The sequence below is a fragment of the Rhyacophila brunnea genome, unplaced genomic scaffold (genome assembly GCF_057557595.1).
Source record: "Rhyacophila brunnea isolate RB1 unplaced genomic scaffold, BYU_Rbru_1.0 scaffold_13, whole genome shotgun sequence".
Taxonomy (NCBI): domain Eukaryota; kingdom Metazoa; phylum Arthropoda; class Insecta; order Trichoptera; family Rhyacophilidae; genus Rhyacophila; species Rhyacophila brunnea.
Window position 1 is genome coordinate 32,194,511 of NW_028232785.1, and position 144,179 is coordinate 32,338,689.

A 144,179-nucleotide genomic window follows, 5' to 3' on the forward strand; every position below is an offset into this window, starting at 1 on the left:
TTTATATAAACAATTAAATAAATAAATAATAAGTTTTCTAATTTTAATCAATGACTTGAATGTGTAGCCAAGACTATATATACAAAATTATTTATTAAAAAAAAAATTATTTCTACAAATACTTTAAATAAATACTTTATTAACTTTATATTCTGAACATTATTCTGTGACCTTAACCTCTGTAAAGAATTGTGCCATAGACAATAAAATATAAATATTTTAAAAGCGAGTTATAAATTGCAATTAGTGGAGCACCATTCTCGAGTGCATCCACCTCCTACTCCGAATCCTCACAGGATGAAACCCCTCTTACAAGACTGAGCTAGTCAAATATCAGGGACCTCCGATCGGTGGATACTTCTGAGGGACTGGTAACATCCTTCTTCTCATCACAAGGCTTGTTATCAACCCTCGGTGGTAACACCCCTGAAGGGGGGGTGACATCACTTTAGTATTATCCTCCATTTAGTAATAACCCGATATTTTTATTTCATTTGAAATTCTCAAAACGCTATGGTAATAATAAGAATTATGATGATATATGAACACACACAGCGGTTAGTTTGGTGAAAACATCACCAACGACATTATCATAGTTTAATCATCGATAAGTGACAATATTTTCTTTATTCGTTGAATAATTGACAATCTAATAATAATTATTATCATATTATACAATATTTAATAGAAATTCATTGTCGAGTCGGCTTTACTCATCCGAGTTCACTAACCGCAGAGCGTGCCATTGACAAATCATTTGTAACTGAATGATATTACAAGACATGCCTAATAACTAGCTTTCTTACAAAGTAACATAGGTTCTAAGGTACTTAAACAAACTATGATGCTAACTTGAATATACACTATGATTGAAGGTTCGTGAAGTACCCACAGATTTAACAATATTTGTAATCATCATGTTATCAATAATTATTATCGTTTGAAATAGGCAGGGCTTAATGAATTTTAAACAAATATCGCCATGTGTAATAATATGTATTCTTATTTCAACAAAAATAAACAAGTATGTGTGAAAAAGTGTGAACTATTTAAGTTGGATCGCCCATACGGTACACCTAAATTGGTGTGGTTTGGTTGAGGTAGAGTTTAACTGAATTTAAAAAATTAACCTGCACAATCTGCAAATTGTATGCTTACTTCAATGAAAATAAATAAATTTTAGTGTGCAATATTTATGTGAAATCTTAACCTTTCTCCAGCTGCCGCCACTGTTGAATAGTAGTTGGACCCAAAGATACCTTGCCATATAAAAGTATTTATAAATAAGTGGGTTAAAAAGGAACGGCTTTTTTCTCTTTTTGATAATTTTATTATTTTTGATTAAAACAATCGTAAAACTAGTTTAGTACAGTTTATTAATGTCAATGTCATCATCAATAGCCTAGGTCGATCCATTGGTAGATAAAGGCATCCTCTAGCGCCACGTACATCCGCCGGACATTCTCTACTCCATTAATGTAATTATACATAATAATATAGATACCAAAAACCCTCAAACCAAGTTGTGTTATACCTAAATCTATATTTTTGTATACTGGAAAGAAGCCCGCTTGCTTATGATATACCGCATTTTGTCAAAATACTAGTCTCAAATTTTATTTTTACTACCTACTAAATAGCAAATCATCCATAACTCTTTCACACTACCATACATTTTGATAATTAGTTGCAGATTATTGATTTGGTTGTAGCATTTTTACATGTAAGTTGTTCAGTTTAGTTTGGGACAAACGCTTTATTTTTTCAGTAAAAACGAAAACAAATAAAATGGTCAAGAACAATAATTATTACAATATTAAGTGACCAATAATATATCAGGAACACTAATTAAAATATTGCCACATACAGGTTTCACAATTCAGTATTGCAATTAGTTGCAGTACGAATACAATAAAAATCGAATAATGTTCCAGAACCAGTAAGTATTTAAGATTATTAGGATATTTAAGATGAAAATCAATTTGCAATATTTTTCAAAACACGTTTTCGAGATAAGCAATTTGAGAGAATTTTTTAGAGCACACATCGCATTGATGTGGTTTTTTACCAATATGTGTCATTATATGACCTTTAAGATGAGCAATTCGAGAGAAATGTTTAGAACATACATGACATTTATGTGCTTTTAATTAGTATGTGTCATTTTATGTATTTTGAGATTACACATTTTCTGGAAATTCTTTAAACAAACATCGCATTGATGTGGTTTTTCACCAGTATGTGTCATTATATGACCTTTAAGATGAGTAATTCGAGAGAATTTTTTAGAACATACATGACATTGATGTGGTTTTTCACCAGTATGAGTCATCATATGACCTTTGAGATGAGAAATTTGAGAAAATTGTTTAGAACATACATGACATTGATGTGGTTTTTCACCAGTATGTGTCCTTTTATGTATTTTGATATATTGAATTGAGACAAAATTTTTGAAACACACATCGCATTGATATGGTTTTTCACCAGTATGAGTCATTATATGATCTTTAAGACAAGACATTTGAGAGAATTGTTTAGAACATACATGACATTGATGTGGCATTTTACCAGTGTGTGTCATTTTATGTCTTTTGAGATCACTTTTTAAGACATATTTTTTAAAACACATATCGCATTGATGTGGTTTTTCACCAGTGTGTGTCATTTTATGTGTTTTGATTTCATTTGCGTTGAACTTTTTAAAACACACATAGCATTGATGAGGTTTATTACCAGTATGTGTAAATTTATGATTTTTAAGGTGAGCAATTTGAGAGAATTTTTTAAAACATTCATCACATTGATGTGGTTTTTCACCAGTATGTGTCATTTTATGTTTGTTAAGATCACCAATTTTCCGGAAATTCTTTAAACAAACATCGCATTGATGTGGTTTTTCACCAGTGTGTGTCATTTTATGTATTTTGAGAGTACCAATTTGTTGGAAATTTTTTAAACATACATCGCATTGATGTGGTTTTTCACCAGTGTGCATAATTTTATGTCTTTTCAGATTACTATTTGCGTTAAACTTTTTAAAACACACATCGCATTGATATTTTTTTTCACCAATGTGTGCCATTTTATGTTTTTTAAGGTTATCAATTTGCAGAAAAATTTTAAAACACACATCACACTGATGTGGTCTTTTATCAATATGTGTTTTATATAACTTAGGTTGCTGAGACGTGCATGAAATGTAGTGACTATTTAGATGATTTACAGATTCAAACACTCCATAACAATTATTGCAAATAAAGTTACGTGAAAAATATATAAGTCTTCTCAACACAATTCGAACCACCTTTGGCAAGTATAATTTCAAAACTTCCTGTTTTACGTTTAGTTCATCTGTAGTTATCTCTGAATATTGTATCATATTTTCTATTTTATTGGTTGAATCTGTTGTGTTGTTATTGGTCAGGTTATTGTCAAGCGTATCCTTTCTAGCTACGTCCAATGGAATATATGTTAAACAACGCTGGGAAGAAATCTACAAAAAGAATAGAGTAGGTATATTTAATTCAACAATATTAAAGCAAATAAAAATAAATTTTGTTTTAAAAGTTGTAAATGCTAGGTGTTTTTTTTTTGCTAAGATAGAACTTACAGTCGTGTGATGTGTGACACCCGTTGACTTTATGGGTCGTATGCATGAGATTCCCAAAAACCTTATAGGCTATATACTGCACGTTTGTATGCATGAGTACAAACGTAATTAGCTGTTAAGTGACGTCACGTATGTGACATCTCATGTTTCATGGTGTTCGTGTTATAAAATTTCATTCCCCGATAAATAATTCAAAATTTTGAAATTGTTAATGTGTCTGAAAGTGTGTGAACGGTACCATATAAATTTAATAATTACATATGAATAATTATTATGAACTTTGAATAATTTATCAGCTATTTTATCACATTTATTTTAAAACTATTTTACTGTACGAAAGGATAAAGTATTGCTAGTAAACTTTTCCATTTGGTGGCAACACTGAATACATTTGGTGGCAATACTGAATATTAATATGACTAACTTCACTTCACTTCACTAATTATGAGATGTCAAAACAGAATAAGAATAAATGACAGAAAATGCAAATGATTTAGATAATAATATGTAATGATCTCTGCATAATATTATCATTTATACCAATCACCGTATGACACTTTTGATGTTTCCAGTGTATTTGAGAGTTGTGCCTTGTTTATTACAGTTATCTTACAATAATTAACTAGGTAGGTAGATACCATAATAATTTGAAAAATGCATCCAATTGCATATTTTAATGCCAGATACAGCAGTAGTTACATATTTGTTCGGTCGTTTAGCGGTGATATTTTATCGTAATCTTACGTAAGTCCATCTTATCTCTCCATGAGAAACATTGCAAGCGAAATAGGTACGAGGAATTTTATCAGTTACCTACCTACTATCTAGGGATCAAAATTATACGTATTTTGTAAACAGCACGACTAGGAACTGTTTTTAAATTTCGCAAATGTTTTACAGAGTCTACAAAATGAACAAGGGCCTCAAGCAAACGTTGCAATGAATGCAATATTAAAATGACATTTGAAAGTGACAGCTAAGGCAGCCATTTTGAATGGCGCGTGACGTCAGATTGCTTACGTCACAAACAGTGCTATAGGCTATATGATGGAAAATCGGTTAAATAGCTTATAAAGAATTTGGGAATCTCATACATACGGCCCTATGACATTAATGATTGGTTTAGTCTGGCAAAGCAACACGAATAGAGTCACGTTGACAAATTTGCCAAATCTACCTATAAAATATGTTGTCGATTCGCGCAACCTATAATTATTGCATTTTCTCGCAAAATTGCTCTTTAGTGATTTAGCTCATTGTAGCTTAACGGGTTTGTTAGTATGGAAATATGCTGCATATGGCTTGAGACTGATCCTTAAAAGTCCCTTGATTGCATTACCGGACAATATTTTTTCAAAATTAGGCTGAAGATTGCGTTATGGAACATTGATCAATAATATTTTTGAAAATATAATGACAAGCATCCGGGCGAAATATGCCATACCACAGCAGCACTCATCGATATAAAATTTAGGGGATAAGTTAGTTCCATAGATGGACCTGTCAATTGATCTCTAAAGTCATGCGATATTTTTTGCGGGTGTTTGTGAATTCACTGGCTGATGCCGGTAGTTAAGGGTGGACATGCTCAGCGTAGGTCAAAATGGCGGTTTTTTTGGTATTTTCAAACCATGATCCTGGACATTACTTAAACGTTGTAGATAATCTATTTATATAATTTTGAAGCCTTATTATCCTTTATATTGATTCTAAACTTTTGATGACTGCATAAAGTATTTTTATTACATAAAATAGTGTTCTTTTAAACTTCTAGCTCTAATGTTTTAGAATATAGTCATATTTCAGTACATCCATGTGCAGTGGTGTTAAGATTTTTTACAATTAATAATTTTTAAACGCATTTACCAAACTGTTAGTATAATTTATGTCGACATTATTATAGTGAAATATTAACGATAAAAAATTATATTGATAATCTCTGTGATCCCAAATTTGATAAGAATCAGGCATTTTATTATTCAAAAAATGGGCAAAATTGACACATTTGAAGATAATTCTAAAAATGCTAATTATAAACTATGTCTTTGACCATTCAAGTGTGATAAACATCCTACGAATAATAATTGCTTTATAATAAATATTGACTTAATTTTAAAGGTCTAGGTTTAAAAGAACACTATTTTATGTAATAAAAATACTTCATGCAGTCATCAAATGTTTAAAATGAATATAATGGATAATATCGCTTTAAAATTATGTAAATAGATTATCTACAACGTTTAAGGAATGTCCATGATCATGGTTTGAAAATACAAAAAAGCTCTATTATCACTTACGCTGAGCAGGTACCCCCTTAAGCAACAATTGGCGCATTGAAAGCAAACATTATTCGTGTTATACAACTGGCAGTGTACGAAAAAAGTGTTCTAAATTGGGTGACCAGTATATGCTTCGTTGAGAACAGGTGCAGTGGCAACATACCCTAAATCATTTAAAAATGTTAATGCCATGCACGTCTGTCTTTCGAAATAAAAAACTATCAAAATTAGCTAGTGTTATATTTTTACAATTTAAAGTTCTATCGGGCTATAAAAACAACCTTTATAAAACAAAAATGAACGTACATATTCTAATAGCATGTATTTCTACTACACAGACAATAAATGAAACGAGTTCTCGCACGTATTTTAAAATGACTTCATTAAAAAGTAAGAGCCGTTTCACACGAGACACTAGTATCTGGACACTGCACAATTAATAAAAATTCAAATTTATTTATTTTACATATAAAGAAAATAACAAATTTAAAATTTAAAACGTTCATGATTGACATAAAATAAGAGTTACAAATGAAAATACAGAACAATGTGAGTTAAAAATATAATGAGTAATAAAATAAGAAATAACATAACAAAAATATAAAAGTAGATGGAAGCACACAGAGTGAACTATCGATAGACACTATCTTAAAAAAATATATAATAACGTCCACCTAAATTCACGCCCACGTAAGTGAAATATATCAATATTCGAAGCGATTTCATTAAACATGGTTATTGCCCTCTCAATTGGCTTTACTAATGGCAGGTTAGTTTTGAACCTTGGGAGAACAAACAACGGATGCCCTCGACTCCGATCAGAGGCACACAAGCCAACACCACCAAGAATGGCAGAGTTTTCATTTACGCTGCGTATAAGTCAGGAAAACTATGTAGCTAAATATAGATCCCTTGTTAATTTTAAGTTACAGTATGTAAACATTCCAAAGAGACAGTCAGTCGGATAGACCAGTGCTCCGCAACCGGTGTGCCGCGGTGCAATAGCCAAATTTGCGTACATGGCTGGTAATATAGTTGAGCACCTTCATGAACTTAATAAAACAATGCAAGGTCAGAATGAAAATAGATTGACGTGTTCTGATAAATTAGAAGGGTTCAAAAATAAAGTCGAATTTTGAAGAAAGAGTTAACACAAAGATCTACAAATATACCAAAGGACCTACCAGACCACTATTAAAAACAGGCAATTAATTTTGGATCCGTCTCAAAAACATTTAACTTTGCTGCAAACGAAATTTCATCATTACTTCCATACGATCAATGCGACTTGATACGAAATCCTTTTGCAACCAGTGCCGAAAATTCTATAGAAGCGCTTTTCCTATAAATTCGAGAGGAGTTTGTTGAATTGATATACGACGGGACGCTAAAACTGAACTACGCCGATGTTTCATTGTCTATTTTCTGGATTTTGGTTAATAAAAAATATCCTCGGATCTATGACAAGGCTATCGCTACTTAGCTTCCATTTTCGAATAAAAAAAAATCGCCTGCGGCGCTATCTTGCTACGCTAATATTAATATTTTAAAACATGTGATTGTAGGAGATATTTAATTATTATTGTGTCAATGCTCGACAAATAATTATTCCTAACCCGACAACTAACCATAATTATATTAATATAATATAACCACACAAAAAAATCGCTGAACATACAATCAATACCATTAATTTAACCTCACACACTATTTGAAAAACGCTATTTTAGAGTATTTCACTGTTTTTAACCTTAGCGATAGGTAGGGTGGCCGCCAAAGATCCTGGCCTGGGGTCCCCCTTCAGGATGTGGGGTTCATGTTTTGGTGTATTAATTGTTTTACGTGTGGTGTACGCGGAATTTTGGGAAGACCTTTGGTATGCCGTGGGTGAGAAAAGGTTGCGGAGCACTGGGATAGACCCACGGATAATATACAAACATGCATCGAAAACTGGAACAATATTCGCGAGGCATTAGTAAACCATCTCCAATATAATATATTATCTATATCAAGTTAGAGTTGACGACAATCGTCCAAGGCGACAACTTTCATGAAGAGTTTCAAGTCATCAGCAAACAACATAAACATAAACATAGCATTTTTAATTACCAATGCTATGTCATTTATAAAAAACGTGAACAACAGCAATGACCCCAAGTTTGAGCTCTGAGGCACACCAGAAAATGTTTTAAATGTCTGTGACTGATAGAGGCCGTATGTTTTCCAATGATAACTCCGTACCACTCTTATGAATAGGAGTATCCTTCGACATCTTCCATGCTTCCGGAAAGATACCTGTCTCCATTGTCTGGTAAAATATATATGAAATTGGGCCCAAGACAAAGTCAATACAGCTCTTTTGCATGCGGTCTCTAAGAGCGAGTATTCTTCATTTTTTTAATAAAATCTAAACACGTCACCCTCATCAATTGAGAATATATCAACGGATTGGGCACCGCATGATCGTTTCCTCTACATATATATGAACGTGACATCCCTGTTTTTCCGTCTAAACGCGACCATTCATGCAGCGTCTCGATACAATGGTGTCGCGTGTGAAACGGCTCTAAGATTAAAACATGTATTGCTAATTCCAACCTTCGATATAAGACTGCACTGAGGGAAAAAAATTACACATTATACAATTGAACGAACCTGATGTATTGGCCTGTATTCTGAATAAGAACAACCCGGTTTAGGTTCGTCAACATCACATAATGGGTCTATAACATCTTCAATAGTCTCGCGCTTGATGACAGATAGTTGATCACCCGTCTCAGGTTTTATATTAGAGAGGTCCGCTAAAAGATACTGAAAGAAACATTATGGTTAACACAGTAAAACCACTTTCACTTGAATGACTTATTATAGTCTAAATGAATTAGAAGATAACGTGCCCTTACCTAAATCACAAATGTATCGTAGCTGTCAAAATGTATAATTGAGTTATTTTTTAAATCAACGTTTAATATCATTGTATGTCTCTACGGAGTTTATAAAAAAGCAACATATTGTAATAATATACTAATCGTTGTTAGTCACAATACAGAGTGATTGTAAAAGAAATCAGTTTCCCAAAACTAACCTCGAAATTGCAACTTGAAACGTCGGCATTCTCCTGCTTTATATGAGTGCAAACTTCCGGGCTGATTGGGAGGCTAGTCTGCGTATCAAACAAAGGCTTGCCTTCTGTATCAGACTGTTCTCCATCACATTCTCGCTTTACGTCCATTTTAATGGTAAATATGATGTCAGGAAGAACGTGACAAGTAAGATCTGTTCAAAGTATTAAGAGAAGTGTTGCCACAATACGTAATTATTTATTATGTATGGCCGAAATATTGAAAGTCTTTACTGTGTAAGCGATTAAACAATAAACTGTGTTTTATTGGATTTAAGTTTTGTACTATTCCATTTGTGTAGGTAGTTCTTTTCCACTCGGGTTTTGCCTTTCGACATTTTCAAGCACTACGCGTATTCACCAATGGCAAGTACACACTAACAGCGTATACTGTTACACCCATGACTATTGGACCTCTCCCGATAGTCTGAATTACGTCGTAATTATTAGGTGTAACCATGTCACCTGACCTCCTGTCAACAATGGGCGTACGTACGTCCAAAATTCCTTGATTAATTGTCAAAATGTTCAACATGTACTTAGCACGTAAGAATTGTAACTAATTATAATAATAGTAGGTCAGGAAAGAATGTGATTGTGCCGAATAAAAGAGACGAAAGCCAAAGAAATTAATTATTATTAGGGAGTATATAACCTCCAGCATTAGAGCAGCATGCACAAACTAAGGTTTCGTTCCTTAGGATAAGTCGCCGAAAGCATTACTTAACTATAGACAATCGTGAGTATAGAGTTAAGGAATCCTTAACCATATACTACTTTTGTTATGAACACGCCCCCTTCTGTATTACCATTTACCACTGACAGCTGCTGTCAAAATAAATTCGCATGTCTTTAAAATAGTCCAAACACTTAAATTCATTTAACAATTCATGTCAATATGGATATTGATAGTGTTAATTCGTTTGGCATGTACCTACATGCAGAATATGCATGTACACAGTTTGCAGTTATTGCGAACAATGATGTACACATGGTAGAATTCGCGCAAAATGCAGATAACATGGACAATCTCGAAAATAGACAACCCATCTCTTTTGTTTTCGATTGAAACACAATACTTAGGTACGATAATATTATATTGTGAATAATTATTGTCAACAGTCCTTAACTCATTCATTACTCATTATTAGGTAGGTAGTATATATTATAATTATAATGTTATGAGTAGGTAAAATTTCATAACAATATGTCGACAAAAAAGCCATTGAAAAAGATTAAGTGCCTCGGTACGATGGTTGACATACAATATTTTAACTACCTATTGCAAATTAAAACTGTTGAACAACTGTATAGCCTACTCATTTTATTTTTTCACATACTTAAATTTAAAAAAAATGAGAAAGATTGGAAAAAACAATGCTTTGCACTTTGAACAAAGTGATTCCACCATGATCTGATACGTTTTACGACAATTTCATATATAGCTGACTAATTAGATTTATGAAGCAAAAAAGCCATAAACCATGATTTTACTTTACTATTTTAAACCTCGCTAACCTAATGATTAAATAAAAAAACAGCAATTTCATATAACAACACATATTTCACCACAGATTTGTAAATATGTAGTACTTAGTTTAACATAAAATTAAAAATTCCACATAACATGTACGATGCAGGTAACATCCGTAATTTAATTTAAAAAATAGAATAAATAAATCAAGAAACATTTAGTTAGACGTTTCAGTCATTTACACATAAGCTGTCGTCTTTTTATAGAAAGTAAACTATTGCGCACTTCCAAAAACTGCTATTCTGGAGACCCACTGGTCAAAGGGGAATCTCCTTATAAATAACCATATTGTTGCGTAAATGAATTCAGAGGACAAAAAAATATTAAATAGAAAAGGTAGAGCTCGTTAAAAGTGATACATAATGTTTTAATTACGTACTTAAATCTTTAATTGTTTTATATAATATGTATTGTCAACACAATATGTTATTTTTATTTTAATTGAACTTGTATTTGTTATCTCTTCATAAATAAATAAAACTGTTTTACTTTCAAATTATTATTTATATTAAAATATTATAAGATAGAGCGTACACATTAACAATAAATATTTTTGCCCTATTTTATCAATGTTATTTGTGTACAAAATTTTTTTTTAATAACTATCGAAAAAATACCAATCCCGTGATCACAATTTTGGCTCGGGATTGGATTCCCTACCCCTGAATACCCGGCAGAATTTTGCAACCGAGAGGATTTCTTAAACATTAAAGATTCCCTTGAATAAGTAAGTAAGCATCCTGCTAGCTACCATTCGAATACAATGAAAGCATTCATTAATTATAATAATATTAATTGCATTAATAATGAAAATCATTCAACCTTAAGAGGTTAAAAAATGGCGCTATCTGTTAACACTATTCCTTATGCTTAATTTAAACATTACATTTCTCGCGTTTATTTTTTTACGTCCTCTCGGCTGGACAGCTTTTTTCTACTGACCTTCGACCTTTTATCCTCCTCTCCAGACAGTGTTGCCATATTTTAAAAGTGGAATTATAGTACAGAGCCTCCAAAATTATAGTATTTGGAGATAAAATATAGTACGCGTTGTCATCTGTTGAAAATGAAAATTTTCCCAATTTTTCATAGTCGGCTCGTTTTTATTAGGAAAAATATTTCGCCGCGGGCCGCAGGTTCCCAAATTTTCATGATCGGCTTGGTTTTTTTAGGAAAAATATTCGTCGCGGGCCGCAGGTTCCCAAATTTTTACGGTCGGCTTGTTTTTTTTAGGAAAAATATTTCGTCGCGGGCCGCAGGTTCCCAAATTTTCATGGTCGGCTTGTTTTTTTTGGGAAAAATGAAAAATATTTCGCCGCGGGCCGCAGATTTCCAAATTTTCGAAGACTACTCGATTGCGAAATGGCAAATGCAGAATTATAGTACTTTTATTTAAAATTATAGTACGATTTTCAAAATTATAGTATTTTGGGCGTACTATACCTATTTTAAATCGTACATAGTACGCGGACCAAAATTATAGTACAAATACTATAATTATAGTACGGTTGGCAACACTGTCTCCAGACCACTCTCGTGGACGATGCGATGCCATCGGCAACGCAATTCAAAAACATCCGACATTCCTCGCCTAATATGAATAATAAGTCATTGGTCGAAAAATCGCGCCATGTTTTAACCTTTTAATGTTGAATGATTTTTATTATTAATGCAATCGATACATATTATTATAATTAATGAATATTTTCATTGTAATCGAATGGTAGCCAGCAGGATGGTCGCTTGCTTATTCAAGATTTTTTGTTCATTTAATGGAAGCATTTTTATAATACCTAACAACAAATTAATGGCTTGGTAATGGGTACCAGTCCTATATTACCTATTTTGCTAGATTTTTTCATGGATGTAGTGGAGCTTAAGATAATCAAGTTAAATTTTATTTATTTAGAAATACCATTTTATAGGTATAGATATTATGTAGATGTTATCGTCGTCTCATTATGCAAACCCTCCTCGCCCGCCTCATGTAAATGCTCAGGAAAGACCTAAAACGTATTATTACATTTCTTTTATAAATAAAAAAGTATTAAAACTAGTAGGTATCTACCTAGATTATATCATATTTATCGTGCTATGAATACAATACTGTGCAATACCTTCTTTTAAGTCGTTTTTTTTTGTAAACATATTTTTTGCTGATAATAGTGTGGATTTGTAGTTTATTTCAATCATCAACGGTTGAATGTTGAGACCATTAATTAATAGTGTATTTATGATTAAATTTAGGTTTATATTAAAAAAATAATGAGGAAAATTATTTTGTTTACATGTTGTAGGGTACAATAATAGCATAGAAAAAATGGTGTGAAAATAATACATCTGCATAGGTATTACTAAATGATACAAACCAAATGTGTCATACATATTAACCAAATGGCATCTCAGACTCTGGTGATTTGGGTAAGTGTCTAACTAATATTATATTTATTCGCTTATTTATTTATTGATATCTAAATTTAATTTTGTATGTTTCAGCTTAGTGGTAGGTGTATATTTTATTTGTAATGTATTTAAGGGGGGGCTGACAGGGCTCTAACCTGGGGCTCGGGCTCGATAAGTGAGATAAACACTTATCACAAATTTGCTCTAATAGGAAAAAATTCGGCTGCGGCGCTATTTTCCTTCAATAATGATATTATTTAAAATTATATGGTCACACAATACAGTTTATAATTGTGTAGCGATACTCAAAAACTCCACAATTCAAGTGTATGTATTAAAATATACAAAAAAACACTAAATATACACATCAATTTTAACGCGTACACCATTTGGAAAACATTACTGTAGAGCGTCACACTGCTTTTATCCTAGCGATAGGTAGGGGGGGGAAAGATCCTAACATGGGGCCCGCTTCAGGATGAAGAGGCCATGCTACATACAACACATTTCTTAGATCGCCACCCTAGAACAACAAGGTATCATCTGGCATTTATACCAAACTGAGATATCGAGCTCCAAAGTTTTGAATATGAATAAAATCTTAACTATATGCAATGAAAATTGGTAGATATTAACAATAATATTATTATTGCATTATGTTTGTATTTTCAAAGCATTGGATACTAAATATATCTGATATTATCTAATCCAGACATTAAAATTTTGTGATGGAACTTAATTGCTCCGAAAATCGAAAAAATCAGAGCAACAAAGTTCTATCTGACCTTAATGTTGTGAAAATATTTTGCTACGGGGCTTAATTATTGTCTTTAAAATTGAATAAAAATACCTTTTTCAATTAATTCTTTATTAGAACAACATTAAATTAAACATAGTTTATGAAAAATGACAGGACGTGATATAAAAAAATGTTTCATAATACTGAGATTTAGAACAATATTAATAGTTTTTAAAATGACATGAAAGTATCTTCACCTTCAAAGTTTTTGTTGTTAGAATCTATATGATCCATGATGAACGCTCCAGTGTACTCACATAACTTCACAGCTCGATATAATAATGTCACACTCCTCTGAAGACCTGGAGAGACCGGAACCATTTCCGAGCTGACTCATAGTAATGGTCTTTAACGAGAAAAAAATATCTGGCAACTGATATTATCTAATCCAGACATTAAAATTTTGTGATGGAACTTAATTGCTCCGAAAATCGAAAAAATCAGAGCAACAAAGTTCTATCTGACCTTGATGTTGTGAAAATATTTTGCTACAGGGATTAATTATTGTCTTTAAAATTGAATAAAAATACCTTTTTCAATTAATTCTTTATTAGAACAACATTAAATTAAACATAGTTTATGAAAGATGACAGGACGTGGTATAAAAAAATGTTTCATAATACTGAGATTTAGAACAATATTAATAGTTTTTAAAATGACATGAAAGTATCTTCACCTTCAAAGTTTTTGTTGTTAGAATCTATATGATCCATGATGAACGCTCCAGTGTACTCACATAACTTCACAGCTCGATATAATAATGTCACACTCCTCTGAAGACCTGGAGAGACCGGAACCATTTCCGAGCTGACTCATAGTAATGGTCTTTAACGAGAAAAAAATATCTGGCAACTGATATTATCTAATCCAGACATTAAAATTTTGTGATGGAACTTAATTGCTCCGAAAATCGAAAAAATCAGAGCAACAAAGTTCTATCTGACCTTGATGTTGTGAAAATATTTTGCTACAGGGATTAATTATTGTCTTTAAAATTGAATAAAAATACCTTTTTCAATTAATTCTTTATTAGAACAACATTAAATTAAACATAGTTTATGAAAGATGACAGGACGTGGTATAAAAAAATGTTTCATAATACTGAGATTTAGAACAATATTAATAGTTTTTAAAATGACATGAAAGTATCTTCACCTTCAAAGTTTTTGTTGTTAGAATCTATATGATCCATGATGAACGCTCCAGTGTACTCACATAACTTCACAGCTCGATATAATAATGTCACACTCCTCTGAAGACCTGGAGAGACCGGAACCATTTCCGAGCTGACTCATAGTAATGGTCTTTAACGAGAAAAAAATATCTGGCAACGTAGTTTGTCAGAACGCAAAAAATGCAACGCTGTATTTGTGATGGGAGATTGCTTGTAGCGCTTCTCGCTAATATCGAGATCTAAAGCGAAAAAGTTTAGGCTTCCAGAGATCGCAATTGTAAACATATGCATCTCGCGTTCCGAAAAAATTATTAAAATGTAATGAATAGTTAGTCAAAGTATAGGTCAAATAAAAATCGCCATTTTACACCATTCCGAGGTATTTGTTTGTTCACTCCCAAGTCCAAATAACAGACGATGACCAGCAACCAGCATACCGAGCGAATGAATCTCATATTAATGTAGTTTCCTTGGGCGAACAGGTGCTACTTATTATCAATGGGATGTGTGAATAAAAACGATTAAAACCAAATAAGTTTCCGATTTATAATCATAATAATACATATTGTCACTAAATACAATTTTTAACCAAGCTATCGACATACTCAGCAGGTATCTTCCACTTGTCAAACGGCTAAAAATGTTGGGTTCATTCATTAAAAATAAAAACTTCCGTCGAATGACATTTTATTTAGACAAAACCGATTCCAATATCTTTGGACATAACTATTAAAACCATAACAAGGTAAACTCTTAACAACTAAGAGGAGCATGCATAGAACATTAAATAACACCAATTTACAGGCATAAACGAAAATACGATGACAGTTGTATATATTTTTTTGTATTTAGTGACGTCACACGTATTACGATTCAATTGAGGATAGGTCTTTACCTAGAAGTGCATCTATTCTATTCACAAGACTGATATCGGCCGCTTTCGCAAATATCGAGGGTAGTATTTCATTTTTTTGTATCGAAGTATTAGCACTTATTGTAACAATTACAAGAAGTTGGGATAATTGTCACAATACGTGCTATGTTTTAAGAGCACCTCTCTATGTTAAATTTTGTCGCGGAATAGCCAGTTTTGACTGTTTAGACGGCTAACTTATTGTAATTGTTACAAATGAAAAACTACCCTCGATAGCAATCTTGTGTACAGAATAGATGTGCAAAGGCACCTAGCGCAAAAATACGAAGCTTGCACACATTTAAATCGATGTTTTTTTTTTTTATATATAAAAACAATTAAAAATATGCTTTTGCCAAAAATCTCTTAAGGGCAACATAGAAAACTTAATAAACTAAATGTTAATAATACCTAAATATTACCAACCTAATAATTAGATAGGGTCCTTTGACAAATTCACATTTTTGTACAATTGTAAGTTTACTTTAGACTTAAAATATAAAAAAAATATTTTTCAATGTTTACAGATACATATTTATTAATTAATACAGTTAAAATTGTAAATTATCAAAAAAAATGTCTATAGCCTTAAACCTTGTGAAACCAAACCATAACAGAATAAACTTTGCCAAAAAATACTCATCTATCTATAAAATATCTAAAATTATGCCATTTATACATACATAGAATAAGATATTTTATAGGTAGAATAATATTTTTATCGATTATAGTTTGGTTTGGGCGGGGCATAAAATTAAAAAAAAAATTACAAACATGTGTGATATCTAATTCAATGAAAACAAATAAATAGAATGAAAAAGTTTGCACAATATTGTCGGATCCCCAAACAAAACTATTTACGTCGGCTTATAGCGTCGTACGTCCAGGTTCAAATCTTGGGTCTGGCATGTACACATATTGTTTTTCGATTTGTGTAGGGTCAGAGTATGGACTTAATAGGTTGAGCAAGTGGCTGACATCCGTTTCAGATTAAAACAAAATCTGTTGGAGGCCCATATGTTCCTATTAGGATCGGATATGGGTTAAAAAAAACAACTAGCTTACGGTAGTGGAGTTCGATACACTTCAATTAATGTCACTACATTTATCACATTATGACTACACCAGTATGAGTAATTTTGTGTCTTTTCATGCTACCTGATTGTTTGCATGAGTATTCGCATTTATCACATTTAAATGGCTTTTCACCAGAATGAGATATTTTGTGTGTTTTCATGTTACCTGAATGTCTGCATGAGTAATTACATATGTCACATTTAAATGGCTTTTCACCAGAATGAGACATTTTGTGTCTTTTCATGTTACTTAAATATCTGCATGAGTAATTGCATATATCACATTTAAATGGTTTTTCACCACAATTAGTCATTTTGTGTGTTAACAAGTTATTTGATTGTCTGCATGAGTAATTGCACTTATCACAGTTAAATAGTTTCTCACCAGAATGACTCATTTTGTGTGTTTTCATGTTACCTGAATGTCTACATGAGTAATTGCATATGTCACATTTAAATGGCTTTTCACCGGAATGCCTCATTTCGTGTCTTTTCATGCTACCAGAATGTTTGCATGAGTAACTGCACTTATCACATTTAAATGGTTTCTCAGATGAATGACTTATTTTGTGTGTTTTCATGTTACCTGAATGTGTGCATGAGTAATTGCATTTATCACATTTAAATGGTTTTTCACCAAAATGAGTCATTTTGTGCATTTTCATAACACGAGACGTAGTGCATGAGTAATTGCAATTGTCACACTTAAATGGTTTTTCACCAGAATGGGTCATTTTGTGTGTTTTTATGTGACTCTGATGTCTGCTTGAATAATTGCATTTATCACATTTAAATGGCTTTTCACCAGAGTGACTCATTTTGTGTGTTTTCATGTCACTTGATAGGCTGCATGAATAATTGCATTTATCACATTTAAATGGCTTTTCACCAGAATGACTCATTTTGTGTCTTTTCATTTGACCTGACTGTCTGCATGAGTAATTGCATATGTCACATTTAAATGGTTTTTCACCAGAATGTGTCATTTTGTGTCTTTTCAGGTTAACTGAATGAATAAATGAGAAATTGCATATATCACATTTAAATGGTTTTTCACCAGAATGAGTCATTTTGTGTGTTTTCAGATTACCTGAATGTCTACATGAGAAATTACACATATCACATTTAAATGGCTTTTCACAAGAATGACTCATTTTGTGTGTTTTCATGTTACCTGAATGTCTGCATGAGTAATTACATATATCACATTTAAATGGTTTTTCACCACAATTAGTCATTTTGTGTGATGTCATGTGATTTGATTGTCTGCATGAGTAATTGCACTTCTCACATTTAAGTGACTTTTCCCCAGAATGAGTTATTTTATGTGTTTTGATGTTACCTGAATGTCTGCATGAGTAATTACAGATAATTTAAATGGCTTTTCACTAGAATGAGTCATTTTATGTGTTTTCATGTTACCTAATTGTATGCATGAGTAATTGCATTTATTACAGTTAAATGGCTTTTCACCAGAATGAGTCATTTTATGTATTTTCATGGTACCAGACGTCGTGCATGAGTAATTGCATTTATCACAGGTAAATGGCTTTTCACCAGAATGTCTCATTTTGTGTGTTTTCATGACATCTGATCGTTTGCATGAATGTTTGCATATATCACATTTAAATGGCTTTTCACCCGAATGACTCATTTCGTGTCTTTTCATTTTACCTGACTGTCTGCATGAATAATTGTATTTGTCACATTTAAATTCCTTTACGTCAGAATGAGTCATTTTGAGTGACTTCATGACGTGACCAGGACGAAATCTTAAAAAAGGACCATCGTCACATTTAACCAGCCATGCAACGGAATCGGTCGTTTTCGCAATTGTGGTTTTGTGTATCGCTTTGTGAAGCAACATTAGGTCGAACGATGAAAAAAAATCAAAACAGATACTGCACACAAAATTTTCTTTATGAAACGATTTTTTTTCCAGTTGTATAACAGCCACTAATAATTCTGTGTTTACCATATTCGATTGAAAAATATCATGTTTACTATTGCGACAGGCGACATCTTTATACCATTCAATATATTCTTTGAGTTCTTTCTTAATGTCGTGTTCCTCAATATGTAGGCCTTCGCTAGACGCTTGTGCTTCAGTCACGTTCCAGGTCGATTTTTGGCTCGCAACATTGGCCGGTACAGTGCTTCTAGCGATAATCTATAAAAAAACGAAATAAGAATTATGAGATTTTTTAATAACAGTTCCTTATAAGAAAGAGATCCAGTTAGAAATATTATACCTAGACACGGTGTTAGCGAACCTTTTTACGTAGGCACGCGTGCCAAAAATTTCCAAATATAATCTTTCGACTGTCTGACGTGCCGAGCAGTTTTTTATACGGAAAAAATAAAAAAGTAGTTTTTAAGAAATCTATTAAAAAATGTTTAAATATTACAAGAGATAATCTATCTTTCACCGTGTTTCTAGACGACTGCATATATAGGCCCAGGAGAGGTAAGACCGCTCGTTGTCGGTAGTTTCCGAATGCTTAGGCTTGTACTTGAGTCGGCGTTGCGCGGAGTGATCGATCGATTAAAACCGTGGTACTTGTTGTTGTAAATTGGTACATAATCTTTGTTTTTACTTCGATTTTCGGAGTCCCGAACATACTTCAATTTAAATCAAGCACAATCTTAAAAAGCTTGACATAATCATAATTATTAATAGATACTTTTATCATTTTAGAAAACGCGTTTTCTATCCGAAACCGTGTTTTTTCAGATCTTTAATTCCATCGTGTACAAATTAATTATTGTGATATCATTTAACACTTTCTATAAACCTACTCGATATATGTGAGAACGTGACTATGGTGTGGTACTTTATTTAATTATGAAAATTCAGAATATGGTTCTCGTTGACCTCATGTATGCCCATCCCTAATCTATTGTCTGCTAGTTTGCAGCTGTCTTGAAAATGGGATTGGTTTGATTTTGATAGATGGGGTACATCATAATTACTACACTAACATTAACACATCTTCCACAAACGTTATGTATAGCTCAATGCTACATAAGACATTTTTTGGAAATCGATGAAACCACCGTTTTTTGCATGAAGATATAGTTTGACATAACTGACGAATAACAGGAATGTATATTTATAACAAAAACACTAATAGGTTATAAATTTGATTTGCGATTTTTATATTGATAATTCAATACGAAACGAGAAAGACCTTATAATTATGTTGTTTTGAAGACAATCGGGGATCTAATTTTGACAGCTGAACAGTGGGATCACTCGTTTGAGAGATGCTTGTACATACAGATATTATGCTCAGGCTTTGTGTCGTAAAATGGCGCTGATACTGTTCACAATAATATGATGTATGGATGAAATATCGAAAGTAATTTTTAAGTACGCACAAGTAGTGCACTGTTAAAATTCATTGAAATAGGAGCATTCAAAATATTCTGCGGAATGACGAAACCACAAACTTACTTTCTCGCAATGCCAGCATGTGGCGTGAGCATTATGTCATCGCAGCATTATTCTGGTACAAACTGTAATGTTAGGTTATGACAAAAGTACTTTCTGAAAGAATAGGTCGATCGGTCATCATCAGGTCAATGCACCCACTCACACTAAACCAGATAAATAGGTTAGTAAGATAGTTGTACGAAGCGCGTATAACCGAGACGAGGATAATAATATGTACTTACCTTTTGAAATTTAGTCACAAAGCTGTGATAGGATACAATATAGCCAATGGAAGAAAATATGGCATAATATACAATTACCTGCTGTACTGGTCCGTTATCTGAATGCGAACATCCAGGTGTTGGATCTTCATCATGGAATGGGTGTTTTGCGACTGCAACGAACTCGCATTTAACGTCAACCAGCTGGAGGTCAATCTCGGGTTTAATTTTATTGAGACGCGTTGCTGGATTCTGAAAGAAACGTTATGCATTTTTGTAATCATATAAAAAAAACAATTTTGATCTCGCGTACCTATTTTATGACAATGCTTAATTATATAATTGAGGTAGGTAGCTGTTTTTAATAGAAAGTTTGACAATAGTACGTTCTTAAACGATTTGTACAAAATACAAACCTAACGTACCTAGGTATTCTGCTAAAATAAGTATAAACATCGCAGGAAAGGACTTAATAAATAAAAACTAACCTCAAAATAGCAACTGAAATCGTCTGTGTTCTCCTGCTTTATATAAGTGCGCGTGTCAGGGCTGTTTTGATGGCTAGTCGTTACATCAAACTTGTCTTCGGTGTCAGATTGGTGTCCATCACATTCTCGCTTGACTTCCATGTTTGCGTATCAACAATCGTATGCAATGTGCTAGAGACAACTTGACAACTTTATGTTCTGTTGTATATAAGAGTTGCCGAAGCTAATAATATCCAGTGTAGCTATTATCTGATCAATAAGAATGTACCTATTGAATTTTGTAGGTATTATAGTACAGATGCTAATGTCAAGAACACCGACTAAACGTAGAACGTTTACCGTAGGTAACTAAAATGTATGTGCTGTCGCTGGAGACTAATAGAGAGTGGAACCGTCACGAAAAGGATTTCGTCAGTGTTGACATTGTATGAGAAAAAAACCCAATTTGATTTATTTTTTTATTATATACCGAGATGCGCTGTTCTCGTTATGATTGAGGAAATGCTGATTTTCATATCATTATTTTGTTTAGACAACAAAACATACATATTATTAAATTGTGTGACCGTGTCAAGTGTGTATTTTTATTATAGGTAGTTTTCACGGAAATACTTTTCAGTATTGCGGCAACATTTTTCTAACATTACATTGAATGGATCTTGTCTGTTACGTAACACGTGTCTTTTGGAATATATACCCTTAACATGGATGTAAAGCAAGAATATGATGGAGTACATTCCGATATAGAAGGCAAGCCTTTGTTTGACACGCTGACAAGCCATCCAAACAACCCGGACCCTCGCATTCATGTATCGCAAGAGAATGCGGACGTTTCAAGTTGCAATTTCGAGGTTAGTTTTTGGAAACTATATTCTTTTACAATTACTTTAGATTGAGAATAATAACGAAAAGTACACTATTATAATAATATGTTTTTACAAACTATGTATGAACATAAGGTGATATTAAACTTTGTTTCAAAAGAATACTTGATTAAGCAATTTGACAGCTACGATACATCTTTGATATTATAGGTTAGGTTAGGTTATCTACTAATTCATGTTAAATATAATCATTATACATTGTTATATGGATGTTACGAGAAATGAAACTGGTTTTAGCGTGCTTACAAAATATAATAATTGCTTCTTTCAGTGCCTAATGGATGACCTCTCTAATATGAAATCTGAGACAGATGATCAACAAGGCGTCGTCAAGCGTGAGATTATTGAAGATGTTTCACACCCAATATATGATGATGAATACCCTCAACCGGGTTGTTCACATTCAGATTACAGGCCAATTGTAAGTAGACATAATGTGTGCTGTCTTATATAGATGGTTGGAATTTGCAATGCATCTCTGAAACTCATTTCACCATTATTAATTCGCTCCAACTTGTTTCATTTGTTGGTTTTAGGTTACACTAATAATATATTTACAATATATGTGTAGGTTTGTACATCTTTCGTTAAATCATGAGTATTTAATTATGATAATTTCTACATCACAATCATTCGAATGTAAATTGCGATCCACTGTACGTTAAATTAATCTCCCGCGAGTGCCTTTTAAGTCATGCAAGGTAAGATATGTAAAAAAAAGCGTTAATTTGTTATATTGTATATGTTACTCCGAATGTGCGAAATTGACTATTACATGAAATGGGCAAAATTTTGGCTAATTCGTGTAAAAATCAAGCCTGTTGCCTTATTCATGAATTAGGTAAATAATCTGCCGAGTACGTGAATTCGCCAGGGTATGGAATTCTTAAACTGTCAACATGACAGTAGAAAAAGTAAATTTAATACCGATGGTTTTATTAGTTATAATTGGACATAATATAATATTATTATTATTGTGTATTTTATAAAAATAAGTGTGTTATGCCGTGTCCACATTGGCAACAAGTTGCTGGCAACCTCATTAAATTTTGATTAAAATTATTTTTTGTCAAACAAATTTTGATAATTATCGTGAAATTTAATGAGGTTACCAGTGTGCACAAACTTTTAGATTTTAACGTTTAATGGCAAATCTAACTCACTGTCAAATTAATATGTCCACGAGACGGAGCGATAATTTTGTTGATTTTACGAACCGGAACGGCGCTCCGGTTTGTTCCGGTCCATTTCGAGCCCTGATATTTTTTATAATTTATTCAATGACATTTGACATATTTGGTTAGTTTGATTAGTTGCAAAAAACACCACCGGAGCGCGAACATCTATTTTGGCCATAGATAATATACGTAAATTTCGACCAATGCGTGAGCATTTGACACATTTAGTTTAAATGCAAAAAACACCACCGTAGCGCTACTATCTAATGTGTCCAATGCATGAACTAGGCAGAAAAATTACTGCCGAATTCACAGATATTTTGTCTTATTCATGGATAAAGCAACGGGCTTACATTTTTCATGATTTAGGCAAATTTTTGCCCATTTCATGTAATAGTCAATTTCGCACATTCGGCGTTACGTTTATAAAAAAATTGCTTCCAGCAAAGAGGAGGTTTATCGCACGCATCCCGACGCGTAAGCTGCTCGGCCATCGTTACGTTATTTAGGTGATCGTTAGTTATTTTATCCAGAAATATCAGGAAAAAACATAGCACAGTTGCAGAGTGAACATTTTTTATTGACATCCGACAATTATGTTATGCAATCTTTGAATTTCCATTCGAAACTATACTAATTTTGTACAAAATAAATTACACATATTGTACCAAGACTTGTACCACAATAAGTGTATCATAATATTCTGTTTTATGTATATCCTTTTGGATGTTACATGTTGAGTTCCATATTTTGTTTTAGCTTTTTACGGATTATTCTGTAACAATATTGAATTCGTATGTAATACCTTGGCAGGGGTAGGGTAGGTACTATTATCATTTTTACTCTAATTTCTTTACTTAGGACCATACATCAGTGAAACGGCAAGTAATTTACATCTATAGGCGCGACGAAATTTTGGACTCGCCGGCATTCGGAGAGTGAACGTCGAGGTGTGAATACGTCAATTTGTTTCGTGATGGCGACAGGGGTATTAGTTCTTAAACGTGTAATGACTAAAAACGTTACTTATTTTCGTGAAAAAGAAAACATGTCAATGAATATAATATTATTGTTACTAATGGAACAATAAACATAACATTAAATGGACGCATCTTGGATTTATATGACAAAATATATTTTGTTCGGCATGCGTCATTTGCACCCGCGACCCGCAATCCACGCATCGCCAAGCCACGATCTTTGTTGACCATGCCTCAACTGAGGTATAGCCTTAAAATCGATTCATTGCTGGCCTACTAATTTCTAATTAATTAACACATTTAAATATCATGTTAATTATATCTAATGGCCAACTAATGCAAACGCGCCAGTCGCAGTGTCAGCTCTAAATAAGTTGATGTCAGATGATTCTGAAAATCATAAACGTTGAAAAAAAATAACTCAAACAGTAGAAAACATAATTTAGAATTTATTATTACTATAATTTTGGCTTTCTAGGTTTCTACTAAGGAATTTTTCACAAGGCATCACGATACAGATAGGAGGCAACAATCCTCGCCTGTTGGAATCGAAGATCAAGTGATCCAGTGTTCAGAAATGACGATAGACCAACAAAATATTAAAGAAGAAATCTTTATAGCAAATACTCCGAAGGAACTTCGACTTATTCTGACAAGGGTAATATATTTCTCACGCATTTAATTTTCAGCATTTGCACAATTTTGGATGCGGAAGTGCCCTAAAATGTCACAAATTGATTCACGCGAACATGATTGCTGATCAGTAACTTAGTAATCCTTAATTACATGAAATATAATATCCTTGCTATAATTTATATCTACAGGTAGCGTATTTAAGTTTTAAAATTAATGGACATAAGTATCTAGCGTGTACCTTCAGACAGTCGACAGTGCCCAACATTTCAAAATAATTTGTGCTATCTGGCCACCGCGAAGTTCTTGAAGTGTATTCTGCACTTCCAATTTTCCGGGTACTTTTTCGAGCTCTGCTGGCCGTATATTATAAATAGCACGAACAATATTGGTTTCCAAGACGTCAATTATGTATGGCTTATCAGCGTCACCTAGCCACTCAAGAAATATTCCATATTTGTCAAATCGCACGACTTTGGAAGCAAATTGACTGGTTCATTTCATAAATAAATCTAATTCAATAATTCCGTATACGTAGTTTCATCCTGTTGACACCACATCCTATCCGGATCAATGCCATCCATATATGTATCAGCAACAAATATAATTCATTATGGGCCAGTGCCTTATGATCTCCATTAACCGTAACGCGAGCTCCCGCCTCTTTTTTTTAATAAATAAGGTTCGATGATTCCACCAGCATGTAAACCGCACAAGCTAGTGCATTATTTTTATGTAAAGAAATCTCTAGGGCCTCTTCCAGATTGGACCCCATATGCGCAAATTTTGTTAATAACAAACCCGTTTAGCCCAAAATAAGCATCATCGCTTAAGTAAAACATTATTTATATCTTTGAATCGCTATTCGATCGTCACTCTATTTATGATTTGCCCGTCTAAATACTGATCATAAGTGTCAAAAAGGATGCGCACTACTACAGGTCGGTTGGACGATTAACCCTTTTCGTAAGTTCTATCTAAACAAAAAATAAAACTCTTTTTCCATTGTGGAATCTTGAAAACAGAGATGTAATGGTATTTCATGCGAATCGAGTTGAAATATCACGAAATCGGTGATTTAATGTAGTACCTAATTATAATATATCACCTGCCATAAAATACAACATCTCGATTGTCTTTCTCATCTTTACTAGTGCAGTGGATAAAAATTTATCTCTTAAGTAAAATATCCTTTGTCTACTGCTCCTTGCATGTAGCGTGTATTTTTAGTATGGATAAGTGATTGCACCCCTCTCCCTACTATACTTTAGATTATACAATCAAAAGTTTATGGAAAACCTCAAACAGCTATTTATTCATTAACGACCAATAATTAATAGGGGAAAGCGGGATGTGCCGCAAGAATGGGCAAGCCAAACGTTATTAATTTAATTTACAAATTAATTATAGTGACATTTAATAATTATATTCCAAATTCACGAAATATGGAAATCAACCGTAAAAAAAAACTGTAGAACTGGATATAGTAATTTTGAGTTTCGTCGTCTGGGGGTCATCTATGTGAGGATCTTGGAGTACATAGTGGAAACACTTGATGCTTGTGCTTCACTACAGTTATTTAAATGAATAAAACTCACCTTCAGCATAATGATATTTATTGTTAATGGCTCTACTATTATTCCATGGCCAAGGTCACATATAATTTATATATTGTTTAATATAGTTCTTAGAAAAACTGTAAAGAAAATATATATAGTTATAATTATAGGAACTAATTCGTAGAATTGTATTGACTATTTAAGTCCAAATTTATTTATATATATTTATTTATTTAATTTTTAATAACTTATAAAAGTCTTAATAATGTCTTAATATTATAGAGTCGCTAATTAGAAAGTTGGAGAACCGCACACGTAATTAGGATGTACTCGCGGCTTCTTATAGGGTTTGACCAGAAAAAGAAGAGATACGCTGGGTGGATTAATGTTTTACCTCTCAAAAAGTTACATCATGAATAAGAGAAGTTAATAGTTTACATACATAATGAACCCTTAGCTCATCGACTGGACTTGTAAGGATGCACGTTTAAACTTTATGGTTATATCGTCTAGTTTTGAGCTTTACAAACTATGATTATTCATCTTTACTTATGTTCGGACATACTCGTCTAAAGGATAGATACAAAGTTATAAAAGCTTAAGATTATCTTAGTCTATTAGTAATATATTATGTTCGCCTTATAGCTAAGTTTATATAAATCAATTATGGCATCACAAATAATTAATCTGTAAGGAAATTTTGATTAATGCTGTTTTAGCATTACGGTATTATCTCGCATCTATGGAGTTTATCTTTGGAAAATTGCCCACCTAGTGTGTGCTCTTTCCACTCACTACACCTAATACTTGAAACAAAACGTGTGTGGAAAATTGGCCCGAGCGCTGGCTCTGTCTGAGACATGCAGTTATATAGCAATTATAAGAAGGAGAGCTTGCACTCTTTTCTAGGTTTCTACCAAGGGATTTTTCACAGAACATCACGATATAGGCGATAGTCAACAATCCTCAGATGATGGAGCCCAGGATAGAATGATGCAGTATTCAGAAGTCACGATAACTGAGAAAGACATTAAAAAAGAAATCTTAGAACGAGATACTCCGAAAGAACTTCGCCTTATTCTAAGAAGAGTAATCCATTTCTCACGTAATTTAATTTGCTGCATTTGTAGCGCAGTTTTTGGTAGCAGAAGTGCTCTAAAAACTCACAAAATTGCTCACATGGACGTGATTGATAATCAAAATCAAATCATAATATTTTCTCAACACAGTAATATTAAAGCAAATAAAAATACAAGTACAGGTCAAAAACCTTATAAATGCAATGTATGTTCATACAGATGCTCGCATCTTAGTAATCTTAAAATACATAAAATGAAACATACTGGTGAAAAACCTTATAAATGTAATGTATGTTCATATAGATGCTCGCAACCTAGTAATCTTAAGAAACATAAAAAGACACATACTGGTGAAAAACCCTTTAAATGCAATGTATGTTCATACAGTACCTCGCGACTTGATCATCTCAAAACACATAAAATGACACATACTGGTGAAAAACCTTATAAATGTAATGTATGTTCATATAGATTCTCGCGATTTGGTGTTCTTAAGAGACATAAAATGACACATACTGGTGAAAAACCTTATAAATGTAATGTATGTTCATATAGATGCTCGCAATTTGGTGTTCTTAAGAGACATGAAATGACACATACTGGTGAAAAACCTTATAAATGTAATGTATGTTCATATAGATGCTCGCAGCTTAATGATCTTAAGAGGCATAAAATGACACATACTGGTGAAAAACCTTATAACTGCAATGTATGTTCATACAGATGCTCGCAACCTAGTCATCTTAAAACACATAGAATGACACATACTGGTGAAAAACCTTATAAATGTAATGTATGTTCATACAGATTCTCGCGATTTGGTGTTCTTAAGAGACATAAAATGACACATACTGGTGAAAAACCTTATAAATGTAATGTATGTTCATATAGATGCTCGCAAATTAATGATCTTAAGAGGCATAAAATGACACATACTGGTGAAAAACCTTATCAATGCAATGCATGTTCATATAGCTGCTCGATACTTAATGATCTTAAGAGGCATAAAATGACACATACTGGTGAAAAACCTTACAAATGTAATGTATGTTCATATGGATTCTCACAACTTGTTAATCTAAAGAAACATAAAATGACACATACTGGTGAAAAACCTTATTAATGTAATGTATGCTTATATAGATGCTCTCATCTTAGTAGTCTAAAGAAACATAAAATGTTACATACTGGTGAAAAACCTTATAAATGCATTATATGTTCATATAGATGCTCGACATCTAGTTATCTCAAAAGACATAAAATGACATTCAGGTAAGAAACCTTATATATGCAATGTATGTATATATAGATGCTTTGTACTTGCTTATATCAATTGACACATACAGGTGAAAAACCTCATTAATGTAAAAGTATGTTCATATAGATGCTCGCAGTTTGGTGATCTTAAGAGACATAAAATTACAAATACTGGTTAAAACCTTATAAATGCAATGTATTTTCATATAGATGCTCCTCATCTAATAATCTTAAGACCTAAATTTATACATACTGGTGAAAAACTTTATCAATGCTTTCTGTGTTCATATAAATGCTCGGCATCTAGTTGTCTTAACGGCCCATATGCTCAGCGTAGGTCAAATGGAGCTTTTATGGTTTTTTCAGAGCACAACCCTGGACATTCCTTAAACTTTATACATAATCTATTTATATGATTTTGAAGCCTTTTTATCCTTTATATTTATTTTAAACATTTGATACTGCATAAAGTATTTTTATTACATAAAATAGGATTCTTTTTTACCTCTCGCTCTAATGTTTTAAAATATAGTCATATTTCATTACATAAATGTGCAGTTCTGTTAAGATTTTTTACATTTATTAATATTTAAACGCTTTTATAAAACCATCAGTATAATTTATGTCGATATTATTATAGTGAAATATTTACGATAAAAAAATATATTGATAATCTCAGTGATCCCAAATTTGACAAGAATTAGGCATTTTATTATTCAAAAAATGGGCATGATTAACACATTTGAAGATAATTCTAAAGATACTGATTATAAGCTATGTCTTTAACCATTCAAGTATGATACACATCGTATGAATAATGATTACTTTATAATAATTATTGACCTAAGAAAAAGGTAATATTTTTTTGAAATACACCATTTCTATTGGCATTACCTAGTGGTAAAGCTACAACATACGGCCGTTGCCATCAATTGACAAACGATAAATGAAGTTGGGATTAAGATCATAGTAACGCGCGTGTTTGAACATGTACCGTTTTAAAAAAAAATAAAAAATTCGGTTAGGTACATGTTCAAACACTCGCGTAATTAACATTAGAAGAACATTAGAAAAATAATCAATCCTTTTATTTAAAACCAGTTAGACGCCACTTAAGTCCTGGCACGCGAGCAGCGTCCACCAATGCCAAGGATGTACAGGTACGCATTTGTTTCAGTGCCGAATTTTTTGAATGTAAGTAGGTACTATGTTTTAATTTTATCGTGGAATTTTAAAACAAACACATTCGCAAATGATTAGCAATTGACAGAAACTCGGAATGTTTGTGAATTTTATTATAAGTATGTGTTGTAGTCATTGTCAACACAATGTTATGTTATTTTAATCACACTTGTATTTTTTTACTTAAATAAATTAATAAAAGTATTTTTGCACTAATATTTTCTACATAAAACCTATGTTTTTCCAAGATTGAACGAACACGATATTAATAATAAATCTCTTATAACACTATAACTACGCCAGGAGGCCAATCCCAGGATGAAGCATGGCCGAAGTGAGTAGTGGTGAGCAGCGGCGGCTCCTCTAATACCATGCATGTGCGCTGCACTGCTTTTTCCTAAACATCACTCAATGTGCAACAATGCTATTCATAAGTCATCACTCGTTTATCGCAATTTAATCCATGTAAATTTATACCAAAATCATGTACTCAGTGAACAGTCACCATAAGAGAGCGCTCGTGGTAACGCACTAATATCGATCTTAGTTTGCCATTCATATTACATTGGGTAATAACAGATCAACCCGACACGTGAAACTCATAAACATGTCATAAAAACCCAAGATTTTATTGCTTTCTGGGATGCCGACCAGTTCATGAAATTCGACACAGAAAAAAAAACAGTAGGAATACGCGGAAAAGTGTAGTAACTGAGATTTAGCAGGATTGATAAAAAAAAGATTTTTTTTATTTAAATCTCATATAAATTCATTGGAAATAGGCTGATATTGAATACAAATTGACTATCAACATAAAAATTATGGTTACGATCCTTAAATCGTTCTATATTTACAAATATTTGAATATAATTTATAAAAAATTATATCTGAGTTATCATGTTCTGTTAACATGATGTCATATGTTTAACAATACCCGACTCGCGTTAAGTTTTACTGCCGACCCAATTTTTTAGACTTTATTTTATTTTGTAGACGCCTGACGCCTTCAATATCCTGTGTCGAAAAATACGTATTCAAAACAAATGATTTTTTTTATATTGTCTTGAAAAATTATTACAGTTTAGTTTCGGCTGCCGCAATGTATAGTCACGTTCTGTCTATCACTTTATTTCGATAATTTTCTTCGTAAAAAGAAATTATGAATAATATTATATGATTGTTTAATCAGTGAAGTGTGTGTGTTTTATAATGATGTCGATAAATGTAGACTATATTAAACATAACAAGAGTTCCTTCGAAGAAAGAATCAAAATAAAAAAGGCTGGTTCACCGAAGCCTGAATTAAATATTAAAAAAATATGTGGATTAAAACAAAAAGTCTTTACACGTTCTTTTCGAAAGGAAATGTATGACAAGGCTTTATGGTTATGTGGTTGTGAGAGATTGAATACATTTTTTTGTTTTCCTTGTCTAATTTTTAAGGATACAGGGTTAAATTTCCTGAGAATGATTTTAAAATGATCCTGGAATCATATGACTTTTTGGATAGATTTAAACTTAAACACGAATTATCAACACGATTTTTAAAATTATTAAACACGATTTTAAAAACGCGGATGGTGCTATAGCTATTTTACAATTGTTTTATAATAATAATTTAATGACATCATTTTCCCAATGTACAAAACTTTTAAAAATCATTTGTACAATTCCGATGACATCTGTGGAAAGTGAAAGGTGTTTTTCAACCCTTAAAAGAATTAAATCGTTTTTAAGAAATACCATGAACCAGGACAGACTTAATTGTCTATCTGTGTTAAGCATCGAGAAAAAACTTTTACAATCAGTTCCAGACTTTAATGAGAAAGTGATTGAGGTGTTCGCTAAGCAGAAACAACGCCGAATTGATCTTCTTTTTAAATAAGGTAAGAAAGTTTTTAGTGCACCCCCTATGAAAGCAATTTTGGTAACCACCGGCCGCCACTGGTGGCCACATGCCCGAAATCATTTACAAATGTTAATGCCACGAAGATATCGATTTTTCTCAAAAAAATATTTAAATTTAACTTTTACAATTTTATTTAAAGTTCTATTGAACTTTAAAAAAACAAAATTTGTAATTAAACATACCTGGTCTGATGGCTTGTCTCGTAGATAAGAGCAGCCAGGTTGAGTTAATTCATCATTACCTTGTTAGATTGCATTCTCAATAAATTCTTCTTTGATGATGACTCCCTCATTATTCTCATACTTAATATTCTTCGGACCATTGTCACACTTCTGAAAATAATATTATAAATATTATGTAATAGTATCATCGGTACGATCAGCCTGAAGGGTCCCCCATAGCTCTTTCTTCAATAATTGGTCGCCAATGTATGACTTAATTTGGCAGGTGAATGTATAATCACCGAACGACATTCCGATGTTATGGGCAATCCGACAAAATAGTGCACTCTTGCGGTCATACTTGTTTGTTTTAGTTCAATTAAGAGTACATATTACAGATGGCTGAGTTAGTTTTTTTTAAAATGCATTAAGCCTTACCCAACCAAACCAAACAACTAATAAAAAATATTCTTCCATCTATAAAATATCCAAAATTCTGAATGATTTAATAACATATTGAGGCTTGGTTTCGCAGGTTTTTTGTTAAATTGTAAAAATAACATTAGTCAAATATTTTAGTCATAGTGCAATGAAAACAAATACGTAGATACGAGCGAAGAAGTTTTGCGTGTACTATATTTATGTTGGATATTAGCAAACTATATTGTACATCCTTTGCCGCTGGATGATACCCATTTTGTATTACAAATTAAAAAAATATATACTTAAGTATAGGATATAGATACGTGTCAGATGACAATATACAATACATTATATACCTAACATCAATGATCAAATGAGCATGTATATTATTTGAGTTACCTGTGAATCACCGTCAAACGTCGACACATCAAACTTTTCATACAAGTGACTGCTTTGGTCGCATGGAAAAGCCACTTCATCAAAAGTCAGCGACGCATCGTGCATATGTTTATGGTAGGTACTTCAAAATGTGCGCAGATGAAAGAAATTACAACCCTCGTTGCAAACAAAATTTCTAACGAAAAATGAAGTTCTGTTCAACCTCAGATGGACTTCTTTCGCAGTAGCAAGCGCTATTACCATTTTGATGTCAATTTCTTGCACTTCAATTTCATCAAACGACTGTGCAGACTGTCTCTCAAAGGCATCAGGTGCAATCATACAATCCATGTCGCAGTTAACTCGACCATAAATGTCCATTCAGTATTTTTGTTGCATTATTGGACACCGTTCGAAGCACTATACCTCCTTTGAAGATACTGTTGCGTTTTGCTTCTTGTTTACGTACCTACTACTTCGTTTAAAAATTGCCCTTCATTGAATAGGCACGTCAATGAGGTTTGATTGTTTCACTACGCTCTTCTCCATGACCCTTAATTGATTCACTGATGACATAGTATTTACTAAATAATGACCTCATTTAAATATCATGATCATTATATCTAATGGTCAACGAATGCAAACGTGCCAGTCGCGGTGTTAGCACTAAATGAGTTAAGGCCAGTTCGGATCAGGCGAGAAGTATAGTCGAGTGGCAAGAAATTTAGTAACTAAACGTGTACGAACAGACAAATTGAGTCGAGTACTTAGTCGAGTCTATCCATTGTTGTAATACCAAAGTGATGATATCGAATCGAACTCTATGCATAACAAATTTGGCTGGAATTATGGGACAATAGGACCAAAAGCGGGTTATTGTTCGCATATGGTTACTAATGTATAATAGGTATCGATTACTAGTCTATAATATGCCTAATTCTACTGAACTCCTACTGTGTAAATGTCTAAAATATTAATATGAACATCTCACGATACATGGATGCAGAAGAATATCAATTTTTCTTAATCCTAAAAATATTATAATGTTCACAGGTAACGCAATTTTATGTTGAGAAAATGACATAGGTACGGAATATAATAAATTAGTGACTATCATTTTGAGGTAAGGTTCTGTCTGGACAGTTATTACCTACTTTGACAGATCGTGAGAAGTGGTTTGACGTTTCAGACCAAACCACTTCTGACGGTCAGAAAATGGTTTGAAGTTTGCTGGTACAGTGAACTAAACGATAAATCTAAAACTATTCCGGTTTACTTATAACGCATGCGCAGTGCGCCAGTTTTGACCTATCGAACCGTTTAGCTGGAACGCCTAAATTAATGTTGTCATGCAGCATGGTAGATAATTAAGTATAATTTGAGGATTACAAAATTAGTTTGTTACAAAAAAAATGAAAATATTGTTATTGGTCCATTCTCACACCATTTCACATAGATATTTCTTCCGTATATAGTATTTTATGGCTGCAAGTAGTTTTTTTATAGACAATAGGCTTACCTTGTATTACCTACCTAAAAAGGTCTCACGGGCGATTAATTTTATTCACCATATAATCACAATTTTAGATAATCGCATTAATTACTGCTTTACATTCGAATGATTGTAATGTATAAATCACCATAAATAAATGCTCATATTTGACGAAAGATTTATAAACCTACCCTTAATTGTTTAAAATATCAATGTGAGCTAAAACCATTAAATGAAACAAGTTGGAGCGAAATAATAATGGTGCAATGAGTTTCAAAGTTGCATTTCTAATTCCAACCTTCTATATAAGACAGGACACATTAATTATCTACTTACAATTGGCATGTAATTTGAATATGAACAACCCGGTTGAGGATCTTCATCATATAATGGATGTGAAACATCTTCAATAATCTCACGCTTGACGACGGCTTGTTGATCATCTGTCTCAGATTTTATATTAGAGAGGTCCGCCATATTAAGGTACTGAAAGAAGCATTATTACATTTTTAAACACGGTGAAAACAGTTTCGGGTCACGTAATCACCTTATAACATTGTGTAATATTTATATTTAACACCTTACCTACCTATAATATCACAGATGTATCGTACATAGCTGTCAAATTGTTTAAACATGTATTTTTTTAAAATTAATTAATATCACCTTCCTACATCGTTTGTAAAAAAGACACAGTTTATAATATTAAACTAACCATTGTTATTCTAACTCTAATGTTATTTTAAAATAATTTAGTTTCCAAAAACTAACCTCGTAATTGCAACTTGAAACGTCCGCATTGTTTGGATTGCTAGTCAGCGTGTCAAACAAAGGCTTGCCTTCTATATCGGAGTGTCCTCCATCACATTCTCGCTTTACATCCATGTTACGGGTATATTCCAGAAGCCACGTGTAACGTGACAGATAGGATCCATTCAAGGTATTGTTAGAAAAGTGTTGCCGCAATACCTATATAACCGGTTTTTAAAGAAATAACCTTCTAAAAACTAACCTCGGCAGCGTCACAGGGGTCATTAGCATACTCTTGTTTGATGCAAGTCTTTAATTCTGGGTTATTTCCCTTTAAGGACACATCGAACCGATGTTGCTCATCTGCATCGGGTTGAAAGTCACCTGCTTCATGTTTTACGTCCATTTAACGCTTTGAAAATGTTCGTTCTCAAAGATTACCGAGTCACAATAATTAACTGTAATCTTCAAACCAATATGGCAGCCGTGATTATAGAAATAAAGACAAAGGGATGCGCTGGGCGGGTATGACCAGTAATTAGAAAGGTAGACATGACCAACGAAAAGAAAAAGAAATAATTCAGTAAAATAACACCTCACAAGAAGAAAGAGCAAACCCGATCTCAAGGACTTCAAAGTACCTACCTAAAGATGAATAACAGGAGTTTTATTGGTAGGTAAAACTCCTTTCGTTAGTTTATATGGCCTAGTTGAATAATAATTTATTGGTATTTTTTTTATAATTACTGGCAATACAATTCAATTTTTACATAAGACCAACGTCTATTGTCACGGCTGCCATTAATTTACATTGTCCATTATTTGTTTTAATCCCGTAGCAATGGATGTAAAACGCGAAGCGGGTGAAACTGAATCTTATTCAGAAGGGAAGCAATGGTTTGATGTGCCAATACTACGTCCAAACAGCTCGAATGACGGCATTTATAATATAAAACGGAAGAATGTCGACGGTGACATGTGCTCATTTGAGGTTAGTTTTTCAAATGTAATTTTCCGATAGTTTGAGATTTGTTTTCCGATTCAGACGACTTGAGCCGCATTGTCTTATTAAATAGCATCTCCGAAGCGTTCGCGTGTGCCGAAAATATAATTAATGATACCTATTGTTACACCCAAGCACTCGGGCTTCTCCCCGTGCACATAAATAACCACTTTAATAGTCTAAAACATAACCCCGATCTCACAAACGAGCGCTTTAGCAAAACACGTGCAGCCTGAGATATCTCTGCGTAAATTAAACTTCGCAAAATGGATGTAAAACGTGAACTAGATGGTTTTGAATCTGACACAGAAGTCCAGCAATGGTTTGATGTGCTAATAATCCATCCTAACAATCCGCTTACAAATATTTGTATTAAGCAAGAGAATGCTTATGATGCCAACTGCACCATTGAGGTTAGGTTTTCCAAACTTATTAATAATAATTGTAATATTGTGTTTATTCTTCATTGAAGTGGTTTTTTACTGATGCGTGATACACTTGACTTTACTAACTGAAACATGACGTAATAAATTATACATCGTTGTATTGACACTTCACAACGATTATTTGACTAGGTACCTACCTACCTATAGGTTCTGCGTCTCTGTGGCTGCAGGTTTACTACTTTTATTATTTTGAAGACAACTTTACTATTGAACATTTATTAATAATAGTAGGTACACAGTATTGAATCGTGATAAAAGGTCACTTACAGAAACGTCCTTGTGTCACATACAAAAATAATAATATAAGTGTAAACACGTATTATAAAATACCTTCTGTCTTGTTTTTCAGAGCCCTGTAACCAGCCTTGCCGATATTAAAACTGAGATTGATTCTCTCCGAGTTGATTTCAAAGATGCATTTTCCGAAGACAGTGATCCGCAACCTAGTTGCTCATATTCAAAAAGCGAGCCAATAAATCAGGTACATACTTACCTATTTATACAATATTTTAAATAGATAAATATTGTGTTATTCACATCGTGCTTGTATGCGATCATTTATATTAGTCTCCGTTATTATTATCATTGGATACAAATTGTATTTTATAAGAATATGTTTTATTCAAATTTAACGTAACGATCAAATGTTTGGACTGTACACTCCTTCGGTGCCTTGTTTTACGATACTAGATTTGTGAAAAAGACTGCCTGTTATTTTTATTAGTATATTGGTATTTTATTATTGACATTCAATAATATGTCTTATTAAATGGGTCGAATAAATTTGTTGCATAATCAATACCGGTGCTGTGAGTATCTACAGCAGTGTTTGCCAATCGTTTTTACTCCACGGTACACTCGTGAATGGGATTTATTCCGCGGCACACAAAATGCGTTAAAAAGGAAATTTTCCTTATTAATATGAATAAAGAAAATCATAGTGTGGGTTGATCCATTTTTTAATATTTTAAGAACAAATATGTACCCAGGTGGTAATAATTTTATTAGTGAGAAGAATGCAATTGATTTTTAGAAAGAATTCTGTAAAACGCGGCTCTAAATTAGATAAACAAATACGTAACTCCACATCTACCATTTTTTCTCGCTCTCATTTAACGATTTCATTTCCACGAGTGCTGAAAAACCAAATTCGTAAAGATACGACGATCCAAACGGAGACAGAGATTAAATTCCTGTTGTAACCAATTGAGGATATTGACGCCAAAACGATATTCAAAATGCTGACAACACTAGCTCAGAAAATGAGGCTTTGTGCTCAGGATCGTTTTTTAGATCTATTCAGATATCCTCCTCTGTTAATGTCAGGTGTGTACCGTCGAATCTTGAGAATGGATTGATCACCCACTGGTACATTATTTGATAATCATCATCATAAGTCGAAGTCATTCCACTGCTGGATGAAGGCCTCCTCAAGCTTCCTCCAACTCTCTCGGTCCTGTGTCATTTGCTGCCACGTATTTTCGCCGAACTTTACCAGTTCGTCATTCCAGGGCAACCCTGTGGCCGTGTCGTGCCCCTTGGGTACCACTGGATGACGGCATTTGTCCAGCGACTATCCTTTCGGCGAGCAATTTGCCTCGTCCAACTCCATTTCATCTGTTTGGCAACGTCTATTACAACGCGTACTCCTGTCTGCTTTCTAACCCATTCGTTTATCTTTCGGTCCTTTCGCATGTAGCCGAACATACACCTCTCCATGCCTCGCTGTGCCAATTACTCAAGATCATGTAATTTGCAGTTACGATCCTATAGATCTCAATGTGCTATATGTTAACAAAAACGCAGATTAAACTACGCAATGTACTGCAGTTAGCTGGAATGTCTTTCAGTGAGTATACATTCACTTGCCAAATGCAGTCGTACATTGGTGGTCACCGAAAGCAGAGGATACAGCTGTGGCAGGTCTTATCCAGAAATGGATTGACTCTGGCTGATCATAATGGTGATACTGTTACATAATATTATTAATCATGTTGTTATTTTCAGGAGTGTGAAGACAGCCTGATCAATATTATAAAGTCGGAGAATGATAATGAAAATGTCATCATCAAACGAGAATTTTTTGACGAAGCAATTCGCCAAATCAATAATGAGAATCCTCAACCCGGCTCCTTCGATCGACAAAACAGCCCAGTAGACCAGGTACGTTCATTTACAGGTTCTCCAATAACACAACTTTTAAACATTTTTTTTTTATATTCTAAACATCCACATCTACATGGTATTAAAATTTATATGGTCACCGCAGTTGTTCTCAAGGAATACAACTCTGGTCACCCAATTTGAATGTCACTTATTCGAGCATTGCTGGTCGTATATCGCGAACAATATTGGCTTCCATCGGGTTTATCAGCATAAACCAGTGACTCCACGAAGTTTTACAGGAAATAGTCCAGATATATCAAATTGCACTACCTTGGAGGACGCCGATAATTTTATTGTCAGGTCCATTTTTCGAAATCAACTAAAGCAGTCGTTTATAATCTGTCCACGAAAGAAAATAAATGACAATCGTGTCGTACTCACTTCATCAGGCGGCGGAGGACGCCGCTGCGCGAACTTCTGATTTTGATCGATTTACAATGCTTGAGACCACTAGCGAGAGAATGCCTCATCTGAGTACTACAGTAACAAACCATTTAATTGGCACCAACAAAAATGCCTGCACGAAATAAAAAACAAAAACTTGGAGGAGCTAGTAGTAGTAATTCTGACAGACAGTAAAAATGGAAAACCGTTCAGTTATGTGAAATCTATAATAGAAGCGTGGTTTAAATGCTCCCACGACCTTTTTGAAAAATTTGAAAACATGCTAAAATAATATATTCAAAGAATAAAAGATATGCAATTCTCTAAAAACACGGTGAAAGATAGAATCTCTCATTGCAAAATTAAAGCCTTTTTTAATTGAATTCTGAAAAACTACTTTTTCATTTTTTCATTCACAATAAAAAACTGCTCGGCACGTCAAACAGTCGAAAGATTATATTTGGAAAACTTTGGCTCGCATGCCTACGTAAAAAGGTTTGCTAAAACCGTGTCTAGGTATAATATTTCTACCTGGATCTCTTACTTATAATAAACTGTTATTTAAAAATCTCATATTAAAAAATGTCTTTTTTAGATTATCGCTAGAAGCACTGTCTCGGCCAATGTTGTGAGTCTCATATCGTCCATGGACGAGACTGAAGCACAGGCGTCTAGCGAATACCTACACATTGAGGAATAAAATATAAAGAAAGAACTAGGGGAATATATTGAAAGGTACAAAGATGTCGCCTGTCGCAATAGTAAACGTGATATTTGTCAATCGAATATGGTAACCACAGAATTATTAGTGGCTGTTATACAACTGGAAAAAAAATCATTTCATAAAGAAAATTTTGTGTGCAGTATCTGTTTTGATTTTTTTTCATCGTTCGACCTAATGTTGCTTCACAAAGCGATACATAAAACCACAATTGCAAAAACGACCGATTCCGTTGCAAGGCTGGTTATATGTGACGATGGTCATTTTTCAAGATTTCGTTCTGGTCACGTCGTGAAGTCACCCAAAATGACTCATTCTGATGAAAAGAAATTTAACTGTGATAAATGCAATTACTCGTGCAGACAATCAAGTCAGATGAAAACACACAAAATGACTCATTCTGGTGAAAAGCCATTTAACTGTGATAAATGCAATTACTCATGCAGACAGTTTGGTAGCCTGAAAATACATAAAATGACTCATTCTGGTGAAAAGCCATTAAACTGTGATAAATGCAATTACTCATGCAGACATCTTGGTAGCCTGAAAATACATAATATGACTCATTCTGGTGAAAAGCCATTTAACTGTGATACATGCAAATACTCATGCAAAAAGTTTGATAGCCTGAAAAAACATAAAATGACTCATTCTGGTGAAAAGCCATTTAACTGTGATAAATGCAATTACTCATGCAGACAGTTTGGTAGCCTGAAAATACATAAAATGACTCATTCTGGTGAAAAGCCATTTAACTGTGATAAATGCAATTACTCATGCAGACATCTTGGTAGCCTGAAAATTCATAAAATGACTCATTCTGGTGAAAAGCCATTTAACTGTGATACATGCAAATACTCATGCAAAAAGTTTGATAGCCTGAAAATACATAAAATGACTCATTCTGGTGAAAAGCCATTTATATGTGACACATGCAATTATTCAGGCACACGATCAGATGTCATGAAAAAACACAAAATGACTCATTCTGGTGAAAAGCCATTTAAATGTGATATATGCAATTACTCATGCATACAATCAAATGACATAAAATTACACAAAATGACTCATTCTGGCGAAAAACCATTTCAATGTGATAAGTGTACTTACGCATCCACAACGTTTGGTAGCATGAAATTGCATAAACAAACCCATTCCAATGAAAAACCATTTAAATGTGATATATGCAATTACTCATGCAAACAATCAAGTAACTTGAAAACACACAAAAAGACTCATTCTGGTGAAAAGCCATTTAAATGAGATATATGCAATTACTCATGCAATCGATCAAGTAGATTGATAAAACACAAAATTACTCATTCAGGTGAAAAACCATTGAAATATGATATATGCAATTACTCATGCGAACAACCAGGTAACATGAAAACACACAAAATGGCTGATTCTGGTGAAAATCCATTGAAATAAGATATATACAATTACTCATGCATCTATCAAGTAGCTTGACAATACACAAAATGAGTCATTCTGGTGAAAAGCCATTTAAATGTGATATATGCAATTACTCATGCAAACAATCAAGTAACTTGAAAACACACAAAAAGACTCATTCTGGTGAAAAGCCATTTAAATGAGATATATGCAATTACTCATGCAATCGATCAAGTAGATTGATAAAACACAAAATTACTCATTCAGGTGAAAAACCATTGAAATATGATATATGCAATTACTCATGCGAACAACCAGGTAACATGAAAACACACAAAATGGCTGATTCTGGTGAAAATCCATTGAAATAAGATATATACAATTACTCATGCATCTATCAAGTAGCTTGACAATACACAAAATGAGTCATTCTGGTGAAAAGCCATTTAAATGTGATATATGCAATTACTCATGCAAACAATCAAGTAACTTGAAAACACACAAAAAGACTCATTCTGGTGAAAAGCCATTTAAATGAGATATATGCAATTACTCATGCAATCGATCAAGTAGATTGATAAAACACAAAATTACTCATTCAGGTGAAAAACCATTGAAATATGATATATGCAATTACTCATGCGAACAACCAGGTAACATGAAAACACACAAAATGGCTGATTCTGGTGAAAATCCATTGAAATAAGATATATACAATTACTCATGCATCTATCAAGTAGCTTGACAATACACAAAATGACTCATTCTGGTGAAAAGCCATTTAAATTCGATTTAGATAATAATTGCATTAGATGCATTAGATGCTGGTTGCATGAAATTGTATAAAAGGACTCATTCTAGTGAAAAGTCATTTACATAATTATTATATAAATTTTAATAAGATGAAATTACATGAAAGGACCCATGCCAGTGAAAAGCCATTTCGTGTAAAAGATACTGGCTGTACTTTTCAGTGAATCGTAAACTGTGAAGGAATAATTTGGATGCTGCGAGGACAGGGTATGTCTTGGATGCCAGGCCCTGACCTTTTATGCTATCGAGGCTAAATCTATGGTCTGGTTGTCAATCTTGGTCGTCTTATCAATCTCGTTCGGTATTGTTCATTGGGTCATCCGGTGCGTGAACTTGACGTTTTAGTTTAGGTAAGTGTTTATATGCGCACAGTTGATGAATGACTGGCCGATATTTGTCGCGCCAGGCAGGGGTCAAATTGTTAGGTGAGTATGAATTTATCTGTTATATTAGGGCCATCCTAATTGGCGTACTCAGCAAAGCCATTTGAATATGATATAATTACTCATGCATAACTTCTGGTAGCTTATTTCACGACTTATTATTTTTAAAAAAATCCCGCATTTTTGTGACATAATTTCACAATAATATATTATACCAATAAAGTCTTTGGCTACCCGTTCATTTATTGGCTAGGATAAAGTAGCTGTTGGTAAGAATTTGAAATAATGGTCAGTCGAGAAGGGACCGAACGTGCGTACGTCATTTTTATCATCAACCGATAACGTAAACAATTAAATTTTTTGTACCCCATTCTATATCGACATAATATTATGTAATCATATGTAATATTATTTTAAAACATACAATAATAATTATTGTCTCTGTGCTTAATACAGTTTTTGAATACTTCATACCCACTTGCTCTAAGAAATCTCGTTTGATGGTTGGTGTATTTTAAAAAGTTGAAGTTAGGTCTTAGTGACATAAATTGAAGTGTATCGAACTCCACTACCGTAAGCTAGTTGTTTTTTTTTTAACCATATCCGATCCTAACAGGAACATATGGGCCTCCAACAGATTTTATTTTTACGAGAAACGGATGTCAGCCACTTGCTCAACCTAATAAGTCAACACTCTGACCCTACACAGATTGAAAAACAATATGTGTACATGCCAGACCCAGGGTTTGAACCTGTACCCACGACGCTATAAGCCCACGTTTAAGCCGCGCGGCCATCGTGTGATTGTTAGCTAGTTTATAGCTTTGATTGGTCGATCCGATAATATTGTTCACACTTTTTTGTTATATTTATTTGTTTTCGATGAATTGAAAATACATATCACACACATTGTTTGTTAATTTTTATGCCCTGCCCAAACCAAACCATAATTGATAAAAATATTTTTCTATTTCAAAAATATCTTATTTTATATATGATAAATGGCATAATTTTAGATTTTTTATAGATATATGAGTATTTTTTGATAAAAAATATTGTTATGGTTTGGTTTCGTAGGGTTTAAGACGAGACATCTTTTTGATAATTTACAATATCAACTGTAATAATTGATAAATATGTAAGTACCTACATATCTGTAAACATTAAAAAAAAATATTTCAAGTCAAAGAAAAACTTACAATAGTAAAAAAATGTTATAATGGCTCAAATAGAATCGATGACGATCGGTCATATTAATGCCGAAAACCCCGTTTCTTATATTGGCGTCCTGTTGCACAGGGTATCGCAGAGTGTAAATACGATGTCATAGCTGTCATACAATATCTATATATAATATGTTGGAATGGCATAGATATGATCATAGACACTTAATCGCTCTTGGCATATCGCCCGTTAGCCCATTAGCCCGATCGTCATATAGTCTATTTGAACCTTTATAACATGTGAATTTGTCAGAGAACCCTATCTTATTATTAGGTACATATATTTTATGTTCATATTTAGGTATTATTAAAATTTAGTTTATTAAGTTTTCTATGTTGTGCTTAAGAGATTTTTGACTAATTTATATTTTTAATTATTTTTTATATTTACTTAAAAAAACACCGATTTTTGTAAACATATAAATGTGTGCAAACTTCGTATTTTTGCGCTAGATGCCTTTGCGCATCTATTCTTTACACAAGATTGCTATCGGCCGCTATCGAGGGAAGTTTTTCATATTTTTATATTGAAGTATTACTTAACACCCACTGTAACAATTAAGTTAGCCGTCTAAACAGTCAATATCTTTATCTCGCTATAAAATCTTACACAGGTAGGTGCTGTTAAAACATAGCACGTATTGTAACAATTACAACCAACTTCTTCAAATTGTTACAATAAGAGCTAATACTTCGATACGAAAAAATGAAAAACTACCCTCGATAGTTACCGATAGCAGTCTTGTGTATAGAATAGATGCGTTGGTAGGAAAAGACATCTCCTTAATTGAATCGTAATACATGTGACGTCACTAAATACGAACACTTGTACAACTGTCATCGTATTTTCGTTTATGTCTGTAAATTGGTGTTATTTAATGTTCTATGCATGCTCCTCTATAATTATTAGGAGTTTACTTGTTATGGTAATAATATTGATGTCCAAAGAGATTGGAATTGGTTCTGTCTAAATAAAATGCCAGCCGACGGAAGTTTTTGTTTTGAATGAATCAACCCAACATTTTGAGCCGTTTGGCAAGTGGAAGGTACCTGCTGAGTATGTCGATAGCTTGGTTAAAAACTGTATTTAGTGACAATATGAATAAAGAAAATTGAAAACTTATTAGGTTTTAATCGTTTTTATTCACACTATCCCATTCATAATAAGTAGCACCTGTTCGCACAAAGAAACTACATTAATATGAGATTCATCATTGTAATCCATATCGTTATTGCCATCTCCCGTCAGAGCGAAGAAGATGCATTCTCTTTCTTCGCTCGGTATGGTGATTGCTGGTCATCGTCTGTTATTTGGACTTGGGAGTAAACAAATAAATACCTCGGAATGGTCTGAAACGGCGATTTTTATTAAATCTTCTTTACTCCTCTTCTCTCGATGGCATGCTGTCAATTGACAACGCGGATTACGGAGGAAACAGTGAGTTTATTTTTCGGAATACATTTACAGGAAAACAGCGTAGGTATACATTGAATATTTCAAATTTTATCACCCGTATGACTGTAAAATAATGTTTGCACCATTTTCAATATCTGAATGTATTACGATGGTTTGCAAATAATGTAGACGTATCCTTTCCAAGTCTTTGGGTTGCCTAGTGCTCCGAAATTCTAATATTAAATTTCCTCGTAGTTTTATCAGTATTATCGTACTAGATCCGGCCCCTCTTTTCACCAGCTATTGCGTGGAGTGATCGATCATCGATCTGTTATATTATGACCTCCCAAGCTTCAGAATAAATGTTATACCTATCAAAGCCGATGAAGTACCTAGCCAACTTTATAAGTCGATACAGGCTAATCAGTGAACACAAACTTAATGGGAACAGAAATGTGTCGAAAAATTGGAACAATAAATTATTTATTTTATTCAACAAATAAGACACGAGATTTGAGAATGTTACATTCTACATTATATTGAAAATACGTTTGAACATATTATCCCATGCGTATATTATACACTACTAAATATTTTTTTCTGCGAATTTATGAGAAATAATCAAAGATTCACTTTGTATTTTAATTAATCAATACGTATCTAAAAATATTGGAAAGAATAATATTAACTATCTACTTATATATATATATATATATATATTACTTAAGTGAGAGATAAAACCACATTTTTTTTATTTTTACGAAATGCGAATTTGTTAAAAGATATCATCTTTTATTAAAATTTATTTCATGGTTATGTTTTTCACAGAGAACTCAAATAGTGGAAACTGATAAACCTAATTGATGCGGAGTAAGTGGATGCAATTGTTTACATCAAACGCGGAATAATCGAAATAATTACAATTTCGTTACACTTTAAATGCCTCTCGAACTCAATTCGTAGCAAGGGCTTTCTCACGGAAAACTAATAAATGCATTGAATGCACACTATTTACGCAGTTAAATCTCGGCTTTCTTCCTGAGTGAATAATTTCAACTTTTTTCGGCAGAGGAACCAACACGACCGTCCTCTGCGGATTACACTTACCCACTACAATATTAAAAATTTTAAATCAACATCCCAGACGCTATCGGGAAAATGACAACATTTCTGGCGAATCATAGTCCAGTTAAATGATGACATTTATGTTTAATTTTATACTGATAACCATTGGTCGAGAATGTCTTCGCATTCGACCAATTGAATGCTATAAAAATCATACTACTGAATATTTTTTACATTGCCCGAAATAGATCAATTACGTTATTGATTTTATTTTCTCGCGCGGATTCAAAATATTACGTATTTACCCAAAATGATTTTATATAATGCAAAAAAGATTATAGATATAAATTAGCTTTAGCTATTGATATCGCATAAGTTATTTACATGAAATGGTTTATGTTTAACCTTAAACTCTTGACTTCTTAATTACTTACATTTTACATACAATACCGTTTGGTCTTTCTGAGAGAAATCATCCATAGTTTACTCTGAGTGGCTGTGAGCTGTTCAGACTATTTTTTGGGACTCACTACATAATTGTTATAGCTTTGTTTAGAGGTAGAACGCGTAATTTCAAAAAGAAATCGACATTTAAGGTCGGATTGAAAAGTTGTGACGTCACAAATGTATCGCAAGAAATGTCCGCTGAAGGTGTACATTTCGTGGCCGTGTCACATGCTTACTAGTAAAAATAAAATGGTATTTGACTGTTATATTAATTTCAATTTTTGATAGTATGGCGTTGGGTTAATGAGTGAATATAAAAACAACAATCTTACAATCGAAAATAATACATAATTATTATTTCTGACTTCGTTACACAATCCTAAGTTTATAAAAAAAGTTATTATAAACCAGTAGGTAGTTGTAATCTTTGAGCGCCACATAGAACCGTTGACGTTTAGCAGCTGTGCTAACAAAAAAACTCGTCCCACGTCCCTTCTCTCTTCCACTTGGGCATACTAATAAAAATTATATATTATGTTTTTGTCGTCGACATCAGGCCGTTAAAGTAAGGCGCATATATAAATGATTTACGCGCGGACTTAGTATGGTTCTGCATCGCCCTCTTAGTTTGTTTGGAAAGGCATTGCATCGTCAGTCTTTTTCTGCGGGATTTCTTTACGATAAAAACTTTGTACAGATATGAAGAAATTTTTCAAGACATACATCGCATTAATGTAGTTTTTCACCACAATGCGTCATTTAATGATCTTTTAAATCTTTGCCTCGTATGAATTCTTTAAAACACACGTCACATTGGTGTGGTTTTTCAAAAGTAGGTGTCATTTTATGATTTTTAGATTGATTATTTGCAGATTTTTTTTTAAACATACATCGCATTGATTTGGTTTTTCATCAGTGTGTTAATTTATGTCTTTAGAGATCACTATTTGCTGACATTTTTAAAACACACATCGCATTGATGTTGTTTTTCTCTAGAATGTGACATTTTATGGTTTATGAGAGTACCAATTGCAGTAAATTTTTCAGAACACACATCGCATTGATGGTGTTTTTTACCAATATGTATCATTTTATGTGTTTTGAGATCACTAAGTTTCCGGATTTTTTTAAACACACATCGCATTGATATGGTTTTTTGCCAGGTATGTGTCATTTGATGTGTTTCGAGATTAGCAAGACGCAATTTTTTTTAAAAACGTACATCGCATTCTTGTAGTTATTCATCCGTATGCGTCATTTTATGTCTTTTGAGATCACTATTTGATATGAACTTTTTAAAACATACATCGCATCGATGTGTTTTTTTACCAGTATGTGTCAATTGATGTCTTTTATGATTAATAATTGTACGAAATTTTTTAAAACACAGTTTGCATTGAAGTGGTTTTTCATCAGTATGCGTCAATTTATGTCTTTTGAGAGCACTGTTTTGAATGAATTTTATAAAACAAACATCGCATTGATGTTGTTTTTCACCAGTATGTGTCATTTTATGTGTTCTAAGATTACCAATTTGAGTGAATTTTTCAAAACACACATCGCATTGATGTGGTTTTTCACCAGTATGCGTCAATATATGTGTTTTGAGAGTACTGTTTTGATTGAACGTTTTAAAACACACATCGCATTGATGTGGCTTTTCACCAGTATGTGTCATTTTATGTCTTTTGAGATCACTAATACGCAGGAAATTATTTAAACACACATCGCAGTGATGTGGTTTTTCACCAGTATGTGTCATTTTATGTATGTTGAGATGACCAATTCGAGAGAACATTTTTAAACAAACATCACATTGTGGTTTTTCACCAATATGTGACTTGTATGTCTTCAGATACTGAGACTTCACGCATGAAATGAAGTGACTGTTTAGATGATTTACAGATTCAAACACTTCACAACAATCATTGCAAATAAAGTTACGTGGAAAATGTGTAACTCTTCTCAACACAATTCGAAGCTCTTTCGGCAAGTATAATTTCAGAACTTTCAGTTTAATGTTTTGCTGTTCTATATTCATCTCTGAATGCTTTATCACATTAGCATGTGCTATGTTGTTATTGTCCAGGTTATTCTCAACCGTATCTTTTTTTACGATGTCCAGTGGTTTCTGTGTGAAATATTGCTGGGAAGAAATCTACGAAAAAATAGGGTTGGCATATTCAATTCAATAATATTAAAATCAATAAAATTAAATATATTGTGTTCCCGCAACTTATTGTAACCGAAAACAGAAGTCGATTTTGATAAATGGACCTGCTAATAAAACAACGATTTATTGGAGCATTGAAACCCAACATTGTTTGTTTTATAGAACCAGAAGTGTTCGAAAAATGTAGTCCAAATTGGAAGCCAAGTATCTGCTTCATCGAGCACAGCTGCGGTCGCTATAAGCTCTAAATTATTAAAAATGGTGACGTTATGTAAGTATCCACCTTTGTAGTTTTTATAATATAATAATATAATAGTTCTATCGGACTTAAAGTCGCTTCCTTCATAAATTGAACGTACCTGATCTAATAGCATGTATTGTTGATCAGAGAAACAACGTTGAGGATTCTGATTATTGATTTGGCGGATTGCGTTGTCAGTAAATTCTTCTTTGACGAATCCCTCTTCATAATTTTCAGACTTTATGTTAGTCAGGCTGGTTTCACTATTCTGAAAATAACAACATTATTAATTTCATGTAACGATTAAATAGCTTTTGCGTCTGCTCTGAGTAGCTGTCAGTGTATGATTGCATTTTGCAAAACAACATATTCTCAACGAGCGATATTCCGGACCAATTACATCTCATGAGTTTGCTGCACCACATCGCGTACTTTTTTCTACATCTGGAAAATACTATTTTAAAATCTTGTCGCATGATGTCCAAAATGCACCTTAGAGTGTTACGTTGAAGTTACTCGTAATTTTTCAGTATTGGATTAAACACTATTTACACACATTTCACATCACACCTTCAGCAAAATGGGAGGTCATTTTTATGGTACATTCGGCGCTTAGATGTGTTTGATGTCACATTGGTTTTTAAATACTAGATATTGTTAAACTGCGGATATCAAAGTTATGTTCCAGCAAAACAAACCGAACTGAACGAAACAAATCAAATCCAGATGGTTGGATCCTTGCACATTTAATAGACATTTTGCGGGAACGACTACTAATTATTACCGTTGCCAATTCTTAAAATTCATTGAATAACTAGTTGTTGTCTCTAAAACAGCAACACATTTATTGAAATGTAAACTTGTTATGAACTTCCAACCTATAATTAGTAAGATGGATTATATTATAACCTGATCATTCCGGGTCGATTTTACACTTAGTTTGTAATTTAGAATCCGTTACAAGATATAAATTAAATTAAAATAAATAAGGTCTTACACGATAAAGGTAGGTATGATGATATTATCAAATCGAACTTTTTGCATAGAAAATTTGGCTGTAATTATGTGACAATACGACCACAAGCGGTTTCTTGTTAGCATATGTTTACTAATGAAGAAAATGTATTGATTACAAAGCTATAATATAACTAATTCAACTGAACTCCTACTGTGTAAATGTGTAGGTAACATATTTTTATGAACACCTCACGAAATATAAATTCAGAATCTCAAATCTTAATAATAAAAAATGTTATAATATTCATAGGTAACGCAATGTCGATAAAATGACATACGGAAATAAATGATTATCATTTTTGGGTTAAGTTCTCTCTGAATATTTATCACTGTGTCAGATCGTCAGAATGATGGTCAGAAAATTGTTTCAAGTTAGCTGGAACAGTGAACCAAATGTTCAAAATGTTTCCGATTTACCTTCTTAGTTTTAGTTTTGACCTGTCAAACTGTTCGAAACGTTAGCTGGAACGCCTAAATTTATGTTGTCATGCAGCATGGTTATTGTAACCATTTATTTTTGTCCTTAAAACGGGACATCTACCAATTTTTACGTTATAGTATGTGTATTCAAGAAAACGCGTATTTATTCATAGTTTATTTATTAATAAAAACAGGAATGTTGATGAAGGGATGAAAATGAGATGAAAATAACAGGAATGAATAATATAAATATAAAAAAAATATGTTGTTTTATATTTTTCTGATTTTCTGAACAAATTTTCTTAAGTATTAAGTAAGTTTGCTTTTAAATAAGAATGAAAATCTTGAAAGAATTTCTTAAAATTAATTTTAATTAACAACATCGCTTTAAGAACTGCGAATGGCAATTGCGTTTTTTCGGTCGTCCACAACTTGTTCATCTGTGAAAAGACTCTTTCTACGGGTGCTTTAGTTCCGGGCAGGCATAAAATGTATTATACGAAAGTTTTTCTGATTAAATTATTGGTGCGAAAGTCTTGGAACAATTCCACGACTCAACGACTTTCGATTGAAACGTTCCCATTGTTCCATTCTGTCACTTTTTGCGGTGTAATAGTTAGTAAAAGTGAATATACATTAAATACTTCTGTATCTTGGTTACAATTAATAAATCCCTTTCGAATCAATATATCCATTACACCTTGCATTTCTTATGTAGGTGTTTTGGTTAAATCTGCCCATTCAAATATTTCTAATTCTTCAAAGAACAAAGTCCACTGCTCCAAATAGTCTTTGCTTATTTTATAGAACTCAGCAGCTGTAGTTTTTATTTGTTCTTCGTCAACACTGCTGCAATCACTTTCTTGCAATTTTGCCATTAATATACGAACAGAGTGGGGAAGAAACAGAGTACTTTGTGTCATGGCCAATTTATTTTTAAGTTGATTTATTTCCTTCGTGGCTTTAATTGCAGAAATACTCTGACCCTCGATCTTTAATATAGCTTGATGGAACGTTGCTGAGTGTGCATGCATAAAAAAACCATAATTTAGAATTAGGGTTTTCAAAAAAGGTTCTCAATATATTTGGACATTTATCTATACTCAAAAAGTAGTTTTTTATTGGCCTGTACAGTTTTAAAACTCTTTCAATAGCGGGCATAAGCGCAAGCCACCTAGTTTTACTATAGCCTTGTAATTTCTGATACTCTGTATCAACTCCATTACAAAATTATTTTAGAGTTTCCACACAAACACAATAGATATAAAAATGTGATTATATTTTCACAATAACGCATTCAAAGTCTAAAGGTAGATAATCTGCAGCAGTTTTAATCGCATTGTGAATTATGTGAGCTCCACACCCCATTCATATCAATATTCTTCCGAGAGTTATTTAGTTTTGCATAAACATTATTAACACCTCGTCTTTTCAATCCGCCAAATTGCAGTTAGTATTATCTACACAAAATGCTACGACTTTTAAAGTCTAATTATTTTCAGTTAATACTTTCATTAGATAACTGAAAATAATGTCTAAAGTTTCGCCGGCTTGGTCTTAAAATTCCAAAAGTTTGACTTGTTCGCCTTCGTATGGTAAAAACGGTAAAAAGAAGCGAATTAAGACTGGAAATATTTTCTTGCTTCCGTGGTTTGAAGCATCAGTTAATATAGTAACACAAGTGCATTCGTTGAGACGATCTTTTAATTCACCTATTACTATTGGCGCTAAAATATTTACAACAATAGATTCTGTTTTCGTACGAGCACATCTAAATTTGTGTTCAAAACATGTTTGAATTAACTTAGAAGCACAATCGTTTGAGGGAAAGCTGTGGTTCTCTTGCACCGTATGATAAACCCAGGCGCCTTCCATCGCAGCAACTTCCAGATCTTTCGAAGTTAGTGAATCTGTGTTTTTTAAAAAATTAAGCCCTGCAGAACTTGAAGCGGCGGCAAGATCAGAATTTCTATGTTTTTCTGATCTTAGGTGTTGCTCAATATCGCTGGCACATTCGTGGCCTACGCTAAATTCTCACTTTTCACATCTGACATCCGATGGAGTAATACTTTGCTTTAGAAACGGGTACTTAATTTGTAAGTTAAATTAAAAGTGCACTTCTGTTTAGGCATTGTTAAAATGAAGGGTTCACGTAAAAAAAATTGACTACAATAACACACGTCAATAAAAAAAATCAATCGTCAAGATGCGCGAGCTGTTAACGTGTACCTACTCGCAAACGAGCGAACTGCCGAATTCTAAACAAACATACATATGTGTGTGTATGATGTTTTGCGCATGCACATGCGCATGACTCGCCGCGCCCCCGCTATAGCCATATGCACCGATACACAGTGTATGCAGATGAGAAATCAAGCCAGTCGATTTTTTGCACTTTTTTTTAAATTGTTACCGGGTGTCGATTTGATTATAAAAAAATAAATGAATAAATAAAAGGACGTTGATAATTAAAAGCAATATTTATAATTGCTAATCAGGTTCTGTCAAACATATTGTTTTATGTCATAATGTCATCGCAGCATTATATACTGCTACAAACAATAATGTTATGACAAAAGTACTTTCTGACAGAATAGGTCGATTGGTCATCATTAGTGACAGACATCACATTCAAATACTGTAGGTCAATGCACCCACTCACAGTGAACCAGATAAATAGGTTACCTAGTGAAATAGTTCTACGAAGCGTGTATAACCGAGAAGGGGATAATAATATGTACCTTTAGAAATTTAGTCAGAAAGCTGTGATAGGATACATAGCCAATGGAAGAAAATATCGCATACTATACAATTACCTACCTGCTGTACTGGTCCGTTATCTGAATGCGAACATCCAGGTGTTGGATCTTCATCATGGAACGGGTGTTTTGAGTCTGCAACGAACTCGCGTTTAACGTCAACCAGCTGAAGGTCAATATCGGGTTTAATTTCAGCGAGACGCGTTGCTGGATACTGAAAGAAACGTTATGCATTTTTGTAATCATATAAAAAAAACAATTTTGAGCTCGCGTACCTATTTTATAACAATGCTTACTTATATAATTGAGGTAGGTACATAGCTGTCTAAATGTATGTCAAAAGGTTTTTGAAAGAATGTTTGACAACCTCGTATGTTCTTAAACAATTTGTAAAAAATATAAACTTATCGTAGGTATTCTGCTAAAATAATTATAAAAAATCGCAGGAAAGGACTTAATAAATAAAAACTAACCTCAAAATCACAACTGAAATCGTCTGTGTTCTCCTGCTTTATATAGGTGCGCGTGTCAGTACTGTTTTGATGGCTAGTTGTTACATCAAACTTGTCTTCAGTACCAGATTGGTCTCCATCGCATTCTCGCTTGACTTCCATGTTTGCGTATCAACAATCGTATGCAATGTGCTAGAGACAACACTCTGTTCTGTTGTAGTATTATATAAGTGTTGCCGAAATGCAGTTAATAATATTCCGTGTAGCTATTATCTGATAAACAAGAATGTATCTATAAAATTTTGTAGGTATTATGGTACATATGCTAATGTCAAGAACACCGACTAAACGTATAACTTTTATCGTAACTAAAACGTATGTCCTGTCGCTGGAGACTAGGAGAGAGTGGAGCCTTCACGAAACAGATATCGTCAGTTTAATAACGATAAACCCAATTTGATTTATTTGTTATTTTATACCGAGATGCACTGTTCTCGTTATGATTGAGGAAATGCTGATGATCATATTCGTACCATTGTTTTGTTTAGACAACAAAACATACATATTATTAAAGTGTGTCTCCGTGTCAAGTATGTATTTTTATTTTAGGTAGTTCTCACGAAAATACTTTTCAGAATTGCGGCAACACCATTCTACATTACCTTGAAAGGATCCTGTCTGTCACGTAACACGTTGCTTTTGGAATATATACCCTTAAGATGGATGTAAAGCAAGAATGTGATGGAGAACACTTCGATATAGAAGGCAAGCCTTTGTTTGACGCGCTGACTTGCCATCCAAACAACCCGGACCCCCGCTTTCATGCAACGCAAAAGAATGCGGACGTTTCAAGTTGCAATTTCGAGGTTAGTTTGTGGATAATGATATCTTTTACAAACACTTTAGATTGGCGATAACAGCGATACGTGTAATATATTAAAATATTGCTTTTTTACAAACGGTGAAGGAACTTGCGATGATATTAAACTTTGTTTCAAAAAATTACATGTTTATACAATTTGACAACCACGATACATGTGTGATATTATAGGTTGGGTTAGGTTATCGACTAATTCATGTTCAATATAATTATTATACATTGTCATATGGGTGTTACCTGAACTGAAACTGGTTTTACCGTGTTTACAAAATACAATAATTGCTTCTTTCAGTGCCTAATGGCTGACCTCTCCAATATAAAATCTGAGGCAGATTATCAACAAGCCGTCGTCAAGCGCGAGATTATTGAAGATGTTTCACACCCAATATATGATGATGAATACCCTCAACCGGGTTGTTCCTATTCAGATTACAGACCAATTGTAAGTAGATATTATAATGTGTGCTGTCTTATATAGAAGGTTGGAATTTGCAAATGCATCTTTGACCATTATTAATTCTCTCCACTTGTTTCATTTGTTGGTTTTAGCTCACACAAATAATATATTAATACAATATATGTGTAGGTTTGTACATCTTTCGTTAAATCATGAGTATTTAATTATGATAATTTATACATCACAATCATTCGAATGTAAAGCAATTTTTAATGAGAATAGGTATCTAAAATTGCGATTCACTGTAGGTTAAATTAATCTCCCGCGAGTGCCTTTTAAGACATGCAAGGTAAGATATGTAAAAAAAATAACGTTAATTTGTTTTATTGTTTATGTTTCGCCGAATGTGCGAAATTGACTATTACATGAAATGGGCTAAATTTTGGCTATTTCATGTAATACTCAAGCCTGTTGCCTGATTTATGAATTAAGTAAATTATCTGCCGACTACGTGAATTCGCCAGGGTATGGAATTCTTAAACTGTTAACATGACATTAGAAAAAGTAAATTTAATACGGATGGTTTTATTAGTTCTAATTGGTCATAATATAATATTACCTATTATTATTAGGTTTGGTTAGGTTAGTTTAGTTTAGGTTAGGTCTTGTATTTCTGAATTAAACTGAATGTCCATTTTGAGGTTAGCCAACAAGTGTCGACAAACTATCACAAACATACATTCGACCATTGCACAATTGATACCCAAGAGCGAATTAAATCGCGAAAATACCTTTTAATAAAAAATTTCCGTTATCATATTATAGTTCTAGATTTTTTTGCGCATAGTAAATGGATATGAACGTCATTGTAGTTATTGATTGGTATATTTTTATATTATAATCACTGACATTTGACATATATTATTTTGTCTGTTTGATTAGTTGCAAAAAACACCACCGGAGCGAGACCATCTATTTTGACCATAGTTAATATACGTAAATTTTTGACCAATGCATGAGCATTTGACACATTTTGTTTAGTTGCAAAAAACACCACCGTAGCGCTACTATCTAATTTGTCAAATGCATGAAATTACTGCCGAATTCACGCACTCGGCAGATATTTTGTCTAATTCATGAATTAGGCAACGGGCTTGCATTTTTCATGACTTAGGCAATTTGTGGTATCTGGCCACCGCAGAGTTCTTGACGAAGTGCATTCTGTACGTCCGTGTTTGCTCCACTTTTTGAACACTGCTGGCCGTAGGGGAGAGCAGGTAGGATTCGTACACAGGGAGCATTCGTACAGTGGCGATATCTTCACTATCCAATTCATTGGCGTGCTCACGTTTGTGTGTAAGACTCCCGCTCATACGCTTAGTGTAACCGCGGGGCAGGGCATCAGTGCGGCCAACAGCTTCGACGGAGCACGCCGATACGTGTTTTCGCTCTACGTAAGTATTTTTTGTATTCACTTTTGAACACGCTTAACTGTTATAAGTTTTGCACGAATGTCATAAGTGACTTAGTATAGTTTATGAAGTGATAACTTTGTTTAATATGTAAATAGTCATTGTAGGCTAACTATAGCGGTTATTTTTATTTTCAATTAATTTGTTGATTTCTCAGTTTGGGGTACCTTCGTGCAGTTATGAGTGGGGTAGATTCGTACTGTACGAATGCTCCCCATTCCTAACTGCGTGGCAGTAGAAAGGTTGTCCACCAAAAATATTATTGTTACAGAACCATGCCGCGAATATATGTGAAAAAGGGGACAGGAACAGGAGACGTTGATGAAGATTCAATGATGCAAGATGCAGCCGTTAGAATCCACGTAACTTCTACAGCGGGCCAAGATGCCAATGTGCCAGAAACTCTACCTGCAGAGACAGAGATTACTCAACAAGATCTTTCATGGAGCTCAGCGCCAGTATCACCCTCCTTGCTATCACCTACAACTGCACCTGCATCTTCATCAACTGTAGGATTAATAACTCCAGAAATTATCCGGCCCTATTCCAGAGTGGACAGAAATGCGTTAAAAAAGTCGAAGAAAGGAAAACTACCAGGAAAATCGAGAATATATACAGATACCCCTGAAAAAAATAGATTAAAAGAAATTATAAAAGCAAAACAGTTGAAGAAGCAAGAGCAAGAGAGGAAACAAAGGGCTAAGGAGATGAAGCGAGCATTACATTTACTGTCAGATACAAGAACCAAAACAAAGAGACAGAAGAAAACTTTAGGGACAACTAAACCAAAGAGGCAAAATAAAACTGTAAAGACTGATAGTCAGGATGAAACTGATTGTGAGGATGAGACTAATATGAGTTTAAGAGAAAGTTCTTGTTTTCTCATTGAAGAGACGTCTGAAGGATCGGATACTGACAATGAAACTCCAGTTACGTCATCAGAGAACATCAACGAAGAACGCTTTGTGATAGTAGAGTTTAAGAAAACAAAGACCGTTTAAATTATCTTGGGCAAGTGCTTAAAAAATATAGTCCCGTTGAATACAAAGTTTCATTTTTGAGGAAGAAGCCTCATACCTGGAAATTTGTCTTTCCCACTACCAAAGATGAAGGAACAGTTTACATATCAGATGTAGTATGTGTTTTCCCGCTATCAAAATCTGCTTTTACAGCAAGAACAGCCCGGATAATATTTAGCTTCGAAAAAGACCTATCTATATATAATGTTGGATAGTACAACTATTAAATACGATTAAGACCTATTACTCTAATGGTTAATTTTATAATGTTGGTTTATTCGTTCCTTTATTAACAAAAAAATAAATAAAAAAAAAAAAAAAATTATGACTAAGTAGTTTAAGCACTTTAAAAACAATAACTGTTAATTATTATTACATGAAGACTGATTCTGTGTTAGCTTTGATCTCAATACATGATTATATTACATTGAATAAATAGCATTTTCTTTGACTGTACGAAGGTTCCCCATTATGTACGAATGTACCCCACACTATGTACGAAGCTACCCCACGTGTGGGGTAGTTTCGTACGTTTTCCATTTTTCAGAAAAGTTACCGTAGCTTCGCCATGCTGATTTGTATCTAAACTATACTTCACTATTATTAAAGCCAAATATATTTGATATATAACAGCATTGAAGCTATTTAAAAATATCTTACAGTTTTGTTTTTATACGGCTTAGAGTAAAAAGTGTACGAATCCTACCTGCTCTCCCCTATATTACGAATAGCACTAACAATGTTGGTTTCCACGGCGTCAATTATGAATGGCTAATCAGCGTCACCTAGCCGCTCAGAAAATATTCCATATTATTTGTCAAATCGTACGACTTTGGAAGCAAATTAACAGGTTCATATCATAAATAAACCTAATTCAATAAGTCCGTGCTTCTGGTCGTAGGTATCCTGATACATAGTTTCATCCTGTTGACACCACATCCTGTTCGGATCAATGCCATCCAATTTTGCAACAGCAGCGATCATGGGCCAGTGCCTTATGACAGCGGCGGCTCCTCTAATACCATGTAAGTGCAACGCACTGCCTGCTTTGTTGAAGACATCGATCAACTTTTCATTGTTATTCATACCGTGTATCACTCACTTCGCGAAGTAGAACATGTAGCAGTATTATGAACAATACTACGTTCATGGGCACAAAGTGATTGCGATCCAAATAGATTTTCAGTGTGCACAGGATTAGAATGAGGTCATTGTATATTTCTTAAACCGTCGTCCAATGTTCCCATATTCGCGTTTTGTGTAGCATTTTTTACACACTTTATGATCGGCGCACGAAATTAGGACTCTAGTAACAAAAAACGCCAGTTTCTGTTTATAACAATGTTGACGAGTTAATTTTTAACATTTTTACATTTAAGATTTAATGAATCGCCAACATTTTACGAAAATAAAAACCTGTCGCGTTTATTTCTGAACCATTCAAATTTATTTAAAATAATAAAAAAAAACATCATCGGTTATTTATTTGGCTAACGCGCTAAAGCATTGTTCGCTCAGAGCGTAAGCCATAAATTGTGACATTTATATTTATTTATTGATATTATTAAATCATTCTTGCTGTTAAAATCTTTTTTGAGAAATAGTATAAATAAACAAAGACATATTTAATTTACCTTCTGAGAAGTCGGTAAGAGAACACGGTAGCCTTCGGTGATTGACGTAATTATGAAAAGACGCTTTACGACCTTATGTGGCTTGGACGCGTGCTCCGGATGCCGCCAAAAAGTGTAACACGTCGTACCCTTATGGCACAGCCTCAAGAGTTCCGTCGCCATGGCCGGCCCTCACTCACCCTGCAGCGGTGCCACAAAAGCGACCTACGTGATGCAGGTCTGACATGGCGGGAGGCGCAAGAGTTGGCGATGGACCAAGGGAAGTGGCGCGAACTTGTGCATGCCATATGCTCCAATGCTGGGTTAAAGAATAAGATCTTCTCTTTATAGAAGGTAAACCATTGCGCACTACCAGAAAATGCTATTCTGAAGACCACCGGCCGCCACTGCCTTATGATCTCCATTGACCGTAACGCGAGCTCCCGCTTTTTTTTTAACAAATAAGGTTCGATGATTCCACTAGCATGTAAACCGCATAAGCTAGTGTATTATTTGTATGTAAAGAGATCTGTAGGGTCTCTTCTAGATTGAACCCCATATGCGCCAATTTTGTTTATTAACAAACCCGTTTAGCCCAAAATAAGCGTCATCGCTTAAGTAAAACATTATTTATATATTAATTAAGTTAGCATTTACTTAGTAAAATTCCATTTTAAAAGAAATGAAAATATAATTAATATTAAAAAACCTGTAGAATTTTATATTAATTATATTTTCATTTCTTTCATTATTTAAATCTTTGAATCGCTGTTCGATCATTACTCTTTTCATGATTTTCCGGTCTAAATACTGATCATAAGTGTCAAAAAGAATGCGCAGTATTACAGGTCGGTTTGAGGATTAACCCTTTCGTATGTTCTATCTAAGCAAAAAATAAAACTCTTTTTCCATTGTGGAATCTTGAAAACAGAGAGGTAATGGTATTTCATGCGAATCGAGTTTAAATATCACGAAATCGGTGATTTAATGTAGTACAAAATTATAATATTTTACCTGCCATAAAATACAAAATCTCGATCGTCTTTTTCATCTTCAGCGAGTGTAGTTATGTGCAGTGGATAAAAATTCATCTCTCAAGTAAGATATTCTTTGTCCACTTCTCCTTGCATGTAGCGTGTATAGTTTGGATAAGTGATTGCACCCCTCACCTTACCCTACTACACTTTAGTTTATACAATCAAAAATTTATGGAAAACCTCAAACAGCTATTCATTCATTAAAGACCAATAATTAATGGGCGAAAGCGGGATGTGCCGCAAGAGCGGGCAAGCCAAACGTTATTAATTTAATTTACAAATTAATTATAGTGATATTTTTAATAACATTCCAAAATCACGAAATATTGAAATCAACCGTAGAAGTTTTCACTGGTAATAGTTATTTTGAGTTTCGTTGTCTAATAGTCATTCCCACACCCCACAATTCCTTCGCCAATATGAATTAGTATCGTGAAGTGAGTGTTCTATTAAATAATGTTGAATTTTGAAGTATGATATTAAAATATTGTTTATACTATTGATCGAAGTTGTTTGATGAGATTTGAATATTTTTTGTGACCTTTGTTTCGCCTTCAAGCTAGGCAGGTGACAGTCACTCAGATTCAACTGGCTCAGATATGTGATCTGGGGGTCATCTATGTGAGGATCTTGGAGTACATGGTGAAAACACTCGAAGATGGTGCTTCACTACAGTTATTTTAATGAATAAAACTCACGTTCAGTATAACGATATTTATTGTTAATGTTACTACTATTATCCCATGGTCAAGGTCACATATATTTTATATATTGAATAATATAGTTCTTAAAAAAACTGTAAAGAAAATATATATACTAATAATTATAGGAAATAATTCGTAGAATTTTATTGACTATTTAAGTCCAAATTTATTTACATATTATATTTATTTATTTAATTTTTAATAACTTATAAATGTCTTAATATTATAGAGTCGCTTATTAGAAAGTTGAAGATTCGCACACGTAATTAGGATGTTTTCGCGGCTTTTTATCAGGTTTGACCAGAAAAAGAAGAGATACGCTGCGAGGATTAAAGTTTTACCTCTCAAATAGTTACATCTTGAATAAGAGAAGTTAATAGTTTACATACATAATGATCCCTTAGCTCATCGACTGGACTTGTAAGGATTTACGTTTACACTTTATGGTTATATCATCCAGTTTTGAGCTATACAAACTATGATTTTTCATCTCTACTTATGTTCGGACATACTAGTCTAAATGATAGATACAAAGTTATAAAGGCTTAAGATTATCGTAGTCTATTAGTTAATATTATTATGTTCGCCTTATATCTATGTTTATATAAATCTGTTTATTATGTCATCACAAATAATTAATCTGCAAGGAAATTTTGATTATTTCTGTTTTAGTATTACGGTATTATCTCGCTCACTCGTATAGAGTTTATCTATGGAAAATTGCCCACCTAGTGTGTGCTCTTTCCACTCACTGAACCTTATACTTCAAACAAAACGTGTGTGGAAAATTGTCCCGAGCGCTGGCTCTGTCTGACATACGGAGTTATATAGCAATTATAAGAAGGAGAGCTTGCACTATATTATTAAATGTACGTAAATTTGCATAATAATAATGCATATTTAAAAGATGCTGCTTTTTACATGATTCTATAGAACAACTTGGGATTCTGATACGTCATTTGATTATAATATAATGGCAATCATATAATGATTATTAATTCAATCGATTCTATACATCGTGTAATGGCATATTAAATTTGCTCGTTGATCTTATGTTAACAATACAATTAAACATTTAAATACATATTAATTCGTTATGCATACTAGTAATACCTTTACATTTATTTAATTAATCCTATATACTAAATCTATAATACTTACCGCTTAGGTCGACTCTTCGCATCCACAGCCCATCCTGTTTAATTGTTAAACCGGTCAGTATAAATTGCGGGACTTACTCCTTGGTTCTTACTTTGGTTTTGTTATGTGTGGTTTACGGCTTTTTATTTAGCGACAGGATTAATTATAAGGCTGAAATATGCAGTTATATCGTCAAAATTTCACCTCCACGAACACCAACTGAAGGTCAGTGCTCTTGTGCTGGTGTCACAGGCCTATGCACTACCTCCAACGACACTATTGTCAGTTAACTCTCACTTCGTTATTTAATAATGTCTGTAGATGCTGAAAAGCAAAGTGAAAAAAAAAAACAAATGGAATATTATAACATATAACAATTGATAATATTGAATTTTTTTTCTAGGTTTCTACCAAGGCATTTTTCACAGAGCATCACGATACAGGCGACAGTCAAAAATCCTCAGATGATGGAATCCAGGATAGAATGATGCAGTATTCAGAAGTCACGATAGATGAGAAAGACATTAAAAAAGAAATCTTAGAACGAGATACTCCGAAAGAACTACGCCTTATTCTAAGAAGAGTAATCCATTTCTCACGTAATTTAATTTGCTGCATTTGTAGCGCAGTTTTTGGTAGCAGAAGTGCTCTAAAAACTCACAAAATTGCTCACATGGACGTGATTGATGATCAAAATCAAATCATATTTTCTCAACACAGTAATATTAAAGCAAATAAAAATACAAGTACAGGTGAAAAACCCTTTAAATGCAATGTATGTTCATATAGTAGCTCGCGACTTAATAATCTTAAAACACATAAAATGACACATACTGGTGAAAAACCCTATAAATGTAATGTATGTTCATATAGATGCTCGCGACTTTGTGTTCTTAGGAAACATAAAATGACACATACTGGAGAAAAACCTTATAAATGCAATGTATGTTCATACAGATGCTCGCAGTTTGGTCATCTTAAATTACATAAAATGACACATACTGGTGAAAAACCTTATAAATGCAATGTATGTTCATACAGATGCTCGCAGCTTGGTCATCTAAAAACACATAAAATGACACATACTGGTGAAAAACCTTATAAATGCAATGTATGTTCATATAGATGCTCGCAACTAAGTAGTCTCAAAACACATAAAATAACACATACTGGTGAAAAACCTTATAAATGCAATGTATGTTCATATAGATTCTCACGAATTGGTAATCTAAAGACACATAAAATGACACATACTGGTGAAAAACCTTATAAATGCAGTGTATGTTCATATATATGCGCGCGTCTTAGTGATCTTAAGAGACATAAAGAGACACATACTGGTGAAAAACCTTATAAATGCAATGTATGTTCATATGGATTCTCACAACTTGGTAATCTAAAGAAACATAAAATGACACATACTGGTGAAAAACCTTATCAATGCAATGCATGTTCATATAGATGCTCGCATTTTAATGATCTTAAGAGACATAAAATGACACATACTGGTGAAAAAACCTAATAAATGAAAAGTATTTTCATTTAGATGCTCGTGACTTGGTCATCTCAAAACACATTAAGTGACACTTGCGTACTGATAAAAAACCTTATGAATGCAATGTATGTATATATAGATGCTTTGTACTTGCTTATATCAAATGACACATACAGGTGAAAAACCTTATAAATGTAAAAGTATGTTCATATAGATGCTCGCAGCTTGGTGATCTTAAGAGACATAAAATTACACATACTGGTGAAAAACCTTATAAATGCAATGTATTTTCATATAGATGCTCCTCATCTAATAATCTTAAGACAGAAATTTATACAAACTGGTGAAAACTTTATCAATGCTCTCTGTGTTCATATAAATGCTCGACATCTAGTTGTCTTAACGACCCATATGCTCAGCGTAGGTCAAAATGGACAAAACCATGATCCTGGTAACTCCTTAAACGTTGCAGATAATCTATTTATATAATTTTGAAGCCTTATTATCCTTTATATTTATTTTAAACATTTGATACTGCATAAAGTATTTTTATTATATAAAATAGGATTCTTTTTAACCTCTCGCTCGAATGTTTTAGAATATAGTCATATTTCAGTACATAATTGTGTAGTTGTGTTAAGATATTTTACATTTATTAATATTTAAACGCATTTATAAAACCATCAGTATAATTTATGTCGATATTATTATAGTGAAATATTTACGATAAAAAAATATATTGATAATCTCAGTGATCCCAAATTTGACAAGAATTAGGCATTTTATTATTCAAAAAATAGGCAAGATTAACACATTTGAAAAAAATTCTAAAGATACTGATTATAAGCTATGTCTTTGACCATTTAAGTGTGATAAACATCGTATGAATAATGATTGCTTTATATTAATTATTGACCTAAGAAAGAGGTAGTATTTTTTTGAAATACACCATTTCTATTGGCATTTCATAGTGGTTAAGCTACAACATACGGCCGTTGCTATCAATTGACAAACGATAAATGAAGTAGGGATTAAGATCATAATAACGCGCGTGTTTGAACATGTACCGTTTTAAAAAAATATTTTTTTTTCGGTTAGGTACATGTTCAAACACTCGCGTAATTGTAAGAACATTAGAAAATAATCAAACCTTTTATTTAAAACCAGTTAGACGCCACTGAAGTCCTGGCACGCGAGCAGCGTCCACCAATGCCAAGGATGTACAGGCACGCACTTGTTTCAGTGCCGAATTTTTTGAATGTAAGTAGGTACTATGTTTTAATTTTATCGTGTAATTTTAAAACAAACACATTCGCAAATGAATAGCAATTGACAGAAACTCGGAATGTTTGTGAATTTTATTATAAGTATGTATTGTAGTCATTGTCAACACAATGTTATGTTATTTTAATCAAACTTGTATTTTTTTACTTAAATAAATTAATAAAAGTATTTTCGCACTAATATTTTCTACATAAAACCTATGTTTTTCCAAGATTGAACGAACACGATATTAATAATAAATCTCTTAAAACACTATAAACTACGCCAGGAGGCCAATCCCCGAATGAAGCATGGCCGAAGTGAGTAGTGGTGAGTAGTCATAACGGGATAGTGTGTTCTCTGACGCGTCCGCGGAAGTGTACTACCCCTTCCTGTGTCCAATAGTGCAACCTAATAATTGCCAAAAATCGGGTGTACATATTATATGATCGCCTTACAGTTTGCATTATATTTTTGTCTATGCCGTCATCTGACGGCATAGACAAAAATAATATGTAGAAAATAATATGTAGCAATCATACTAAAAGTGTATTTTTTACTTATTCCTTTGCAGAATTAACAAAATGTCAATGGCCAATAGGTATCAGATGGAGCTGTTGGTAGAATTCATGGAAAGTAAGTACATAAACGTTTTTCTTCAATTTGGATATATTGTAAACATATCTCGTATACTCGTAAGAAATGTAGCCTACTAAAATTATGCCAATATGTGGAGTTAACACAGTTCGAGACATAACCTGTATCATTATTATGACATAATTTTATTATATGGTTGAAAGTGTTTAATTTGCGACGGCGAATTGTGTAATGACCTCGTTTTTTGAGACTAAAAACCAAACCATATCCTACTGTAACTCAAACCAGTGACACGAACATAATTCGTAGACCCTAAGTGAATGCCCCTCTGGGGGAGTAGTTGGAGACCCAACCATTTTGGTCTGACCTCAATAGCCAAATCTACCACTGGACATATGACAGTTGCCCCTTGACAAAGCTAAACATGATTAAATATGTAAATGAGTCCCACAGTTTGCCTTGCCAGGTCCCATCACCTCTCAAGGTGAACTGTGGAGGAGAAAAATCGGTCACAAACCATGTATATATAGGTAATAAGGTAATGTAATTACAATTTCAAGTAAATTCATGTTAGGTAAAGGGTTAACTAAGATAGATTGAACATAGAGTACGATATAATTGGTAATGTAATTTGTAATATAATAGGTAAATGTAATATAATATTCAATGGGTTGGATAAATAATAAAGCGGGATATATGGACGGGGGTTAATTGTAAGTATATGGTAATTAATGTAATTGAGGTAATATTAATCATTTATAGGATATAACAAAGGGCTACTAGGAAAGTTAAGTTGATCATTCAATATAGGAAAGCGCTGCAACTGTGCCCAATTTATTTCTAATATATATTTTTTTAAATAATGTTATAAAACTAGGTACCATGTAAGAGTATTATTAATGACTAATAACTAATTAGTTAACTCCATTAATTATTTTTCTTAGAATTGACGATTTACACCTCTTGAGTGGAATATTTTTATTGTTTATAAAGAATAATGACCTATTATTAGGTTTGACGATTTATTATAATAATATGCTATCCAGTGTGTTGATATTAATAAGATAGGGTTTTTACTAATTAGGTTTTTTACAGACACTTCAACTATTCATAATTCGTTAGTTGTATTTTTTCTTTTTTGTAAACTCTGACTAGATACGTAGGTAATGGAGTTTTTACCTACTCTATTGTATTGATTTACTATATTTTTTTTTCTTTCACCATATCACGTCCAAACATTGGGGCATAAGGCAAGCACAAATTGGCGCCACTTCCCTCGGTCCATCGCCAACTCCTGCGCCTCCCGCCATGTCAGACCTGCAGCACGTAGGTCGCTTTTGTAGCATCGCTGCAGGGTCAGGGAGGGGCGGCCACGGCGACGGAAGCCTTGAGGCTGTGCTACAAGGGTACGAAGTGCCGCACTCTTTAGCGGCATCCGGAATACATGTCCCAGCCACGTAAATCGTCTCTTCGTGATAACTTCAATCACCGAAGGCTGTTGTGTCTGCTCACGAACTCGGGTGTTTGTAACGCGGTCGTACCAATGTACCCCTAAGATTCGGCGGAGACATCGAATCTCAAAGCTCAAAAGCCGAGACTCTTGAAGCTTAGTTAGATGCCATGTCTCACAGCCATACAGGAGCACAGGTAGCACGCACGCGTTAAACAAACGACATTTGGTCCTCACAGAATACAGCCTTGACCTCCATGTGACTCCAAGTTGGTTGAACGCAGAGCCCGCCACACCCATGCGGATTCCGAGCTCACTAGAAATACCACCATCATCGGCAACCGTGGCACCCAAGTATTTGAATCTGGACACCAGCTCGACGGGCAGACCAGAAACCCGCAGAGGAGTGTCGGCGTCGATGCAAGCAGCACTGCACATGGATTTGGTCTTAGCGGCATTCAGATGAAGACCCACACGCATCGAGTTTGCGGCTAGCCTGTTCACGGTCACCTCCAACATTTCGATCGTCGAGTAAAACACGACTGCGTCGTCTGCATACTCCAAGTCGCACAGTCGTTCTTCGCATAGATCGCTTGTGTCATCATGATATAGGCGTGTCCCACTGTCGGGGCAAACCGTCTTATGCATTATGAAATCCATCATGATGATAAAAAGAAAGGGCGCAAGTACACATCCTTGCTTGACTCCTGACGTGATTTCAAAGAGGTCAGAGGATGTTCCGGCTGCTCTCACGCGACACTCTGTATTGGTGTAGAGAGCACTTATCACGGCGACCAGTTTCCGTGGGACACCATAGCCTAGCATAATTTGCCACAGAGATTCACGATGAGAACTGTCAAATGCCTTTTCATAGTCCACGAAGCAGCAGTCGACAGGTATATTCATCTCTTGGTACTGTTGCAGGAGGCATCGGAGAGTTGAAATATGCTCTGAGCAGGACTTCCCCGGGACAAATCCACTCTGCTGCGCACGCAAAACGTCCAGCATGGGACGAAGATCTTGGCATAAAAACATCAAATGTCCACTTTTTTCCATTTTCATTTTATTGCATTTCTATATTCCCTGTGTATGATTACATACAACTGTGCAAAGATATATTTAAAAAAAAAATCATAAGTCCCTCAAATCTGCTCTCAAAAATATGCCACTTTTCTAAAAACCGCAATAGTCCAGGCATTTTTGTGTGAAAACAGCGAAGGTCCAGTAGTTCTACACTTTTATCACCAGGCGGCGTTAGTAATGTTAGTATACATTCCATACAATTTAGTGTCTAAGCTGTCAAATTATCCTTGATTCGTTTAATTATTGCTTTTTATAACGTTTTCTTATGATTGTTTTTTATATTTTATCATGGATATTACTAGCATAGACATCTGAAACGTCTCGAAAGAGAAAAATTAACAAAACCATGCAACGTTTTTACCAAATAACGGTGACATTCATTATTGTTCAGTTGGATGCAATAAGGAAATTTCTGGGCCCTTCATTATAAAATCTAAAGAGTCCGGTCTCCTTAAAAAGATTTTTTTTAAATGAAATATAGGTTAAAACTTAGGCATTTTTCGGTAAAAATTTGTAGTCTAGTTATAATGTACAAAATAGACCAGGCTAGTAAGGGGGAAGTGCTTTGCGAACATTTCAGTTTCTCTCTAGGCTGTGGTATAGATTCAATGTAGTGAATAAAAATCAAATGCAAGTCACGATTGCATTTAAAACAACATAATATGGTGGATTAGTTCCATTGAAAGGAGCTAAGTAAAAAAATATTTTAAAAATAGCTAAATATTTACAAAACCCAATAATGTATCGTTTAATTTGCTGATAGTGAAGGTGTCAGACGAGGCTTATCGGTTTTCTTTTTTCGTGTTAACTATCAATTCATGGTGGAAATCCATTGTGTTAATGATTTTATTTAATAAAACACATTTTTTTAGTACTTATTCCACTTTTAATAAATAAATATGGATAGGTTTCGTCCACCTTAGAGGAACATTTTCAACTGTTGAAAACAGTTGGCAGAAAAACAGAGGCGGACGAAACCGGTCCAGATTTATTTATTAAAAGTGGAATAAGTAGATACTAAAAAATGTGTTTTATTAAATTAAATCAATAATAATAATATGAAGCTAATTAGTATTAACCCGCAAATGATTAAAACATTTTTTCAAATATTTAATTCTTGATTTTTTAGAAACATTTAAGTCGTTTGTTAATAGGTAAATAATATGCCTAAACCTTATTAAAAGTTGTATTATGATTAAAAATTAACAGAAATATATATTCTTTATTTTATTTAATAAAATTATAGTTTTAATCATACTATTTACATTTCGATCTTTTCAATTTTGCAATAAAAACAACAAATGTCCAAAAATTGTGTAAAAACAGCAAATGTCACACTCATTCTTTTTTAAATATCTATTTAACCGAAATAAATTTAATATTTTTTTTACATTCATATAGTGCATATACAATTTCTCTATAATTTCTCATTGTCAAATTAATAAAAAAAAAATTGACAACCAAGATATTATGTTTTTACCTTCTCCTGAAAAAAAAGTGTTTTGTGACATTTGCTGTTTTTATGCCAAGATCTTCACTTCTAATCCTGTACAGGAGAATCTGCGCCAACACCTTCCCGGGATTCCTCTGTAATTATTACAGTCTTGTGGGTTACCCTTTTTGTGCAGAGTAACAACGGTACCATCTCTCCAGGCTTTGGGGCACTGCTCCCTTTCCCACATCTCGTGCAGAAGGTCACACAAGGATGGCAATACAGCGCTCTATGTATACTAGCGCGCCTATGTACCTATAATATAATCGTCAAAAATGCGTAATATTTGCTACTAATGTGTGATACCAGTGTTCACGTATGTGGGTTAAACATGGAAGGTAAATAAAAAAAATGAGATTAGCGCAACGTGGCATGGAATGTGCATGTTGGGCATAAAATAATAAAATCACAAATTAAATAATGGATACGGAAGCCGACAAGAGTAGTGACACGAACGAAAACGCCGACCTTCAGTTAGTGTTTGTGGCAGAGTATGGTTTAACGACAAAACTATACAAATCTAGCCTTATAGTCAATTCTACTTCTCAATAGCCGTGCGACAACCTCACGACAAAGTACAAACAGGATATATAAGTCCCATGGTTCTAAACTATGGAAGGAGCAGAAATGAAATTGGTCGAAAAAGACCATGAACAGGTAACAAGTAGCGTAATCGTTTAGTAGTAGAAAGTAAATGTATATTGTTAACCTTTTCTTTTGTAAATGTAATAAAAATTTTACGTAAAAGTTTCGCTTCAGAAAATCGAGACTGATCGAGTGTAATTGTAACACTGTGATCACAGGCCTCGAAATGTCACGTCGTATATTTCGACCGCGATCTATTTTAAATATAGATTTCCGGATAATGTCCATTAAACTTAGAAAATAAATTATGAGAAAAAATTTTTACGTAAAATTTGACAAGTACATGCTTGAATAATTTTTATATGAGTAATAAAAATGTATGGAAATTGAAAAAGAAAATTTAACATTTATAAATTTATGTACTGTATAATTATGAGCAACGAATTTTAACACTAATTTTATTGAAACAAGATAGAGGCAAGCTATCATAATAAAAATATTGTAAACGCGTACCTATGTTATGGACGCGTAATTATTAATTATAGACTTTAGTAATACTATAACTCGCTAACTATAATAAATATTATAAAAGTAACTATTAGAAAAACTTGAGACCATGGTATAAATGGGTTTCTGCTCATAAACAATAATAAATCTCAATCGCGTCCTAGGTAAATAATATAATAAAGTATCGCTTCGTAAAACACAAAATAACTCGCGACCTTGAACTTTGAAGAAAATCTGTCTCGGTCAAATACGCGACTCAGCTGTTTTGCGTCGCGAGATAAAAATAGATTAAAGATTGCATTTAAATTACTATGAAAAAGCTATTATGAAAGATTGAATAAATTGGTAGTTGCTCATAATTAACATCTTGTTTAAATCAAACATTTATATACATACGTGTAAATGTTAAGTGTGATATTATAGTATTTTTACGTAATAATATTTACCCGAAAGGTAATTATCGAATGAGAAAGTCTCAGAGGGATCAAACAGTTTTATTAAAACTTAGTAAAATTCTATTGGCCTAAAATAACCTAGAGTGGTGGAAAAGACCAGTGTAACCCTTTCGTTCTGTCGTTTTAAATTTAAAGACTGCCATCCCCTTATCTAGTACACGAATACCTATTCCGATACCTCGTTGGAAAGCTAAAAACTTTCTTCTTCGTTTGAACACGTAAAATTATACAAAATCAACTATTTTGGTTACGTCTTCGTAACTGCGCAATTAAGAAACATGTTCTAGAGGGTGTTAAAAACACCCCAATTGAAACCTAATTTTACAAAAATAAAGTAGAGTAAATTCAACCCGACTAAAGTGGAAGTTATCTCTATTAGAAAGTTGTCAGGAACAGGAGATATACGTAAATTTATGTCATGAGAGAAAGGGATAGATCTTCCTTCCTTTATGGACTGTTTCCTATTAAACCTCTATCCTGAGGGTATAAAAGGTGACGCTTTTTTTCCGTATAATCATTAGTTTTCTACACTATTCACCAGCGATCTTCAACAGAGCAGCAGTCCTCCCTGCAAGTTGCGAGACATGGTTCTCATTAGCATTCGTGAAATCTACGTACAGTAAGACCCCATCGGCGGGCGAAACGTAACGCGAATACCACGTATCTGTCGGTAGTGACGTGTGCCGCGGAGTAATTTTCTTTTTCATTACGCATCGTACGAGGTGACGCAATCGGGATAAATTACGTGATCGAATTTGTTTAATAAAAACAAATTAATAAATTCAGTTTGTAATAATAAATTTTAGAAATTATTTCGGGATTATAAAATAAATTTTTGAAACTTTAGTAAACAATAATTATAAAACAAATTTTAGTAAATAAATTTGTCAATATAAATAAACAATTGTGAACAAGTTTGTAAACATAAACAAACCTTCTGTAAACAAGTTCGTAAATACAAATAAATATTTGTAAACATAAATAAATTTTGTAAACAACAATAAAATAAATTCTATTTTTTTTATAAACCCAATACTATGTGACTAAAGAACAAATTATAATTTTTCTTACGAGAAAACATTTTATGAAATAAAAATATTCAAAGAACATCTGCGTATACATTCCCTGAGTTAGGTGTGACTTTTTGGAAACTTGTGAAAGATTTCACAGAGATTCTATGGCGAACAAATAAATAGTTTACTGACACTTTAATGGGATTTAATTGCGAGAACAATGACAGATAACTTTATTGTGAAGCCGTGAACTAAAACCTGAATAAATTCGGTACCACACCTAACTGAGGTCCATTTACCTGGATCACCCAATGTTAAAACTCCAAATTTTTTTGGGTGCGTTTGTTTGTGCATCGTTAGTGCACGTTTGTGCACGATTTTTTTTCGTTTGTGCACCTATAATAACCGAAAAATTCCAATTTCAAATTGGGTGTTCCAGCTAAACGTTGGGTCACCCAATGTTGAAATTTCAACTTTTTTTGTGTGCATTCGTTTGTGCATCGTTAGTGCACGTTTGTGCACGCGTTTCTTTCGTTTGTGCACGCACATTAAGGGGGTTATTCGCATTTCAATTTGGGTGACCCAGCTAAATGCTGGATACTTGTGTCACTAAACTTAGATTTTTTTCAAAATTTAAATTGTAAACACTAGTGCGTTGGTAGTGAACGTTAGTGCACGATTTTTTTTTGCCTTTTCATCTGTATTCAGCGCGCTTTTTAATTTTAAAGTTTGTATGCAAAACCTGACTGCGTGGGTTTAAAAATATTTTTTTTAGTGAAATCTCTTGTCGCAGAGCTAATGCGCAATTCTGAATACTTTTTTAATTTTTTTCTCATATAGTGCGTGAGATATTTGATATGAAATATTTGATGAACGTAAAGTCGAACCACCCAACAAACTTTTTTAACTTTTTATTAAGTCATCAATTTGTCTATTATTGGCTTACGTTTGTGCACGTTTTTGATTTCGAGATTATATCTTGAGAGATATTATTTTTTTAAATTTAGTGACTTGATACTTGAACCATTAAATATACTTTAAATTTGTTTTGTTAAATGCATACGATTACATATATTTTTTTAACCTTTTAACATGATTTTTCAATTTTTTATCTTTTACATTAAGCTATAAATTTGCTTTTGAATGGCCGTCAAGTTTTAACATCAAACATTTTTTTTCCACACTTTTTAAATGCACGCCTTTGAGTAATTTAATTACATGATTTTTCATGTAATTTGTATTGTTTTCCCATGTAAATTACGTGAAAAATTCGCATTTTTCCATTTTCACTAAGTACCCCGTCAAAATATCCCGAACAAAAACAACCGCATCCGTTTGGAAGATCCAGTCAACAGAGTCTCGCAAAATAGCCAAAACGGTGTATGCCAAGTGTATGCTCTCTAAATATTTCGGTTAATAATAGATTACTTAAAAATAATATTTTTTATACACAAAAGTTTCAAAATTTAAAAAAAATCATTATTAAACTTAAAATTTGTCTTTTTATTTATGATTTTGTTATTTTATTAGCAAAAACGCAGTAAATAATAATTATACGTACCTTTTTTGTTTTTAACTTATGATCCGTAATAAAAAATAAATAAGTTATAATACAATAATTAGGTTGGTATGCATATTTTTGAAAAATGCAATGTATTTTTATGCAACAATATTTTCTTCAAAATATAATATTGGAATGACATTCCGTCAACTAAATGCGCGGAACTTGTAACTCCGTATTGACCAACTTCACAGAAGGAAGAAAAAACTGTTTTAAAATAAAACGGACTGGTTTAGGAAATTTGAAAACCACTTTAAAGTTATAAATGAGTAAATCTGGTCATTTTTACAAAATATTTATTAACAGAATATAGAGGAGTTACATGGTATGCTTTTGTTTTTTTTTTGAGATTTGAGATGGGAGTTACAATGTTTGAATTAAAATTAACAGCACCAAGTCTTACAGTATCTATTAATTGCTTGTCTACATTATGTTGGAAAATTCAATAAAATTGCATAAATAGGGGTAATAAGCATCACATAAATGAACGAAATAATATTTAATTCATTTTAATTTTCGAGTTAGCTTTCAACTGACAGATTATTATAAAATTAGTGATAATCAGCCACCATACTTGTTTTCAAGAACTGAAGGTATTCTTACTTATTTTATTTTATTTCATGCCTTTCTTGATATAGTTGAGGGGAGGCTGCAAAGAATTTTGGTTGCATAATAGTACTTTAATTTATTCGTACAGGGAGCTCTTGCTATTCTTCACTAAAACGCAGTTTGGAATTAATATTTCCATTTATTAGATCCATTATATTGCAGTGCTCGAATATAAATCATTAGTTTTCTTCCTGGTCGTACCTATGGATTTGTAAAATCTAACACTAATATTTTTTTTATTAAAATGATGGCATTTAATATGTCGTCGCCTTAGGATTTGTTTCCCGAATAGACCAAATGTCAATTTTACAGGAGACGAAAAACAAATTTCATTGTCGTATATTTAAATATCAGTAGATGTATCAATCATTCTTTCTACACTGTATGATTGCAACATTATCTAAGAATAGATTCCAAGAATAATATACTGGTATAAATCATTAAATGCACAGAAAATACGTTTTATTTACAAGTACTCACTGTGGATATTCGGGAAATTTTTAGCGCTCTCTCAGAATAATGGATATTCGGGACAAAACAAGGACGTTCGGGATTTAAGACCGTAGCTTATTGCTGCATGGCCCACGGATTACTGAGTGGTCAAAAAGTACGCGCCTCAAATGTTATATTTATTTACACGATAATTGTTAATAATTACTTCTACTATTTAAATACTTAATGATCGTCATCACCGAAGTTCGTATATAATAATAACATGCGGCAATCGCTTTTTCGGTTTTTTTCGGATTAAGTACCTAATAAAATAGTTTTTAAGTAATTAACTATTTTTTTATTGAACGAATAATCCACAAGATTTAAGAATGTACCATTCTAATAATTGAACATACATAATTTTTAAAATCACTTCTGAGAAAATATATTATAACCAATAGAAAAAATATTTTTGAAAAAAGTAAGACACCCGGCAGGAATCGTCCCTGCATCTCCTGGGTTTACGACCCAGTCCACGAAGTATCCACTATGCTACGAGGTGACATACTTATGACGACAAACTTTAACTATTGGCCTTTTAATACCTGCTCATCAGTATTCTTCAAAATTAAGCGACTATCGGAGATCGGTTTTTGTTTATTAAATAAAAGTAGGTATCTACTACTTCAATTACTAACCGACGTCACGGATTTCTCCAATATTTTATGATGGTACTTACTCGTACTTGCTAACAATTTTATATTAATAGTTTTTCCAAAAAAAAAATCTATGTATATATATCTGTATATTATTATATCTATATATTTCTATAATTAACAATTAAACTTATTACAAACCACCAAATAAATATTATATATTTACTTTTGGAATGACAACACAAAATAATAGCATCTATTAATTAATTACCATTGGCTGCTAATATTAGGTAGGTACCAATATCCTAAGAATATAATATTCACCAAATAAATAGTTACTAACATACATATTAAATTAAATTAACTATCAGCGCATTAAAAAATAAATACTAGCATCGCCTTTATTTTCATAGAAATACCTAGATTAAAAGTAAAATAAAGACAAACAATGTTTGATTAATAATTTGAAATAATAATTATTTTTTACGTTATAGTAGTTGCCGGGTCATACTGTAGAATTCATATAACCGTTGGGATTTTGTGTCATTTATCAAAACAAAATGCAGTTATTTAGGTTAAAATACTCACTTCCATAACTTTACTATAAGTTCAGGGCGAACTGGTCATGTATCAGCTATAAATGATCTCTTCAAATTTTATGAATTCACTATTAAAACAATAGTAACTTTAAAAACAATATCAATAAGACGAAATTTGAAAGAGCACTCCGGACGGCCGAAAAATATGACAGTGGGCGTGATTGTTTTAGAGCTAGACAGCGTGAATGTGGGAGCGAGATGCATGGTGTCAGCGCGGTTTGATTGGCTAAAAGTCATATTCGGGAAATAAAAACAGCCAGAGATTTATTTCGACCGAAATTAACTTGGATATTCGGGTACGAATAGTTGCACATTCGGGAGTACACCACGGAGTAATTGTAATTTAACATGGCGTATTCGGGTTTTTTTTTTAAAATATCTCTGTTCCTAGATAAAAATATATTGTTTTTATAAATGATTTCGGTAGAGTTCGATAAAAGAAATTGAACTGCATTAAAATGTCGATTTCGACAAAAATGGATATTCGGGAAACAAATCCTATAGCGACGAGTGACATGGTATGGCTTAGGTTTTTCCTGGCTTCTTTAAACGCAGTTACATAATCAGCATGAACACGTTTTTTTTATTTCTCAACCTCATTTCAATTACAGAGCGAATCGTTCAACCTCAATTTGAGTGTGGTCCTTCTCCTTTTTTTACTGTACATTGGTGCACTGCACGTGGCATTGCAATTTTAGTTTAATAAAGCATTGGTGAGTACTAAATTTTTTAATGGTTTTTTTCCCTGCTCCATCACTATACAGAATGGTGGTTTTATAGTCGTCGTCGTCGTCGTAGAAAGAGGCAGAAGAGGAAGAGTAAATTATTGACATATTACACTGGAAAGCTAATTTGCAGCAAGCCCACTTTCGACTTTAATCAAAACATTGCAAAAACCATCAATCGTTTTTGGTTGCAGAGAGTAAAATTATGAATGGCGAGTTTTGTTTTAAAATATGCGCTGGACACATTAGATTTTGGATATATCAAAACGCATTGTAGGTCTATTGTAAACACATATTTTTCAGTAATTTTGTCAGATTCCTTTTCACATCTGGCGTAGGTATTTTTTCTTTTCTTGCTGAACAAGGTATTTTAGTCCATCTAAATTATTTGATTGACTGAAATAGTTTTCAATTCAGGTATTCAAATTTCTGACTTAAACTTCCATACTATGTTTAAAATGTTTATTTGTCCCTTAAAATGGTCGAAATCAGTGTTTCTAAACCTTTTTACAGCTGCGGATTACTGAAATTATTAGAAACGTATTACGCACCGCTAACGTATAAGGAAAACATATTATATATAATATATTATAATAACGTATGATAGCAGTTAATTTCGTCACGTAAAACAATTAATATATTTTAAGGACAAAAACACAATGCACAAATACTTACAGTTGCACAGGTTTTTATTAAAATTGTATTAATTATTAAAATTAAAAAAAAGACGCCAAAAATCGCGGACCACCAGAAAACTTTCTGAGGACTACTGGTCTAAATTATACATTGGCATCATTAAATGTACAACCAAACCAGGGCTCGAAATAGACGGGAACGCGCCGGAGCGCCGTTCCTGTTCGTGAAATTCTAAAAGATACCGTTCCGGCTCGTGGATTCTTTGAAAATTGCGTTCCGTTTCATGTTATTGAGATAATATTGCATGTAGGTATATAGTTTTTAAAGTTGTAAGAACCGATTCGTGAGAATATGTTATTTATTAACGATTAGTCCTATAAGGTCTATAATATAATATAAGTGTTCGGATTTCAGATGTGCTCCAAATTTGTAATTATTTACTCTTACAAGCAGGGCTGAATTTACAAAAAGGGCTACAGGTCCGGGACCCAAAATTAGTAGGTCTACAGAACCCGAAAAATAATGTGAAATCACAAAAGAACCTTGCAGCGAAGGAATACAAAAATACGAGCTTCTAGAATTTTTAAGATAAGAGCCCAATTCTAAGAAAATTGATGAAAAATAAGTGATTTTGTACAAAATGAGTAGGTACCTTTAACCTTTCCCTTACCATGATAAAAAAATTACGCCCGTTCCCATGCCGTCCACTCAGTGTCCCGATAGAAATTTGGCATTTTAAGGCATTTTAAAAGCTAATTGATTGCTTCAAAAGGTAAAGTATGTTTTTAAATACTGTTTAGTCATCGTTTAACATTTTATTCTGTGTATATTACATGCAATTATCTTATAATCGTGTATAATATCGGACATCGATAAAAGTACGTCATATCTAAGCCACGGCGTGTCTCGGTCTGTTTTAAATGGAACAACCAACATACGCTGCCATTTCACGGAGAGTGGGGGTGGCTAATTCATCCGAAGCGAACGAGGGATGTTATTAGGTAGGATAACATCTGTGTGGACTTGCGTTATCACGTTCACCACATAAAATAATAGTTATAATTTTGCAATATCGATTCCCTATATAATTTTAAAACACTGTGATCTTATTGTATCATGTTATTAAGTATTTTTAAAAATCGTATTTTAAAACACATTAAAATAATATACTTACATAAGAACAATTAATCAAGAAAAATACTCCGATTGATCGTATAGTTTCCACTAAATATATTTTAATATCATGTTTCTTATGCTGAAATAATACACATTAATAAATATAAATAACTACGCTACTTGAACTTATACGCACGTATTAAGTCTATACCTCTAAGACTTTAGATATATCTTACCTACTTTTAGATAATTTCCCTAGTATATAAAAAAAATACTTATAATTTTGCAATATCGATTCCCTGATTATAATCTATAATATAAAAATGAATATTTGTTAGTTTGTTTGTTCGTTTTTTTATGCGCTGCCATACCGTTCATCCGATTGCGATAAAACTTTGTCAACTTATTGCTTGCACTTGCGCGCAGATTATAGACTATATCTTATACATACAAATGAAAGTCTGTCTGACATATGCGTTCCTATACCATTCATCCGATTGCGACGAAATTTTGGTGAATTGATGTGTGCACTACGGGTGCGAGTCATAGACGCTAAATGTAAAAGCAGCTGAAATGGTGGATTGCTTTGAGAGAAAGATCCTTAGGCGGATATACGGACCCATGAATGATGATGGGGAGTGGAGAATTAGGTACAACACGGAACTATACCGCTTATACCAAGATTCAAAACTCTCCAACATCATAAAACTCCAGAGGCTAAACTGGGCAGGCCATGTCCAGCGCATGCCTGAGTCACGGATACCGAAGAAGATCCTCGAAGGAAACCCAGGAGGAAAAAGGCCAGTGGGAAAGCCACGCACACGATGGCGTGATAATGTTACAAAAGATGCCAACCAGATACTAAAAATCAGGAACTGGAAAAGACGTGCGGAGGACCGTTCCGGCTGGAGGATAGCGGTGGAGGAGGCCAGGGCTCGACTTGAGCTGTAGCGTCATCGAAGAAGAAGAAGATGTGTGCACACCCACAAAGGTTTCTGAATTAGAAAAACTATCTTCTTCTTCTTCATTATATCTTCTTTTATTCATATGGTTCCTATACCATTCATCGGATTGCGATGAAACCTTCGCCAGTTGTTGTGGCAACACCCGCAAAGGTTTCTGAATCAGTACAACCATCTTCTTCTTCTTCGTCGTCTTCATTCTATATTCTTTTATTCTTATGATTCCTATACCATTCGTCCGATTGCAATGAAACTTGCGTCAGTTGTTGTGCCGACACCTGCGAATGTTTCTGAATTAGTACAACAATTTTCTTCAACCTTTTTTTCTATTCTATCTTCTTCTATTCGTATGCGTTCTTATACCATTCATCCGATTGCGATGAAATTTTGATCAGTTGTTGTGCGCATGCCCGCGAAGATTACTGAATTAGAAAAACCATCTTCTTCGTTATATCTTCTTTTATTCGCATGGTTCCCATACCATTCATCGGATTGCGATGAAACCTTCGTCAGTTGTTGTGGTAACACCTGCAAAGGTTTATGATTTAGTACAACTATTTTCTTCCTCTTCTATTCATATGCGTTCTTATACCATTCATCCGAATGCGATGAAATTTTGATCAGTTGTTGTGCGCATGCCCGCGAAGATCTCTGAACTAGAAAAATCATCTTCTTCTTCTTCATCATATCTTCTTTTATTCATATGGTTCCTATACCATTCATCCGATTGCGATAAAACCTTCGTTAGTTGTTGTGTTAACACCTGAAAAGGTTTCTTAATTAGAACAACCATTTTCTTTTTCTTCTTCATTCTATCTTCATTTATTTTATATAGTTCATATACCATTCATCCGATTGCGATTAAATTTTGGTGAGTTGTTGTGTGCACACCCGCAAAGGTTTCTGAATTAGAAAAACTATCTCTTCTTCTTCATTATATCTTCTTTTATTCATATGGTTCCTATACCATTCATCGGATTGCGATGAAACCTTCGTCAGTTGTTGTGCTAACACACGCAAAGGTTTCTGAATTAGTACAACCATCTTCTTCTTCTTCATCGTCTTTATTCTATATCCTTTTATTCGTATGATTCCTATACCATTCGTCCGATTGGAATGAAACTTTCGTCAATTGTTGTGCCCACACCTACAAAGGTTTCTGAATTAGTACAACAATATTTTTCCTCTTCTTCTATTCGTATGCGTACCTATTCCATTCATCCGATTTTAATAAAACTTTCGTCAGTAATTGTGCCAACACCCGCGAAGGTTTCTAAATTAGTACAATTATCTTCTTCTTCTTCTTCTTCTATTCGTATGCGTTCTTATAACATTCATCAGATTGCGATGAAATTTTTCTCAGTTGTTGTTCGCACACCTGGGATGGTTAGTATTATATAAAATACAAAGTTTGTTGTTTGTTTGTTCCATCCAATTTTGAATTTTTTACTACATATTAATACTATTAATAACGTTTGCATATTTTGGATTCGATTTTAATTTACAGTTCTTTTGTTTGACCTTTACTCCTATTAGAATTACTTTCATATTGTATTACACAGATATTTTAATATTAAAAAGATAATTTCATTATTATTTTTTAAATATCTAAGGTAAATGTATCCACTAAGCGACCCTGTGCGAAGCCGGGTATCTCACCTATAATATAATTTCAAAACACGTTAAATATTTATATAAGAATAATTAAAAACAAAAATAATTCAATCTTATAGTTTCCACTAAAATTATTTAATGTTATGTTTATTATGCTGAAATAATTACACATAATAAAAATTAAATCACTACGCTATGTGTACCTATACGCATGTAGTAAGTCTATAATATACCCACCTTTCGAGAATTTCATAACAAGAGGTTTTCTAGTCTATGTTAAAATAAATATATTGTATCTCCATAAAAATGTACTTTCATACATATTATATATTGCCAAACTGGTAGGTGCGCAGTGTTGCGAAGGTAGGCACGAAAAGTTTTACACAAATAAAGCCACGTCATGATTGCAGTTTGCAAATAAAGTTTATAAAACAGCCGCTAGTTATAAACTACATAAAAACAGTCCTAAAAAACGTTGTTTGTTAAACTGTCTGAAGATAATATGTAGACTAATTTTTTAATACCTCACTTCTATACTATTGTTGAGTGTGCTGGCTATCTCGTGAAAAAATGATATACAAGGATCAAATCATAATATTGAAATTTGAGGCAAATTTGTTAACGAATGATAACTGTTGTTAAATTTGTCTATTTAGTTAAAATTAAAAAAAAGTGAATAAATCAATGCAAGGACCACTAATGCATTGACTGATTTAAAAAGACAAAGTGAAGGCATACATAAAAAATTGGAGCTTTGGAAATCAAAATTTAAAAAAAAAATCGTCATGTTTCCACTTTTAAATGATTTTGCGCCAGATATATTGAAGCAAACAAAAATCTATTTACTGAGCGTTATGATAGTTTGCTAATGCACTTTCCCCATTATTTATTTCACAAATTTACTCTAATAGTAAAAAAATCATTTGATTTCAAAACTATGATATATTAAATATGTAGGTAGTTGTACGTTTGATGTGATACCTATATCATGAGTGATATATGTAATGATAACTCCCGTGTATGTGTATAATTTAGGAAACACTACATTATAGTACCACACTGCCCTTAACCTCAGAGATAGGTAGGTGGGCCCGACAAATATCCTGGCCTAGGGGCTCGCTTTTCGCAAAATCTTTTTTAAACATCCATCGCATGAAAAATAAATTAATTTAAATAAGTATAAGTAGTAATATAAGTAGTAAAACCTTGTTTATTATTTATATATTTAGGTTTTCTTTATTTTTGTATTAGTGCCTAAATTTTTGACTATTTAAAAAGGTGTCTGAATTATTTAATGAAATAAAGGGGGGAGGCGCCAAGTTTCATTTTTTTTTAAAAAGGAGGCGTAATAACATTAAGTTTGGAAATCACTGATGTATTTGATAGGAACCGTAATTTAATACTTGTGTATTTTTGTAGATACTAAACATTATACTTACCTACATATAATAAAACAATCATTAGATTTACTTAGGTGGAAGATAACGGTGTGAAAGACCCCTTACTTCAAAAATTGTACTGAATTCCACACCACCGTGGAGGTACAGTTAAATTGCGGGTTTTTTTAAATCTGTGGTTTTCCCATTACGACTATTTCATTGTACTACGTTTTAACTTAATTTTCTAAGCATAACATATTATACAAACTACAAATGAATATATCTACATAATATTATCTAATTAAAATTTAAATGGTGACTCATAACTTTATATTATAATATAAAACAATCGAAATAATAAAACTACCTACTATTATATTTCTAAGAAAAATACTCACTTTCTGAAATGCAAAATATTAAGAATAACATTACCTACATAATATATACAAAATACATAAAAACATTTTATACATGTGATAGAGGTATTTTTTGCAATTTACATTAAATTTAGTCAATACCATTATGTACGGACTATGTCCAAAATGGTATACCAACATAAAATGAATTGATTTTACAGACATGGGGTGCAGAGAAATAATATTATATTATGTTTATACCTACATCAGATTGAGTATGATAACATTTTTATAATAAAATAATATTATTTGGTACTTATGACATTAAAAGCAAAATTAATAATTAGTAGGTAATCTTAAATGTATTAGTCCTACCTAAATAAATTCACTGATTTCAGGGACATAATAACATGGAGTTAATGTTATAGTATAATAACTACATGTAAATGCAACAGTTTCAATATAATTAATTATTTAGACATGTACCTACTCACTAATATTATTTTTTTAAAATAAAAAAGATAAAAATAAATATCAGTAAGCACTTATTCATTAGACGTAACCAACTGAAAGAAAGCATAGTGGTTCGTACCACGAGAATGTCGTGTATACTATACTATTGAAAATACTAAAAATACTTTCTGCGACTATTGTATACCTACATACTTCATAAACAAAAGAATATCTAGTTGTATTTGAAATGCATGTCCTGACTAAATAATATTCTTTTCGGGCATAAGTTATTATTAGTAATTTATAACTACAATATAATTTATTATAGAGGTAGAATATGCAAGTACTCATATGCACAAAGGAAAACCGACCGCTTGCTGTGCGTTTTTGTGCAGGTCACTCGAGGTAGGTATATTTTCAAATGCACATGTTCCACAAACTGATGTAAACTTTACAGACCTTGTAATAAGGGTTGGTATTCTTCTAAATCTGGGTAAAAAGGTTTTTATGACATGCCCGAGATACCGGGAATTTAAGGTAAGTGTTTAGGAATAAACGTCATATGAAGCAAAGTTAACATGATAAAATAAACACTAATAACATTACATTAAGGGTTAGTTTGGCATTTATCGTCAGATGCACGGAACATTTTAAATTTCAAGGTTCGTTATATTATGGGAGGATTTATACGAGCCATCAGTCATATAATTAAATTGAACAAACACATAAATTGGTCTCGCTGTTCTAACAAATAACATTTTATAATAGTGTCTCACTTTACAAAATTATTATGTGGGTTTCTCTAACGTATATCTTTTTACATAGCCCTATCACTGTCTTATCAAAATATCGATCAGACTTTGGAAAATGATTAATTTTATATAGAAAACATTCAATTAAACTACTTGTGCATTTTTATTTTTACGCATAAGCATTTTATCTACAAATAGCTAAAAGTAGATTTTTTTGTATATAATAATAAATGGGGTATCCATGATTTAAGGGCCTAAATAAAGTGCGAGTTCTTCATGGCAACGGGAGTGTTAAAAAAACTATATTTTAATGTTGTATTGCTGAGGGGGGGGGGGGTAATGTGTATTAGCTGAGGGCTCCTTCAAGCATAAATGAAACTCTGATTACTATGCATATCGCCCTTATAATATCCGAAAAATATTTAACCCACTTTCATATTTTAGAATGATTATTCAGCGCTCCGGTTCGTAAGATTTTCTATTTCGAGCACTAAACCAAACTAACTGCTTTCTGCTTTCTTGGGCCATGATTAATTGAAATTGATGTAAAGTAGAAACAATGATCGAGTTTGACACAATATTAAGACAACACGGATGGTATACGAACAGACCGATAGACAATAATTAAATTTACTATATAACACTGCATACTTAACTCATTTTAGACCAAAAGTGGAGTTACAAGTTCCGCGCAATTAGGTGACGGAAAATAAATGCTTATTATATGGCTCCAAATGGTATAATCATGAAGATTTCAGTAAAATTAAATAACGTAGGTAGGTACATATGTATTTATTAAAAAGGTTCATTGAAATTTTTAAAAAATATATAAAATAATATGAAAAAACCATTAAAAAAATAATTGAAAAAACGAGGTTTCAGTATTTCACTGTATCCATCATTTCAGAATCGTCCTTGTTTCTCTTATGAATGCCGGATTTATCTGAAATACCATCTGAGATAGTATCTGGCACCACATAATGCAAGACACAAAAACAAATCATTATCTTCCAATACTGGAGCAATATTTTTTGTGTTAAATATAATAATTGCTATAAGTACTATATAATTATTAAAATATCATTAATATCGATAATTCCTATTATGTATCATCTGCAAAGAATAATATTTTCCGAATTAGGTATTCGTACCTATTTTAACAACAACTGTAGCGTTTCACTATTGCAAAAAGAAGTTTTTAATTTTTTTCTTCAATTTTCGTTTAGGTTTTTTAACCGGAATACATAGTTTTTCAACTGCGCCACAGTGGATCAAATAAACAGATGTGGATGGTTCAATGTCATCTTGCCGAGATAATAATATTATGTATGATTGTGACTATGGTTGTATATCTTTTAGTGTTCTTTACTGTTTCTGTAACTGTTTATTATTGTGTATTTGCATGGTAGAAGCTGTTACCTTGTGGCAGTGAAATTTAATGCTGCTCTGGTCTTTTCATTTTCTGATGTTTTAAAATAACTCCACAATATTGAAACAAGTTATAAATTTTTGTAGAGTCTTCACAGCCTTTCTAGTGTTTATCATTTTGAAGTTTTCATATTTTTCTTCACCAATAACTTTTCTAAAAAAATCACAGGGAATAATTTTGGTTCAAGTTGTTCTGTGTGAAAATGGAGACCAAGCTATTGACACGAGCAGAAACGCCGACCTTCAGTTAGTGTTTGTGGCAGAGTATGGTTTAACGACATAACTATACAAATCTAGCCTTGTAGTCAATTCTACTTCTCAATAGCCTTGCGACAACCTCACGACACGGTTCAGACAGGATATATAAGTCCCATGGTTCTAAACTATGGAAGAAGCAGGGAAGAAATGGTCGAAAGAGACCATGAACAGGTAACCAGTAGCGTAATCGTTTAGTAATAGGAAGTAAAATGTATGTTGTTAACCTTTTCTTTGTAAATGTTATAAAATTTTACGTAAAAAATTTCGCCTCCGAAAATCGAGACTGCTAAAGTGTAATTGGAACGCTGTGACCACAGGCCTCGAAATGTCACATCGCGTAAGCTCAGCGCGATCTATTTTGAAAATAATTTCCGGGAAATCTCCATTAAACTTAGAAAATAAGTTATGGGAGAGATTGTTTACGTAAAATTTAGCAAGTACATGCTTCAATAACTTTTATAGCAATAATGGAAGTGTATGAAAATTGGAAAAGAAAATTGAATATTTATAAATTTATATACTGTATAATTATGAATAAAGAATTTTAATACTAATTTTATCAATACAAGATAGAAGCCAACTACCGTTATAAAAATACTGTAAACGCGTACCTATACTTATAGACGCGTAATTATAATTATAGATTTTATTAATGCTATAACTCGCTGACTATAATGAATATTGTAAAAGTAACAATTGGAAAAACTTAAGATTCTGGTATAGATGGGTGTCTACCCATAAACAATAATAAATCTTAATCGCATCTTGGGTAAATAAAAGAATCAAATACTGCAACTAAAAATACAAATTGACGTGTGACTTTGAACTTTAACTGAATTCTGTTCGACTCGAATTTACGGCCCAGCTGTGTTGAGTTGCAAGATAAAAATAGATTCAAGGTTACGTTTAGATTACTATGGAAAAACCACTATTAAAGATTAAATAAATTTGTAGTCGCTCGTAATTATTAACATCTTGTTAGGATTAAGCATTTATATATTTAAGTTGAAATGTTAAGTATAATATTATAGAGTTTCTACGTAATAATATTCGTCCGGAAGGTAAATATCGAATGAAACGTTTTCTGCGGGAATAAATAGTTTTATTAAAACTTAGTAAAATTCTATTGGCCTAAAAAGGCCGAGAGTGGTGGAAAAGACCAGAACGTGGGTGTCAACCTTTCGTTTTGACGTTTTAAATTTAAAGACTGCCATCCCCTTATCTAGTACACGAATGCCTATTCCGATACCTCGTTGGAAAGCTAGAAACTTTCCCCTTCGTTTGAACACGAAAAATCATATAAAATCAACTATTTTGCTTACGTCATCGTAACTGCGTATTTAAGGGACATGTTCTAGAGGGTGCTTAAAACACCCCTATTAAGTCTTAATTTTGCGGAAATAAAGTAGAGTAAATTAAACCCGACTAAAGTAGAAGATATCTCTATTAGAAAATTGTCAGGAACGGGAGATATACGTAAATTTATCCCGTGAGAGAAAGATATACATCTGCTATCCCTTACGGACTGTTTCCTGTTAAACCTCTATCCGAAGGGTATAAAAGGCGACCACTTTTCCCGTAAAATCATTAGTTTCAACACTCTTCACCAGCGATCTTCAGCAAGCAGCAGTCCTCACTGCAAAGTTGCGAGACATGGTTCTCAGTACATTCGCGATTCATACGTACCAGTAAGTCCCCTTCGGCGGGCAAAACGTAGCGCGAATATCACGTATCTGTCGGTAGTGACGTATGCCGCTAAAACGTAGCGCGAATAACACGTATCTGCCGCTAGTGACGCACGACGCGGAGTAATTTTATTTTTCATTACTCATCATACGAGGTAACGTAATCGGGATAAATTACGCGATCGGATTTGTTTTATAAAAACAAATTAATAAACTCAGTTCGTAATAATAAATTTTACAAATCTTTTCGGAATTATAAAATAAATTTTTGAAACTTTATTAAGTAAACATAATTATAAGAAACAAATTTTAGTAAATAAATTTGTAAACATAAAAACAAATTTTAGTAAATAAATTTGTAAACATTAAGCAAACCTTTTGTAAACAAGTTTGTAAACACAAATAAATATTTGTAAACATACTGTGAACATAAATAAACTTTATAAACAACAATAAAATAAATTCTATTCTTTTAATAAACCCAATACTATGTGACTAAAGAATAATTTATATTTTCTTACGGGAAAATATTTCATGAAAAAAAATATTCAAAGAATATTTGCGTATACATTCTCCGAGTTAGGTGTGACTTTTTGGAAACCTGTGAAAGATTTCACAGAGATCCTATAGTGAACAAATAAATAGTTTACTGATACTTTAATGAGATTTAATTACGGGAACAATGACAGTTAACTTTATTGTGAAACCGTGAACTCTAGAACCCGAATAAATTCGGCACCACACCAGCTGAGAGTTTTATTTGGGAATTCAAAAGTTGTGACACTACAAAGGAGATCCACCTCTCCTAGTTCATCACTAGTCTCCTCAGTGACGGCCCGGTAGCATTATTGAGCTAGCCGTGAGCCGGGTCATGTCAGTAGCCAACATTTTAAGACCGCCAGCACGAGGTCGGCCAAGAAACATGTTAACCTCGACATCCCAGGTAGACACAGAGCCAGCTGCTCGCAGGAGAAATGTTGTCCCTCAACCGATCGCTGAGGTGCGGTTGGAACACGTTGGCCATCTTCCTTGCTTTCAGGATGACCATTCAACATCCGTGTGCAGATATCCTGGATGCAAGTCCCGCACCAGGTATATTTGCAAATATTAAAATGCAATATATACCTGTGTACAAAATTTTTCTTTGAGCTGTATGATGCAGCTCAAAGCAATTTTAAAGTATATATTTTAAGTGTAAATATATTTAATTATCCTATTTATAATGTTTTTTTATTGTTTTTATTGATAATGTTCTAATAAAATTATCCATTCCTTTGAAAAAGTTGTTCTTTTTACCTTCCCTAGGTTTATAGAGAAAGTAATATTCATCTCCAGTGTGACTTCGGGGATCTAGGATCATAAGGGCGAAACTACAAAAACACTGTACTGAGATAAATGGGAAAATAGGGTAAAATAGTTTTTATTGTTAAAAAAAACAATTTCACACTGTAAAAATACAAAAAAAAAACTAAAGCCGTTGTAACATATTAATAAGAGTAATGTAGAGCATCAATATCGTCATTTTTGTCATTAGTTAGATTGGAAAAAATAAAATATAATTAACGGGAAACATTCGCCCTTTTGTCTCTCAAAATATTTTCAAATAAGGTTACTGGTAAATATTTGTTCTTAATACAATATAGATAATACAAAATATAGGCGAAATATCTTTCATCAAATTCTATTCCTAAATCTAACTATATACATAATTTTGTTATGCATCTTTTTCATCCATGTTTTCCTAATTATTGTAAACATTTGACAACTTTAAAGAATTGTAAAAATAATGATATTGTTCCTGAATAATGCCCATTGATATCTTTTTCGCAGTGAGGGAAAGTGCTGCGTTATATTTAGGCTGGAGTCGAAAAGATGAATGGTTAATTATTCTGGTTTCTCTTCGTATGACTTGGAGCATTTTGAATGGCTCGTCACAATCATATTTTCTCAATCCGTATGAATCGTATAACACTTTCTCCATCCGCATCAATCTTCTTATTTTTATTTTTATTCTTTTTTATTTTTATTTTATTCTATATTTCTTATATGCATTTTTGTCATTTTGTAATTCAGAAAAATCAAGAAAATCTTGTTGATCCATCTCAGTTACATTGTATTTTTTTGTGTGCCATCTGAACAGCAGAGTACCATGCGGATGGATGGTATTTATATCCAAATGCTTTAGTTTTCGATTCTCGCATGAACGGAATCTCATTTCATTTGCGAGTGCCTGGATTCAAAGAACATTTGATTAACTATCGGAATTTTTGGGAACGACTATGTTTTATAATGAACATCTTGTGGCACCATCCAGTCTTTGTTTTTCAATATCGCCTAAAGACCAATATGAATTCAACATTGTCTGCCGTACTGTTTCGGTAAAATTCTCATTGCACTTTCTGGGACATTTAGAACAGTCTTTGGGCTTTAAATAACTTCCTTCAATTTGCTTACCTGTAACTGAAATATATAACGTTCCGTTTTGTCTATTAGTTATATGCTTATTTTTCCATTCGTAGGGCTTAGCAATACAATATGTTCGTTTATTATTTAACTCATCAAAAACACAATCTTATTTCTGAATTGAACATTATCGGACATCATCGAAATTATTTCTTATTGTAATTTCTTCTGGGCATCCATTAAATTTTTCAAAAAACTGGTTGAGCTATTCAAAGACGTAGTAATTCCTGAGATGCTGTAAATGAGTTTGTTCTACAGGAAATCGATGAATTAACTCACTTTTATCTGTTTTCATAATATAATATTATGAAGTATATACCATGGTTAAATTCAGCATATAATGGTGGTTCATGCGTAGGTTCTAATATATTTTCTACTGACAATAATAATTGTTCCGAATGTCCTGGTAATGGCTCAAATACAATCTCTTCAAAAAATCCTGTTTCACTATTCAACCACGAAGTAAATTCTGGGATGATGTGCATGTCTAAGAAAAGAAATAGTATTTTTAATACAAAAGACAGATATTTTGAATCCGGTTTTCTAAAAAAAATATAAAATATTAATTACATAATACATAATAGAGCTCAATTCTGTCTTTTATGATGAGTGAATATTCTGCATTATTTTCCATTAGTAATTTTGCTGGCCATCCTGGTAACGACGTATCAGGGAGAAACTCTCGAAAATATTATCTTGAGCTCTGCAACCATGAAGTAACTCCTAAGATGATAATATGCATGTCTGAGAAAAAAAAAGGTATTTTTAATACACTCAGCTAGTGGATAAAGCCATATTTGAACAAATGAACAATTCATTATAATATTTCATCAAGGTTAACTGTTTATCAGAGTTATTCTCCTTGAAATTATAATCATTAGTCGGTGTATTATCTGGTACATGATTTGAGTTCAAAACATTCAGTTCTTCGTCTTCCAATTCTGTATTTCGATCTGCAAAAACATGATTTATAATGATGCTGTGTGTATATAAATATTTAATCAGATTACATTTAAAAACAATTTGACCGGTTAGGAGTCGAAATAACATAACTTAAATATATATTACTCTTCGCATGCTTGTACGTTGGTTCTGTTTAAAGATATCCACAATCATTACTTCTTCAAAACATTGTTGATATGCAAGTATGAACCGATAACAAGTGTTTACTTAAGTCAAATTGACAACTTACGCCAAACTAAAAATTACGAAACTTCCATAAACTAAACTTTATGTCAGTGACATAAAGGCGAAACGCCACTTACGTCGAAGTGTCCTTGATTAATCGGCATTAATGTCAGAGTCACACAGGTGTAAGAGGACATTCACCCATATGACATTAAAATTCCACGTGGATTTGTACATACGCCAAGTAATATCTGGCAAACCGCTACACGTACGAGTTTCATCTTTGTACATATGATAGAACTGCGTTCTAGCAAGACAATGCAATATTTAACTCAAAACAGCCATTTTTGTAGTTTCGCCCTTATGATCCTAGAACTCAGACTTGATATCCACATAATGTGCATATAGAATACCTATTTGAGGCGCCGAGCGCCAAAGGAGCTCAAGCACCATTTAACAAAAGTGCTACAAAATGGCCGTCAAGTTTTCAGTGAATTTATTTTTTTAATTTTAAACTTGAATGTTGAAATGGACAATTATTTTCTAAGCAAAGCAAATTTAAAAAAATCAAAGTATTATTTGCAATAATATTTAATGAAAAATATCTATTGGATTCCAAAAAAAAATGGTGTTTGAGCCTCTTTGGCATATAGAAAAATGAAAAAAGGTGGCACTTGATACTTTTATTTGTTGCATAAGCTTCTGTGGCATTAACATTTTCAAACTCAAGTAATGGCATTAATTTAAAAAAAATGTTTTAAAGTAAGGGTTTGGTAAGCAATAAAAAAACATTTTGATATAAACAAATTTTATTATGCCAAATAAACACTGAAAAAATGGTCAAATTTGTTATGATTGTTACATGAGTTTGTTTGGCACAAAATTTGCCATATAATATTAAATACGTTTTTGCCATTACAGCAATGATTTCAAAGCCTTTGGATTGTTTTTTTTTTGTAATAACTATCTATATACCCAATATTATTAATAATACTAAATAAAATCGTTACTCCAAACTGGCCAAAATAACAAAATCATTATTCAAATTTAACACCATCATTTTTTCTCAAGGATTCAGGTGATTTTTTAAATACTTTTTTTAGTGTATATCAATCGTAATTGGATATAAAACAAGATGAAATTAGAAATAAGAATTATTTTCCTTTCCACACTTCATGTGTTAGTGGACATAATTACTAAAATGATGTTAATAACCATATTTCAAAAGTAATCTAAAATATTTTAAACAGCTGCGTACCTATGTGAGAGAAAAACGGATAGAACATGTTAAACTTACCGCGATTTTCCTCGTTTACAGGTTTAACACACATCGAAACTATTTTTCTAATCCTTCTTGAGCTCATTTTTAGTTTTTTTCACTGTTGATAACGTATATTCAATACGACAAATCTGACAGCTGTTTTGGTCTCGCGCTCTCCATAGTATAATGGCGGATAAGCTTCTGTGGCGTGCCGACATAACTACCAAAACAATTATGCCACAGAAAATAAATGTCTATTGTAAAATATCTATAATTATTTGAGCGATAAGACTTTGTGGCATGAGACATATCGATTTATAGAAATATCCTACATTCAAATGTCAAAAATCGTAAAGTTGGCGCTTGAGCTCCTTTGGCACTCGGCGCCTCATTTTACTTGTTATAAAATAAAAAAAAAAATTTTTTTTTTGTCATAGACTCTCTTCTTCCTTCTTCTGAATTAATTCAATAAAATCAAAGAAATATTTTTTTCAATGGCTGGTTCTCCCTCGGGTCTCAAGAGGTATGTTACGACGGTATTATTTGCGACCCGGGTTTCGCCTTTCGGCATCTTCAAGGTACTGTGTTCACTCACCAAAAGGCAAATAAACACTTACAATGAGTACGTCTTTTAACTCTTACTTATATAAAAAATCAATACAATAAAGTAGGTAACATTTCCATTACCTACCTATCAAGTCATGGGTCACAATAAAAAAATATTACAAAAAAATTATGACTAGTTGGTGTTTGTAAAAAACCCCCTCTATTATCATCAATAATAAATCGTCAAAACTTAATAGGTCATTAGTAATTATAAACAATAAAAATACTTCACTCAAGACGTGTAAAACATCTGTTTTGACTCATTGCCGGATACCGAGTAGACGGCGCTGATTCGGCTTCATCAGCTTAGGATCGCTCTTCACAGGAAGCACGATCCAAATTTGACCGACATGTCTACCAACCTAAATTTTCGCTGTATTACGAATTGGAGAAAGCCGCCGATAACTGTTTAATGTATGGAATGCCTTTCGTATTAATTTGGACAATGGAAATAATGGAAACGTACTAAAGTGATGACCGTTAAGAATAGACCTGTTGGAAAGGTCTATTCTTTACGTCGATACTTTATTAAAAAGGAGCGTTTCCGATTTTTCTTATTTGAAAGATGACGTCATAATGTCACACCTGTCACACCGCGTCTCGCTGATAGCGATATCAAAAAGCGCTTCTCGCTGATGGCAAGATCGTAAGCGAAAAATATCTAATAGGCTTCCACCAGAGATTGCTATTGTAAACATATGCATTTCGCATTCCGAAAAATTTATGAAAATGTAATAAATAGTAAACTAGGTATATGTCAAATAAAAATCTCCGTTGTGTTTATTTGATCTCTCCCAAGTCCCAAATAACAGAAGATGACCAGCAACAAGCATACCGAGCGAAGAAAGAGAATGCATATTCTTCGCACTGACGGGAGATGGCAATAACTATAATATTATGGGTTACAATAATAAATAGTTTCCTTGTGCGAACAGGTGCTACTTATTATGAATGGGAAAGTGTTTTTATTATGAATGGGAAAGGACATTTTATTTAGACATAGGTACCTAACCAATTCCAATCTCTTCGGACATAACTATTATTACCATAACAAACCAAACTCTTAATAATTAAGAGGAGCTTGCATAGAACATTTAAGAACACCTATAATTATTTACAGGCATAAACGAAAATACGATGACAGTTGAACATTTTTTTTTGTATTTAGTGACGTCACACGTATTTCGATTCAATGAAGTAGATGTGTTTATCTACCAGAGCATCTATTCTATACACAAGACTATTACTGGCCGCTATCGGCAACTATCGAGGGGCGTTTTCATTTTTTTGTGTCGAAATATTAGCAGTTCTTGTAACAATAACAAGAAGTTGGTTGTAATTGTTACAATACGTGCTAATACTTCGATATAAAAAGGAAAAACTACCCTCGATAGCAATATTGTGACAAGAATAGATGTGCAGAGGCACCTAGCGCAAAAGTACGAAGCTTGCACACATTTATATTTTTATAAAAATCTATGTTTTTTAAAATGATTATAAAAAATATTAAAACAAAGAATAAGTAAAAATCTCTTAAGCACATCATAGAAAACTTAATAAACTAATACCTTAATAATATGACATTAAACTATATGTCCCTAAGTAATAATAAGATGGGGTCCTTTGACAATTTCACATGTTATAACATTTTTTTTTAATTGAAAGTTTATCTTTGACTTTAATGTTTTCAGATAGGTAGGTACTAACATATTTATTAATTTAGTTAAAATTGTGAATTATCAAAAATATGTAAATCGCCTTAAACCCTGCGAAACCAAACCATAACAGAATATACTTTGTCAAAAAATACTCATCTATCTATAAAATATATGCATGAGAAATTGCAATTATCATATGTAAATGGCTTTAAACTAGAATGAGTCATTTTGTGCAATTTTATGCTACCAGATTTTATGCACGAGTAATTATTACATAAATCACGTTTAAAAAGCTTTTCACCAGACTGCGTGTTTTTGTGTTTTTTCATGGTACCTGAATGTATGTATAAGTAATTTTTCTTAATCACATTTCATTGTTGTTTAATTTATTAAAACGCATCCCTCTGAGTCAGACGAAACCGGACCTAATTTATTGCTTAAATGTGGAATAAGTACAACAAAAAAAATGCGTTTTATTAAATTAAACAATACAATGCAGTTCAAAAGTTTTTCACCAGAATGAGTCTTTTTATGCAATTTCATGGTACTAGATTTTATGCAAGAGTAATTATAATATAATAATAATAAATATAATATAATAATATTAAAAATAAAGTAACATTTAACACATAATAACTTCCCAACAGGATGAGTAATTTTTTGTCTTGTCATGTGACTAGACGTCGTGCATCAGTAAATTCATGTGTCACATTTACATGTTTTTTCACCAGAATGACTCATTTTGTGTCTTTTTATGTCACTTGATTGGCTGCATGAGTATTCGCACTTATCACATTTAAATGATTTTCACCAGAATGAGTCATTTTGTGTCTTTTCATGTTATCAGACGTCGTGAATGAGTCATTTTGTGTCTTTTCATGGTAAACGACTGTCTGCATGAGTAATTGCATTTATCACAGTTAAATGGTTTTTCGCCAGAATGAGTCATTTTGTGTATTGTCAAGCTACCAGACGTCGTGCATGAATATTTGCATTTATCACATTTAAATGGCTTTTCACCAGAATGAGTCATTTTGTGTCTTTTCATGACATCTGATCGTGTGAATGAATAATTGCATGTGTCACATATAAAAGGCTTTTCACCAGAATGAGTCATTTTGTGTGTTTTCATGTTACCTGAATGTGTGCATGAGTAATTGCATTTATCACATTTAAATGGCTTTTCACCAGAATGAGTTATTTTGTGTGTTTTCATGTTACCTGAATATCTGCATGAGTAATTGCATATGTCACATTTAAATGGCTTTTCACAGGAATGAGACATTTTGTGTCTATTCATGTTACCTAAATATCTGCATGAGTAATTGCATATATCACATTTAAATGGTTTTTCACCACAATTAGTCATTTTGTGTGTTAACATGTGATTTGATTGTCTGCATGAGTATTTGCACTTATCACATTTAAATGGTTTTTCACCACAATTAGTCATTTTGTGTGTTAACATGACATCTGATCGTTTGCATGAATATTTGCACTTATCACATTTAAATGGCTTGTCAAAAGAATGAGTCATTTTATGAGTTTTCATTCCACCAGACGTTGTGCACGAGTGATTGCATTTATCACATTTAAATGGCTTTTCACCAGAATGAGTCATTTTATGTATTTTCATGCGACCAGACTGTATGCATGAGTAATTGCATTTATCACAGTTAAATGACTTTTCAACAGAATGAGTCATTTTGTGTGTTTTCATATGACCAGATTGTTTGCATGAGTATTTGCACTTATCACATTTAAATGGCTTATCATCAGAATAAGTCATTTTGAGTGATTTCACGTGACCAGAACGAAATCTTGAAAAATGACCATCGTCACATATAACCAGATTTGCAACGGAATCGGTCGTTTTTGCAATTGTGGTTTTATGTATCGCTTTGTGAAGCAACATTAGGTCGAACGATGAAAAAAAATCAAAACAGATACTGCACACAAAATTTTCTTTATGAAATGATTTTTTTTTCAGTTGTATAATAGCCACTAATAATTCTGTGGTTAACATATTCGATTGACAAATATCACGTTTAGTATTGCGACAGGCGACATCTTTGTACCTTTCAATATATTCCCCTAGTTCTTTCTTAATGTTTTGTTCCTCAATGTGTAGGTCTTCACTAGACGCTCGTTCTTCAGTCACGTCCCTGGACGATATGAAACTCGCAACATTGGCCGGTTCAGTGCTTCTAGCGATAATCTAAAAAAGACATTTAAAAGTATTAATAAATTTAAATTATAAGATTTTTAAATAACAGTTAATTATAAGTAAAAGATCTAGGTATAAATATTATACCTAGACACGGTGTTAGCAAACCTTTTTACAGTGGCACCCGTGCCAAAATTTTCTATATATAATCTTTCGACTGTCTGACGTGCCGAGCAGTTTTTTTATTGTGAATGAAAAAATGAAAAAGTAGTTTTTACGAATTTTAATAAAAACGATTTAATTTTTGCAATAATTCTTGAGATTCTATCTTTCATCGTGTTTCTAGACGGATGCATATATTTTATTCTTTGAATATATAATTTTTGCTTGTTTTAAATTTTTTCAAAAAGGTCGTAGGAGCAATTTAACCACGCTTGTTTTATATATTCCCCATAACTTAACGGTTTTTTATTTCCAGTGTCAGTCAGAATTACTACTACTAGCTCCACCAAGTTTTTGTTTTTTATTTCGTACACAGGCATTTTTGTTGGTGCCAATTAAATGGTTTGTTACTGTAGTACTCAGATGAGGCATTCTCTCGCTACAGTGGTCTCAAGCATTGTAAATCGATCAAAATCAGAAGTTCGCGCAGCGGCGTCCTCCGCCGCCTGATGAGGTGAGTACGACACGATTGTCACTTATTTTCTTTCGTGAACCGATTATAAACGATTGCTTTAGTTGATTTCAAAAAATGGACCTCCTCCAAGATCGTGCAATTTGATATATCTGGATTAATTCCTGTAATACTTCGTGGAGTAACTGGTTTATGCTGATAAACCCAATGGAAACCATTATTGTTCGCGATATACACCCAGCAGTTCTCGAATAAATGACATCCAAATTGGGTGACCAGAATTTTTTTCCTTGAGAATAATTCTGGTGACCATATTAATTTTAATGCCATGTAGATATCGATTATTCGAATATAAAAAAAAATGTTTAAAAGTTGTGTTATTAGTGAACCTGTAAATGAACGTACCTGGTCTACTGGGCTGTATTGTCGATCCAAGGAGCCGGGTTGAGGATTCTCATTATTGATTTGGCGAATTGTTTCGTCAACAAATTCTTGTTTGATGATGAACACCTCATTATCATTCTCCGACCTTATATTGATCAAGCTGTCTCCACACTCCTGAAAATAACAACATGATTAATATTATGTAACAGTATCGCCATTATGATCAGCCAGAGTCAATCCATTTCTGGATAAGACCTGCCACCAATGTACGACTGCATTTGGCAAGTGTGTGTATACTCACCGAAAGACATTCGTAAACTTCGTACTTTTTGTAAACATATAGCACATTGAGATCTATAGGGTCGTAACTGCAAATAACATGATCGTGAGTAATTTGAGTTTGAATGTTAAATAATTAACTACAATTTAATTAATTGCAGTAGACTGCAGAAAATTGTACCATGTTTGAATTCTTTTGTTACTTTACCCTGTAGTTCTTAAATATATTAATATATTTTAAAAATTATATTGTGGATTTTAGCAGTTGCGGCCATATAGTTTTAGAATTGACGAACATACTTGCAAATGCGGCTTCATAGTTTTAATATAAAAATTCTTTTATTGAAGAAATAAAAAAACTAATAAAAATAATATAGAACATATAGAAATAAAAGAGGACAATAAAAATAACTTTCATAATAACTCCGATTTGAAATATCATATATTTCAATGTCGGACTAATAAAAATAATCGGTGTGTGTACTTATGTATTCACGTTAGAAGTTATACTTCTTTTGCGTAACAAAACAAGAACAAAACTTGCGATAACCTAGATTCTTCGACTAGCTCTTAATCATCTTGTTAAATTACACACGTAAGAAATCGGGCCGCCTATTGAAGCGCCGTTGGTTTATTTCTATAAATTATATAATTATTTATCGTTTTTTTTTAATTTTTAAAGTACCAACTGTCACTCTGACGTTTAATTGTTTGTTTAGGTAAGGAATTGCAAATTGCTGACAATAATAAATTCGCTGCCTAGGCAACGGAACAATTCTTACCTATAATATTATAGTGTATAATCGTCACGATTGCAGTATCATACTGTGGCGTAAAGGCAGCGCGTTCGGCTGATAACTGAACAATCGGTATTACGAATCTAATCGACTGCGTTTTTTTTCGTGTGAAAAAATAAATTATGTGTACATTTTTGGATAATTTTGCAGTTGCGACCCTATAGATCTCAGGGTGCGATAAGTATTTATCATACCATGTTAAACATACATAATTTATAAACACTCATGAGAAAATATTGCCAATAGAGAAATTATTTTTCGAAAAAAGTAAGAATCAAAACTGCGTATCTTGGGTATCGCGCACTGTGCATTACCACTATCCTACGACTGCCATGCTTAATTACGAGAAATTTTAACTATTGGTCTTTTAAATACCTGCTCATAAGCGCTTTCCAAAACTGAAAAAATCTATAAACACAAAAATGTCGATCCTCAGCCATGAGTGTACGACCAATAAGAAGTGCAAAGCATAGTGTTAGCCGCGTTAAGCAGGCTCTCACGTAAAAACCCGTCCATCTGCAACGTGTCGAATACGTCATCGTTATTCACAAAACACACGGTGCCAAATGGATCTGCGCAGATTGGCAAAAATAGTAAATTAAATTATTAGCAATTTCAAGTAAGTTACAACATCTTCAAGTGATCCGTGACGTCAGTTTGTAATTAATGTAATTAATACTTATTTTGATTTAAAATACAAAATCTAACTGCCGATAATAACTCAATTTAGAAAGCGCTTCAGAGAATATTGTAAAAATTGTGAGTTCAGAGTTCGTCGTCGCAATTAGATAAGATGCCTATACCACTGTGTTCAATGAGCGTCGGCGCAAATTCCAAGATGCAGGGTCGATGCTTAGTGGGTGTCAAAAAAGATTTTTTTCTATTGGTTATATATATTTCCCAGAAGTGTTTTCAAATTATGTATGTTCAAACATTCATAAATCTTGTGAATTATTCGTTGGATCAAAAAAAAGCTGATACACAGTTACGTATATAATCACCTTTCCATAATTTATAGTGACTTGCCAGATATATTTTCAAACTATTTCTGTATATCTTCCACTTATAAGTATATTATGCGTCAATAATTCGCAACAATACGAGGCGGTGTACGCGTGTCTAGTAATCGAACAATTGTATCAAGATGGCCACGCGGCTTAAGCGTCGGCCTACACCGTCGTGGGTCCCAGGTTTGAGTCCTAGGTCTGGCAAGTATACATATTGTTTTTCAATTTGTGTATGAGAATATATTGACCTAACAGGTTGAACAAAGGGCTGACATCCATTTTTCGTAAAAACAAAAATATGTTAATACAAACCTCTACTCTGATGAGGCCCATATGAACTTATTAGGCACGAACCTAGATCTGAAAAAATAATACTCACCAAAGACGGATTTGGGCGTTCCCTAGATTCGACGAACGTATGGCTGCTTTCATTGTCAGTCTCTTTGAGAAGAGGATCAACTTCACATATTATTTCCACATCAGGTTTGATGTCAACCTATAAACAAAATAGTAAGTATGCACTGTCATTAATATATTTATAAAATAAATAATGTGTTTGACGAGATATCGTTGTATAACATTGAATCATTAAGCCTATTCCAGACCAATATAAATACAATGTCACCTAAAAGCAGACTTAGAATGCGGCGACTTTTAACTTTTAGTTTGAAATTGTCAATGGACAGATTTTGACCACAGGACATCCTTACAAAATGGGAAACGGAGTAAGTCGATTCTACTATCCCCACGTTTGTTGTCCTGGTTTGTAGAGTTTCCTTTGAAGAGAAATGAGTTTAAGCTGATACTGAGGCTAAGAACAGGACACATAAACGATTTGATTTCCTCATGGGAAGAAGAAATCCGCACCTCTGCAATGAATGTGATGTTTTGTACATTAGAAGTACAATGCTCAAAATATAAACAATACAGAGTACATTGCGGATATCTTTGAGAATGCAAGTGCCCTGGAAGTGAGTAGGACGAAAGAGATTGGCAGAATTATATAGTTCTTTAACAGAATAGGAGTGAGATGATGAGAAGAGGCGATATGACAAATGACACACTAATGAACCCACAAACCGTCCAAAATACCTAGTAATCACCTTAGACTGGACGCTGTCCTATAAGCAAATTGCATTAATACCAAAAAGTAGACAGAGGCAAGGAACATCCTGAGAAAACTAAGTGGCAATACGTGGAGAGCTCAACCACATACACTCAGGGTCACAGCCCTTGCACTATGCAACTCGGTGGCCGAGTACGCCTGTCCGGTATGGCACAAGTCTGCGCACAAGCCTCAAATACAGAAGAAACTTTATGGCAACAACCATACCTCTGACCGTCCCACCCGAATAAGATATACTATCCGCATGGGAGGCGAACCTGGCCTCTGAGAGTCTCGAAGATTGGGTAAAGCCAACAGAGCATCTCCCACCCGGAGCCAGTCTCGGGTATCGTACATGGAACGCCCTAAACAGACTGACAATCGTGGTATGGCGCACTCGAGACAACATGGTGAAGTGGGGGTTCCTAGCCTAACCTAACCTGTGAGTGCGGTGAAATACAAAGCATGGAGCACCTTTTTTCATGCAAGGTTTGCCCAAAAAGCTGCAATTTCGACGAAATTAATTCACATAGGTATAACATGTAAAACAAAGCTAAATCAATACAGACAAACTAAAATATGTGAAGAGAACTACACGTCCGCAATAAGACGTCACAATTTTTCTAAAGAAATATAAATACTTGGCCTTTGTGGCGACCAGCTCGGACGGCCCGATGGGATTTTTCAAAACTATTATAACTTCAAAATTTCTAATAAAGCGACAACAGCGTTTACTTTATGGATATATCTGATATTTTCATTGGATCCTTCATTCGCCGCCTTTTAAAATATGCCGCATCTATACAATGCGTATCCTTCCAAACCCCACGGGACGGCACCGTAAATATATTATATCTGCATACAAACAACTGACCTATACAATTACATATGAAGCTATACGTCACAGTGTATAGGTATAAGGATACTAATTGAATGTCCACACCTGCAAACGACGATACCACATAATACAAATTTGGCGTATGTTCTGAATTGAAACAATCCACACCTGTCGTACAAAAATTATTCTTCTCTACACATATTATAGACCCACGTGTAAACGTTGACGTCACCAAGGCCGTTGCATCGAATGTCTTCGAAAAAAGGTGCTGAGTAGGATATGTGGCCCTATACCAGAAGGAAACCGGGTGCCCTACACCAGGGAACACAGAATTAATGGGGACTGAAATACCTAACGGGTGTAGAGTAATAGACAACCGATCTAAGGTGTGGAAGACTATGGAATAAAATAAACACATGTCAAGAATACAGTTATATTTCGTTCTGACAACTGCTTTCGGCTTAGGCACTGGCGCTCATTCAATATTGGTGTATTGTAAGGTTGCAACACACACTATTGCACGTCTATAATGTTAGGCTCATTTTTGTAGGAGACTCTCGTGGTGCAGTGCGTAAGGCGCTCGCCTTCCATCCCGGAGCTCCAGATTCGATCCCAGTAAGGTTAAAAATATATTTACATAATCTAACAAGTAGGTAAATTCCTTAAACCGGAGTTAAGGAGTTTTGCTACGGTTATCGGGCGTTAGAGAAACAAAAAGAAAAAAATCCTGCATCAAAAGGTAGTGTATTGGGGTATTATACCATAACGGAAGTCTATATTTTATTACTCTGTTCTGTACTCAAAAGTATGGTAAAGTACTGGATACAAGTTGTTATGGGGAAGCCAGCGGCAAACACATTTTGAAAATAGCCGATATACTGGATTATTTGTTAGGTTGAGTTAGTTTAGGTCAGGTTAAATTAGGTAAGGTTATAATTCTTGAATTCAAAAATTAGGTATGCCGATATCGGCTATGACAATTAGCGCGGTTCCCGCCTGCCTTCCCCATAACCGTCTTGTACGGAAAATTGTAATTACCAAAACGCCAATCTTGGTAGATATATAAACATATAATGTATTTTACTGCGAACCGACAACATATTATTCAAATACACTGACAGACAAGCTGTGTACATGGTTAATGTTTTTTTTAAGAAGAAACAACGCGTGGCATGTGGTGTTAAAACAAGCAAATTACTACAGGATGGTTACTACTTGTCCACACTTCATTTAATATGATAATATGACCGAATGATTGTACGCGTTGTGTTTCAAACAAATGGTTCCGCGCCTTCATTGGTATGCGTCAAGCACTGTACAATAATTAGATAATAAAGGTACTTAATATTAAACATAAACATATTATATTACCTCCAAAATGGCGGCGTACGAATGCTCGATACGGAATTGTTGAATAAAATATGATTGCGACGTTTGTCCTTCCGGGCTGTGCGAGCGTTTTATCGGTATATAGATAGAACTGAACGACGTTCCGGGATCGGTGTCAAAGTCTTCTGGTTCACTTTTAATTTCCATGTTTAAAAATGTTACGTAAATTGAATGAACAATAATTGGCATCAGTGACAGCTGACAGCTCACGCAAACGTTACGAATAGTGTCAGTGTTGCCATAAGAGAGAAGGTTGTACTAAAAGGCGACGAAATAAAATTTAGTTATAATAATATGTGTGATAGATTAACATAACAACTCATTGAGAGCAATATAGGTATGTTGGTAAACAATCTATGTGCCTATTTAGGCGAAAGCTTCCATCCAATGAGTGGGGTTTCGGCAGCTAAACGATTCACTGAACAGCTGACTTCGGTTCAGAACTGGTCTGAAGTTTCATGAATTTCTGACGGTCAGAGAATGGTTTGATTTTCGCTGGAACAGTGAACCAAACGCAAATCTTAAACGGTTTCCGGTTTACCTACTTTCTACGCCTTCGATAATTATTTTACTTATAATGTCTATGGTCACGCGGATGAAAACATCACTGGATCCCCCCTTAGTCAATTGTCTATTGACACGTTTGTCATTCTTCTTCCCTACCTATAATTGTGATATTTTGCGTCAATTAAACTTCTTAAAATGGATGTAAAACGTGAACTAGATGGTTTTGAATCTGACACAGAAGTCCAGCAATGGTTTGATGTGCCAATAATCCATCCAAACAATCCGCTTATAAAGATTTGTGTAAAGCAAGAGAATGCTTATGATGCCAACAGCACTATTGAGGTTAGGTTTTCCAAACTTATTAATCATTGTAAGATTGTGTTTATTCTACGTTGAAGTGGTTTCTTACTGATGCAAATGAAACAAATGCGTGATACATTGGACTTTACTAACTGAAACATGACGTAATAAATTATACATCGTAATATTGACACTTCACAAGGATCATTTGACTAGATACCTACCTACCTATAGGTTCTGCGTCTCTGTGGCTGCTGGTTTACTACTTTCATTAATCTGAAGACAACTTTACTATAGAACGTTTATTAATATTAGAAGACAGTATCGAACCGTGATAATAGGTCACATACAGAAACGTTCGTGTGTTTGCGCACAACGCTTAATAATAATATATAGGTGTAAACACGTATTATAAAATATCTTCTGTCTTGTTTTTCAGAGCCCTGTAACCAGCTGTGCTGGTATTAAAACTGAGATTGATTCTCTCCAAATTGATTTCAAAGAAGAATTTACCAAAGACAGTGATCCGCAACCTAGTTGCTCATATTCAAAATGCGAGCCAATAAATCAGGTACCTACTTACCTATCTATACAATATTTCAATAATATTTTAAATATGTAAATATTGTGTAACTCACATCATGCTTGTATGCGATTAATGCGCTCATTTATATTAGTCTCCGTTATTATTATATCATTGTATACAAATTGTATTATGTAAGAATATGTTTTATATAAATTTAACGTAACGATCAATTGTTTGGTTTGTACACTCCATCGGAGCCTTGTTTTAGGATACTAGATTTGTGAAAAAGACTGCCTGTTATTTTTATTAGTATATTGGTATTTTATTATTGACATTCATTAATCTGTCTAATTAAGTGGGTCGAATACATTTGTTGCATAATAAATCCCGGTGCTGTGAGTATGTACAGCAGTGTTTGCCAAACGTTTTTACTCCACGGTATACTGGTGAATGGGATTTGTTCAGCGGCACACAAAATGCGTTAAAGAGGAAATGTTCCTTATTAATATAAATAAAGGAAATCATAGTGTGGGTAGATCCATTTTTTTTATTATTATTTTATGAACAAATATGTACACAGGTGGTATAATTTTATTAGTGAGAAGGATGCAATTGATTTTTAGAAAGAATTCTGTAAAATGCGGCTCTAAATTAGATAAACAAACACGTAGCTCCACATCTACCATTTGTAACTGCTCTCGTTTTACGATTTCATTTCCACGAGTGCTGGAAAACCAAATTCGTAAAGACACTACGATCCAAACGGCAATAGAGATTTAATTGCTGCTGTATCCAATTGAGGATATTGACGCCAAAACGATATCCAAAATGCTGACAACTCGAGCTTAGAAAATGAGGCTTTGTGCTTAGGATCGTTATTTAGATCCTTTCAAATGTCCTTATCTGTTAATGTCAGGTGTCCACCGTCGAATCTTGAGAATGGATTGATCACCCACTGATACATTTGATAATCATCATTATCCACTGCTGGATGAAACCCTCGCCATCCTTCCTCCAACTCTCTCGGTCCTGTGTCATTCGCTGCCACGTATTTTCGCCGAACTTTACCAGTTCGTCAATCCAGCGGCTTTAAGGGTGACCTGTGCCGTTTGGGTACCACTGGATGACAGCATTTGTCCAGCGGCCGTCCTTTCGGCGAGCAATATGCCCCGCCCATCTCCATTTCAGCTGTTTGCCAACTGTGTCAATTACTTAAGATCATGTGATTTGCAGTTACAACCCTATAGATCTCAATGTGCTATATGTTTACAAAAATGCAGTATAAAGTACGCAATGTGCTGCAGTTAGCTGGAATGTCTTTCGGTGAGTATACATACACTTACCAAATGCAGTCGTACATTGGTGGCCACTGAAAGCCGAGGATGCAGCTGTGGCAGGTCTTATCCTGGAATGGATTGACTCTGGCTGATCATAATGGTGATACTGTTACATAATATTATTAATCATGTTGTTATTTTCAGGAGTGTGAAGACAGCCTGATCAATATAAAGACGGAGAATGATAATGAGGGTGTCATCATCAAACAAGAATTTGTTGACGATGCAATTCGCCAAATCAATAATGAGAATTCTCAACCCGGCTCATCCGATCGACAATACAGCCCAATGGACCAGGTACGTTCATTTACAGATTCACTAATAACACAACTATTAAACATATTTTTATATTCGAAAGATCGATATCTACATGGCCTTAAAATTTATATGGTCACCGCAGTTTTTCTCAACGAAGATATTTCTGGTCACCCAATTTGGATGTCACTTATTCGAGTACTGGTGGTCGTATATCATCAACAATATTGGCTTCCATTAGGTTTATCAGTATAAACCAGTGACTCCACGAAGTTTTACAGGAAATAATTCAGATATAACAAATCGCACGACCTTGGAGATGGTCAATATTTGGCAGTTCCATTTTTCAAAATAAACTAAAGCAATCGAAGACCTTCGCCTAAAAACAGCAAATGTCACAAAACACTTTTTTTCAGAAAAGGGTAAAAACCTAATATCTTGGCTGATAAAAGTGTAGAACCACTCGACCTTTGCTGTTTTGTATTTATTTTTGAGAGCAGATTTAATGGACTGATAGGTTACTGAAAGAAAATAAAAGACAATCGTGTCGTACTAACCTCATCAGGCGGCGGAGGACGCCGCTTCGCGAACTTCTGATTTTGATCGATTTACAATTCTTGAGACCACTGTAGCGATAGAATGCCTCATCTGATCTAATCAAATTTGGTGTCATTTTGTGTGTAAAGAACCAAGCTAAATAATACAGTTACAAACAATTTAATTGGTACCATAAAAATTCCTGTACTAAATAAGAAACAAAAACTTGGTGGAGCTAGTAGTTGTAATTCTGACAGACAGTGAAAATGGAAAACCGTTCAGTTATGGGAAATCTATAAAAGAAGCGTGGTTAAAATGCTCCTACGACCTTTTTGAAAAACAAGGAAAAATAATATATTCAAAGAATAAAAGATATGCATTTTTCTAGAAACACGGTGAAAGATAGAATTTCTCATTGTAACATTTAAACTTTTTTTTATTAGAATTCTTAAAAACTACTTTTTAATTTATTCCGTATAAAAACTGCTCGGCACGTCAGACAGTCGAAATGATATATTTGGAAAATTATGGCACACGTGCCTACGTAAAAAGATTCGCTAACACTGTGTCTAGGTATAATATTTCTAACTGGATCTCTTACTTATAATGAACTGTTATTTAAAAATCTCATAATTTAATAATACTTTTAAATGTTTTTTTAGATTATCACTAGAAGCACTGTACCGGCCCATGTTGCGATTCTCATATCGTCCTGGGACGTGACTGAAGCACACGCGTCTAGCGAAGTCCTTCACATTGAGAAAGAAGATATGAAGAAAGAACTCGGCGAATATATTGAAAGGTACAAAGATGTCGCCTGTCGCAATAGTAAACGTGATATTTTTCAATCGAATATGGTAAACACACAATTATTAGTGGCTGTCATACAACTGGAAAACAAATCGTTTCATAAACAAAATTTTGTGTGCAGTATCTGTTTTGATTTTTTTTCATCGTTCGACCAAATGTTGCTTCACAAAGCGATACACGAAATTATAATCGCAAAGACGACCGATTCCGTTGGAAGGCTGGTTAAATGTGACGATGGTCATTTTTCAAAATTTCGTCCTGGTCACGTCGTGAAATCACTCAAAATGACTTATTCTGATGAAAAGCCATTTAAATGTGATAAGTGCAAATACTCATGCAAACTATCTGGTCATATGAAAACACACAAAATGATTCATTCTGGTGAAAAGCCATTTAAATGTGATATATGCAGTTACTCAAACAGAAATTCAGGTGACATGAAAACACACAAAATGACTCATTCTGGCGAAAAGCCATTTAACTGTGATAAATGCAATTACTCGTGCAGACAGTCCGGTAACATGAAAACACACAGAATGACTCATTCTGGTGAAAAACCATTTATATGTGATAAGTGCAAATACTCATGCAAACGATCAGATAACATGAAAAGACACAAAATGAGTCATTCTGGTAGAATGCAATTTAAATGTGATAAATGCGACTTCTCATGCAAACAATTAAGTAAAATGAAAATACACAAAATGAATCATTCTGGTGACAAGCCATTTAAATGTGATATATGCAATTACTCATTCAGTAAATCAGGTGACATGGAAACACATAAAATGACTCATTCTGGCGAAAAGCCATTTAACTGTGATAAATGCGATTACTCATGCAGACAGTCCGGTAACATGAATACACACAAAATGACTCATTCTGGTGAAAAGCCATTTAACTGTGATAAATGCAATTACTCATGCAGACAGTCCGGTAACATGAAAACACACAAAATGACTCATTCTGGTGAAAAACCATTGAAATGTGATATATGTACTTACTCATGCAGACGATCAGATAACATGAGAACACACAAAATGACTCATTCTGGTGAAAAACCATTCAAATGTGATAAATCCAATTAGTCATGCACAACGTCTAGTGACATGAAAAGACACAAAATGTCTCGTACTGGTGAAAAGCCATAATGTGATAAATGTAATTACTCATGCATAACGTCTAGTAGCATGAAAATACAGAAAAAAGACTCAATCTGGTGAAAAGTTACTTAAATTATAATTCCTTGTGCATAAAATTTGTTAGCATGAAATTGCACAAAAGGACTCATTCTAGTGAAAAGCTATTTAAATATGATAATTGCAATTGCTCATGCATATTATATTTTAATACGATGAAATTACATGAAATACCATTTCGGTGAAAAACCATTTGGTATCAATTCTTATACGCGCATGAAAATTGTCTGTAAATAACACTGAATGTGCTTTTCAATGAACTGTAAACTGTGAAGAAATGTTTCGGATGTTGGGCGGAGAGGATATGTCTAGGATGCCAGATACTAACCTTTTATGCTACTCCATGGTTGTCAATCCTGGTCGTATTATCAGCTTCGTCCAGTATTGTTGATTGGATCATCCGGTGCGTGGCACATGACGGTTTAGGTTATAAGTATTTTTATGCGCACGTTGATGAATGGCTGACCGTTATTTGTCGCGCCAGGCAAGGGTCAAATTGTCAGGTGGGTAGGAATTTATCTGTTGCATTAGGGCCACCCTAATTGGCGTATTTATACAAGCCATTTTAATGTGATATAATTACTCATGCCTAACGTCTGGTAGGATATTTTAAGACATGGCTTATTTATTTTTAAGAAATCCTGCATTTTTCGGACATAATTTCAATATTATAATATATTATACCAATAAAGGCGTTAGCTACCCGTTCACTTATTAGCTAGCATAAAGTATCTGTAGTTAAGACTTTGAAATAATGTTCAGTCGAGAAGGGACCGAACTTGCGTACGTCATTTTTATCATCAATCGATAACGTAAACAATTAATATTTTTGTAGCCTATTCTATAGCGACATAATATCGTCTCTGTTCTGGCAGAACACACTAACTGGAGAATGCTAGTTTTGAGTAATTCGACTTTGAAGTTATTAAAATATTTGAAATAGTCTATCATGTGAGTTTATTAAGGAATCGTAAAAAGGATGACTTTAAAATAAAGACTGTATATTTTATTAAGAAGGTTTCCGGACGGTAAAGTTTGAAATAAGGAACATTTTGGTATAACTAACTCAATATGTCATTTTTTCGAATTAGTGTCTTCTGCCAGAACAGTGGCAATATTATGTAACCGTATATTGTAATATTATTTTAAACCATACAATAATAATTATTGCTTCTGTGCTAAATACAGTTTTTGAATACTTCAAACCCACTCGCTCTAAGAAATATCGTTTGTTGTTTGGTGTATTTTGGATTTGTGTAAGTGGACGTTAGGTATTATTAGTGACATAAATTGAAGTATATCGAAGTCCACTACCGTAAGCTAGTTATTTTTTTTTTTAAACCATATCCGATCCTAATAGGAACACATGGGCCTCCAACAGATTTTTTTACGAGAAACGGATGTCAGCCACTTGCATGATCCATACTCTGACCCTACACAAATTCATAAACAATATGTGTACATGCCAGACCCAGGATTTGAACTCGACCCACGACGCTACAAGTCGACGCTTAAGCTGCGTGGCTATCGTGGGACTGTTAGCTAGTTTATAGCTTTGTTTGGGCGATCCGACAATATTGTGCACACTTATTCATTATATTTAGTTGTTTTCGTTGAATTATAAATACATATCACACAGGTTGTTTGTCAATTTTTTTTTTCATGTCCTACCCAAACAACACTATAATCGATAAAAAAATATACTATCTACGAAATTTATTATTTTATGTACGATTAAATGGCATAATTTTAGATATTTTATAGATAGATGAGTATTATTTGACATAGTATATTCGGTTATGGTTTGGTTTCGCAGGGTTTAAGGCGATATACATTTTTTGATAATTCACAATATCAACAATAATTAATAATATATATGTACCTACCTATCTGAAAACATTAAAGAAATATATTTTTCACTAATTCATGGTTTTAATATTGTTTTATATTAATTTTAAAAACATCGATTTTTATAAAAATATAAATGTGTGAAAACTTCGTATTTTTGCGCTAGGTGCCTTTGCACATCTATTCTGTACATAAGATTGCTATCGAGGGTAGTTTTCATTTTTATATCGACGTATTAGCACGTATTGTAACAATTACAACAAGTTAGCCTTCTAAACAGTCAAAACTGTCTATCCCGCTATAAAATTTAACACAGAGAGGTACTGTTAAAACATAGCACGTATTGTAACAATTACTACAAACTTCTTGTAATTGTTACAATAAGTGCTAATACTTCGATACAAAAAATAAATAAAACTACCCTCGATAGTTACCGCTAGCAGCCGATAGTAGTCTTGTGTATATAATAGAAGCCCTGATAATTCCTCTCCCCTCCTTAATTGAATCGTTATACGTGTGACGTCACTAAATAAAAAAAATGTACACAATAATAGTTATGTACAAAGAGATTGGACTTGGTTCTGTCTAAATAAAATGTCAACCGACGGAAGTTTTTGTTTTGAATGAATGAGAATGATTTTTCGCCGTTTGAATGTAGAAGGAACCTGCTGATTATGACGATAGCTTGGTTAAAAAATGTATTTAGTGACAATATTTATTATATTGTATATAGGTATAAATAAAGAAAATCGGAAACTTATTTGGTTTAAATCGTTTTTATTCACACTATCCCATTCATAATAAGTAGCACCGGTTCGCACAAGGAAACTACATTAATATGAGGTTCATCATTGTAACCCATATAGATATTTCCATCTCCCGTCAGAGCGAAGAAGATGCATTCTTTTTATTCGTTCGGTATGCTGGTTGCTGATCATCGTCTGTTATTTGGACTTGGGAGTGAAAAAATAAATACCTCGGAATGGACTAAAACGACGATTTTTATTTGTTTTATATAGGCCTTCATCCAGTAGTGAATTGACCCCGGCTGATGATGATGACTACTTCTCAGAACTGTGGTATATTTCTTTACAGAATTGCAAAGCGTCTCTGAGAATGCTGTGTCAATGAATAATGATCAAGAAAATGTTGATTCACCGAGACCATTTAAAAACAATCGTCGCTCTGATCCCAATTCATAGAAGCAAAATAGAAGAAAGAAAAATAAACTGCATGGTAAATCTTATCTATCTATGAGAGGGAAACAAATGGACTGTAAAGTAATAAAAAAGTCAGATATGCAGTGTGGCCACATAAATGCTATGACAACTTTGAGGCATTCCATATTTTCGAATTATTGGTCCATTGGTGATACGAAAAGACAAAGGATATAATATATTAGTTCTTTAGTTGAGGAAGCAAACAAAGTAAACTGTCGTGTAGGAAGTATGTCAAGAAGGAACAAGACAAGAAATTTTCCTTGGGACATTCAACATTTCGGATTTTTTTATAAGAAACGTTTTAAAAAGGAGAAATGAATTAAATGATGGCCAAGACGACAAACAAGGAAAACACGCTCCAGCAATTAAGAAAGATGAAGAAGTGCATACCTAAATATATTGTTGAGCATATTAATTCATTTGCGAAGTGCCATCGCATTACTGTCGTAAAAAAACAAACTTCGAATACCTGCTCAGCGATCTCAACGTCGTCAAAATGTTTGAATTGTATAAGGAGAATTGCCTAGAGAAGAGTTTGTTGCCTGAAAAAATATTGTTATACTAAAATAATAAATGTATTTAATAGTCAATTTAAATTAAAATTCCACTAATCAAAGAAAGCCATTTGCGACTCATGCTTTAAGTTTGATAAAACCTCTGATGCTGAAAAGGCTATTAGAAGTTCGTGAGTTCGTTCTATTAGAATTACAATTCACTCATCGACAGAAAAAAGGTCGTGAGTTAAAAAACCTATTTAAAGATGGAGCTATACTGGAAGAGATTCATTTTGCCAAATTTGATATGGAAGCGGTAAGGTACTTACCTTCTACAAATGCTAAAGCCATATTTTATAAACGACACTTAGCCGTATTACGTCATGGCTACAAAATGCACGTCTTCAGACGGCATTTCTTGCGATAAATTTGTGACGTCACAACTTTTCAGTCCGATCGTAAATATCGATTTTTGCATAAAATTACGCGGCCTACTTCTAAACAAAGCTATAATGATTATGTAGTGAGTCCCATAGTACAGTCTGAGCGACTTATAGCCACTCAGAGTGAACTATGGATGAGTTTCTTTCAGGAAGAACGAACGGTCTTGTAAGATAAAATGTAAGTAAACTAAAATGTCTACAATTAAAGTTAAGAATAAATAATAATTTGTAAACAAATTATTCGATATCATTAGCTAAATTTTGTAAACTAAAGCTAATTTATAACTGTAATTTTATTCGCATTATGTCGCAGATGTTAAATTAGATTTTTTCTCTCGTAATAAGTACGCACTTATATAGAACATACTTACTTATATAGTAAATAGATAGCAAGGCAATTAAAAGATTATCTACAACACATATTAATTTTTGCAAAAATATAATATACGCACAAAAATTCATGAGTAGGTGGTATTAAAATATGTAATAAGCACGATTATTTCGTAAGAAAATAAAATCGATACATCGACTACCCCATGGATTAACACACTAACTCTAAATTATCAACTTTTCAGGAGAGCAAAAAAACCATTCAAAAAAATGCGTAGTAAAAGCCGTTTATTGTGTGCAAATATAATTTAAATTATAATTTATATCTTTAAATAGCGTATCATTTCAGCAGAAAATTAACTTTCGCATGATATTAATTTAGGAAATAACACCCTAAATGTGTTTTACCACGTTAAGTTTGACAACTAAAATATTACATTTCGATTTGGTGTGATTTTTCCTGTTTTAATTTTTTGGAGGGTGTATATTCGTCGGTGTTTTGTAAAAAGGCCGAATCAACCAAAATGCTATTTTACAGGAGGAGAATTTTTAACTTTTGACATTTATTTATTAATTATCTATGGATGATTATAAATTTCTAACAAATACATAATAAAGCTTGGAGGATCTACTGTCTTGATGATATAAAAAAAATGTACAAACTTGTATAAAAAGGTCAGAAAAATCATTTTAAATGGATATTCGCCCTTTATGTGTGTTAAAAATATGAAACAGTTGCACGTTCGCCCTTGAGTGTGTGGGTTTACTACGGAATAATTATAAGGAAAGTAATTTTATTACGTTAATAATATTTGAATACGTGTATTAATTAAGGCTCTAAGTACCAAAAAGTAGTATTGCCTGTAGATACAAAATACCGAGTCATTGCAGTAAAATTTTATGAAGCAGACCTTTTGAAAAATGTGGTTTTACAGTGTGAAGCAATCACGGCAGCTTCTATAATTTTAGGTATTAAGAACTCGCAAGTGTCAACACACCATCGTCAACCATTTTATATTGAATGAGGTTGACCACTGAAGTGCTATTTACACCATTATAAATAAAAAAGGCCAACGGACTTACAACGTCGACAGGTTTAAATATTTTGCTGTATTTTTTTGACTTGCTTGATGCACTTAGACCATAGCTAAAGTTATTGGCGTTAGTATGTAGAACACTTTTCTATAAAAATGTCAGTTTTTTTGTTTTTGGTACTTAGAGCCTTAATTAATACACGTATTCATTTTATTTAAACTTTTACAAGACAAAACAATATAATAGTGAAAGTTAAATTAAATAAAATTCATATTCTAGTAAAAATTAAGAGTGTTTTGTCCTTAAAAGGCATATTATACCTAATCAAAATAATTATGGAACATCAGATTATTTTTTATTAAGTAAGGATAAATTAACTGGACTGGAGATACAAAATGAATAAAGTTGTGTAAAAAAATGTTTACACGCTGCCTTTTGGGGTTTTCAATAGGTGGTTCTGAATTATATTGTCTCTGTTCATCTTGGTTGCCATCGTTTTCACAGAGTTTACAAAATTCCCCAAAAATCATGTCCTTTTCTTTCTCTAAAAATCTGTCACTGCAAATGTTTTCTGCAGAAAAATTAAATCGTTTCCTATGTTGAACAACATTTGCCGTCGCAGTTTTATACTCTTTTCCAGTGGCACTCAGCTGTTTTTTTCTTTCCATTTCCGGTATTTTATCTTAAGGTGTATTTTCAAAAGCTTATTAATCAAATGATTTTTTAATTTACTTTTATAACGATATTTCTCCCCACGTTCATAACAAATAAATGCGGACACAAAGCTCCCTGTTTTCTTATCCAAAATCAAATAGTTTTCAGCACTTCGACAAAAGTGATCATTTGAGACTAGAGTTGGGTTCCAGGAATTCTCGAGAAATTTTCAATCCCGAATCTCGAGAAAAGAAGTTTATAACATCTCGGGAAATCCCTGATCTCGACAATCTTTTCTCGGGATTCGGGTTTTCTTTATTATCAAATATTTAAAAAATCGATTTTCTATATAATATATGAAAAAGTGGACAGAAAACACAAAACGTTAAAGACTGGTCGGGGCATTTAAGACTAATAAGCCAACGTCGACTCCAAATGAGCGCAATTTTTGCAACATCAGGGTATTTTGTATCTCCAAATCGTATGCGATTGCCAGACGCAGCGATTGCCAGTCTGTGTTTTGAAATTCCATTTTAATAAGTAGGTAATGTTTTTAATTATTTTTGTTTTCGTATTTTTATTTTGTTTGTCTTACATGAATAAAATAAATAATATTTATTTATAATTTGTCTGTTTTTACACTGATTATAGGATTTTTACAGGTTTTTTTTAAATTTCCTGATATCTCGAGAATTCCCGAGAATTCTGTTCTGGAAGTCCGAATCTCGAGAATTCAAAATTTTATCATTTCGGAAAATCTCGAGATTGAGATTTTTTCGGGAAATACTCAACTCTACTTGAGACAGCAATTACTTGGTTGGATTGGATTTCTGAAGATTTCTCAGGTAAAATCGCCGACAATCTGAAATACAATAAAATAACGAGTAGGTATCACTTTTTCGTAATTTTAAGCGTGTCAGAAAGAAAGAAAGTAGAAAGAAGGAAGTGATAAAAAGAATGAATATACTATTAATAAGTAGGTATGTTATGTATACATGAGTCGTATAGTATCAAAAGTAGAACTGTCGCATATATGTCGAAATTGAACTAAGTATGCCACATTATTCTTCGGATCATAATGTATGACTAGCAATATAATATTCGAATTAAAATCATATCTGTGTGCTATAAAATCGTGAAAGAAAATAGGGCTTGGTATCAAAGTTAGAACTGTTCACGTCTTTGGAAACACAAGTAGAACTGTTCGGTTTCGACCAATCACAGAGTTGCCCTAAGTGACGTCACAATATGCCCGCTCATACATATCGTTCAGTTGTGACTGTTGACATGCCGTGTTTAAAGTTGAGTTTTTTATGGTTTTTTTACCAAAACATATAAATACTGATGGCTAGTCCACTCATGGAGTACCAACCAACACCAGTAATAATAAACAAAGGTTGCAAGAGAAACAAAAATCCTGAAAAATGACAGGCAAAAATCGACAAAGTTGGCAGGTCAGTGCGTGTAAAATCCATAGGCGTACCTACATCAAATGTTTTGAAAATATTACTTATTAAATATTCTAATTTTATTTTATTTGTCCAAGTTTAAACTATAGTGTTAATTCTTTTTCATCCTCGGAAGAATGAAACCTCAGTTGAAAATTTTCCTATAAGGATAAACCGCTCCTGATTCATTGAATAAAGTGGATTTTAGTACAATTGTTTTTATGAAATTTTATTTATATTATTAAAACTAGATTAAAACAATGTCCCCCCTCTCCACCAACAAGAATAGTTTCTATAATTATTTGGATTGTTTTTGTTCACTTTTTGTTTGTTTTCTTAAATTTTTTATTTATTTTCTGTGAACTGCTTATTTCATTCCTTTTTTCTTATCGATGACATATTAAGAAAAGAAATATGAAGCGTTCAAAACGTTAGGGGAATGTTTTAGTCCAGGTAGAGAATTTATATCGATCAGACTACGGGAAACTAAAGAATATTATACAAGAAAAATAATAACATTGATACGATTCGTCCATTTACAGTTGCAAAAAGGTTGCCAAGTGAAAGAAGTTTTTGAATAAATTATTAACTAAGCATTATGGGCCACAATGGTAAACTTTACCTAGGTACTCTCCAATTCTATAAAAAAAACTTTTGATGAAAATAACTCCCGGAATAATTTACGAGATTCGGGGGACGTGAACTTAGGTAAAATACAATATGACATTCTAAATAAACTTATAGTATAGATTTTACTCCGTTATTATTCTTAATACCTAATATATTGGAAAATATGTCCTATTTTCTTTATTATAAAATATGTCATACAATAATATCTCTGTCTCCCTGTATGTTTATGGTTTCATGGTTTTTTTTTAATACCCACAATATTTAATCAATTTAAAATTAAAGTATTATAAATTTTATGTAGATACCTATTAAAATTGAAATCAATAAATAAAAAAAATACAATATTTTTATTATAATGATGTACTGCACTGGTAAATTTGAACTACTTCTTAGTGACGTCATCCACAATTGTTTGGGATCAAATACAGAACGTTACACAACCTTGGTAACAAAGACAGAACTGTATACTATGTGAGTATCAAATGTAGCACTATTCACTTTTAAAACATGTATATTTAATTATTTACAACAATCAGAATTCTGACATACGTAAATTCTGTTGTGTATTTCTAATTTATAAAAGTAGAAAAATATTTTATGCTTTTATTAAACTTAAAAATCCAACAAAGCGTTTTTCGTCATTTTCTCGAAACGATGAATAGTGCACAGTTCTACATGATTCTATACGACTCACATATGCAAACAATATTAATATATCAATGTTAAATTACAATATTACATAACGAAACCAAAATTGCTTAACAACTGTACAACACGAAAAATTAAACAAGAAAACTTAAATCTCGCCCATTTTGAGCTAAAGTATGTTGTATCACTCGATGAATACTTAATATTAAATACAAATGCTGTTCAATTAGTAGATGAAGCAAATAACTATATTTCAAACTAATGTTTAACAAGTTGTCAACTTAAACATTCTTTTATCACTAATGGCTCGATGACATTGAGCTACTTTACAAGCTGCTTGTTGGCGAATTTATAATCTGGTTGTAAACTCGTCGAGTGTCATCATCGAAAAAGCTAACAAGCAGATTGTCAGCAGTCTATCGAGAAAAGTTGAATGCCGGGCCACTTTACACGCTGGGTACACGCTGGCGTGTGGGCCGATCTGCGTCTGCGCAGTAGAGCGATAGTGGTTAACCAGCCGGTAAAAAAACGAACTATTTAATACATCCTGTCAAAATAGTACCATAAATGATGGTTTCTAATCACTAGCTTGTTGGCTTCTGAGCGAGTGGAAAGTTTTGTGTGTCATCATCACAATCGCATTAGCTGACTCGCCCGCTTTTAAATTCGTCGACAAGCAGCTTGTAAAGTAGCTCAATGTCATCGAGCCATAAATTACACTGAGGAAACTTCTAAAAACAATCCCGCCAATAAGCTTTGTCAATAATAAAATGACACGAATGATAATGACGTTGGGCGAACTTGACAATTTTGATTTAACAATAGTCACATTGATATGTAGGTCGATATGCAGAAAGAGCGAATATCCTATATTCGCCCGTTTCGTACAACATAACACTTACCACTACTTTAGGACAGATTTTATTTTAAAAGGCCTAATATGTCACATTCGCCTTTTATTCATAACACAAAGTGAATATTCGCCCTTACGATTATCGTTTTTAAGTGCTTTCCCGAGAAGCTACATATTTTTTCCGGCTTACACGCAGCGTAAATGAAAACTGGCATTCTTCGTGGGATTCATTTGTGTCTGACAATTATCTTAAGAATCGAGGGCATCCACAATTTGTTCTCCCAAGGTGCACAACTAACCTGCCATTGGTAATGGCAATTGGGAGGGCAATAAGTTTGTACAACCAAATCACATCAGATATTGTCATATTTTACCTGCGTCAGGATGAGTATATGTGGGCATTCTTAAAATAGGGTCTGCTGAGCTCATTCGGTGACTTCCTTATTATTTAAAAAAATTTATGTCTACTCTAATTCTACCGTTTTAATGGTCATCTTTTTTTTTCTTTAATATATATGTAATACTCTTTTATTAATATTTATTTTCTTCTAAATGTCATGTTGTGAACGTCTTATATTAATAATTTGTAATGTTCACCACAATTAAAATATATATATATATATATAAATATCAACGAGTGAGCGCAGTGTAACGTATCGATTTGACAGAAAAACACTTAACAAACGACATGGTATCAGTGCTATATTAGGAAACATTGGAACATATTAAGTATATTTTATTGATATTTCTTTTTGTAGATTTCTACCCAGAAATGTTTTGCAGTACGTAAGAGTAAACCATTGGACATCGTTAAAAAATTTTCTGTTGATAATGACCCGAGTAACAACAAAATAGCACATGCAATCAATAAAAACATTAAAATGATGTTGCAGCATTCGGAAATAACCATTGATGAACAGAACATCAAACATGAATTTCAGAAATTATATTTGCCAAAAGAGGTTCGAATTAAGTTGAGAAGAGTTACATATTTTCCACGTAACTTTATTTGTAACAATTGTTGTGGAGTGTTTGAAACCGTAAAACATCTAAATCATCACTACATTTCATGCACGAAGTCTCAGCATCCTAAGTTGTATAAAACACATATTGGTAAAAAACCACATCAGTGTGATGTGTGTTTTAAAAATTTTCTGCAAATGAGTAACCTTAAAAAACATAAAATGATACACACTGGTGAAAAACCATATCAATGCGATGTGTGTTTTAAAAAGTTCATCGCAAATAATATACTGAAAAGACATAATATTATCCATACTGGTAAAAAACCAAATCAATGCGATGTATGTTTAAAGAATTTCCAGCAGATTGGCACTCTCAAAATACATAAAATGACTCACACTGGTGAAAAACGACATCAATGCGATGTTTGTTTAAAGAATTTCCAGCAAATTTGTGATCTCAAAAAACATAAAATGACACATACTGGTGAAAAACCACATCATTGTAATGTGTGTTCTAAACAATTCTCTCTAATTTCTCATCTTAAAGGTCATATAATGACTCATACTGGTGAAAAACCACATCAATGCGATGTTTGTTTTAAAAATTTTCTGCAAATTGGTAATTTAAGAAGACATAAAATTACCCATATTGCTGAAAAACCACATCATTGCGATGTGTGTTTTAAAAAATTCACTGAAAATAAATATCTCAATATACATAAAAAGATACACACTGGTGAAAAACCACATCAATGCGATGTGTGTTTTAAAAAATTTCTGCAAATTGCACATTTAAAAACACATAAAATGACACATAGTGGTGATAAACCACATCAATGCGATGTGTGTTCTAAAAAGTTCATCTCAAATAAAATAGTAAACTCAAAATCCATAAAATGACACATACGGGTGAAAAACCACATCAATGCGATGTGTGTTGTAAAAAAATCATCAACAATAGTGAACTCAAAAGACATAAAATGACACATACTGGTGAAAAACCACATCAGTGAGATGTGTGTTTTAAAAAATTCAGACAAGTTAATGCTCTAAAATATCATAAAATGACTCATACTGTTGAAAAACCACATCAATGCGATATGTGTTTTGAAAAATTTCCGGTTATTGGTGCTCTCAAAAGACATAAAATGACGCACACTGGTGAAAAACCACATCAATGCGATGTGTGTTTGAAACAGTTTGTCACAAATGTACAACTGAAATTACATAAAATGACACATACTGATGAAAAACCACATCAATGCGATGTCTGTTTTAAAAATTTCTGCGAATTTATCATTTAAAAACGTATAAAATGACACATACTGGTGAAAAACCACGTCAATGCAAAGTGTGTTTTAAAAAGTTCATCGCAAATAGTGATCTCAAAATACATAAAATGACACATACTGGTGACAAACGACTTTAAGACCAGAATTATTTTTTTTAAATTATTAGAAGTTGGAAATTAACCACACCAATTTATCGAATCGTGTACATGTATATTTTCATAGTTACCCACTTAAAAATATGCTGACATGTAAATTAGGATTGTATTAGTTTTATGTTCTATTATTTCATTTAGAAATTTGATAAAAAAACTTAACTAGATATATTAATATTGGATTTGCTCATAAATATAAAATAAAATTTTGTATACTTACTGATCATTGCTGTTTTCTACGTACTTCTCCATGTCATTGATTACCCAGTGTTGGGCCATAGTGCAAAAACAATTTATTTCGTTCTGCCTACCTAGGTCCATCGCCACGTCTCGCGATATGTGAGACGAGCAGCGCGTAGATCTCTTTTGTAGCATCGCTGCAGGGAAAGGAAGGGTCGTCCATGGTGACGGAACTTATGAGGTCTCGCGATGGGTTTGTTTTAGATGTTTTTAAATTCAGTATTAAAAAAATATATTTTAGGTATATTGACTTTTTTTTATATTTTTGTTTTGAAAATGTAGTTTGCAGCCCTGTTATATTATAGGGTTTGGATAATAAAAATTGGTATTACTATTGTATATTATTCTTTCATTATAAATAATCCAATTAACATAATAATCACATAATACTTTATAATTAAAAAGTTTGAATACCTACTATATTGTTATTATTAATTGGCTCTACATCCCGGTGAAGATCTTGGCCTTCTCACAAAGAGGTTTCATAAAATTAATTTTTACGCGAAATTGATGTTAACCACTTCTCCCAACCAAAAGGTGCATCCTCTGGATTCAAACACACATTGAAAATCAATATGTGAATATTTTGCCAGACCCAGGATTTGAACCCGAGACTCTCGACTTACCACGCGGATGCATTACTACTCGGCCATCGCGGGCGCTTATATTGAAGCAGTTTTTCTTATTGTCCAACAGGAGTGTCGATTTAAGTGACATCCCTAGACAAAATGCCGCCCCTAGGCAGCGCTAGAATGCTGCTCCTTATACAGTAATTTTTATCATCCTTTCATGAATTTAATACCTACCTATCTGAGAAAGGTGTATACCTACATTCCTATCAAAATATATACCACTAAAACTAATTAAAATGTCATCTCTACTTCAATGGTCAATTTGACGAGACCACGGTTTCAGATACATTAAAAAATACCTACCATATAATATACTATAGCTATATATACTGTACTTTACAACTTTCAAAACTTGAGAGTGACTGGCAAAAATATTTTGATAAATTAATTATGTAAGCATGTACCAACCTATAATTCAAATATATTTCGCAAATCTACACGTGTCATTGCTGGTCATCAAGGACGTGACGTCCAAAAACAACGGAAGTAAACTAGACAAAAAATGCAGTCTTGTTAAACCTTTTCTGTTAATTAATACATTTTGTTTCCAACCAGTTGGCTCAATTTTTAATGATACCGTCATTATATACAAAGTTTAGGTACCTACCTATTTCTATATATACTGGTAGTTTAATTCAAAGTTTTCTATATAAAATAAATTGTCTTTCGAAAGTCTAATCGATATTTTGATCCAAAATGATTCAGTTTATTATGAAGAGTTTAAGGTCGCTGGTACTAATGAGAAAAGGTGTTCGAAACTCAGTATCTACCTACCTATTCAACTCATTTATAAAATAAACAAAATGGCTCGTGGTGAAAATCCCATGTCAGGTACCATTGCCGCCAACTCTGTGGATTCAATAGTAATATGTTTTGATTTACGCTCCTTCCTTAAAGTTACCTGTGGTGATGTAAAGGCTTTTTTTATAAAAAAAAAGTTTAACTGTTCAATATATGTAAAACTTAATTAGGTAACAAAAAAGATCAGTGCCAAAGAGATTGCACCGTCCAATATCTTTGGTAAATGCTAGATTTTTAATCAAGCTTTGGCCAACATAGGTTTTTCACCAGTATGCGTCATTTTATGTTTTTTAAGATAATCGAGTCTCGAGTAACCATATAAACATACATTACATTTACAAGGTTTATCACCAGTATGTGTCATTTTATGATTTTTAAGATAACCAGATGTAGAGGATCTATATAAACACACATTTCATTTATAAGGTTTTTCACCACTATGTCCCGTTTAATGTCCTTTAAGACTACTAATTCGCAAGGATCTATATGAACATACATTACATTTATAAGGTTTTTTACAAGTATGTGTCATTTTATGATGACCAGATGTCAAGGATCTATATGAACATACATTGCATGTATAAGGTTTTTCACCGGTATGTGTCATTGTATGTCTCTTAGGATCACTAAGTTGCAATCATCTATATGAACATAAATTGCATTTATAAGGTTTTTGACCAGTATGTGTCAGTTTATGTTTTTTGAAATTATCAGATACCGAGGATCTATATGAACATACATTGCTTTTATAAGGTTTTTGACCAGTATGTGTCATTTTATGTCTCTTAAGATCACTAAGTTGCGAGCATATATATGAACATACATTGCATGTATAAGGTTTTTCACCGGTATGTGTCATTTTATGTCTCTTAAGATAACTAAGTTGCAATCATCTATATGAACATAAATTGCATTTATAAGGTTTTTGACCAGTATGTGTCAGTTTATGTTTTTTGAGATTATCAGATGCCGAGGATCTATATGAACATACATTGCATTTATAAGGTTTTTGAACAGTATGTGTCATTTTATGTCTCTTAAGATCACTAAGTTTCTAGCATCTATATGAACATACATTGCATTTATAAGGTTTTTCAGCCGAAATTAATGTGACATTAGAATGTACTTTGACATTACTATGTTGCGAGACTACTATCCTTTGATTTTTATCAGGAATCACGTCCTTGTGCACCGTTTTGTGAGTTTTTAGAGCATTTTCGCATCCGAAAACCGCGTTACAAATGCAGCAAATCAAATTACGTGAGAAATGGATTACTCTTCTAAGAATAAGTCGAATTTCCTTTGGAGCATCTCGTTCTAAGATTTCTTGTTTAATGTTATTCTCATCTATCGTCACTTCTGAATACTGTATCGATCTATCCTGGATGCACTCATCTGAGGATTGTTGACTCTCATCTGTATCGTGATGACTCATGAAAAATCCCTTGGTAGAAACCTAGAAAAATCGTAATAATCGATATCAATATTATCAATTATGAGTTATAATATTCAATTTGTTTTTTGACGCTTTTGTTTTTTAGCACCTTCAGACATTATTAAATAGCGAAGTGAGAGTGAAATATTGTTACGGAATGATCCATAAGTGGGTCAAAACAATGCACTCATATGTATGTATACATCATCTTAAAGAACAATAATTATATCATGTTCTGTTTTAGTTTGTCGTTGGAGAGTGTGCTCAGTGCCTGTCATGCTGAAAGGTAAAGCTAGAAAATTATATTCAAATTTCATCAAGCAACCTCGATTATTGATAGTATTTTAATATTTAATTTTAAGTATTTTAGAATTCCACATGATTTAATTGATTATTAACGACAGGTACTATTCCATATGGAGAAAATGTGGCCAATAATTCCCGGTAGAAACCTTTGCTGTTGGTTTCAATATATCGTGGATTTGGAACATAATTAATAAAAATATTATCACTATTATTAATGTTAATAAAATACAAATACAAATAAATTATTGACATTTGGCTTGCCCACTTTTGCGGCACACTTCGCTTATGTCTATGAATTATTGGTCGTTTAACGATAAAGAGTTATTTGAACACTAATTTCCATTAACTTTTATCTGTCTAGTCTGCAACAAATTAGGGTAAGGGTCCAATGACTTATCCACACTAAAAATATACGCTGCATGCAAGGGAAAGTAAACCAAGAATATCTTACTTTATAGATGAATCTTTAACCACAGCACATGACAACACTCATTAAAGATGATAATTGTTTTTATAATATTAATAATTTATAAAAAAGAACATGGGAGACTTCAAATTTTATGTCAGGAGAAATATTGCTAGTTTCATGACTACTTGGTGCGATTTGCATTAAATGTCATTTACCTTTCTGTTTGTTGTGATTTCACAACTTTTTTTTTTTTTTTTGCTTTGCTTGCGATGACGCTAATTTTTGACTAAACGAATTGGTTAATAGACATAATTGGCTTATTTATTGAGTCCAAACTAGGTGAGACCCTACAGACTCAATTACATCAAAATAAATGCACTGCTTTTTGCGGTTCACATGCTGGTGAAATCATCGAACTTTATTTATTAAAAAATGAAGCCGGCACTCGCGTTACGGCCAAGTAGTCATTGGTGCGATTTGCATTAAATGTCATATACCTTTCTGTTTATTGTGATTTCATAACTATTTTTTTTTTGCTTAGATAGAACTTACGAAAGGGTTAACTGTCAAACCGAACTGTGATACTGCGCATACTTTTTGACATTTATGAACAATAATAATAGGTACCTAGGTTCTACAAATTCCTTCACTGAACATGACAAAAAGGCACGCTTCGCAACATACCCGAAGCTTGTAGGTAGTTAAGTACCTGGGTTTCGAAGCCGAAGTAGACCCTTCGCTGCGCGTCTGTTGGCATTACTATTAGAAATTATTACTTACTAGGTACAGACCTAGTAGGCTCGTAGGTATAATTTTAAAATAATTCTTTGCTAAGTACATCGCCGGCGTTTTGGAAGATGCGTGCAAATTTTTTTGAAAGTTTGGCGGCTGCCGAATAATTATTGCTGGGCTAATTCAATCAGACATATTTTTATGTATATTGTATGGCTGGAGATGAATGAATTACTTATATTTATGTATTATGCAAACGAATTTAATATGAATGCTGCTATGGTAATTATTAAGTACGAATATAATAAAGCTTGAGAGTTTAGGACAATAATTGTAACGCTAGGTTTTACTTGGCTTGCTTCTAGAATTAATGCAGGTAAGTAAAATGGAGGTTTTTATATACATTAACTCTTTAGTGCCAGACCCAATTGTTCACGTTAGTGTCACCCGTGTCCATATGGACACGCAGTTATTGTAGTACAGTTTACTTTGCCTAATTGTTATTTTAAAATAATAATTTTGTTTATAAACGTTAGTCAGTTGAAATAAGTACACTGCTTCAATTGTTCGTCATTTGAATGATCTAGCTGACATAATAAAATTAATATCAAGTGTCAAAGTGTTCATTTATTTTAGAATCACAAAATGATGAACTTATGTTAAAGGTAACCGTGGTTTTATGATTATATTGTATTAATGAATAATATTTCTGTCATTGAATGCATTATAAACGTGTTCAGTTTCATGATATGTAATTACGAAATGGAATTATTTAGTTTCTGGGATATGTCTAAGATTGAAGAAAGAGAAATGCTGGTAAATAATGCGTTGCATGGACTTTATGAAGCTAGTGATGATGATAATATCGACGATTATAGTATTATTATTTATCTCACCACCAACCAGATCCTGCGGTTTTAACAGATGAGGATGGTGGTGGAACAATCGATAATTTAAATCATAGACAATTAAAAGCAGATACACAAATGAAATCTAGGAATGCAAGAACATAGATAGACCAATCTGATATTTTATACTGCAACTGGAGATTCTACACGCAATTACACCAAGCTGCACAAAATATCAATTTTACCGGAAAAATGTTGAAAATAAGCTAATGGATCTTGATAGGATGGATATTCAAAACTATGTACATCAAAATCAATGGTTCTAGCAGATATACGACTTAATGGGTTAAATTATTTTATTCAAAAAAATAAAAAAAATCGACACTGCGACTGATTTTTTGAAAGAAAAAGAAACATCTGAAATCAGAACGCAGTGAAGAAAATGCAATATTAGCTTGTATGTAATGTGTATTGAAAACTATCATACTTTATAATAATTCTACTACGAAACCATACAATCCAAAAAAAAAACTTGATAACATAAGTGTCACGCGTATCCATACGGACACGGCTATTATCTCAAAACATAAAAACGATATGAAAATTTTATTTTCACTATTCATTCTCTGTTATATTACAGATACATAAAAAATTTAAATAAACAATTTTTAAAACAAATAAAAATTATTCATGTCACACCATCAACAAAATTGATGTGTCCATATGGACTCCTGTGCCACTAATGAGTTAAGGGCTAGAATGATTCTATTAAATTTTGTTGAATTTGCAAAGTGGTGACTATAATTTTTCATACATAGCTTACGGGCTAGACATGTCTGTCTCGCAATCCATCTGCTCATGTCTGCATGAATCCGCCCAATGATGGTCCAGGCCTCATCATGGCCTTGGATCCTCTGAGGATGCTTTGCTTTAGGCGATATCAGTAGGTATTGAAGTCATGAAATGATGTACTGTACTGTATAAAAAATGGGACGGTATTTTGTCTAGGGGTGTCACTGAAATCGACACTCTTGTTGGACTCTGAACAATAATAACTGCTATAATATAAGCGCCCGCGATGGCCGAGTGGTAATGTATCCGCTTGGTAAGTAGAGGGACTGGTTCAAATCCCGGGTCTGGTAAAATTCACATATTGATTTTCAATATGTGTTGGAATCCAGAGGATGGAACTTTTGGTTGAGAAAGTGGTTAACATCCATTTCTCGTAAAAAGTAATGCAATGAAACCTGTTTGTGGGGCGGGCGAGATCCACACCGGATTATGGATATAATTAATAATGAGAATATAATAATCAAATTTTTAATAATAAAGTGTTATGTGATTATGTTTTTTACAGTAGATTGTAATAAAAGAATATTATATAGTTTAATTTATTTTATTATCCAAACCCCATAATATAACAGAGCTGCCAATTACATTTTCAAAACAAAAATATAAAATTATTATTTTTTCAATATTGAAGTAAGGAACATAAAAACATCAGAAACAAACCCGTCGCTATAATAATTTATGAGTTCCGTAACCATGGGACGACCGTCCCTTCTCCGCAGCGATGCTACAAGAGATCTACGTGCAGCTTTTTTCACATGTCGCCACACGTAGCGATGGACCTAGGTATATCGTACGACCTTGTTCTTGCACAATGCCCCAACACTGGATAATTAATTCTTTTTTATCATTTTTTTTCAATCTCAAAATTTTATCATTTTTCTTATCAAATTTCTAAATAAAATGATGGAACATAAAACTAAAATAATCATAATTTACATTGCAGAGTATTGTTTTAGTGGGTTATTATGAAAATAAACATGCATGAACCGATAAATTGGTGTTGGTTAATTTACAAGTTTTAATCATTTAAAAATAAAAATTCAGGTTTATATAAACATACATTTTTCTATTCTCCAGATGTTCGATAGTTTTACCAGGAAACGTAGTTTTAATTTATTCCGGTAACCGGAAATACAACAAGATAACAATATAAAAGCATTACTAACCTACATTATTGGTATTCACAGTATGAATTTTGTCATTTATTCAAGCATAGGATATATATATATAAATACATAGCATTCATAATATGGAATTATGAATACATAGTCGATCTATAGCTTCGTGGGTCCCAGGTTCGAATTCTACTGACATCAGTTTCTCGTAAAAACTAAATCTGTTAATACAACCTCCACTCTATGGGGGTCCATATGATTTTACTAGAATCGGACATGGTCGAGAAAAATATTGCATTCAAAAAAATATTCACTAGCATTTATTGTGTTCATAAGATGTCTTTTAAGACCAATAAGTCGTGAGCAGATGCAGATATAGAAATTAATTGCATTTATAAGGTTTGTCACCAGAATGTGTAATTTTACGTATTTTAAGATGAGCAAGGTGCGATCAACTATAAAAGCATACATCACTTGTGCAAGGTTTTTGACCGGTATGTGTCCTTTTATTGGCTCTGCGCGAAAAAACATTGTATTCACATTATTCAGCAATTACGCCCATATGAAACATTATGCAAATTAAATTACGAGAGATATATACTCATCTTCTCAAATAACAAGATGGGTATTTCTTGCAGAGAAAACGTCTTCAACAGAATACTTTTTGCATGTGTTTTAACTGTACTAAGTTTAAGCATCTCTATGAGCATACGGTAAATTTATAAAATTATTTACCAGTATATGTTATTTCATGTCATTTAAGATAAGTGAATTAGGAAGCTTCTATATGGGCATACCTTGCATTTATGAGGTTTTTCAAATGTGTGTCATTTCATATTTTTTAAGATTACTAAGAAGCAAACACTTATGTGAGCATACCTTGCATTTATGATGTTTTTCTCCTGTGATGTGTCATTTCATGGTTTTTAAGACTACTAAGTTGCGAGCATCTATATGAGCATAACTTGCATTTATGAGGTTTTTCACCTGTGTGTGTCATTCTATGTCTTTTAAGATGACTAAGTCGCGAGCATCTATATGGGCATTCCTTGCATTTATGAGGTTTTTCACCTGTGTGTGTCATTTCATGGTTTTTAAGACTACTAAGTCGTGAGCATCTATATGGGCATACCTTGCATTTGTGAGGTTTTTCACCTGTGTGTGTCATTTTATGGTTTTTAAGATGACTAAGTTGCGAGCATCTATATGGGCATACTCTACATTTATAAGGTTTTTCACCTGTGTGTATCATTTCATGGTTTTTAAGACTACTAAGTAGCGAGGATCTATACGGGCATACCTTGCATTTATGAGGTTTTTTACCTGTGTGTGTCATTTCATGGTTTTTAAGATAACTAAGTTGCGAGCATCTATATGGGCATACTTTACATTTATGAGGTTTTTCACCTGTGTGTGTCATTCTATGTCTTTTAAGATGACTAAGTCGCGAGCATCTATATGGGCATACCTTGCATTTGTGGGGTTTTTCACCTGTGTGTGTCATTTCATGGATTTTAAGATGACTAAGATGCGAGCATCTATATGGGCATACCTTGCATTTGTGAGGTTTTTCACCAGTATGTGTCATTTTATGTGCTTTGAGATGATCTAGTTGCGAGAATATTTCTTCGTTTTCATTAACAATTCCGCCCGTGTGAACCATTTTGTGACGTTTTAGAGCACTTCCACATCCAAAAACTGCGTTACAAAGGCTGCAAATCAAATAACGTGAGAAATGTACTACTTTTCTCAGAATAAGTCGAAGTTTCTTCGGAGTCTCTCGTTCTGAGATTTCTCCTTTAATGTTTTGTTCATCTATCGTCACTTCTGAATACTGTATCAGTCTATCTTGGATTTCATCAGGCGAGGATTGTTGACACCTGTCTATATCGCGATGTTTTGTGAAAAAGCCTTTGGTAGAAACCTAGAAAAAACAAAAATAATCGAAGTCAATATTATTCTAAATTAGATTAAATAAATATTATAAAATAAATAATTAAATAAATTAGCTTGTGCCTTTCAGCATCTTTAGATATTAAAGTGTAGTGAGGATGAAAATAACGTCAAGAAATGGTAATAGTAGCAACATAATAATACATACAAATAATGTTAGAGAATGATCCACAAATAGTTTTAAAAAAATTCACCTACATGTAACATCAAAAGATAATGCATAAAACAGAAAATGACACAATTGTGTTACTACTCTTGGAAATATGTATAAATCTTATATAGTTTTGAATGCAAAATTTAGATTAATCTGAATAAGATGGTTTCACTTTGATGTGTTTATTTCTAATATTTCTTGGTAAAATAATTTAAGATCACCTGATTAACGTATATACTATGAGGCCATTTTGCACCTTGTTCTATAAAAAAGAATGTATTCGTGTATTCACTAGTAATTTCTGTGTCAGTGTGTTATTGGAGAGTGTGTATAGTGTCAGAAGATGCCGAAAGGCGAAACCAATCTCACAAAAAATATTCAAATTAATAGAATGTATATTCAAATTTTATCAAACAACTAAGATCAATATTGTAAACAATACTTTAATATTATTAAATATTCAATGATTTACTAGAACCATATTATATTGGCTACGACTATAAAGTGTTGTATGCAGTGTTACAGACTATATCGGAGACGGAGATTTATACCTGAAAGTTCGAGAGAGAATTTCTATTCAAACTTCATCAAGCGACTTCGATCAACAGTTTAAACAATATTTTAATATATCATACTTCTGAATTATTGAAGGCACGCATACTTGGACGGTGTTATGCAGTAACCAGTTAAGCGACACTTTTGTGTTTTTGCGTTTTTCGGTTTAACGACAATATGACTATGTTTTCTACGTTTTGCAAAAAAGATCGTGGTCAAATTCGGTCTATATTGCCATCTATGAGACTTTTAAAAAATGTGGTAATTAATTAATGGACAATTCCCTTTTGCAGTAAACAGTTATCCACCAAACAACATGGCCGCTATTGTCAAACTGTGATGTCACGCGTTGTCGTTTTTTGCAGTTTTTAACAATATCTGCCTAGTTACGAGTATCATCGCCCCACTCACTTAAATTCATTAAAGTTATTGTTTTTTAAGCTACCGTGGAAATACAAGGCTAAGGTAAGCTGAATTGAATAATAAAAAAGGGTTTTTTAGGATGTGTCACTTTACGCCTTCACTTAACTGATTATTGCAAAAATTATTTTCACACTTTTATGGTGCATACTCAGTTGCTTAACTGATTATTGCGAAATGTGATTCACGTTTTTCATTTTATTTGGTGCAACTGGTAGTTGCAAAATGATTTATTGAAATATTTGGTTGATACATAAATATTGCCTAAGCAATAAAAAAACTGTCTTTAATAATTTATTAGTGTATAATAAGGAATTTTTATATAAAAATAATTTTATTTATATGTAAATGGGGATTATTGATGCTAATATATTTTCTATATTGTAAAAAAACACATCATTTTGTAATAAATATTCCATATTCATATTGTTTTTTTAATAAGCAAAACCAAATTCGTAAATAATAATTGATGTGTTAATGGAAAATCAGTTAAGTCACACTGTTGGTGCTTGGTGGGTTACTGCAAAACTAATATTCTTTTTTTTTGGAACGATAACAATTTTTCAATAATTATTTACCTAATATATTATAAACAACGGATCATATTATTAAAAAAGTCTTTATACAATCACAAGGTTTGTTTTCAAGAAATAATTTACAAAAAAAATTATAGCTCGATAGATTATCTTGACTAAATGGTGTACGTTTTAACGTCAAATGCTTATAACTCAAAACTTCATTTTGGTGGATAACTGGTTACTGCATAACACCGTCCACTTAGCGTCGCATAAGGACGGCAGTTATCCAAATAGCGACACTCTCGAGAATAAATGACTCGGTTTATATAATTTACACATAAAAATGTTATAGCATGAATATTTTTCTAATTAATAAAGTTTACCCGTTGAGCACATCTGATATTTAAATAATGATCAGAGCAAAATAGCAAGTTTTTAATAGTAGTAGTTCAAGTATTATGGCTAAACCACTTATAAACGGACCTGCGCAGAAGCACACTTACTTTCGTGCGCATATAGTAGGTGTGTAAACGCTGCGTCTTTGTGTGAAAAGTCCTTTACAAAGGCAACCACGAGAAATTATTGTTTTTAATTTAACCGAATATTTAAAAGTGATGAAAACCTGGACAATTTTATGATAAGTACATATATATTTATACGGAAAATGATTTTCACAACTTTACTAAGAAGGCAATAAAGACATTATTTGAAAATTATAAAAAAATGAGAATGGGCCATCGATATGTTAATATGTATACTAATCACTTCTACTATTTAAGTGATAATTTGTGTTCTCCTAATTATTTAATGAATACATACCTGCAGCAATACAATCAGTTAAAGTGGCTTTAATGAGTGTTTTCTTAAAAACTCAATAATTACCCAGTATTAATTAATAACCTATCATAATTAGGAAGTTAAGACTTTAACTAATGGCTCTTACAATACTCTCCGAAGCGCTTTCCAAATTAAGTTCCCATAGGCAATCGGCTTTTGTATTTTAAATCAAAGTAGGTAGGTATTGATTACTTTAATCACTTTTTTCAATACGACTGGCTAGGTATTAATAGTACGGAGATTTATTGAAATTTTTAAAGTCAACCTTCGATAAAAATCGGCGAATAGAGAAGCAAATGCTACAATATATAAAATTGAGTGTACCTTATGTCCTGGTGTGTAATCTGAATTCGAACATCCGGGTTGAGTGTCTTCATCAGGAAATGGTAGCATTTTATCTTCAGTGAATTCGCGCTTTATGTCAGTCTCAGTTTTGATACCAGTGACACCCGTCGCAGCGAACTGAAATAAACAACGTTTCATATATCATGCTATCAATAAGTACATATTATTAATATAACATATTAAAACGTTATTATCTAGGTGAAAGTAGGCTGTTAAGATCTGACAAAAATAGTGCACAATTAACATTATCAGGCATACTTATTTGTTTTCATTAAATTAGTATTTAAAATTCCATTAAACCCTGCCTAAACTAAACCATAATATCGCGGTTAAAAATAAGAACTTTCCAAATTGAAGTACTATTAATTGCCAATCGGCTTTTTTAAATCAAAGTGGGTTTTTTAAAATTTAAATTTAAAGGTAATTTAAAATACACGTAAATTATTATCAATAGGCCGCCTGATTATTACGCACCAGGTGCGTCTTTAGCGTCCAATGACTTAATTACTTTAATTAAGTATTTTTTTTTTCCTAAAAAAGATCTCTTCAGTTTGTTATATATTTTCTCAAAAGTGTTTTCAAAATTTAGTATGTTCCATATGTTATATATAAAATGTTAATAATTTATAAAGGAAGGTCTCTCGACAATTTATGTCTGAAACGATTTCTATAGTTTTTTTGACAAATTGTTCGGCGCGGAGCGGATACTTTGGAGAGACTGGTAGTTTTGGGTAGCCTCCAAGGCAGGTGAAGCAGAGGAAGAGCTAACTGAGAGCAGCCTTCTCTCTGTCCTGATAGAAGCAGAGAATTGAGAGAAATGGAAATTCTTGATCGCTTAAAAAATGATAACATTCCAAGGTGGCACCATCCTTTACCATGAGGGAACGACCAAGAACTAATGGGAAACATTGAAAATGTGCAGATGTATTGTGCTTTTATTTAGCGATAATAACTGTTCACACGTAAGATTGCTGACTGTCGTAAATAGTAAGCGACACGCCATGTTGTCATTTTATGGTAGGTACTTATTGACAGATCGTGAAAATCGGTAAACCTCTAAATGAGACTGCGCGGTGTAGATTGTTTTTTTTTTCAGCAGATTTGCCAGTTTCGCTCTACTGCGCAGGCGCGGATATCGAACAAATCCCACCTGTCACGTGAAAATTCAGAAGTGAACTTTTTTGATTCATGCAAGCAATCTTGCAACTTCCACAATAATACGTGTGTACACGTGGATTTTCTTTTTATGGTCTCGGTAATATGTACTGTCAGCAGTAAATCCTTGCATTACAACATTCATGAAGAGTTTCAAGTCATCAGCAAACAACATAAACATAGCATTTTTAATTACCAATGCTATGTCATTTATAAAAAACGTGAACAGCAATGGCCTCAACTTTCAGCCCTTAGGCACACCAGAAAATGTTTTAAATGTCATGTCTGTGACTAATAGAGGGTGCACGATACGTATTGTTGACGATTCTTAAAATAACTCCCGAATAACACGAGAAATCGTTTAACGGCCTGCTCCAAATCCATACTGCTCAATCATTATAAATGACCAGCGCCATATATAGATTAATACTTGAGTCGGCAATGAAATGACTCAATCCTCGGAGAAATCATGCTGTGCATGATTATCTCAATAACTTTTGCTGGTGCATAGAGAATGGCTACCGGCCTATATTTTTCCACTGATGACTCCGTACCACTCTTATGAATTGGAGTAACCTTCGATATCTTCTATGCTTCCGGAAAGATACCCGTCTCCATTGTCAGGTAAAATATATATGAAAGGGGCCCTTGACAAAGTCAATACAGCCCTTTAAAAAAAATGTTGGAACATATTATGCGGTCTCTAAGAGCGAGTATTCTTAATTTTTTAAATAAAATCTAAACACGTCACCCTCATCAATTGAGAAGATGTCAACGGATTGGGCACCGCATGATCGTTTTCTCTACATATATATAAACGCGACATACTTCTTACTCCCTCTAAACGCGACATTCATGCAGCGGCTCGAGACAATGGTGTCGCGTGTGAAACGGCTCTAAGAAAACATGTATTGCTAATTCCAACTTTCGATATAAGACTGCACCAAGGGAAGAAAAATAACACATTATACAATTGAACGAACCTGATGTATTGGCCTGTAATCTGAACCCGGTTGAGGATCTTCAACATCACATAATAGGTCTATTACATCTTCCATAATCTCGCGCTTGATGACGGATAGTTGATCATCCGTCTCAGGTTTTATATTAGAGAGGTCCGCTAATAGATACTGAAAGAGACATTATGGTTAACACAGTAAAACCTCTTTTAGTTCACGTATTTTCATAGAATATCCATATAACAATGTATACTAATTAAAATCAAAATGAATTAGAAGATAACCTGCCCTAACCAAAATTACAGAAAAATGCTTCGTACCTAGCTGTCAAAATGTATAATTGCGTCATTTTTTTAAATCAACGTTTAATATCATTGTATGCCTCTACGGAGTTTATTAAAAAGCAATATATTATAATAATATATTAATCGTTGTTAGTCACAATACAGAGTGATTGTAAAAGAAATCAGTTTCCAAAAACTAACCTCGAAATTGCAACTTGAAACGTCGGCATTCTCCTGCTTTACATGAGTGCCAACTTCCGGGCTGTTTGGGAGACTAGTCTGCGTATCAAACAAAGGCTTGCCTTCTGTATCAGATTGTTCTCCATCACATTCTCGCTTTACGTCCATTTTAATGATAAATATGTCAGGAAGAACGTGACGAACAGGATCCATTCAAAGTAGTAAAGTACATTAATTTAAGAGAAGTGTTGCCACAATACGTAATTATTTTTAATGTATGGCCGAATTCTGAGACATATTTTCCGTGGAAGCGATCAAACAATAAACTGTGTTTTATTGGATTTAAGTTATGTACCTACTATTCTATTTGAGAAGTTTTTTTCCACTCGGGTTTTGCCTTTCGATATTTACAAGCAATAGGTACTAAACTCGTATTCACCAATGTCAAAAAATACACACTAATGTATACCTGCACTGTTATTTTCAACCTTTATATTAAATCAGATCTATTAAAACAATAAAGTAGGGACACTTTATTGCCTACCCATTCAGTCAAGGATCAAAATTAAGTATAGGTAACAAAATAAGACATTGTCAAAGGGCCATGTCTTAATACTTTGCCTTGTCTTTCCGAGCATGGTGCAAATCACACCGAAATTTAATGTCCGTGACCCTGTCTCAAAATACGGGTGGCATTTGGCTTGTATTGCACTGACAGATGTCTTCTTTGCCACGTTAAAGATTATTATTGTATTATTTAACAACGTCTTTGGAAGAAAACTTGAAAATAGAAAAAATACAGATGGGCCATTTTGCCATTTGAATTTTGAGATGCGCTGGTCTCGTTATGATTGAGGAAATGCTCATTTTCATTTTTCTGCATTGTTTTGTTTTGACAACAAAACATACCTACAAATAGGTACTTCATTCATATTATTGAAGTGTGTCAAGTGTTATTGTAACTATTCAGCGCCATCTTTAGATAATTCAAGCCTGAGCATATCTTTTTGCACAATTAACAAGTGGTCCACTGTCCAGCTGTCAAAATTAGATCCCTGATTGCTTGACATATTGATTCGCCCTTTCTCGTTTCAAATTGAATTAAGTTTAAAAATCTCAAATCACAAATAATAATAAATCAAGTATAATTAATAATATACATTCCCGTAATTCATTAGATGTCAAAATCAGACTAGTCCTTCACAAAAAAACCGGTGGTAATATAAATTTCCAAAAAATATGTAGCATTGATCTAGGTATGCATTACATTTGTAGGTGTATTAATGATAGTGTATTATTTATCACGTAACTATTCAAATCAAACTTTCCCTGTGTGAACACGACAGACGCGTCAGTATAAGCCCATTATAGAACAATAACAGGTCATCCATAGACAATAACGGCGGAAAAAATAAGCTCAGTCGTTGTGAATTAACGGCTTTCTACTTGAGTCGGTAATGACCTATTATATTAGTTTTGACGGATAATATTTTTCAGTATTGTGGCAACACTTTTCTAACATTAACAAATGGATCTGAGATGCGCTGATCTCGTTATGATTGAGAAAATGCTGGTTATAATTTTCGCTCCATTGTTTTATTTTGACAAGAAAACATACATAATTATTCTTATTGAAGTGTGTAACCCGTGTCAAGTGTTAATGTATCTATTATAAATATTAGTATCGACGGAAAACACTTTTCGGTATTGTGGCAACACTTTTCTAACATTACATTGAATATATCCTGTTTGTCACGTTGTTCCTGCCGTATTTACACTTAACATGGATGTAAAGCAAGAATGTGATGGAGAACACTCCGATATAGAAGGCAAGCCTTTGTTTGACATGCTGACTAGCCATTCCAACAACCCGGACCCTCGCACTTATGTAACGCAAGACAATGCGGACGTTTCAAGTTGCAATTTCGAGGTTAGTTTTTGGAAACTAAATTATTTTACAATTACATTAGATTGAGAATAACAATGATTAGTTTAATATTATAAACTGTGGCTTTTTTACAAACTACGTGGGAACATAAGGTGATATTAAACGTTGTTTCGAAAAATTACATCTATATACAATTTGATAGCTACGTTACATCTGTGATATTATAGGTTAGGTTAGTTTATCTACTAATTCATGTTAAATATAAATATTATACATCGTTTTATGGACGTTACGTGAACTGAAATTGGTTTTACAGTGTTTAGAAAATATAATAATGCTTTTTTTCAGTACCTTATGGCGGCCCTCTCTGATAAAACTTCCGATAAACAACCAGCTGTCGTCAAGCGCGAGATTATTGAAGATATATCACACCCATTATATGATGATGGATACCCTCAACCGGGTTGTTCATATTCAGATTACAGGCCAATACATCAGGTATGTTCAATTATAGGTACGTAGGTATATGTGCCGTTTTCTTCCCTGATGCCGTCTTATATTGAAGGTTTGAATTTTTAATGCATCTTTGAAACATCATAAGGAACTATTATAATATAATTCGGTCAAACTTGTTTCATTTTTTGATTGCTGAGTAGAATCGAGTTATTGGCGATTGCTAAAACAGATATTTTGAGACAGTATTGAGTAGGTATATAAATCTTTTGTTTAATCACGTAAGTATATATAAATATGTTGATTTATACATCACAATCATTCGAATGTAAAGCAATAATTAATGCGATTATCTAAACTTGCAATCAATTGGATTGTGAATAAAATTAATCGCCCGTGAGTCCTTTTTAGGTAGGTATTACAAGGTAAGCCTATTATCTATAATAAAAATACTTGCAGCCATAAAATACGATAAACGAAAGCAATATCTACGTGAAATGGGGTGAGAATAGACCAATTCTGTGAAGTAATAACTGTGCAGACAGGACCTAATCTAAAAATGATAGTCATTGATTTATTATATTCCGTACCTATGTCATTTTCTTAACATAATATTGCGTTACCTATGAACATTAAATATTTTTAGGATTAAGAGAGATTGAGATTCTTCTGCATTTATATATCGTGAGATGTTCATATTAATCTTTAGACATGTACACAGCAGGAGTTCAGTAGATTTATTATAGTGTAGTAACCGATACCTATTATTCATTAGTAACCATATGCGAACAATAAACCTATTTTGGTCGTATTGACCCATGATTCCACCCATATTTTCTATGCATAGAGTTCGATTCGATATCATCACTTGTTTGGTTTTTAGTGAGGTGGTGGGGGTCTCTACTCGACCGAGAAATTACACTGACTCGACTAAATGATTTTACTAAAGTACTCGACTCAATTTGTCTGTTCGTACACGTTTAGTTACTAAATTACTCGCCTCTTGACTAAACTACTCGCCTGATCCGAACCGGGCTTAAGGGTGTGTCAATGAGCGCAGCGACAAAATCAAACATCATTGACGTACCTATTCAATCGTGAAGACTTAACACCTGAAGGGCAATTTTTGAACAAAGCGGTACGCAAACAAGAAGCAAAACGCAACAGTATCTTCAAAGGAGGCATGGTGCTTCGAACGGTGTCCAATAATGCAACAAAAATACTGAATGCACATTTATGGTCGCGTAAGAGTTTGCATTATATTTTTGTTTATGCTCACATGACAGCTAGTTGGGGTTGACATTAGATTTTCCATTCTGGAAATGCATATTTATCTGCCAATGGTTTCGATAACCGGAATCGTTTCACAAACGCCTCGTCTGTCATTTTGAATGGATCCTTCTTTACCAAATCTTAACAACAAAATTTCAGCGTAAATCACTTCCAATTTAGGTAGGTACGTGTAAAATAACCTAAAATGTGGTAAAGTCTTTATCATATTATTTTATCACTACTTATTAGTTATCGCTGAATTCTTAAAACGATTGATTGCTGTACGTAAATAATTAATCCTTAAAGCAGCTAGCTACCTACTTACTTCAATATTTATCTCATAATAATATTATTACAATATTCAGTAGGTACCTATAAGAATGTGAACGGAACTTCCGATGTATTTTACAAACCTTATATTAATAAAATATGTATGTTTCTGTACAACAAAACACAATAAATACTTAATTGAGAATTTAAATACAAAACAACACTTCCAATGGTATTATGTAAAAGACAAAATAGAAAAATAAAGAGCCTTTCAACGTTACGTTCCGACATTTAATCTGGTTACCATCTGTCAAAATTAACGCCTCAACCGTCGAAGCTTATGAAGCTCAAAAGCCTCCGCAGCTTTCAGACGCGCTTGTCAAAATCTAATAAGAAATTAAATTTCTCATAAATTCTAATCACTTTCTCATACAATGACTTCGATACTGCTTCGTTTAAAAATTGCCCTTCTAGGTGGTCATAGTCCAGAAACTTTGCATTCTTTATGTTGGTTGATTTTTTATATTGTTAGTATACATGTATTTTATTACTTGACAGACTCCGCTCGTAAACCGCGACATGGATTGTATGATAGCACCTGATATATTTGAGAGACATTCTGCACAGTCGCTTGGTGAAATTGAAGTGCAAGAAATGGTCATCAAAAAGGAAACAGCGATTGCTTCCGCGAAAGAAGTCCGTCTGAGGTTGAACAGAGCTTCATTTTTCGTTAGAAATTTTGTTTGCAACGTGTGTTGTAATTTTTTTTCATCTGCACACATTTTGAAGTGCCATAAACGTATGCACGATGCGTCGCCGACTTTCGATGAAGTGGCTTTTCCATGCGACCAAAGCAGTCACTTGTATGAAAAGTTTGATGCGTCGACGTTTGCAAGTGATTCACAGGTAACTCATATAATATACATGCTCATTTGATTATTGTTGTTCGGTATATAATGTATTATATATTGTCATCTTAAACGTATATGAATAATATAATACTGTGTATATTTTTATTTGTAATCATAATAGGTATCATCCAGTGGCGCAGGGTGTACATGGGCTGCTAATATGCAACATAAATAGTACACACAAAATTTTGTCAAAACAAATGGTACTGTTCGGTTATACCGGAGGCAGCGGAAAACGCATTTTGAAAATAGCCGATAAACTGGATTATTTGTTAGTTTGGGTTAGTTTAGGTTCGGTTAGGTTGGGTTAGGTTAGGTTAGGTTAGGTTTGGTTAGGTTTACATAACAAATAATCCAGTTTATCGGCTATTTTCAAAATGCGTTTTCCGCTGCCTCCGGTATAACCGAACAGTACCATTTGTTTTCATTAGATTAAGGTGACCATAATTATTCAAACAAATTCAAATACAAATTCAACAAAACCCCGCGAAACCAAGCCATAATAAATAAGAGTCAAAAATTATTCGTTTATCTAGAAAATATCTAAAATCATGTTATTAAATCATACAGATCTTTGGATATCTTCAGTGACGTCCCTAGATAAAATGCCGCCCCCGGCAGCGCCAAAATGCCGCTCCATTTTTTTATACAGTATTTATATCATCCTTTCATAAGTACAATATCTAAAAAATGTGTTGTATGGATACATTATTAACAAAATATCAGACTGTGTAATTATTCGCAAATCTGCACGTGTCGTTTCTGGTCACCAAGGACGTCGAAGGGCAACGGAAGTAAACTAGATATCGCGAACCAGACAAAACCAATGAGCTGAATCTTTTAATGTAAAAATATTTTCGTTATTACTAAGTAGCTATTTCTATATATTCCAAATGATTATCCTCGATTTGCCGCTCTTCGAGCAACTGCCGCCCCCAAGCGACGCTCAATCTGCTTACCCCCACGGGACGTCACTGGATATCTTATAGATCGAAGAATATTTTTTATTAGTTATGGCTTGGTATAGGCAAGGCTTAATGAATTTTAAAGCCATCTGTGAATTGTTCTACTAATTCAACTAAAACAAATAAGTATAATCGAAAGAGTGTTTACTATTTTGTCGGATTGCCCATAACATTAGAATGTCGTTCGGTGATTCTACATTCACCTGCCAAATAAAGTCAAACATTGGCGACCAATTATTGAAGAAATAGCTCTGGGAGACCTTCTCTGGCTTATCGTAATGATGATTCTGTTACCTAATATTTATAATGTTATTTTCAGAAGCGTGAAAACGGTCTGATGAATATTAAGTATGAGAATAATGATGAGGCAGCCATCGTCAAAGAAGAATTACTTGTGAATGCAATTCACCAAACCAATGATAAATTAACTCAACCTGGCTGCTCTAATCTACAGTACAAGCCATTAGACGAGGTATGTTTAAAAACAAATGCGGTGTTTTTAAAGTCCGATAGGCGGAAGTCAAATTCTGGGCACCCAAATCGGACTACTTTTATTAAAGCGCTGCTGGTCGTATAGTACGGGAAATGTTGGGTTCTAATGCTGGTTTATCAGCATATAACAGTGACTTCACAAATCCATTTCTTAAAATCAATTTATCTCCAAATCTTGATTCAAATAAAGCGATAGTTGCGGTAGCTGTATGGCACTTCCTGTTGAAATCACTGTTCTTTCGAATGATTCCATATTTAAAACAAAGTAATAATCATGGCTCGACAAGGATATCCATTAACCTACGTGAGCTTTGGCTCCATTTTTGAAAAATTGTGCGGCGATGCCACCAGCGTGTAAACCGCACCAAATGATGCATTTTTGTGGATGTAATGAATTATAGGAAGTCTTCTGGATTGGTATTTTTCCGTGTAGGAAATTTTCCTTATTAACAAACCCGTTAAGCAAAAATGAGCGTCATCGCTAAATGCAATTTTGCGATAAAATTCAGTTATAAGTTGGGTTTCTTTTTTAGTTTTTTATTAATAATCATGTCCTTGCTTTTTCGTACAAGGTGGTTGTTAGTAATTTTGAACAATCACAAATATCTAGGCTTTGAGAAAAACACATAAATATTATGTATCCTGACCGGGGATCGAACCCAGGAACTCTCGGGTGGAAGGCAAGCGCCTTACGTATCGCACCACGAGAGCCGCCTTAAGTTGTGTTAGCATCAAGTAGAGTAGTTTAAGTGCCAAATTCCTGAATGAACTCGATAGTAAATGCGATGCATCAAGGCATAAAAGTATCTAAAAAAAAAAGTTATAATTTGCGTAAATCGACAACGGATTTGTATAAGTAGCATTGTTCCAGCGTAATTCTATTCATAAAGATTTGCCGGGCGAGGTATACTGATCATTAGGTATGCTCACATACTGTAGCTTAAAGTTTAGAAGGATCTTAATTTGCTACATATTTTTTCCGTCTCATACGTAGCGTAAATGAAAACTGCCATTCTTCGTGGTATTGGATGCTATGTCCCATGGGCGGCGCATTCCTGTATGCGGCATTCTGTAAAGCTTCGCCAACTCCGGATCGTCTTGCTGCTCTTGTACTATGTAAGTCGCCAGGTCTGGTAACTCCAGCACTAAATCCATGGGGTTTGGATCTGTTATCGGTCCCTCTGGTATGCTCATACGTCCATGTCTATGTCTTCTTACGGTTGCAGTTCCGAGATAAAGCGTCCGGTAGTTGGTTATCTTTCGCTTGACAGTGGGTAATGGTGAAAGAAAACTCTGATAATAGGATCGCCCGGCGGGTTAGTTTCGCTCTCTGATCTTTCGCTTGTTGAAGCCAAATGAGCCCCTTATTGTCGGTTACCAGGGTGAACTCTCGTTCTTCTAGGCAGACCCTGTAACGTTTAATAGCCCAGGTGATCTCGAGGGCCTCCTCTTCATTGCTGTGGTATTTGCGTTCCACTGCAGATAAGCAACCGCAGCCCCCATTCCGCGTCCGCTGGCGTCCGTCTGTAGGAAGAATCGTCAGCTCAAGTCGGGGCGGGCTAGTTATAGGGGTTTCGCAGCTCTTTTATGCTTTGCATAGAGGCTGTCGTGGCTTCCGTCCACCGGAACTTCTGTGATGTTGTGATGTGATTTGCAGCATTTAGAACGCAGTTTTGAATGCGGAAAGGCTCTAAAGTAACAAACTGATTCACATGGACGTGATTGCTGATCAGCAACTTATTAACCATAGAAAGTAGTGAATTTATTTGATGTAATTGAGTATGTAGGGTATCACCTAGATTGGCCTCCATAGACGCCAATTTTGTCTATTAACTAATCCGTTTAGTCAAAGGTTATTTTGACAATTTGGAATCGGTGCTCGATCGTCACTCTATTCACGGTTGCCTGTCTAAATACTGTTCATAAATGTCAAAAAGTATGCGTAGTATCACAGGTCAGTTTGACAGTTAACCCTTTCGTAAGTTCTATCTAAGCAACACAAAAAATAGTTGTGATAACACAACAAACAAAAAAGTAACTGACATTTAATGCTAATCGCACCAAGTAGTCATGAAACTAGCAATATTTCTCCTGACATAAAATTTTAAGTCTCCCATGTGCTTTGTTATAAATTATTAATATTATAAAAAAACAAATACCATCTTTAATGAGTGTAGTCTTGTGCTGTGGTTAAAGATTCATCTCTAAAGTAAGATATTCTCGGTTCACTTCTCCTTGCATGCAGCGTATATTTTTAGTTTGGATAAGTGATTGGACCCCTTACCCTAATCTGTTGCAGACTAGACAAATAAAAGTTAATGGATATTTTTGTTCAAATAACTCTTTATCGTTAAACGACCATTAATTTATAGACAAAAGCAAAGTGTGCCTCAAAAGTGGGCAAGCCAAACGTTATTAATTTATTTGCACATTATTAATAATAGTGATAATATTTTTAATAAACATGTTCCAAATTCACGATATATTGAAACCAACAGTAAAGGTTTCTACTGGGAATTATTTTCTCCAATACGGAATAGTACCTGTCGTTGATAATCTATTAAATCATGTGGCATTCTGATGTATGAAATATTAAAATACTGTCAATGATCAAGGTTGCTTGATGAAATTTGAATATAATTTTCTAGCTTTGCCTTTCAGCATTGCAGGCACAGTGCACACTCTCCAACGACACACTAAAACAGAACACGATATAATTATTGTTCCTTAAGATGATGTATACATACATATAAGTGCATTGGTTTGACCCACTTATGGGCCTTTCCGTCACAATATCTCACTCTCACTTCGCTATTTAAAAATGTCTGAAGGTGCTGAAAAACAAAAGCGTCAAAAAAACAAATTGAAAATCATAACTCATAATTGATAATATTGATATTGATTATTACGATTTTTTTAGGTTTCTACCAAGGAATTTTTCACGAGACATCACGATACAGATGAGAGTCAACAATCTTCAGGTGATGGCATCCAGGATAGAACGATACAGTATTCAGAAGTGACGATAGATGAGAATAGCATTAAACAAAAAATCTTAGAACGAGGTGCTCCGAAAGAAATTCGACTTATTCTTAGAAGAGTAATCTATTTTTCACGTAATTTGATTTGCTGCATTTGTAACGCAGTTTT

At 33.3% G+C, this 144,179-nt stretch overlaps 7 protein-coding genes across 7 annotated transcripts; 4 read left to right on the forward strand and 3 right to left on the reverse strand.

Moving 5' to 3' along the window:
• The first annotated feature begins 21,702 nt into the window (after nucleotides 1-21,702).
• On the forward strand, nucleotides 21,703-25,261 carry LOC147077297 (uncharacterized). Its single transcript, XM_085940337.1, has 3 exons — nucleotides 21,703-21,908; nucleotides 22,213-22,362; nucleotides 24,578-25,261. Exons 1-3 carry the CDS (start codon nucleotides 21,762-21,764, stop codon nucleotides 24,779-24,781), a joined length of 501 nt encoding a protein of 166 aa, XP_085796463.1. The 5' UTR covers nucleotides 21,703-21,761; the 3' UTR covers nucleotides 24,782-25,261.
• A 6,702-nt stretch (nucleotides 25,262-31,963) lies between these two features.
• On the reverse strand, nucleotides 31,964-35,382 carry LOC147077298 (uncharacterized). Its single transcript, XM_085941044.1, has 3 exons — nucleotides 35,185-35,382; nucleotides 34,509-34,658; nucleotides 31,964-32,050 (listed from the first exon to the last, which is right to left on the reverse strand). The coding sequence occupies exons 1-3, from the start codon at nucleotides 35,326-35,328 to the stop codon at nucleotides 31,964-31,966; spliced, it is 381 nt and encodes a 126-aa protein (XP_085797170.1). The 5' UTR covers nucleotides 35,329-35,382.
• Nucleotides 35,383-35,727: 345 nt separating this feature from the next.
• Nucleotides 35,728-39,867, forward strand: LOC147077299 (uncharacterized). Its single transcript, XM_085940357.1, has 4 exons — nucleotides 35,728-35,913; nucleotides 36,721-36,852; nucleotides 38,379-38,534; nucleotides 39,517-39,867. The coding sequence occupies exons 1-4, from the start codon at nucleotides 35,764-35,766 to the stop codon at nucleotides 39,619-39,621; spliced, it is 543 nt and encodes a 180-aa protein (XP_085796483.1). The 5' UTR covers nucleotides 35,728-35,763; the 3' UTR covers nucleotides 39,622-39,867.
• Nucleotides 39,868-46,701: 6,834 nt separating this feature from the next.
• LOC147077300 (uncharacterized) lies at nucleotides 46,702-53,626 on the reverse strand. The gene is made up of 4 exons (XM_085940793.1): nucleotides 53,448-53,626; nucleotides 53,036-53,188; nucleotides 48,897-49,046; nucleotides 46,702-48,522 (listed from the first exon to the last, which is right to left on the reverse strand). The coding sequence occupies exons 1-4, from the start codon at nucleotides 53,586-53,588 to the stop codon at nucleotides 47,602-47,604; spliced, it is 1,365 nt and encodes a 454-aa protein (XP_085796919.1). The 5' UTR covers nucleotides 53,589-53,626; the 3' UTR covers nucleotides 46,702-47,601.
• Nucleotides 53,627-54,086: 460 nt separating this feature from the next.
• Nucleotides 54,087-55,913, forward strand: LOC147077301 (uncharacterized). Its single transcript, XM_085941045.1, has 3 exons — nucleotides 54,087-54,292; nucleotides 54,599-54,748; nucleotides 55,878-55,913. Exons 1-3 carry the CDS (start codon nucleotides 54,146-54,148, stop codon nucleotides 55,911-55,913), a joined length of 333 nt encoding a protein of 110 aa, XP_085797171.1. The 5' UTR covers nucleotides 54,087-54,145.
• A 37,447-nt stretch (nucleotides 55,914-93,360) lies between these two features.
• On the reverse strand, nucleotides 93,361-102,762 carry LOC147077302 (uncharacterized). Its single transcript, XM_085941484.1, has 4 exons — nucleotides 102,548-102,762; nucleotides 99,613-99,729; nucleotides 97,172-97,324; nucleotides 93,361-96,183 (listed from the first exon to the last, which is right to left on the reverse strand). Exons 1-4 carry the CDS (start codon nucleotides 102,752-102,754, stop codon nucleotides 94,801-94,803), a joined length of 1,860 nt encoding a protein of 619 aa, XP_085797610.1. The 5' UTR covers nucleotides 102,755-102,762; the 3' UTR covers nucleotides 93,361-94,800.
• Nucleotides 102,763-103,267: 505 nt separating this feature from the next.
• Nucleotides 103,268-111,086, forward strand: LOC147077303 (uncharacterized). Its single transcript, XM_085941046.1, has 5 exons — nucleotides 103,268-103,414; nucleotides 103,812-103,943; nucleotides 105,380-105,532; nucleotides 106,690-107,353; nucleotides 110,980-111,086. The coding sequence occupies exons 1-5, from the start codon at nucleotides 103,268-103,270 to the stop codon at nucleotides 111,084-111,086; spliced, it is 1,203 nt and encodes a 400-aa protein (XP_085797172.1).
• Nucleotides 111,087-144,179: the final 33,093 nt, after the last annotated feature.

Excerpts from the sequence above, each read along its gene's own strand:
- LOC147077297 (XM_085940337.1), top strand. The coding sequence starts at position 21,762 with ATGGATGTAAAGCAAGAATATGATGGAGTACATTCCGATATAGAAGGC. Across the intron at positions 21,909-22,212 it reads TTTCAAGTTGCAATTTCGAG|TGCCTAATGGATGACCTCTC; the intron begins GTTAGTTTTTGG and ends TGCTTCTTTCAG. Across the intron at positions 22,363-24,577 it reads ATTCAGATTACAGGCCAATT|GTTTCTACTAAGGAATTTTT; the intron begins GTAAGTAGACAT and ends TTGGCTTTCTAG.
- LOC147077298 (XM_085941044.1), bottom strand. The coding sequence starts at position 35,328 with ATGGACGTAAAACATGAAGCAGGTGACTTTCAACCCGATGCAGATGAG. Across the intron at positions 34,659-35,184 it reads ACCCCTGTGACGCTGCCGAG|TACCTTAATATGGCGGACCT; the intron begins GTTAGTTTTTAG and ends TGCTTCTTTCAG. Across the intron at positions 32,051-34,508 it reads ATTCAAATTACATGCCAATT|AAGTGTGACAATGGTCCGAA; the intron begins GTAAGTAGATAA and ends TATTATTTTCAG.
- LOC147077299 (XM_085940357.1), top strand. The coding sequence starts at position 35,764 with ATGGATGTAAAACGCGAAGCGGGTGAAACTGAATCTTATTCAGAAGGG. Across the intron at positions 36,853-38,378 it reads AAAGCGAGCCAATAAATCAG|GAGTGTGAAGACAGCCTGAT; the intron begins GTACATACTTAC and ends TGTTATTTTCAG. Across the intron at positions 38,535-39,516 it reads AAAACAGCCCAGTAGACCAG|ATTATCGCTAGAAGCACTGT; the intron begins GTACGTTCATTT and ends TGTCTTTTTTAG.
- LOC147077300 (XM_085940793.1), bottom strand. The coding sequence starts at position 53,588 with ATGGAAGTCAAGCGAGAATGCGATGGAGACCAATCTGGTACTGAAGAC. Across the intron at positions 49,047-53,035 it reads ATAACGGACCAGTACAGCAG|AATAGTGAAACCAGCCTGAC; the intron begins GTAGGTAATTGT and ends TGTTATTTTCAG. Across the intron at positions 48,523-48,896 it reads AATACATGCTATTAGATCAG|ATTTCTTCCCAGCAATATTT; the intron begins GTACGTTCAATT and ends ATTTTTTCGTAG.
- LOC147077301 (XM_085941045.1), top strand. The coding sequence starts at position 54,146 with ATGGATGTAAAGCAAGAATGTGATGGAGAACACTTCGATATAGAAGGC. Across the intron at positions 54,293-54,598 it reads TTTCAAGTTGCAATTTCGAG|TGCCTAATGGCTGACCTCTC; the intron begins GTTAGTTTGTGG and ends TGCTTCTTTCAG. Across the intron at positions 54,749-55,877 it reads ATTCAGATTACAGACCAATT|GCAATTTGTGGTATCTGGCC; the intron begins GTAAGTAGATAT and ends TTCATGACTTAG.
- LOC147077302 (XM_085941484.1), bottom strand. The coding sequence starts at position 102,754 with ATGCCAATTATTGTTCATTCAATTTACGTAACATTTTTAAACATGGAA. Across the intron at positions 97,325-99,612 it reads AACGCCCAAATCCGTCTTTG|GAGTGTGGAGACAGCTTGAT; the intron begins GTGAGTATTATT and ends TGTTATTTTCAG. Across the intron at positions 96,184-97,171 it reads AATACAGCCCAGTAGACCAG|ATTATCGCTAGAAGCACTGA; the intron begins GTACGTTCATTT and ends TGTCTTTTTTAG.
- LOC147077303 (XM_085941046.1), top strand. The coding sequence starts at position 103,268 with ATGGATGTAAAACGTGAACTAGATGGTTTTGAATCTGACACAGAAGTC. Across the intron at positions 105,533-106,689 it reads AATACAGCCCAATGGACCAG|ATTATCACTAGAAGCACTGT; the intron begins GTACGTTCATTT and ends ATGTTTTTTTAG. Across the intron at positions 107,354-110,979 it reads TTACTCGTGCAGACAGTCCG|AATTGCAAAGCGTCTCTGAG; the intron begins GTAACATGAAAA and ends ATTTCTTTACAG.